We start from the raw sequence: 127,882 nt of genomic DNA, 5'->3' as shown, positions 1-127,882 counted from the left end.
CACTGCGGCTGACATGAACTTTCCAATGTTATGTACAGTATTGACTGAGTCTGACTCTGATTGGGAGCAGCTCTTTTTCCACAAGGGAGAGAGGTATTTTTATTGTCCAGGCTGTTTGGCTGCCTCCCAGATGGATGAAGCTTCTTCTCTCTCGCCCTGAGCTCCAGGCAAGCTGATAGGGGACTAGAGCCACATGTGGTCCACATAAACGGAACCAGATGTAGGGCAGAAAACAACAGTCTCTGAGCCAGACTAATGTTATTGTTTACTGTAATCTCTCACATTGGTGGTGATATGAGACTTCAATGAAACAGATACACAATCACAATATGTAAGAGAGCAGTTTGGGAGAATTATTGTAATATCTACAACCTGACCTGAATATTCTTTTAACATTACATTTATTTTATGGAAACAGGGTTTCCTAAAAATGTGGTCCTCTGCATGTATTTACGCCAGGTGTCCTTGGTTCTACATGTCATATACTGTGTCAAATCCTGGTTCATTTACTGTTTATGGTCTGTACATGCTAGCCAATGTTTTCCATTTAGGATCCTCTATGTTCCTTTGCATTACATCTTGAACATTATTTAAATGTTTTGTAAACCCTCACAGATCCTCTAAAGATAGAATCCCCCCCCACATACACACCTCTTCACCTTTCTCCCTCTCTCTCGCTCTCTCCAAATGCAATCCCATAATAAGTATTTTAGGTTAATTTGGATATGGGAACAAGATTTTGAAGGGCTCTTTCTGAGAAGGAGAGCTGTTTTTGGTGTTTTTGCATTATCCACACTGCATCGCGGCACCGTCCTAGAGAGAACACTGTGTGGTAATGAGTTAATTGCTCTGTAATTAGGAAATTGTAGAACAACACAATAGCGGGTTTGGAGGGATGGCCTCTCCATTCCCTGATAGCATCCAGTCATGTCAGATGATGCTCTCTCTCTCTGTCTACAGTAACTGTTCAAGTCCACCCCCCCCCACCCCACCCCCGCCTTGGTCCTGGGAAGAGTCCTTGGCTTGTACTCTGCCAGGCTGGCTTTTCACCCTAACTCTCCGCACTGACTGAGTGTGTGTGAAATGTATCTAAGGAGAACAAGATGGCCCAGAATGCCTTCCGTTTGAGTCAGGCCCTGCTGAATTGTGATCACACTCACAGCTGCCACCGTTAAGATTTATTTGGAAACATCGGGGGAAAGAACAACATCCATTCTGCTGTGATGGGCTTGAAAAAGGGCAAGGGTGTGCTGAACATACTGACAGGTTACTTTCAATCAGATGGAGGGAGCTTGTGGAGGGCAGAGCAGGGCTGTCTGCTTCACACCGGGACAACCCTCTCTCCATTAATCCAGCCCTCTAAATCAGTCAACAGCATCACACCATCACCACGCCGTGTCTCTGTCTCCCCACCGACACCGCACCAGGTCACACATTAATGACACGTCTCAGCAGAAATCTGGATAGTAAACACTTTTCTTCTCTCCTGCGACAGGTCCTCGCTGGGGTGTTTATGGGAAAAAAGGGAATGTGTTGAAAAAGTGAAGAAGGTGTTGCAGCAACACATTCCAAGGTCTTGTCTTCTACTCTGTAGTATGTTACAGTACATTGAGATGGGAATCCTGGAGCCATGTTAGTTTCAGTTGTCAGGAGCAAAGGAGGGGAGAGCAGCCCAGCTGTCAACTTCAGGATGTGGCTAGAATGCCCAACATCTCTGGAGATAATTGTGGACTACAGGAAAAGGAGGACCGAGCATGCCCCCATTCTCACCGGTGGGGCTGTAGTGGAGCAGGTTGAGAGCTTCAAGTTCCTTGGGGTCCACATCAGCAACAAACTAACAAGGCCCACCAAGACAGTCGTGAAGAGGGCACGACAAAACATATTCTCCCCTCAGGAGACTGAAAAGATTTGGCATGGGTCCTCAGATCCTCAGAAGGTTTTACAGCTGCACCATCGAAAGCATCCTGACTGGGTTGCATCACTGCCTGGTATGGCAACTGCTCAGCCTCTGACCGCAAGGTACTACAGAGGGTAGTGCGTACTGCCCAGTACATCACCGGGGCCAAGATTCCTGCCATCCAGGACCTCTATACCAGGCGGTGTCAGACGAAGGCCCTAAAAATTGTCAAAGACTCCAGACACCGTAGTCATAGACTGTTCTCTCTACTACCGCATGGCAAGTGGTACCGGAGCGCCAAGTCTAGGTCCAAGAGGCTTCTTAACAGCTTCTACTTCCTAGACTCCTGAACAGCTAATGAAATGGCTACCCAGACTTTTTCCATTTTCCACTGCTACTCTCTGTTATTATCTATGCATAGTCACTTTAATAACTCTACCTACATGTACATATTACCTCAATTACCTCAACACCGGTGCCCCCGCACATTGACTCTGTACCGGTACCTTCTGAATATAGCCCTGCTATTGTTACTTACTGCTGCTCTTTAGTTATTTGTTATTCTTATCTCTTACTTTTTGGGGGCTATTTTCTTAAAACTCCATTGTTGGTTAAGGGCATGTAAGTAAGCATTTCACGGTAAGGTTTACACCTGTTGTATTTGGCACGTGACAAATCAAATTAGATTGGATTAGATTTGATTTTGAGATAGACATAACACAGAGGAAACAACAGAGCCAACACAGAGATGTGCATACAATGTGAGCTTCCCAAAGTGGGTAGGAGAAAAAGGAGAGGAGCGGGAGAGAGGAGCGGGAGAGATGGAGGGAATGGAGGAATGGATGGGGGACGGACAAAACAGCGGGGAAGATGGAGCTCAGTGAGACAGAGAGGACATATGGTTGGAAAATCTGTTCCTGATTACATCACCACACTCTCAGGCCACATTTGGTTGAGGTATGCCCAGGGATGGAGGAGGGAGGTGGTGTCAGGGAGAGAGGGAAGGAGGGATAGAGAGAGAGCAGGTCTAATCTCATTGATGTGTGTTTGGGCTGGGGGTACAGGGTGAACTTGGCTCCATCTGTCTTTTTGTTATTCTTAGAGCTACGTTGTCGTCATCCGCTCCGCGTTGGTGGCGTTTGAAAATGTCACACTGTGTTGCAAAATGCAGACCGTCAGCATACTGACTGATGCCTCCACCCAAACATGAGAGAACTGGACAAAAACAAGAATCAGAGTGTTTAATACATTGGGAGTGAGGAATGATGTTATGATTATTATCAATAACGCAACATTCACAAGTGATTGCTCATTCTGACACATCAGTGAAACTGGGTGAAATAAAAACACAATCTTTTACACACTTGTGGCAATATCATTGTAACTACTACATTTTTACTGTAACCGCATGGGCGAAGACTGCTTATGAAAATATTGAAGACTTAATTGACATTTGAATTTCAAGGCCAAACCAGTGGCGGCAGTTATGAATTATTTTTATTTATAAAAGAAAATGATCCTAAATGATCATCAGAACAACCAAATACAAGTATTTCTGTACATTTTTGGTGAATTATACAATTTAGCCTCAAAGCAATCATCCAAGAACTCCCAAGTTCTCTCCATGAAACTAAACCTCTAGACATAGGCACAAACGTTATAAAACATTTGAAGTAGCAGCCTAAAAATGTTTTTCTGGTTGCATAATTACATGATTCTACAAAGGAACAACATCGGGGATTATTTTCTTAACCTATGCTAAGTACTGTGATTTTACTTCATTCATAAACGGTGGATGTGGAAAGTTGATTATGGTTACTGGGAAAATGTGGATAGGTAAAAAAAAATTGGATGAGTAAAGGTCCCAAACAAGCTCATCCCATGTCACCGCAAAGCCTTCTGCTGTGGTGACGCCAGGAAAGCAATTCACCACAGACAGTGGATCATTTGTTTCAGCATACACACACTTCTTTGTTGTTTTGTTACGCCTGGGAAAGGACGTGTAGATATGCCATTGCTAAAACAATGCTTTTCAAATGTACAACTGTTTCGAAATAGTAGTATTGGGGATCATTTCGGTGATAAGGTTAGAGTTCAATAAATCAAAAGATATTGGAAGATTGCCCCTCTTCAGTTGATATTGGAAGATTTGCTGCTGAGATCGCTATCCAGTCCATCAGGAGTCTAGTCTAGATACATCCATCTCTCCTCAGGTATTCACAGATACTGCTGAGTTGTCTGCTTTCAAATGCATTCAACAGGACGAGCTCAAAACTGTGTTTTTACTCAAAGGGGACTTTTATGCTTATTAAACCAAAAAAACATTTACTGGCAATTCCACTTCCCTTCTCTCTCCTCCCGGTGCTTTCCAGAGGGGCTAATCAGTAATAATCCCATTTGATTTCTCTCCACACATGGCTTCCAAACCCCAAAGTGGACCACGAAAAGCAGGATGTGGTGAGGCTCCTGTAGATATGGCCACTGAGACACATTATAATGTGGTCTCTCTCCCAGTGCTGTGTCTGATTGTGGCAAGAAGGGCCACTGGCTTTGGGAACTCCATTAGTTTAAAACCTTCAACATGATGGGCCTGGCAGTTCCAGAAGACAGATAGGCACAAAGAGCCCATTTCAAGTCTAACTCCTCTGTTTTCTGTTCTGTAATCATATGTTCACGTTACACAGGGGACAGGGTAGTGTGTGGGTGTTGGAAAGGAAGGGAAAACATTGGATCCATCAAAAGGTAAGGAACATATTTTTAGTATAAACTACATTTGAATCAATTATAATCTTGGCTGAATCCCATAACGAATCTCTATTTTGGACTAAAAATTGAATTTTTAGTAGAGATATAAAAAATAAAATTTCCATTTCCCCCAATAAATGGTCAGGAGGTGTGTCAGCTTACATCAGTCTCACCAAAAGCAGCATATTTTAATCTAAAGGGTCACATGGCCTTTAACTGATCTTTTAAATCTTATGAAGTGGAACTGTAGCGCTTGGAGAGAAAAAAAACTAAAGGATGCACTTACAAGGATTGTGTGCTAGGTGGAGCTGTCTCAAAGGGAGTGAGAAACTTTCCACTAAAGCCAGAAAATAAAAGTGGCACAAATTCCTGTTGGCCATAGGTTATCTCTGCTCTTGAACTACTTATGAGGAACACAACCTTTTGAGCATAAACATACAAATAAATACATATTCATTAATAAAGAAAACAAAACAAAAATCAGCAAATCAGATAATTGCAAATGCTCTGATAGTTTTAACTCTTCTCTATTTTGATGTGTTGTACAGTATGCCAACCCTGTGGCGACCAGGAGGTGAGTACTGTTCAATCTCTCAATATGAAGCATGTGAACCCTGTCTGACGTGTATTGTAATTCATTCCAGGTGCCACCTGTTAGAGTGGGGCTGGGTTTTGTATTTAAATGCCCAGTGTTTCCTGAGTCCAGCAGATCCCTTTTTATTTTGATCCATGTAGAGGTTGGAGGTCGCTGGGAGGACGGTGAGGCTAAAGGTCGTTCACTTACATAGGTTCCCTTTGCTTCTAGCAGAACTAGGTGTGGCTAAAGACATTCACTTACATAGGTTCCCTTTGCTTCTAGCAGAACTAGGTGTGGCTAAAGGCATTCACTTACATAGGTTCCCTTTGCTTCTAGCAGAACTAGGTGTGGCTAAAGGCGTTCACTTACATAGGTTCCCTTTGCTTCTAGCAGAACTAGGTGTGGCTAAAGGCATTCACTTACATAGGTTCCCTTTGCTTCTAGCAGAACTAGGTGTGGCTAAAGGTTGTTCACTTACATAGGTTCCCTTTGCTTCTAGCAGAACTAGGTGTGGCTAAAGGCGGTCACTTACATAGGTTCCCTTTGCTTCTAGCAGAAGCAGGTGTGGCTAAAGGCATTCACTTACATAGGTTCCCTTTGCTTCTAGCAGAACTAGGTGTGGCTAAAGACATTCACTTACATAGGTTCCCTTTGCTTCTAGCAGAACTAGGTGTGGCTAAAGGCATTCACTTACATAGGTTCCCTTTGCTTCTAGCAGAACTAGGTGTGGCTAAAGGTTGTTCACTTACATAGGTTCCCTTTGCTTCTAGCAGAACTAGGTGTGGCTAAAGGCGGTCACTTACATAGGTTCCCTTTGCTTCTAGCAGAAGCAGGTGTGGCTAAAGGCATTCACTTACATAGGTTCCCTTTGCTTCTAGCAGAACTAGGTGTGGCTAAAGACATTCACTTACATAGGTTCCCTTTGCTTCTAGCAGAACTAGGTGTGGCTAAAGGCATTCACTTACATAGGTTCCCTTTGCTTCTAGCAGAACTAGGTGTGGCTAAAGGCATTCACTTACATAGGTTCCCTTTGCTTCTAGCAGAACTAGGTGTGGCTAAAGGCATTCACTTACATAGGTTCCCTTTGCTTCTAGCAGAACTAGGTGTGGCAAAAGGCGGTCACTTACATAGGTTCCCTTTGCTTCTAGCAGAACTAGGTGTGGCTAAAGGCATTCACTTACATAGGTTCCCTTTGCTTCTAGCAGAACTAGGTGTGGCTAAAGACATTCACTTACATAGGTTCCCTTTGCTTCTAGCAGAACTAGGTGTGGCTAAAGACATTCACTTACATAGGTTCCCTTTGCTTCTAGCAGAACTAGGTGTGGCTAAAGGCGTTCACTTACATAGGTTCCCTTTGCTTCTAGCAGAACTAGGTGTGGCTAAAGACATTCACTTACATAGGTTCCCTTTGCTTCTAGCAGAACTAGGTGTGGCTAAAGGAATTCACTTACATAGGTTCCCTTTGCTTCTAGCAGAACTAGGTGTGGCTAAAGACATTCACTTACATAGGTTCCCTTTGCTTCTAGCAGAACTAGGTGTGGCTAAAGACATTCACTTACATAGGTTCCCTTTGCTTCTAGCAGAACTAGGTGTGGCTAAAGGCATTCACTTACATAGGTTCCCTTTGCTTCTAGCAGAACTAGGTGTGGCTAAAGACATTCACTTACATAGGTTCCCTTTGCTTCTAGCAGAACTAGGTGTGGCTAAAGGCATTCACTTACATAGGTTCCCTTTGCTTCTAGCAGAACTAGGTGTGGCTAAAGACATTCACTTACATAGGTTCCCTTTGCTTCTAGCAGAACTAGGTGTGGCTAAAGGCGGTCACTTACATAGGTTCCCTTTGCTTCTAGCAGAACTAGGTGTGGCTAAAGACATTCACTTACATAGGTTCCCTTTGCTTCTAGCAGAACTAGGTGTGGCTAAAGGCATTCACTTACATAGGTTCCCTTTGCTTCTAGCAGAACTAGGTGTGGCTAAAGGCATTCACTTACATAGGTTCCCTTTGCTTCTAGCAGAACTAGGTGTGGCTAAAGACATTCACTTACATATAGGTTCCCTTTAGGTTCCCTTTGCTTCTAGCAGAACTAGGTGTGGCTAAAGACATTCACTTACATAGGTTCCCTTTGCTTCTAGCAGAACTAGGTGTGGCTAAAGGCGTTCACTTACATAGGTTCCCTTTGCTTCTAGCAGAACTAGGTGTGGCTAAAGACATTCACTTACATAGGTTCCCTTTGCTTCTAGCAGAACTAGGTGTGGCTAAAGGAATTCACTTACATAGGTTCCCTTTGCTTCTAGCAGAACTAGGTGTGGCTAAAGGCATTCACTTACATAGGTTCCCTTTGCTTCTAGCAGAACTAGGTGTGGCTAAAGGCATTCACTTACATAGGTTCCCTTTGCTTCTAGCAGAACTAGGTGTGGCTAAAGACATTCACTTACATAGGTTCCCTTTGCTTCTAGCAGAACTAGGTGTGGCTAAAGGCGTTCACTTACATAGGTTCCCTTTGCTTCTAGCAGAACTAGGTGTGGCTAAAGACATTCACTTACATAGGTTCCTTTGCTTCTAGCAGAACTAGGTGTGGCTAAAGGCATTCACTTACATAGGTTCCCTTTGCTTCTAGCAGAACTAGGTGTGGCTAAAGGCGTTCACTTACATAGGTTCCCTTTGCTTCTAGCAGAACTAGGTGTGGCTAAAGACATTCACTTACATAGGTTCCCTTTGCTTCTAGCAGAACTAGGTGTGGAACTAGGTGTGGCTAAAGGCATTCACTTACATAGGTTCCCTTTGCTTCTAGCAGAACTAGGTGTGGCTAAAGGCATTCACTTACATAGGTTCCCTTTGCTTCTAGCAGAACTAGGTGTGGCTAAAGGCATTCACTTACATAGGTTCCCTTTGCTTCTAGCAGAACTAGGTGTGGCTAAAGGCATTCACTTACATAGGTTCCCTTTGCTTCTAGCAGAACTAGGTGTGGCTAAAGGCATTCACTTACATAGGTTCCCTTTGCTTCTAGCAGAACTAGGTGTGGCTAAAGACATTCACTTACATAGGTTCCCTTTGCTTCTAGCAGAACTAGGTGTGGCTAAAGGCATTCACTTACATAGGTTCCCTTTGCTTCTAGCAGAACTAGGTGTGGCTAAAGCATTCACTTACATAGGTTCCCTTTGCTTCTAGCAGAACTAGGTGTGGCTAAAGGCATTCACTTACATAGGTTCCCTTTGCTTCTAGCAGAACTAGGTGTGGCTAAAAAGGAACTAGGTGTCACTTACATAGGTTCCCTTTGCTTCTAGCAGAACTAGGTGTGGCTAAAGGAATTCACTTACATAGGTTCCCTTTGCTTCTAGCAGAACTAGGTGTGGCTAAAGGCGTTCACTTACATAGGTTCCCTTTGCTTCTAGCAGAACTAGGTGTGGCTAAAGGCATTCACTTACATAGGTTCCCTTTGCTTCTAGCAGAACTAGGTGTGGCTAAAGGCATTCACTTACATAGGTTCCCTTTGCTTCTAGCAGAACTAGGTGTGGCTAAAGGCATTCACTTACATAGGTTCCCTTTGCTTCTAGCATAGGTTCCCTTACATAGGTTTTGCTTCTAGCAGAACTAGGTGTGGCTAAAGACATTCACTTACATAGGTTCCCTTTGCTTCTAGCAGAACTAGGTGTGGCTAAAGGCATTCACTTACATAGGTTCCCTTTGCTTCTAGCAGAACTAGGTGTGGCTAAAGGCATTCACTTACATAGGTTCCCTTTGCTTCTAGCAGAACTAGGTGTGGCTAAAGGCATTCACTTACATAGGTTCCCTTTGCTTCTAGCAGAACTAGGTGTGGCTAAAGGCATTCACTTACATAGGTTCCCTTTGCTTCTAGCAGAACTAGGTGTGGCTAAAGACATTCACTTACATAGGTTCCCTTTGCTTCTAGCAGAACTAGGTGTGGCTAAAGACATTCACTTACATAGGTTCCCTTTGCTTCTAGCAGAACTAGGTGTGGCTAAAGCATTCACTTACATAGGTTCCCTTTGCTTCTAGCAGAACTAGGTGTGGCTAAAGGCATTCACTTACATAGGTTCCCTTTGCTTCTAGCAGAACTAGGTGTGGCTAAAGACATTCACTTAGCAGAACATGGCTAAAGGTTCCCTTTGCTTCTAGCAGAACTAGGTGTGGCTAAAGGCATTCACTTACATAGGTTCCCTTTGCTTCTAGCAGAACTAGGTGTGGCTAAAGGCATTCACTTACATAGGTTCCTTTGCTTCTAGCAGAACTAGGTGTGGCTAAAGGCTTTGCTTTCACTTACATAGGTTCCTTTGCTTCTAGCAGAACTAGGTGTGGCTAAAGGCATTCACTTACATAGGTTCCTTTGCTTCTAGCAGAACTAGGTGTGGCTAAAGGCATTCACTTACATAGGTTCCCTTTGCTTCTAGCAGAACTAGGTGTGGCTAAAGACGTTCACTTACATAGGTTCCCTTTGCTTCTAGCAGAACTAGGTGTGGCTAAAGACATTCACTTACATAGGTTCCCTTTGCTTCTAGCAGAACTAGTGTGTGGCTAAAGTTCCCTTTGCATTCACTTACATAGGTTCCCTTTGCTTCTAGGTTCCCTTGCTTCTAGCAGAACTAGGTGTGGCTAAAGACATTCACTTACATAGGTTCCCTTTGCTTCTAGCAGAACTAGGTGTGCTGGCTACATAGGTTCCCACTTCTAGCAGAACTAGGTTCCCTTTGCTTCTAGCAGAACTAGGTGTGGCTAAAGACATTCACTTACATAGGTTCCCTTGCTTCTAGCAGAACTAGGTGTGGCTAAAGACATTCACTTACATAGGTTCCCTTTGCTTCTAGCAGAACTAGGTGTGGCTAAAGACATTCACTTACATAGGTTCCCTTTGCTTCTAGCAGAACTAGGTGTGGCTAAAGGCATTCACTTACATAGGTTCCCTTTGCTTCTAGCAGAACTAGGTGTGGCTAAAGACATTCACTTACATAGGTTCCCTTTGCTTCTAGCAGAACTAGGTGTGGCTAAAGACATTCACTTACATAGGTTCCCTTTGCTTCTAGCAGAACTAGGTGTGGCTAAAGGCATTCACTTACATAGGTTCCCTTTGCTTCTAGCAGAACTAGGTGTGGCTAAAGACATTCACTTACATAGGTTCCCTTTGCTTCTAGCAGAACTAGGTGTGGCTAAAGACATTCACTTACATAGGTTCCCTTTGCTTCTAGCAGAACTAGGTGTGGCTAAAGACATTCACTTACATAGGTTCCCTTTGCTTCTAGCAGAACTAGGTGTGGCTAAAGGCATTCACTTACATAGGTTCCCTTTTGCTTCTAGCAGAACTAGGTGTGGCTAAAGGCATTCACTTACATAGGTTCCCTTTGCTTCTAGCAGAACTAGGTGTGGCTAAAGGCATTCACTTACATAGGTTCCCTAGGTTTGCTTCTAGCAGAACTAGGTGTGGCTAAAGACATTCACTTACATAGGTTCCCTTTGCTTCTAGCAGAACTAGGTGTGGCTAAAGGCATTCACTTACATAGGTTCCTTTGCTTCTAGCAGAACTAGGTGTGGCTAAAGGCATTCACTTACATAGGTTCCCTTTGCTTCTAGCAGAACTAGGTGTGGCTAAAGACATTCACTTACATAGGTTCCCTTTGCTTCTAGCAGAACTAGGTGTGGCTAAAGGCATTCACTTACATAGGTTCCCTTTGCTTCTAGCAGAACTAGGTGTGGCTAAAGACATTCACTTACATAGGTTCCCTTTGCTTCTAGCAGAACAGGTGTGGCTAAAGACATTCACTTACATAGGTTCCTTTGCTTCTAGCAGAACTAGGTGTGGCTAAAGGCATTCACTTACATAGGTTCCCTTTGCTTCTAGCAGAACTAGGTGTGGCTAAAGGCATTCACTTACATAGGTTCCTTTGCTTCTAGCAGAACTAGGTGTGGCTAAAGACATTCACTTACATAGGTTCCCTTTGCTTCTAGCAGAACTAGGTGTGGCTAAAGGCATTCACTTACATAGGTTCCCTTTGCTTCTAGCAGAACTAGGTGTGGCTAAAGGCATTCACTTACATAGGTTCCCTTTGCTTTAGCAGAACTAGCAGAACTAGGTGTGGCTAAAGGCATTCACTTACATAGGTTCCCTTTGCTTCTAGCAGAACTAGGTGTGGCTAAAGACATTCACTTACATAGGTTCCCTTTGCTTCTAGCAGAACTAGGTGTGGCTAAAGACATTCACTTACATAGGTTCCCTTTGCTTCTAGCAGAACTAGGTGTGGCTAAAGGACATTCACTTACATAGGTTCCCTTTGCTTCTAGCAGAACTAGGTGTGGCTAAAGGCATTCACTTACATAGGTTCCCTTTGCTTCTAGCAGAACTAGGTGTGGCTAAAGACATTCACTTACATAGGTTCCCTTTGCTTCTAGCAGAACTAGGTGTGGCTAAAGACATTCACTTACATAGGTTCCCTTTGCTTCTAGCAGAACTAGGTGTGGCTAAAGGAATTCACTTACATAGGTTCCCTTTGCTTCTAGCAGAACTAGGTGTGGCTAAAGGCATTCACTTACATAGGTTCCCTTTGCTTCTAGCAGAACTAGGTGTGGCTAAAGACATTCACTTACATAGGTTCCCTTTGCTTCTAGCAGAACTAGGTGTGGCTAAAGGCGTTCACTTACATAGGTTCCCTTTGCTTCTAGCAGAACCAGGTGTGGCTAAAGGCATTCACTTACATAGGTTCCCTTTGCTTCTAGCAGAACTAGGTGTGGCTAAAGACATTCACTTACATAGGTTCCCTTTGCTTCTAGCAGAACAGGTGTGGCTAGGTGTGGCTAGCAGAAAGGTGTGGCTAAATTCACTTACATAGGTTCCCTTTGCTTCTAGCAGAACTAGGTGTGGCTAAAGACATTCACTTACATAGGTTCCCTTTGCTTCTAGCAGAACTAGGTGTGGCTAAAGGCGGTCACTTACATAGGTTCCCTTTGCTTCTAGCAGAACTAGGTGTGGCTAAAGGCATTCACTTACATAGGTTCCCTTTGCTTCTAGCAGAACTAGGTGTGGCTAAAGGCATTCACTTACATAGGTTCCCTTTGCTTCTAGCAGAACTAGGTGTGGAACTAAAGACATTCACTTACATAGGTTCCCTTTGCTTCTAGCAGAACTAGGTGTGGCTAAAGACATTCACTTACATAGGTTCCCTTTGCTTCTAGCAGAACTAGGTGTGGCTAAAGACATTCACTTACATAGGTTCCCTTTGCTTCTAGCAGAACTAGGTGTGGCTAAAGGCATTCACTTACATAGGTTCCCTTTGCTTCTAGCAGAACTAGGTGTGGCTAAAGACATTCACTTACATAGGTTCCCTTTGCTTCTAGCAGAACTAGGTGTGGCTAAAGGCATTCACTTACATAGGTTCCCTTTGCTTCTAGCAGAACTAGGTGTGGCTAAAGACATTCACTTACATAGGTTCCCTTTGCTTCTAGCAGAACTAGGTGTGGCTAAAGACATTCACTTACATAGGTTCCCTTTGCTTCTAGCAGAACTAGGTGTGGCTAAAGGCATTCACTTACATAGGTTCCCTTTGCTTCTAGCAGAACTAGGTGTGGCTAAAGGCATTCACTTACATAGGTTCCCTTTGCTTCTAGCAGAACTAGGTGTGGCTAAAGGCATTCACTTACATAGGTTCCCTTTGCTTCTAGCAGAACTAGGTGTGGCTAAAGACATTCACTTACATAGGTTCCCTTTGCTTCTAGCAGAACTAGGTGTGGCTAAAGGCATTCACTTACATAGGTTCCCTTTGCTTCTAGCAGAACTAGGTGTGGCTAAAGGCATTCACTTACATAGGTTCCCTTTGCTTCTAGCAGAACTAGGTGTGGCTAAAGGCATTCACTTACATAGGTTCCCTTTGCTTCTAGCAGAACTAGGTGTGGCTAAAGGCATTCACTTACATAGGTTCCCTTTGCTTCTAGCAGAACTAGGTGTGGCTAAAGGCATTCACTTACATAGGTTCCCTTTGCTTCTAGCAGAACTAGGTGTGGCTAAAGACATTCACTTACATAGGTTCCCTTTGCTTCTAGCAGAACTAGGTGTGGCTAAAGACATTCACTTACATAGGTTCCCTTTGCTTCTAGCAGAACTAGGTGTGGCTAAAGGCATTCACTTACATAGGTTCCCTTTGCTTCTAGCAGAACTAGGTGTGGCTAAAGACATTCACTTACATAGGTTCCCTTTGCTTCTAGCAGAACTAGGTGTGGCTAAAGACATTCACTTACATAGGTTCCCTTTGCTTCTAGCAGAACTAGGTGTGGCTAAAGACATTCACTTACATAGGTTCCTTTGCTTCTAGCAGAACTAGGTGTGGCTAAAGACATTCACTTACATAGGTTCCCTTTGCTTCTAGCAGAACTAGGTGTGGCTAAAGGCATTCACTTACATAGGTTCCCTTTGCTTCTAGCAGAACTAGGTGTGGCTAAAGGCATTCACTTACATAGGTTCCCTTTGCTTCTAGCAGAACTAGGTGTGGCTAAAGGCATTCACTTACATAGGTTCCCTTTAGCAGAACTTGGCTAAAGCATTCACTTACATAGGTGTGCAGCTAAAGGCATTCACTTACATAGGTTCCCTTTGCTTCTAGCAGAACTAGGTGTGGCTAAAGGCATTCACTTACATAGGTTCCCTTTGCTTCTAGCAGAACTAGGTGTGGCTAAAGGCATTCACTTACATAGGTTCCCTTTGCTTCTAGCAGAACTAGGTGTGGCTAAAGACATTCACTTACATAGGTTCCCTTTGCTTCTAGCAGAACTAGGTGTGGCTAAAGGCATTCACTTACATAGGTTCCCTTTGCTTCTAGCAGAACTAGGTGTGGCTAAAGGCATTCACTTACATAGGTTCCCTTTGCTTCTAGCAGAACTAGGTGTGGCTAAAGGCATTCACTTACATAGGTTCCCTTTGCTTCTAGCAGAACTAGGTGTGGCTAAAGACATTCACTTACATAGGTTCCCTTTGCTTCTAGCAGAACTAGGTGTGGCTAAAGGCATTCACTTACATAGGTTCCCTTTGCTTCTAGCAGAACTAGGTGTGGCTAAAGGCATTCACTTACATAGGTTCCCTTTGCTTCTAGCAGAACTAGGTGTGGCTAAAGACATTCACTTACATAGGTTCCCTTTGCTTCTAGCAGAACTAGGTGTGGCTAAAGACATTCACTTACATAGGTTCCCTTTGCTTCTAGCAGAACTAGGTGTGGCTAAAGGCATTCACTTACATAGGTTCCCTTTGCTTCTAGCAGAACTAGGTGTGGCTAAAGACATTCACTTACATAGGTTCCCTTTGCTTCTAGCAGAACTAGGTGTGGCTCATTCACTTACATAGGTTCCCTTTGCTTCTAGCAGAACTAGGTGTGGCTAAAGGCATTCACTTACATAGGTTCCCTTTGCTTCTAGCAGAACTAGGTGTGGCTAAAGGCATTCACTTACATAGGTTCCCTTTGCTTCTAGCAGAACTAGGTGTGGCTAAAGACATTCACTTACATAGGTTCCCTTTGCTTCTAGCAGAACTAGGTGTGGCTAAAGGCATTCACTTACATAGGTTCCCTTTGCTTCTAGCAGAACTAGGTGTGGCTAAAGGCATTCACTTACATAGGTTCCCTTTGCTTCTAGCAGAACTAGGTGTGGCTAAAGCAGACATTCAGGCATTCACTTACATAGGTTCCCTTTGCTTCTAGCAGAACTAGGTGTGGCTAAAGGCATTCACTTACATAGGTTCCCTTTGCTTCTAGCAGAACTAGGTGTGGCTAAAGGTGTCACTTACATAGGTTCCCTTTGCTTCTAGCAGAACTAGGTGTGGCTAAAGACATTCACTTACATAGGTTCCCTTTGCTTCTAGCAGAACTAGGTGTGGCTAAAGACATTCACTTACATAGGTTCCCTTTGCTTCTAGCAGAACTAGGTGTGGCTAAAGGACATTCACTTACATAGGTTCCCTTTGCTTCTAGCAGAACTAGGTGTGGCTAAAGGCATTCACTTACATAGGTTCCCTTTGCTTCTAGCAGAACTAGGTGTGGCTAAAGGCATTCACTTACATAGGTTCCCTTTGCTTCTAGCAGAACTAGGTGTGGCTAAAGACATTCACTTACATAGGTTCCCTTTGCTTCTAGCAGAACTAGGTGTGGCTAAAGACATTCACTTACATAGGTTCCCTTTGCTTCTAGCAGAACTAGGTGTGGCTAAAGACATTCACTTACATAGGTTCCCTTTGCTTCTAGCAGAACTAGGTGTGGCTAAAGACATTCACTTACATAGGTTCCCTTTGCTTCTAGCAGAACTAGGTGTGGCTAAAGGCATTCACTTACATAGGTTCCCTTTGCTTCTAGCAGAACTAGGTGTGGCTAAAGGCATTCACTTACATAGGTTCCCTTTGCTTCTAGCAGAACTAGGTGTGGCTAAAGGCATTCACTTACATAGGTTCCCTTTGCTTCTAGCAGAACTAGGTGTGGCTAAAGACATTCACTTACATAGGTTCCCTTTGCTTCTAGCAGAACTAGGTGTGGCTAAAGACATTCACTTTACATAGGTTCCCATAGGTTTTGCTTCTAGCAGAACTAGGTGTGGCTAAAGGCATTCACTTACATAGGTTCCCTTTGCTTCTAGCAGAACTAGGTGTGGCTAAAGGCATTCACTTACATAGGTTCCCTTTGCTTCTAGCAGAACTAGGTGTGGCTAAAGGCATTCACTTACATAGGTTCCCTTTGCTTCTAGCAGAACTAGGTGTGGCTAAAGGCATTCACTTACATAGGTTCCCTTTGCTTCTAGCAGAACTAGGTGTGGCTAAAGGCATTCACTTACATATTCAGAACTAGGTGTTAAAGACACATAGGTTCCCTTTGCTTCTAGCAGAACTAGGTGTGGCTAAAGGCATTCACTTACATAGGTTCCCTTTGCTTCTAGCAGAACTAGGTGTGGCTAAAGGCATTCACTTACATAGGTTCCCTTTGCTTCTAGCAGAACTAGGTGTGGCTAAAGACATTCACTTACATAGGTTCCCTTTGCTTCTAGCAGAACTAGGTGTGGCTAAAGACATTCACTTACATAGGTTCCCTTTGCTTCTAGCAGAACTAGGTGTGGCTAAAGGCATTCACTTACATAGGTTCCCTTTGCTTCTAGCAGAACTAGGTGTGGCTAAAGGCATTCACTTACATAGGTTCCCTTTGCTTCTAGCAGAACTAGGTGTGGCTAAAGACATTCACTTACATAGGTTCCCTTTGCTTCTAGCAGAACTAGGTGTGGCTAAAGACATTCATTCACTTAGCATAGGTTCCCTTTGCTTCTAGCAGAACTAGGTGTGGCTAAAGACATTCACTTACATAGGTTCCCTTTGCTTCTAGCAGAACTAGGTGTGGCTAAAGGCATTCACTTACATAGGTTCCCTTTGCTTCTAGCAGAACTAGGTGTGGCTAAAGGCATTCACTTACATAGGTTCCCTTTGCTTCTAGCAGAACTAGGTGTGGCTAAAGGCATTCACTTACATAGGTTCCCTTTGCTTCTAGCAGAACTAGGTGTGGCTAAAGACATTCACTTACATAGGTTCCCTTTGCTTCTAGCAGAACTAGGTGTGGCTAAAGACATTCACTTACATAGGTTCCCTTTGCTTCTAGCAGAACTAGGTGTGGCTAAAGACATTCACTTACATAGGTTCCCTTTGCTTCTAGCAGAACTAGGTGTGGCTAAAGGCGTTCACTTACATAGGTTCCCTTTGCTTCTAGCAGAACTAGGTGTGGCTAAAGACATTCACTTACATAGGTTCCCTTTGCTTCTAGCAGAACTAGGTGTGGCTAAAGGCATTCACTTACATAGGTTCCCTTTGCTTCTAGCAGAACTAGGTGTGGCTAAAGGCATTCACTTACATAGGTTCCCTTTGCTTCTAGCAGAACTAGGTGTGGCTAAAGGCATTCACTTACATAGGTTCCCTTTGCTTCTAGCAGAACTAGGTGTGGCTAAAGACATTCACTTACATAGGTTCCCTTTGCTTCTAGCAGAACTAGGTGTGGCTAAAGACATTCACTTACATAGGTTCCCTTTGCTTCTAGCAGAACTAGGTGTGGCTAAAGGCATTCACTTACATAGGTTCCCTTTGCTTCTAGCAGAACTAGGTGTGGCTAAAGGCATTCACTTACATAGGTTCCCTTTGCTTCTAGCAGAACTAGGTGTGGCTAAACTTTGCTTCTAGCATACATAGGTTCCCTTTGCTTCAGCAGAACTAGCAGAACTAGGTGTGGCTAAAGACATTCACTTACATAGGTTCCCTTTGCTTCTAGCAGAACTAGGTGTGGCTAAAGGCATTCACTTACATAGGTTCCCTTTGCTTCTAGCAGAACTAGGTGTGGCTAAAGACATTCACTTACATAGGTTCCCTTTGCTTCTAGCAGAACTAGGTGTGGCTAAAGACATTCACTTACATAGGTTCCCTTTGCTTCTAGCAGAACTAGGTGTGGCTAAAGACATTCACTTACAAGGTTCCCTTTGCTTCTAGCAGAACTAGGTGTGGCTACATAGGTTCCCTTTGCTTCTAGCAGAACTAGGTGTGGCTAAAGGCATTCACTTACATAGGTTCCTTTGCTTCTAGCAGAACTAGGTGTGGCTAAAGACATTCACTTACATAGGTTCCCTTTGCTTCTAGCAGAACTAGGTGTGGCTAAAGACATTCACTTACATAGGTTCCCTTTGCTTCTAGCAGAACTAGGTGTTAAAGGCATTCACTTACATAGGTTCCCTTTGCTTCTAGCAGAACTAGGTGTGGCTAAAGGCTAAAGACATTCACTTACATAGGTTCCCTTTGCTTCTAGCAGAACTAGGTGTGGCTAAAGGCATTCACTTACATAGGTTCCCTTTGCTTCTAGCAGAACTAGGTGTGGCTAAAGACATTCACTTACATAGGTTCCCTTTACATAGGTTCCCTTTGCTTCTAGCAGAACTAGGTGTGGCTAAAGACATTCACTTACATAGGTTCCCTTTGCTTCTAGCAGAACTAGGTGTGGCTAAAACATTCACTTACATAGGTTCCCTTTGCTTCTAGCAGAACTAGGTGTGGCTAAAGACATTCACTTACATAGGTTCCCTTTGCTTCTAGCAGAACTAGGTGTGGCTAAAGGCATTCACTTACATAGGTTCCCTTTGCTTCTAGCAGAACTAGGTGTGGCTAAAGACATTCACTTACATAGGTTCCCTTTGCTTCTAGCAGAACTAGGTGTGGCTAAAGACATTCACTTACATAGGTTCCCTTTGCTTCTAGCAGAACTAGGTGTGGCTAAAGGCATTCACTTACATAGGTTCCCTTTGCTTCTAGCAGAACTAGGTGTGGCTAAAGGCATTCACTTACATAGGTTCCCTTTGCTTCTAGCAGAACTAGGTGTGGCTAAAGACATTCACTTACATAGGTTCCCTTTGCTTCTAGCAGAACTAGGTGTGGCTAAAGGACATTCACTTACATAGGTTCCCTTTGCTTCTAGCAGAACTAGGTGTGGCTAAAGACATTCACTTACATAGGTTCCCTTTGCTTCTAGCAGAACTAGGTGTGGCTAAAGGCATTCACTTACATAGGTTCCCTTTGCTTCTAGCAGAACTAGGTGTGGCTAAAGACATTCATTCACTAGCAGAACATAGGTTCCCTTTGCTTCTAGCAGAACTAGGTGTGGCTAAAGGCATTCACTTACATAGGTTCCCTTTGCTTCTAGCAGAACTAGGTGTGGCATAGGTTCCTTTGCTTCTAGCAGAACTAGGTGTGGCTAAAGGCATTCACTTACATAGGTTCCCTTTGCTTCTAGCAGAACTAGGTGTGGCTAAAGGCATTCACTTACATAGGTTCCCTTTGCTTCTAGCAGAACTAGGTGTGGCTAAAGGCATTCACTTACATAGGTTCCCTTTGCTTCTAGCAGAACTAGGTGTGGCTAAAGACATTCACTTACATAGGTTCCCTTTGCTTCTAGCAGAACTAGGTGTGGCTAAAGACATTCACTTACATAGGTTCCCTTTGCTTCTAGCAGAACTAGGTGTGGCTAAAGGCATTCACTTACATAGGTTCCCCTTCTAGCAGAACTAGGTGTGGCTAAAGGCATTCACTTACATAGGTTCCCTTTGCTTCTAGCAGAACTAGGTGTGGCTAAAGGCATTCACTTACATAGGTTCCCTTTGCTTCTAGCAGAACTAGGTGTGGCTAAAGACATTCACTTACATAGGTTCCCTTTGCTTCTAGCAGAACTAGGTGTGGCTAAAGACATTCACTTACATAGGTTCCCTTTGCTTCTAGCAGAACTAGGTGTGGCTAAAGACATTCACTTACATAGGTTCCCTTTGCTTCTAGCAGAACTAGGTGTGGCTAAAGACATTCACTTACATAGGTTCCCTTTGCTTCTAGCAGAACTAGGTGTGGCTAAAGGCATTCACTTACATAGGTTCCCTTTGCTTCTAGCAGAACTAGGTGTGGCTAAAGACATTCACTTACATAGGTTCCCTTTGCTTCTAGCAGAACTAGGTGTGGCTAAAGACATTCACTTACATAGGTTCCCTTTGCTTCTAGCAGAACTAGGTGTGGCTAAAGGCATTCACTTACATAGGTTCCCTTTGCTTCTAGCAGAACTAGGTGTGGCTAAAGGCATTCACTTACATAGGTTCCCTTTGCTTCTAGCAGAACTAGGTGTGGCTAAGGTTCCCTTTGCTTCTAAGACATTCACTTACATAGGTTCCCTTTGCTTCTAGCAGAACTAGGTGTGGCTAAAGGCATTCACTTACATAGGTTCCCTTTGCTTCTAGCAGAACTAGGTGTGGCTAAAGGCATTCACTTACATAGGTTCCCTTTGCTTCTAGCAGAACTAGGTGTGGCTAAAGACATTCACTTACATAGGTTCCCTTTGCTTCTAGCAGAACTAGGTGTGGCTAAAGACATTCACTTACATAGGTTCCCTTTGCTTCTAGCAGAACTAGGTGTGGCTAAAGACATTCACTTACATAGGTTCCCTTTGCTTCTAGCAGAACTAGGTGGCTAAAGGCATTCACTTACATAGGTTCCCTTTGCTTCTAGCAGAACTAGGTGTGGCTAAAGGCATTCACTTACATAGGTTCCTTTGCTTCTAGCAGAACTAGGTGTGGCTAAAGGCATTCACTTACATAGGTTCCCTTTGCTTCTAGCAGAACTAGGTGTGGCTAAAGGCATTCACTTACATAGGTTCCCTTTGCTTCTAGCAGAACTAGGTGTGGCTAAAGGCATTCACTTACATAGGTTCCCTTTGCTTCTAGCAGAACTAGGTGTGGCTAAAGACATTCACTTACATAGGTTCCCTTTGCTTCTAGCAGAACTAGGTGTGGCTAAAGACATTCACTTACATAGGTTCCCTTTGCTTCTAGCAGAACTAGGTGTGGCTAAAGACATTCACTTACATAGGTTCCCTTTGCTTCTAGCAGAACTAGGTGTGGCTAAAGGCATTCACTTACATAGGTTCCCTTTGCTTCTAGCAGAACTAGGTGTGGCTAAAGGCATTCACTTACATAGGTTCCCTTTGCTTCTAGCAGAACTAGGTGTGGCTAAAGACATTCACTTACATAGGTTCCCTTTGCTTCTAGCAGAACTAGGTGTGGCTAAAGACATTCACTTACATAGGTTCCCTTTGCTTCTAGCAGAACTAGGTGTGGCTAAAGGCATTCACTTACATAGGTTCCCTTTGCTTCTAGCAGAACTAGGTGTGGCTAAAGACATTCACTTACATAGGTTCCCTTTGCTTCTAGCAGAACTAGGTGTGGCTAAAGGACATTCACTTACATAGGTTCCCTTTGCTTCTAGCAGAACTAGGTGTGGCTAAAGGCATTCACTTACATAGGTTCCCTTTGCTTCTAGCAGAACTAGGTGTGGCTAAAGGCATTCACTTACATAGGTTCCCTTTGCTTCTAGCAGAACTAGGTGTGGCTAAAGACATTCACTTACATAGGTTCCCATAGGTTTTGCTTCTAGCAGAACTAGGTGTGGCTAAAGACATTCACTTACATAGGTTCCCTTTGCTTCTAGCAGAACTAGGTGTGGCTAAAGACATTCACTTACATAGGTTCCCTTTGCTTCTAGCAGAACTAGGTGTGGCTAAAGACATTCACTTACATAGGTTCCCTTTGCTTCTAGCAGAACTAGGTGTGGCTAAAGACATTCACTTACATAGGTTCCCTTTGCTTCTAGCAGAACTAGGTGTGGCTAAAGACATTCACTTACATAGGTTCCCTTTGCTTCTAGCAGAACTAGGTGTGGCTAAAGACATTCACTTACATAGGTTCCCTTTGCTTCTAGCAGAACTAGGTGTGGCTAAAGGCATTCACTTACATAGGTTCCCTTTGCTTCTAGCAGAACTAGGTGTAGGTTCCCTTTGCTAAAGGCATTCACTTACATAGGTTCCCTTTGCTTCTAGCAGAACTAGGTGTGGCTAAAGGCATTCACTTACATAGGTTCCCTTTGCTTCTAGCAGAACTAGGTGTGGCTAAAGGCATTCACTTACATAGGTTCCCTTTGCTTCTAGCAGAACTAGGTGTGGCTAAAGACATTCACTTACATAGGTTCCCTTTGCTTCTAGCAGAACTAGGTGTGGCTAAAGGCATTCACTTACATAGGTTCCCTTTGCTTCTAGCAGAACTAGGTGTGGCTAAAGACATTCACTTACATAGGTTCCCTTTGCTTCTAGCAGAACTAGGTGTGGCTAAAGGAATTCACTTACATAGGTTCCCTTTGCTTCTAGCAGAACTAGGTGTGGCTAAAGGCATTCACTTACATAGGTTCCCTTTGCTTCTAGCAGAACTAGGTGTGGCTAAAGACATTCACTTACATAGGTTCCCTTTGCTTCTAGCAGAACTAGGTGTGGCTAAAGACATTCACTTACATAGGTTCCCTTTGCTTCTAGCAGAACTAGGTGTGGCTAAAGGCATTCACTTACATAGGTTCCCTTTGCTTCTAGCAGAACTAGGTGTGGCTAAAGGCGTTCACTTACATAGGTTCCCTTTGCTTCTAGCAGAACTAGGTGTGGCTAAAGACATTCACTTACATAGGTTCCCTTTGCTTCTAGCAGAACTAGGTGTGGCTAAAGGCGTTCACTTACATAGGTTCCCTTTGCTTCTAGCAGAACCAGGTGTGGCTAAAGGCATTCACTTACATAGGTTCCCTTTGCTTCTAGCAGAACTAGGTGTGGCTAAAGGCATTCACTTACATAGGTTCCCTTTGCTTCTAGCAGAACTAGGTGTGGCTAAAGGCATTTACTTACATAGGTTCCCTTTGCTTCTAGCAGAACTAGGTGTGGCAAAAGGCGGTCACTTACATAGGTTCCCTTTGCTTCTAGCAGAACTAGGTGTGGCTAAAGACATTCACTTACATAGGTTCCCTTTGCTTCTAGCAGAACTAGGTGTGGCTAAAGACATTCACTTACATAGGTTCCCTTTGCTTCTAGCAGAACTAGGTGTGGCTAAAGGCATTCACTTACATAGGTTCCCTTTGCTTCTAGCAGAACTAGGTGTGGCTAAAGGCGTTCACTTACATAGGTTCCCTTTGCTTCTAGCAGAACTAGGTGTGGCTAAAGACATTCACTTACATAGGTTCCCTTTGCTTCTAGCAGAACTAGGTGTGGCTAAAGACATTCACTTACATAGGTTCCCTTTGCTTCTAGCAGAACTAGGTGTGGCTAAAGACATTCACTTACATAGGTTCCCTTTGCTTCTAGCAGAACTAGGTGTGGCTAAAGACATTCACTTACATAGGTTCCCTTTGCTTCTAGCAGAACTAGGTGTGGCTAAAGCCGTTCACTTACATAGGTTCCCTTTGCTTCTAGCAGAACCAGGTGTGGCTAAAGGCATTCACTTACATAGGTTCCCTTTGCTTCTAGCAGAACCAGGTGTGGCTAAAGGCATTCACTTACATAGGTTCCCTTTGCTTCTAGCAGAACTAGGTGTGGCAAAAGGCGGTCACTTACATAGGTTCCCTTTGCTTCTAGCAGAACTAGGTGTGGCTAAAGGCATTCACTTACATAGGTTCCCTTTGCTTCTAGCAGAACTAGGTGTGGCTAAAGGCGTTCACTTACATAGGTTCCCTTTGCTTCTAGCAGAACCAGGTGTGGCTAAAGGCATTCACTTACATAGGTTCCCTTTGCTTCTAGCAGAACTAGGTGTGGCTAAAGGCATAGGGGTCTTCTGGTCAGACTCCGGAGACGGGCTCATCGTCCACATCTCCCCAGTATACTTCTCGCCAATGTCCAGTCTCTTGACAACAAGGTTGATGAAATCCGAGCAAGGGTAGCATTCCAGAGGGACATCAGAGACTGTAACATTCTTTGCTTCACGGAGACATGGCTCACTGGAGAGACGCTATCTGAGTCGGTGCAGCCAGCTGGTTTCTCCACGCATCGCGCCGACAGAAACAAACATCTTTCTGGTAAGAAGAGGGGCGGGGGCGTATGCCTTATGGCTAACGAGACGTGGTGTGGTCACAAAAGCATACAGGAACTCAAGTCCTTCTGTTCACCTGATTTAGAATTCCTCACAATCAAATGTCGACCGCATTATCTACCAAGGGAATTCTCTTCGATTATAATCACAGCCGTATATATTCCCCCCCAAACAGACACATCGATGGCTCTGAACAAACTTTATTTGACTCTTTGCAAACTGGAATCCATGCATCCTAAGGCTGCATTCATTGTAGCTGGGGATTTTAACAAGGCTAATCTGAAAACAAGACTCCCTCAATTGTATCAGCTTATCGATTGCGCAACCAGGGCTGGCAAAACCTTGGATCACTGCTATTCTAACTTCCGCGACGCATATAAGGCCCTGCCCCGCCCTCCTTTCGGAAAAGCTGACCACGACTCCATTTTGTTGATCCCTGCCTACAGACAGAAACTAAAACAAGAAGCTCACGCTGAGGTCTGTTCAACGCTGGTCCGACCAATCTGATTCCACACTCCAAGACTGCTTCCATCACGTGGACTGGGATATGTCAGACAACGACGTCAGACAACGACATTGACGAATACGCTGATTCGGTGTGCGAGTTCATTAGAATGTGCGTTGAAGATGTCGTTCCCATAGCAACGATTAAAACATTCCCAAACCAGAAACCGTGGATTGATGGCAGCATTCGTGTGAAACTGAAAGCCGAACCACTGCTTTTAATCAGGGCAAGGTGCGGATTACAAAATGAAAACGGACCAGGATGTCTTGCTCCCAGGCAGACTAAATAACTTTTTTGCCCGCTTTGAGGACAATACAGTGCCACTGACACGGCCTGCAACCAAAACATGCGGCCTCTCCTTCACTGCAGCCGAGGTGAGTAAAACATTTAAACGTGTTAACCCTCGCAAGGCTGCAGGCCCAGACGGCATCCCCAGCCGCGCCCTCAGAGCATGCGCAGACCAGCTGGCTGGTGTGTTTACGGACATATTCAATCAATCCCTATCCCAGTCTGCTGTTCCCACATGCTTCAAGAGGGCCACCATTGTTCCTGTTCCCAAGAAAGCTAAGGTAACTGAGCTAAACGACTACCGCCCGTAGCACTCACTTCCGTCATCATGAAGTGCTTTGAGAGACTAGTCAAGGACCATATCACCTCCACCCTACCTGACACCCTAGACCCACTCCAATTTGCTTACCGCCCAAATAGGTCCACAGATGATGCAATCTCAACCACACTGCACACTGCCCTAACCCATCTGGACAAGAGGAATACCTATGTGGGAATGCTGTTCATCGACTACAGCTCGGCATTTAACACCATAGTACCCTCCAAGCTCGTCATCAAGCTCGAGACCCTGGGTCTCGACCCCGCCCTGTGCAACTGGGTACTGGACTTCCTGACGGGCCGCCCCCAGGTGGTGAGGGTAGGCAACAACATCTCCACCCCGCTGATCCTCAACACTGCGTTCTGAGCCCTCTCCTGTACTCCCTGTTCACCCATGACTGCGTGGCCACGCACGCCTCCAACTCAATCATCAAGTTTGCGGACGACACAACAGTGGTAGGCTTGATTACCAACAACGACGAGACGGCCTACAGGGAGGAGGTGAGGGCCCTTGGAGTGTGGTGTCAGGAAAATAACATCACACTCAACGTCAACAAAACTAAGGAGATGATTGTGGACTTCAGGAAACAGCAGAGGGAACACCCCCCTTTCCACATCGATGGAACAGTAGTGGAGAGGGTAGTAAGTTTTAAGTTTCTCGGCATACACATCACAGACAAACGGAATTGGTCCACTCACACAGACAGGATCGTGAAGAAGGCGCAGCAGCGCCTCTTCAACCTCAGGAGGCTGAAGAAATTCGGCTTGTCACCAAAAGCACTCACAAACTTCTACAGATGCACAATCGAGAGCATCCTGGCGGGCTGTATCACCGCCTGGTACGGCAACTGCTCCGCCCACAACCGTAAGGCTCTCCAGAGGGTAGTGAGGTCTGCACAACGCATCACCGGGGGCAAACTACCTGCCCTCCAGGACACCTACACCACCCAATGTTACAGGAAGGCCATAAAGATCATCAAGGACAACAACCACCCGAGCCACTGCCTGTTCACCCCGCTATCATCCAGAAGGCGAGGTCAGTACAGGTGCATCAAAGCTGGGACCGAGAGACTGAAAAACAGCTTCTATCTCACGGCCATCAGACTGTTAAACAGCCACCACTAACATTGAGTGGCTGCTGCCAACACACTGACTCAACTCCAGCCACTTTAATAATGGGAATTGATGGGAAATGATGTAAAATATATCACTAGCCATGCCAATGCTACCTAATATAATGTTTACATACCCTACATTATTCATCTCATATGTATACGTATATACTGTACTCTATATCATCTACTGCATCCTTATGTAATACATGTATCACTAGCCACTTTAACAATGCCACTATGTTTACATACTCATCTCATATGTATATACTGTACTCGATACCATCTACTGCATCTTGCCTATGCCGCTCTGTACCATCACTCATTCATATATCTTTATGTACATATTCTTTATCCCCTTACACTTGTGTGTATAAGACAGTCGTTTTGGAATTGTTAGTTAGATTACTTGTTGGTTATTACTGCATTGTCGGAACTAGAAGCACAAGCATTTCGCTACACTCGCATTAACATCTGCTAACCATGTGTATGTGACAAATAACATTTGATTTGATTTGATTTGACATTACTCCCTAAAGACCTTCACTTGAAAAATGAGAAAAAAGTGGCAATATTACTGTTGTTTCATCCTTTTGAGCCCCCGTAGCAACAACATACACTTCCTCAAAATAGGCTGAATTGATTAAGACAAATCATTCATTTAGATGTTTTTGCCAAGGAGGTCTTAGGCGCATAATTTTAGATCTACAATGTTTATTGCAGTATTTATCAATTGAAAATGTGCATGAAGTCTAGTGATCTCTTGTTGAGGGACAAAACACTTAATGTTTCCACTCCTACTAGGAGGAGTACTGTTGACCAATCACTGACGGAAGGTTCGTAGACTTCGGCTTCCTTCCGAACTTCGGACTTGCCTCAAGAAAAAAATGTGTGTTCAAACAACTGATAAAACCCCTGCCAAAGACCAAAACTAACAAAAACTTCACAATATGTATGTGCAAACTGTTTCAACTGGGAAGCATTAGTCAATCCCTGTTCCTGGAAAGCTACCATCCTGTAGGTTTTACTCCAACCCCAGTTGTAACCAACCTGATTCAGCTTATCAACCAGACAATTATTAGAATCAGGTGTGATAGAGTAGGGTTGGCACTCAAACCTACAAGACAGTAGCTCTCCAGGAACAGGGTTGGAGAGCCCTGCTTTAGTCCATTTGACAGGGCAAATTAGAGTATGTGCCTTGCTCAAGGGCACATCAACAGAGTTTTCACCTAGTCAACACAGGGATTCAAACCAGTGATCTTTTGGTTACTGGCCCAACGCTCTTAACCACTCGCCTACCTGCCACCCATAGTCCAAGTTTAGTGAAACTAGATTGTAAGTGTGCTTGCGGTGTGAGAGCCCATCTCCCTCCAGATCCGTTCTCCTTCCCCCAGGACATGCCCTCCTCAATAGCAATATTAAACATTAGCTTTACTATAAATGTCAACAATTACAAGTGAAAACACCTGAGGAGGGAGTGCTCTGGGAGAAGCAGAGAAGATCTGAAGGGAGATAGGGGACTCACAGAGCAAGCACACTTACAATCCGGTTCCACTGAATTTGGACCAAGCCACACCATCCCTGCTCTTGTCCTCCCAGCGCATGCCAACCTGTGCACAGGAAAAAAAGAGTTCTGCTGGACACAGGGAAAGACTGGGTATATACTGTAAAAGAAAAACCCTGCTCCCCTACTGACAGGTAGCACCTGGAGATAATAACATATACATGACACATGTCACACCTGCAAGAGTGTCAAAAGAAAGAGGTAATTGTAGAAACCAATACAATTGATGAAATATCTCCCTTTGTCTTATATTCTAGAAACAGACCTGTGTGCCAGGGAGAAGACTGGCAAACAAACAAATACATGCACACACATGACAGACGCATGCACACACAAACACACACGCTCACAGACAAAAGGTTACCATTTGCTGGGCCACCAGACAACACTCTGTCTAAACTACTAACAAACTCTGCAACGGCTGTCCTGCCCTACTGACATGTCATATAGTTAAGGATTAGTCGTTCCCTTTTTATTTGCCTTTTATCAATGTCCAATAGTGTCCTTTTTTGCTCTCCAGGTAGTAGAAGTACATTCTTCGGACTGTTGTGTCTATTGCTGTAGTGGTGACACATGTTTTCAGTTCAGGAGATCATACATCTCAACTTTCCACTGCATATGTAAATGTTTAGCGGTCTATCTGCCACCAGTTAAGGAAGTAAGAGAGAGATGAAAATATGACATTACAGTCATAGTCACTGGCTCCTGTTATCTAGGCATCAATGCAGAAAGCATGTTGCTCCAGATGTACCACCTGTGCAGGGAATAATTCAGTTGGAACCATCTGTATTGGGAACACACTTACTGCAAGCGTCATTAGAATTAGATAGTTATTGGGTTAGGTTGGGGTTGAGCCAGGGTGTGGACTAGGGTTAGGGTTATGGCTAGGGTTAGGGTTATGACCATTGTGTGGACATGAAGCTAGGGTTAGAGTTAGCGTCAGGCTATCAGGAATCAAGGTAAGACCCAGATTGTTGAAGTGACAATGTTTATTATAGCAACAGGGGCAGGCAACGACAGGTCAAGGCAGGCAGGGGTCGATAATCCACAGTATAGGGGCAAAGGTACAGGACAGCAGGCAGGCTCAGGGTCAGGTATGGCAGAAATTGGTAATCCAGAGGTAGGGCAATGGTACAGGACGGCAGGTGGGCTCAGTCAGGACAGGCAGAGTAGTTGGGCAGGCAAGGGTCAAAACCAGGGGGGGTCAAGAAAAAGAGAGACGGGGAAAAGGCAGGAGCTGATGAAAACGTTGATTGACTTGACAAAGAAGACAGAAAACTGGCAACGGACAAACAGAGAACATGGGTATAAATACACAGGGGATAATGGGGAAGATGGGCGACTCCTGGAAGGGGTGGAGAAAATCACAATGACATGTGAAACAGATCAGGATGTGACAGTATCGGGGTCCGATGGCGATCCGCTTGTCGTTGATACCTGGAGGTTGTCTTGAGGAGGGCCGACCGGGCTCTCCTCCAGGTACCACGACTGCGTCGGACAAACATCTGGGCAGAGGGTATGCCGACCTCTTCCTCCTGCTCAGGGAAGAGCGGGGGCTGATACCCCAGGGAACACAAACTGAGATAGGCCCGTAGTCTCAAGATCCTGGTTGGCTCCGACTGGTCCTTTGGACTAGGGGTGGAACCCAGAGGACAGGCTGGCCGACGACCCAATGAGGGCACAGAACGCTTTCCAGAACTGTGACGTGCTGTAACCCCGGATAAAGCGACGATAGAAGTTGGCTAACCCCAGGAAGCATTGCAGCTCCACCCTGGAAGTAGGCTGGGGCCAATCCACCACCGCTTTTACCTTCCCGAGATCCATTTGCACACTTTCTGTGGCGATGATGAAACCCAGAAAAGGGATGGTGGAATGATGGAACTCGCACCTCTCTGCTTTTACAAACAGCTGGTTCTCCAGGAGGCAATGGAGAACCTGTCGGACGTGGAGTACATGTTCTTGGGTGTAACGGGAGAAGATGAGGATGTCATCTAGGTAGTCAAAGACGAACCGGTTCAACATGTCGCGGAGAACATCATTGGCCAGAGCCTGGAACACAGCAGGGGCGTTGTAGGCCAAATGGCATGACCATATATTCGTAGTGAACGCGTTGAAGGCGGTCTTCCACTCGTCCCCTTCCCGTATCCGCACCAGGTGGCAGGTGTTCCATAGTTCCAGCTTGGAAAACAAGGTGCCCCCCTGGAGCATCTCAAAAGTAGAGGAGATGAGTGGTAGCGCGTAGCGGTTCTTCACCGTTATGTTGTTGAGATCCCGGTAGTCGATGCACGGGCACCGGGTCTTGTCCTTCTTCTCCACAAAGAAGAGGTCAGAGGCACCTTCCGAGACTCCAGGAAGTAGTCCCGGGGCAGGTTGTGCTGATTTCAGGCAATGGACGTGGCAGAACGGACTCCAGCCCATGATGGCACCAGTAGACCAGTTAATGAGGGGATTGTGTCGCTGGAGCCAGGAGAATACCAATACCACAGGAATCTGAGGGGACTTGATGAGCAGGAATTGGATAGCCTCGCTGTGGTTCCCTGACACAGGTAGGTTGATGGAAGTGGTGTTGTGGGTGACTCCGCCTGTAGAGCACCCATCCAGCACTCTAACGTCCATGGGAATGGAGAGGGGCTGAGTGGGGAGGTTCAGTTCAGACAACAGGGTAGAGTCCAAAAAGCTTTTGTCGGCCCCAGAGTCAATGAGAACCCGAAGAGATGTGGACTGGTCTCCCTACAGTCGAATGGCATGAAAAGGGGTGCGAGCAAGGGAATCAGGAACGTTCTCCATATGACCCACTAGAGCCTGGTTCTTTTAAAGGACACGAAATGACCAAGAGACCCACAATACAGACAACTCTTCGTGTCGATCCTGTATTGCCGTTCCACTGGCGACAGCCCAGCTCTGCCTAGTGGCATAGGCTCTGGAAGTGGTGACTCGGCCGTCTTTGCAGCCCTCATGGCAGGTTGGGAAGCCTCGGGTTCTCTCGGCAACAAGAGTTTCCGGGATGACTAGGAGGCTAGGCGGGATCCCTGGGCGTACAAGCGAAATCCAATTCCCTCTCCCTCCGTCGTTCCCGTAATCGCCCATCGATACGGATGGTGAAAGCGATGAGGGACTCGAGCACCGAACTCCTGGGCTGCAAGCTCGTCCTTGACCTCCTTCGAGATGCCGTGCAGGAACATATCAAAAAGTGCCTCTTGGTTCCAAGCACTCTCCGGCAGGCAGGGGTTGATAATCCAGAGTATAGGGGCTAAAGTACAGGATGGCAGGCAGGCTCAGGGTCAGGTCAGGCAGAGGTCGGTAATCCAGAGGTAGGGTAAAGGTATAGGACGGCAGGCGTGCTCAGGGTCAGGACAGCCAGAGTAGTCGGGTAGGCGGGCTCAGAGACAGGACAAGCAAGGGTCAAAACCAGGGGGGTGAGAAAAAGAGAGACTGTGGAAAAAGCAGCATCTGAGAAAAACGCTGGTTGACTTGACAAACAAGACGAACTGGCAAAGGTATAAACAGAGAACACAGGTATAAATACACAGGGGATAATTGGGAAGATGGGTGACACCTGGAGGGGGGTGGAAACAATTACAAGGACAGGTGAAACAGATCAGGGTGTGATCAGGCTTAGAGTTATGGCTAGGATTAGGTTTGAACCGGGGTGTGGAGATGAAGGTAGGGTGAGGGTTCATAATGCACATTGTGCAGCCCTGATAGGATAGGATGTCAATGGACATTTTCCAAATTTGGTGTGGGGTCTTTCCATGAAATAAGTGCCTTTTGCCTCCCTTTGACATTTTAAATAAATATGTTGCACAAATACTGAATTTTAAAAGCCTGTTATACTGTAGTAAATGAAGTGCCCATCAATATATGATTAAAGACCAACTTAAGGTAACATTTATCGAAGTTTTCACAATCATTGTAAAGCCCTAGTTATTTTGTTGCTTTGACAAAAAGTCATTTCTGAAGATGATTATTTATCTAAAAAAAATACTGTCCCTCATTTAAGGTCAACCTTGTTATGTGAACTAAACTCTTGTTTTAAGATGGTGAAACTATTCCTTTTTAAATATTTTTTTCAAAAGAAACACAGAACATATACAGTAGTAGTCAAACAGAACAGCAAACTCTCACATATTGGCCATGAGACACATGCATTTGACCATCTTCTCACGCTCTCACGGCACACGTCTTATATCTCACGCATTGAAAAGTACTGCTTTTATTTTTCTAATCAATCCATTGTATAGTGAGTGCGTTACCTTTTATACTGTGCTCCTAATCATTTTGAAATCGGAGCATCTGCGCCTGCAATTTATGATCATGAACTGAAACTCTATCATTGTCCTGTCTTGCCACAGCACTGGGAACAGTGGCAATCAACGGGATTGGATGTATGTTTTAAAGAAATGCCCCTCAAGATTAGAGTGGAGCTGAATAGAGCCCCACAGCAGAGGTGTCATAATACCCATAAAACCTAACGGTCAAACAGGGAAATGGTTCCAATCGTTTCTCCACCATTAATTTTTCCCATAGGGGTTATTAGAAACACTTAAAATAAGAGCTGTGTTCTGTGTAGGCTAATCCTGGCGTGACGTTTTGATAACCATGTAAATCTCTCTCAGACAAGGTGACTTTTATCAATATATTCGGCTATATTTACTTTCAGATTCGAAAATGCTAATTAGCATCAAAGTAGACATCATGCAAGACTACAAATCCCTGCAAGTTCCTGTACGTCATCTCTAGCTGATACCTTTGCTAACAGGTATTGTGTCAATTTAAAACTTGCACAACAGTTCATAAAATTGTCAATTTAAAGAAATGCATGCAATTTATTCATTACTACACATAGCTAACATTAAACACAGTTGAAGTCGGAAGTTTACATACACTTAGGTTGGAGTCATTAAAACTAGTTTTTCAACCACTCCACAAATTTCTTGTTAACAAACTATAGTTTTAGAAAATCGGTTAGGACATCTACTTTGTGCATGACACGAGTAATTTTTACAACAATTGTTTACAGACAGATTATTTCACTTATAATTCACTGGATCACAATTCCAGTGTGTCAGAAGTTTACATACACTAAGTTGACTGTGCCTTTTTGAGAAATGTCCTCTGGTCTGATAAAACAAAAATAGAACTGTTTGGCCATAATGACCATCGTTATGTTTGGAGGAAAAAGGGGGAGGCTTGCAAGCCGAAGAACACCATCCCAACTGTGAAGCATGGGGGTGGCAGCATCATGTTGTGGGGGTGCATTGCTGCAGGAGAGTCTGGTGCACTTCACAAAATAGATGGCATCACGAGGAGGGAAAATATGTGGATATATTGAAGCAACATCTCAAGACATTAGTCAGGACGTTAAAGCTTGGTTGCAAATGGGTCCTCCAAATGGACAATGACCCCAAACATACTTCCAAAGTTGTTTTAAAATGCCTTAAGGACAACAAAGTCAAGGTTTTGGAGTGGTCATCACAATGCTCTGATAATTTGTGGACAGAACTGAAAAAGCATGTTCGAGCAAGGAGGCCTACAAACCTGACTCAGTTACACCAGCTCTGTCAGGAGGAATGGGCCAAAATTCACCCAACTTATTGTGAGAAGCTTGTGGAAGGCTACCCAAAACGTTTGACACAAGTTAAACAATTTAAAGGCAATGCTACTAAATAATAAATGAGTGTATGTATACTTCTGACCCACTGGGAATGTGATGAAAGAAATAAAAGCTGAAATAAATCATTCTCTCTACTATTATTCTGACATTTCACATTCTTAAAATAAATTGGTGATCCTATATGACCTAAGACAGGGAATTTTTACTAGGATTAAATGTCAGGAATTGTGAAAAACTGAGTTTAAATGTATTTGGCTAAGGTGTATGTAAACTTCCGACTTCAACTGTAGTTAATCCAGAGAACCTTACCTTTACCTGGATTTGGCAGTCTCGTCCAGATCATCATGGCATTTGTAGTTCTTTATGTTAGCCACATTAGTAGCTAATTAGCATTTCATAGAAATGTACACATTTATCAAAACATCATGCCAGGGTAAGCCTACACAAAACACAGCCCTTATTTGAAGTGTTTCTAAAATCCCCTATGGAAAAAATGAATGGTGGAAAAACGATTGGAAACATTTTCCTGTTTGACCGCAAGGCTTTATGGGTATTATGACACCTCCACTGTGGGGCTCTATGGAGAAAGAACGCTCTTTGCTGAGTTTATAAAACTCTAAAAAAAGTAGCACGTTAGTGTTGTTTTACGTACAATGTTGTCAACAAAATTAGGTTGATGTTACTCCAGTCCTTATTGCAGAATGCAGCCGTTTGTCAGCATGTACTAAAGTCAATTTAATCCACACTTGAATTAGCCTCCTCATTTGGTGATTGGTGTCTAGGCTGTGAAAACAAAAAGGCAGCAGACAGACCTACTGTACAGTATGTTTAGCAGGTTTGATAGGGTGACCTGATTTGTAACTATGAAAATAATTTTGTCAGACAGATTGTGAACCTAAAAGTGTAAGTTTGATTCTATAGGGGGTAAATAAATAGACAAATAAGTTGGTTAGGGTGTAGGGGCAGATATGTAATCTTGTCTTCAGCAGATTTGATTATTTACTTACTTTATTTAGTCTGATCAGTGGAACAATTCTCATTCTTAACAATGGACTAAACTATAGGGTAATTACTGTGCTTGTCAGCAAGAACACTACTGTTATTCCCCCCGCTTTTTTTATTTTTCCAATTTTTGCCAGTACAATCACGTGTGTTAAATCAGATATGGCTACTTGTGTCTTTAAGAAATTAATTGTATGAGACGATGTATTTTTGCAGACATTCATGGACAATTGAATAAGTCATACAAATAAGCATTGGATATTAAATACTCCACGAATCAAAATATAATTTTTGACATTTTAGTATTGTGCACATCCTAGGCAGGGATGGTAGGGGCACTCATGACTCATAAACACATCATATTTTGTTTGTGTCCTTACCTTGAAAACAGTCTATGGACAAGGACACTGCAATCTATGATTTGGTTACCCACTGCCATAAACCACTAATATTACAATTTTGAGTGTTCATTTAATGTTCAAAGCATCCTGAATACAGGCTTTTATTTGTTATATTTTCCACCCTGGTCATTGGCCTAAGCCATGTCAAAATATGTAGAATTTCAGGAAATTAGCTTTAAAAAGTAAAATGTTTCATTCAAGGGTTGTGCCAGGCAGCAATGAAATTCAAATACCAAATCTCACTCCAACCTTTCTTCAAAAGTTGGCAGCCCTGAGACAAATAATAGTGTAAAAACAGGTGAACTGGTTCTACTCCTTTTCTCCATTTTCTTGTGTTTTGTGGTGGAAAACTGAGCTAGTCGAGCGTAAAACATCAACCCTGTTAACCATAGATAGACAGGCTAGAAATGTTTTAACAATGTAAAACTGCATTCAATTACCACTCCATGTTGCACACAACAAGAAGCTTTCAGTCCTGCTGTCACAAGGGGATTTATGGCTGATTTAAGATGAAGTTGTCAACCCTGGTACTTTATTTGGCACTTACTAGGTACTTATTATAGGATACATTTTTTTAACCTCTTGAGATATGAAAACATGTTTTTTATTAAGTTGAACATGTGCTCTTTATGACAGAATGTTACAATTAGGTGCAATAAAACGTTTTTTTCCCCCCACGAAGTTACACTACTCAAAAGACACATAATTGGTGGAACGGCCCTGTGGTTGTGTGACTGACTGATTGTGACTGCCCTGGAGTGATTGAATGTGTAGACAGTCTAATTGTGGTTGGAGGTCAATGGAGTAATTGTTCCTCGGGAAATTTGAGAATGCTCCTAAGCCCAAAGCTGCCATTTACTAAATCACCCAATAATAATTTATCACAGGTGGTTGTCATGATCTGAGTGAAATGGAGGGAGTCATCAAGCTACTCTAATTGCAAGGAGTTGATCATCCACAAAATCTTCAAGAGATGATCCACTTTTTTCTTGACTTAGTGAGTTTAACAACACATCCAACACATCCTCCACTTGAAGTTAACGTTCTATTAGACATTTTACTAGACGGCATTTGGGATTTTATAGATTTGATCGAAAACATTCAACAAAGAAGGAGAGAAAGAGAAAAACATCTTCCCAAAAATCCGTCTTGTATATAACAATTCCTGAAATGATGAGAAATGACAGTGAAGTCCCCTGAGCCAGTAGATACTGTAGATGTCACAACACCAAGGGATCACACCTATGAGTCACAACATAAAACTGTCCCTTACCCATACCTTAAAAATAAATGAAACGTTTCTGTCTGCCTCTCCTTTGATCAAAACATAACAGTAATCTAAACTCTTTACTTAAGTTTTAGGGTAAATGTATTTTTTACATTCTGCAGAGATATCCCTGCAGAACTAACCCTGGGAGCCTAAGTGAGTGAGTGGCCATATGTACTGACAGTCGATGAAATACTGTTCATTAAATCCCTTCCGCAGCCTTTGGGGAAGAAAAGTTGGGCTGAAATGTCTGGGATGTGTTTTTGCTCCCTCCCCCCTTTCATCCACTCCCACCTCATTTCACCTCAAGTATCTAATTGCTGTAACCAGGGGCACACTGAGCAAAGATGTTGTTTTGTGTTTCGCCAAGCCTTTAATTATCTCTCCTGAATGTAAAGCTAAGCCTAATCTCAACTAATGAGAAGTCTAAAACTCTGCTAAATGGGAGTGAGGGTGGGAAGAAATAGCCCCTGTGGTGTGACTCAGAATACATCAGTATACACCTACTGTGATCATGTTACAGGCCCCATTGATGAGTGCTCAAGGAAACTTTCACGCAGAGGGTCTCTAAGGATTAGGTTACTCACCAGGGTCATCTTCACAGTTTCTATAGATCACACACACCCCCAACAATGATATTAGGCTTTGATAGGATCAAAATGCGATGTACAAAAAAAATAAACAATCTAACAAACAAAAAGCACAGGTTAAAGTGTGGAATATGTGAGTACTGTCAACTATTTTGAAGGCAGCAAAACTTCACCCAATACCCCGGCTTAGAGCAATTATCAACATGTCTGGAACACAGATGTGTCAATTGAGATGTTTCAATTGACTCTTTGTTTTAATTAAAATGTTGGTTTACCACAAAGGGCTTCCCTTGGTTTGGCTAAAAGACATGGTGCTAGACAGCTTCCCTGTATGAAGTTGAGGGGTTTTCTCCCAAATACGTTCCCCCCCTAGCTCTATGGACTTTGTTCTTTAGACCTTTCTATGCCAAACATAGCCTCCAAATCCACTGCCTGCTGGGAGTCTGACAACCCATTATTCCCCAGTTACCTTCCCACTAAAACATCTACTTCCCTAGTTCTCTAGTTCTGAACTCATAGCAGGGCTCTGATCTAGTCCCACCTGGCTTGGACTGTGACAACATCTTCAGCACACCTTTTGGTCAGTGGGAGAACACTTTACAGGACCAGAACTCTATTCTCACAAGGTAGCTCTTTCCTGCTGTATGTTATCAGTAACTGGCAGGCCTGTAGCACATGGCAGATGTACAACACACACACACACACACACACACACACACACACACACACACACACACACACACACACACACACACACACACACACACACACACACACACACACACACACACACACACACACACACACACACACACACACACACACACACACACACACACACACACACAAGGCTGTTGTACATGTGTGGGCCTCTGTGGGGGTAGCCCTGGGAGAGAAGAGGCATCAGTAGTGACAGAGACAGAGTCTGGGAAGGAGGAGGGAGGGTGTGGTGGTGCTTGAGGTGTCTGAGGTACTGCTGCTTAAGACCAGACCAGAGCCTGGGACTGACTCCAGAGCTTCTCTGAGCTCCACTTATTACTGATCCCTACTTCTGGATCTATCTGCCTGTTGTGTGTCTCAAGGAGAAATTGTCACTATCTTGTTTGAATTTGGAACTGTTTGTACTCATTGGAACAGAATAATGGATCTCACCACTTTTTACTTCCTGACCACTACTTTGGTTTTGATACTGGAGCATGAAGGTAAAGACTTTCTCCTGATATTACAGATGTTTACATTATTATTGAGCGCTTTTTGTTTCAATTGGAATAAAGTGTGTTTTACTATCATGTGGGGTGTAATTGTTGCACCTAAGCTGTGGTTTAATAGAGACAACATGTAGTAGGTAAGTGAGCCCTCATGTTGGCCATGCCTGTGAGCAGATGCCTGTCTGCTTTTACTGTCTGCTTTTACTGTCTGCTTTTACTGTCTGCTTTTATCTGTTGTTCAAAAGCTGGTTCAATTGGATTTATTTTGTCTACTGGGAACTGTACAGCCTGTTTTAAATTATTTTGACAACTGTTGCCCACAAGAGTTACAATATTCTGTATGAGTTTGCATAAGCATAACTAACCTCTGATATGATCTTTGCTGCTGATGCAATGTTGTGAACTGATATCCTTTTTTGTGCTCATGTCGAATGAGGACAGTGTTATGTAGTACACGTTTCAAAACAAAGGGGAAAATTCCATCTGAACTCAAACGATAAAACATACCTGTACTGTACAACTTTGGATGATATCATATATGTACAGGTAAAGGGAAATGGATAGGAGAAATGTGCAGATACTGACCACCCAAAGTTCTTATCCATGCTTGAGACTGATTGACCATAGGATTTATGTGCGAGCTAATCTAAACCACAGTGTTCTGATTAAATACCCAACCGGGCACTTCAACTACCAGGGACACCTACATTTATTTTTATTTTTTTATTTCACCTTTATTTAACCAGGTAGGCTAGTTGAGGACAAGTTCTCATTTGCAACTGCGACCTGGCCAAGATAAAGCATAGCAGTGTGAACAGACAACACAGAGTTACACATGGAGTAAACAATTAACAAGTCAATAGCACAGTAGAAAAAAAGGGGAGTCTATATACAATGTGTGCAAAAGGCATGAGGTAGGCGAATAATTACAATATTGCAGATTAACACTGGAGTGATAAATGATCAGATGATCATGTACAGGTAGAGATATTGGTGTGCAAAAGAGCAGAAAAGTAAATAAATAAAAACTGTGGGATGAGGTAGGTGAAAATGGGTGGGCTGTTTACCAATAGATTATGTACAGCTGCAGCGATCGGTTAGCTGCTCAGATAGCAGATGTTTGAAGTTGGTGAGGGAGATAAAAGTCTCCAACTTCAGCGATTTTTGCAATTTGTTCCAGTCACAGGCAGCAGAGTACTGGAACGAAAGGCGGCCGAATGAGGTGTTGGCTTTAGGGATGATCAGTGAGATACACCTGCTGGAGCGCGTGCTACGGATGGGTGTTGCCATCGTGACCAGTGAACTGAGATAAGGCAGAGCTTTACCTAGCATGGCCTTGTAGATGACCTGGAGCCAGTGGGTCTGGCGACGAATATGTAGCGAGGGCCAGCCGACTAGAGCATACAAGTCGCAGTGGTGGGTAGTATAAGGTGCTTTAGTGACAAAACGGATGGCACTGTGATAAACTGCATCCAGTTTGCTGAGTAGAGTGTTGGAAGCAATTTTGTAGATGACATCGCCGAAGTCGAGGATCGGTAGGATAGTCAGTTTTACTAGGGTAAGCTTGGCAGCGTGAGTGAAGGAGGCTTTGTTGCGGAATAGAAAGCCGACTCTTGATTTGATTTTCGATTGGAGATGTTTGATATGGGTCTGGAAGGAGAGTTTGCAGTCTAGCCAGACACCTAGGTACTTATAGGTGTCCACATATTCAAGGTCGGAACCATCCAGTGTGGTGATGCTAGTCGGGCATGCGGGTGCAGGCAGCGATCGGTTGAAAATCATGCATTTGGTTTTACTAGCGTTTAAGAGCAGTTGGAGGCCACGGAAGGAGTGTTGTATGGCATTGAAGCTCGTTTGGAGGTTAGATAGCACAGTGTCCAATGACGGGCCGAAAGTATATAGAATGGTGTCGTCTGCGTAGAGGTGGATCAGGGAATCGCCCGCAGCAGGAGCAACATCATTGATATATACAGAGAAAAGAGTCGGCCCGAGAATTGAACCCTGTGGCACCCCCATAGAGACTGCCAGAGGACCGGACAGCATGCCCTCCGATTTGACACACTGAACTCTGTCTGCAAAGTAATTGGTGAACCAGGCAAGGCAGTCATCCGAAAAACCGAGGCTACTGAGTCTGCCGATAAGACTATGGTGATTGACAGAGTCGAAAGCCTTGGCAAGGTCGATGAAGACGGCTGCACAGTACTGTCTTTTATCGATGGCGGTTATGATGTCGTTTAGTACCTTGAGTGTGGCTGAGGTGCACCCGTGACCGGCTCGGAAACCAGATTGCATAGCGGAGAAGGTACGGTGGGATTCGAGATGGTCAGTGACCTGTTTATTAACCTTAATCTTTAGGGATCTCAGACGATATGAAAGAGAGGTTGAACAGGCTGGTAATAGGGGTTGCGACAATGGCGACGGATAGTTTCAGAAATAGAGGGTCCAGATTGTCAAGCCCAGCTGATTTATACGGGTCCAGGTTTTGCAGCTCTTTCAGAACATCTGCTATCTGGATTTGGGTAAAGGAGAACCTGGAGAGGCTTGGGAGAGGAGCTGCGGGGGCGCCGGAGCTGTTGGCCGAGGTAGGAGTAGCCAGGCGGAAGGCATGGCCAGCCGTTGAGAAATGCTTGTTGAAGTTTTCGATAATCATGGATTTGTCGGTGGTGACCGTGTTCCCTAGCCTCAGTGCAGTGGGCAGCTGGGAGGAGGTGCTCTTGTTCTCCATGGACTTCACAGTGTCCCAGAACTTTTTGGAGTTGGAGCTACAGGATGCAAACTTCTGCCTGAAGAAGCTGGCCTTAGCTTTCCTGACTGACTGCGTGTATTGGTTCCTGACTTCCCTGAACAGTTGCATATCGCGGGGACTGTTCGATGCTATTGCAGTCCGCCACAGGATGTTTTTGTGCTGGTCGAGGGCAGTCAGGTCTGGAGTGAACCAAGGGCTGTATCTGTTCTTAGTTCTGCATTTTTGAACGGAGCATGCTTATCTAAAATGGTGAGGAAGTTACTCTTAAAGAATGACCAGGCATCCTCAACTGACGGGATGAGGTCAATGTCCTTCCAGGATACCCGGGCCAGGTCGATTAGAAAGGCCTGCTCACAGAAGTGTTTTAGGGAGCGTTTGACAGTGATGAGGGTGGTCGTTTGACTGCGGCACCGTAGCGGATACAGGCAATGAGGCAGTGGTCGCTGAGATCCTGGTTGAAGACAGCGGAGGTGTATTTGGAGGGCCAGTTGGTCAGGATGACGTCTATGAGGGTGCCCTTGCTTACAGAGTTAGGGTTGTACCTGGTGGGTTCCTTGATGATTTGTGTGAGATTGAGGGCATCTAGCTTAGATTGTAGGACTGCCGGGTGTTAAGCATATCCCAGTTTAGGTCACCTAACAGAACAAACTCTGAAGCTAGATGGGGGCAATCAGTTCACAAATGGTGTCAGGGCACAGCTGGGAGCTGAGGGGGTCGGTAGCAGGCGGCAACAGTGAGAGACTTATTTCTGGAGAGAGTAATTTTCAGAATTAGTAGTTCGAACTGTTTGGGTATGGACCTGGAAAGTATGACATTACTTTGCAGGCTATCTCTGCAGTAGACTGCAACTCCTCCCCCTTTGGCAGTTCTATCTTGACGGAAGATGTTATAGTTGGGTATGGAAATCTCTGAATTTTTGGTGGCCTTCCTGAGCCAGGATTCAGACATGGCAAGGACATCAGGGTTAGCAGAGTGTGCTAAAGCAGTGAGTAAAACAAACTTAGGGAGGAGGCTTCTGATGTTGACATGCATGAAACCAAGGCTTTTTCGATCACAGAAGTCAACAAATGAGGGTGCCTGGGGACATGCAGGGCCTGGGTTTACCATATATTCATCAGAGGGAAAAGTCCCAAAGCACCTACAGACTCCGTGATCGAAGAAGGAGAAAACGGAAAGTCTTAAACAAAAGTAAAAAGGTAACTATCTAGAGATAAGTCCTCTCTACAGATACTGTACCTTGAGATAGAGCAGGTCAGATCTCTAGATCAGATGATAGAATGCAACAGGTGTTCACAGTGGGGTTTTTGTTATATCATGCAGCACTTTTGAGGAATTTGAACAATGCCTTTAGCATATTCAAAAGAATATACTGTTCTTTTGGTCTGAATATTTCTACATTATGTGCTGCTGTCCATGTGTGCTGCACATTCCCTTAGGAATCACAGAACAGAAGTTAGTTCTATACCCGGGCTCTCCAGGCAACCCCCCCCGCCCACATTCCACAGCACCCCCATGATCTGAACCAGGAAAGACATTCTCCATAAATGTCGATCCAAGTCACTTGGATAGACAGCTTGTAGATAATATGTCAAAGTCAAGACTTTATGAAGGGGGGGGGGGAAAGTCCTCTCTCATTTTATTAGATGAGTCGAGGAATCCAGGAGCATTGGTTAACATGGATCCTTATTATTAGACAGATACTTCTAAAAACGATTTCCTGTGTCATGGTTGACTAGGCGCTGTTAAAGTACACTCTTTGGTTTATTGTTTCTTATACATGATAATAATAGATTAACATTGGTTAGTTCCGCAATCTCTGGAATCCATAAACCCTGTTATACACAGCACCACTGTTGCTTGTGCCACCCAAAAAGAAGACCATGTGTATATACAGGATTACCAGGGATAGAATCTGTGGTAGGTTATCCTGTTATATCCAGAACTAATCTTGTAAAAGCACAGGGCCAGGGTCTCTGACAATATTGCCTCAAAATTCTGCCAGAGATGTTTTTTGGACTAAATGGAATGGATTAAATAGTAAGCTCATGGACGATTTTGGCAATCAACTCCTGAACCTCTAAAGCAGTGAACGCTCACTTTTCCAAACAGGTCGCTAAATTAAATTTTGCTTGGCAATCACATGGCATCTCAGGAGGCACGCAAGGCTTATAAGCGTAACATTTCCGTGCTAAGTGCCAATACAATACAATCCATGGGCCGGGCGTCTGTTCGACGCCGAGGAGTCTAAAGTAACAAATCCACTATAAAAAAAAAACAGTTTCCTGATCAGGAGATGATTTACCTCAGCTATTTACGCCAATCAAATCTAATTTACGTAAATCCCTGAACACCTGTAGGATCAGACTCTCTATTAGGGGATTTTCAATGAGGCTTGTTTATGAAGAGCTGAGAGCACCGTTGGGGTGTACAAGGGAAATCTGTTTTCATTCAAGTGATAAAAAGCCAGAGGCAGGCCCAGCTATTGGAAGCTGCGCTCGTGGCTTGCACCAGCAGACTCCTGAATGCACTAGAGGAACTTGTGCAGGGTACAATGTGGTTCGCCACTGACTCATTGGGGTGAACCCAAATCCACATGGCATTTGGGATTCTCCACCACTTTAGTTTTATAACACATTTATTGAACTATAGTCCTTTACAGGGTGTAACAGTTTGATACAATTGACATAAGAAAATGCAAAGCTGTGAGAAATATATTAGGGTTAGATGTGGAAAAATAATAGCTAGACAGTGTCACTAGGTAGACAGTGTCACTATCAGGGTAGTCTGTGCCACTATCAGGGTAGACAGTGAAACTATCCGGGTAGAAAGTGCTACTTTCAGGGTAGACAGTAGCTCTATCAGGGTAGAAGTGCCACTATCAGGGTAGACAGTAGCTCTATCAGGGTAGAAGTGCCACTATCAGGGTATACAGTACCACTATCAGGGTAGAATGTGCTCCTATCAGAGTAGACAGTAGCTCTATCAGGGTAGACAGTGCCACTATCAGGGGAGAATGTGCTTCTATCAGGGTAGACAGTAGCTCTATCAGTGTAGACAGTGCCACTATCAGGGGAGAATGTGCTTCTATCAGGGTAGACAGTAGCTCTATCAGTGTAGACAGTACCACTATCAGGGTAGACAGTCGCAGTATCAGAAAAATAAATCCCCTGTATCTATTAGAGCACACATAGAGTGGCAACCTAATCTAGACTTCACCTGGGCTATCAGAGAGTACTACTGTGTCTGACTGACATCAAATTAATAATAACCAGTGATAATCAGTATCTTTCGGAGGGCTGGATGAAAGCTATCGAATGAATGAATGAATGAATGTGTCATTATTTGGTGTCAAATCACAAGTTGGCAACCCATAAATTCACACACAAACAAACATTACAATAATTCATGGTGATAATTAGCTTTCCGGTGTTTTCTGCAATGCGCATCCCATAAAGAAAAAGAAGAAAAATACAAATACAAATAAAATTTATGTTGCAAGTGCAGCCCAGTGGCAGTGAGATGGGCTATAGACAGTGAGATGGGCTATAGACAGCGAGATGGGCTATAGACAGCGAGATGGGCTATAGACAGGGAGATGGGCTATAGACAGGGAGATGGGCTATAGACAGTGAGATGGGCTATAGACAGTGAGATGGGCTATAGACAGCGAGATGAGCTATAGACACGGAGATGGGCTATAGACAGCGAGATGGGCTATAGACAGTGAGATGGGCTATAGACAGCGAGATGGGCTATAGACAGCGAGATGGGCTATAGACAGCGAGATGGGCTATAGACAGCGAGATGGGCTATAGACAGCGAGATGGGCTATAGACAGCGAGATGGGCTATAGACAGAGAGATGGGCTATAGACAGTGAGATGGGCTATAGACAGCGAGATGGGCTATAGACAGTGAGATGGGCTATAGACAGTGAGATGGGCTATAGACAGCGAGATGGGCTATAGACAGCGAGATGGGCTATAGACAGTGAGATGGGCTATAGACAGCGAGATGGGCTATAGAGAGTGAGATGGGCTATAGACAGTGAGATGGGCTATAGACAGCGAGATGGGCTATAGACAGTGAGATGGGCTATAGACAGTGAGATGGGCTATAGACAGACAATAAGTGGATTGTTTTATAGACTGTTGGCCCTTTTGAGAAGCGTACAGTAAGATGCTGATGTGAAGAGATTAGAACAGCATTAGCAGTGCCAAATGATCTACAGTGCATACTTCAGAAACAAATGAAAATGGAGTGACTGCAATCTCCCAGTTCTGTACCGTCTGTCCTTGTAAAAGTTTCCTCAGCTTATAGTATTATTTTTTATATAATGCTTTATTCATGGGGTTGTTCCTTCTCTCCTAGCATACTCAGACTCCAATGCCCCTGGGCCTGGTCCAGAGGAGGGCCCCGTGATGCAGCTCATCTACAGACCCCTACGGCGGGAGAAGCGTTGTTCCTGCGAGAACCTGAATGATAAAGAATGTGTGTACTTCTGCCACATTGGCATCGTCTGGGTCAACACTCCTAGGTGAGTTCATCAAGAACAACATCTCACAGCACAACTCACCCTCTCATAAACAAAACGTAGGTAGAAAGATATCTACGACAGAGATATCTGTGTTGTGAAAACAGAGAGGTTTGTCTGTACTGTTTAGTTGGACATATTGCAAAGGTGGAGATACATAACATTTGAATGATAATTTCTCACGCTGTATCATATTTGCATATTGAGCCATATTGTAGAGTATATTTTAGAAATAAGGCTCGGTGGGGGCTAAAGGCTGTAGTTAAGCACGACGCAACGAGGAGTGGCTGGATACAGCCTTTAGCTGTGGTATATTGACCATAATCACAAACCCCCGAGGTACCTTATTGCTATTATAAACTTGGTTGCCAACATAATTAGAGCAGTAAAAAATAAATGGTGATTGGCTGACAGCCAATTGGCTGACAGCCATGGTATATCAGACCGTATACCACGGCTGTCAGCCAATCAACATTCAGGGATCAAACCACCCAGTTTATAATTGCAAATTAAGCCATGATATGGGATGGCAGGTAGCCTAGTAGTTAGAGTGTTGGGCCAGTACCGAAAGGTTGCTGGATCGAATCCCTGAGCTGACAATGTAAAAATCTGTAGTTCTGCCCCTGAACAAGGTAGTTAAGCCACTGTTCCCCAGTAAGCCGTCATTGTAAATAAGAATTTGTTCTAAACTGACTTGCCTAGTTAAATAAAGGTTACATTTAAAAAATGTTGTGACAGTGTTCTGAGAAGCCACAGGTTTTTTGTGTGTGATTTATTATCACATCAGAGTGTAATGAGCTGGATGATTTGTGGTTCTTCGTAAAACTCAAAACCACAGTGTCAAGGATTTAATTTAAAATAAGAGACAGTTACTGCCTATCATCAACTCAGACTTTCTCTCTCAACTCTTTCCGTCTGAAGCTTCTTGTTTAACACGAGTAAAGGTGAATACCAGTGTACTTCAACATTACAGTCGACTCACAATAAGTTGGATCTGAACATACAGTACTTCCTGGTCCAAATATCCCACATCCAATTAGTTAGAGGAGCGGTTAGGGCATCTGAATTCCTTGTTTCCTCATGTGTTCTAAAAGTCCCAGGTTTCTATAAGTTTTCCAATATCCTTTCCAATGGTCAGCCTAAAACCAGCTACTAAAGACCAAGACCTATACAGTGTAGGTACTGTGCTATGTTTAAACATGGGATCACAGTAGTAGTATGCAATTATGTGATCATTGGTAATACCACATTTTCTCCTACCAAACACACTTAAACATAAGAATGGAAATCAGTAGTTAGGAACTGATATTACATTTCACATGAATGTTCACAAATGATCATTCATTTCCAAACTGAGCATAGAATTTTCTGAGACTCTCGCATGGTTTCTACTCAATTCTGTTGACTCAAGCTATCTACTTTCAACTCAAGAAACTACGACACAGTTTATTAAGAGAAGAGACAGGCTTTCACCATCCAAATATACTGAGGTTAAACTACAACAGAGAGAAAGAGACGAAGGGGGGAAATGAAAGGGTCACCTTTCAACATCTGCCAAAAACACCTTATGGAATGCAGATGTTTTGGCTGCTCAGACAGACAGGTAGACAGACAGTCAGACAGACAGGCAGGCAGACAGATGGGTGCATGTGTGTGCGTGTGTGTGTGTGCATGTGTGTGACGGTGTGTGGAGAACACAGGGAGGAGGTGACCCTGTTTGATGGGGTTGCTTTGAGTCGTGCATGGCATCTGGAATCAGTTCACTGTGTGGTCTTGTTAACATGTCCCAGGCTGCAAGGTGGGACATCATGGCGGGCAGGCAGACTGGCTCTGGTTGGCTTCAGGATCAGGTTAATATCCAGAGCAATGAAGCAGCAGCTTTAGGATATATAAATGTGTTATTACAGACTGCCGTCCCCTCTGTGTCCTATAAGACAGGTTTAATACATTATACCCTCGAGACTCACTAGACACCCGTGTTTGCCCAGCTTTTCAGGGCCATGCAGCTTTATTTACGTGATCTGCCTCATTGGTTCTATAAAAGCATTTTGTGGGGGCCAATAGAGATATAATATAGGATATTGAGCAATTAAGAGCCCCTTAGCCCACAATTTCTGTGTCCCCGCGGAAATCTAATTAACATACAAAAAAAATCTTACCAAAATCTGTCTGTTTTATGACCACTCTGTTGAAAGTTGAAGACTCTCAAGAACATGATGGCTTCTGTCTGTAGCACCCAAATGGTTTGGGCTATAAGGTCCTGGTACTAGTTAAAAAAGTGAATGGAAGTACAGTTGAAGTCCAAAGTTTACATACACCTTAACCAAATACATTTAACCTCAGTTTTTCACAATTCCTGACATTCAATCTAAGTAAAGAATTCCCTTTCTTAGGTCAGTTAGGATCACCACTTTATTTTAAGAATGTGAAATGTCAGAATAACAGTAGAGAGAATGATTTATTTCAGCTTTTATTTCTTTAATCACATTCCCAGTGGGTCAGAAGTTTACGTACACTAAATTAGTATTTGGTAGCATTGCCTTTAAATTGTTTAACTTGGGTCAAACGTTTTGGGAAGCCTTCCTCAAGCTTCCCACAATAAGTTGGGTGAATTGTGGTCCATTCCTCCTGACAGAGCTGGTGTAACTGAGTCAGGTTTATAGGCCTCTTTGCTCGCACACACTTTTTCAGTTCTGCCCACAAATTATCTATAGGATTGAGGTCAGGGCTTTGTGATGGCCACTCCAATACCTTGACTTTGTTGTCCTTAAGGCATTTTTTCCACAACTTTGGAAGTATGCTTGGGGTCATTGTCCATTTGGAAGACCCATTTGAGACCAAGCTTTAACTTGAGATGTTGCTTCAATATATCCACATAATTTCCCCCCTCATTGATGCCATCTATTTTGAGAAGGGCACCAGTCCATCCTGCAGCAAAGCACCTCCACAATATGATGCTGCCACCCTGTGCTTCACAGTTGGGATGGTGTTCTTCGGCTTGCAAGCCTTCCCCCTTTTTCATCCAAACATAACGATGGTCATTATGGCCAAACAGTTCTATTTTTGTTTCATCAGACCAGAGGACATTTCTCCAAAAAGTACAATCTCTGTCCCCATGTGCAGTTGCAAACCATAGTCTGGCTTTTTTATGCAGTTTTGGAGCAGTGGCTTCTTCCTTGCTGAGCGACCTTTCAGGTTATGTCAATATAGGACTTGTTTTACTGTCGATATAGGTACTTTGCACTGGTTTCCTCCATCATCTTCACAAGGTCCTTTGCTGTTGTTCTGGGATTGATCACTTTTCACAACAAAGTACGTTCATCTCTCGGAGACAGAACATGTCTCCTTCCTGAGCGGTATGACGGCTGCGTGGTCCCATGGAGTTTATACTTGCATACTATTGTTTGTACAGATGAACCAGACTTGTGGAGGTCTACAATTTGTTTTCTGAGGTCTCGGTTGATGATGTCAAGCAAAGAGGCACTGGGTTTGAATGTAGGCCTTGAAATACATCCACAGGTACACCTCCAATTGACTCAAATTATGTCAATTAGCCTATCAGTAGCTTCTAAAGCGATGACATAATTTTCTGGAATTTTCCAAGCTGTTTAAAGGCACAGTCAACTTATTGTATGTGAACTTCTGACCCACTGGAATTGTGATACAGTGAATTATAAGTGAAATAATCTGTCAGTAAATAATTGTTGTAAAAATTACTTGTGTCATGCACAAAGTAGATGTCCTAACCGACTTGCCAAAACTGTAGTTTGTTAACAAGAAATTTGTGGAGTGGTTAAAAAACGAGTTTTAATGACTCCAACCTAAGTGTATGTAAACTTCCGACTTCAACTGTATATATGGAGATAGTTTAGTACCTAAAATAAAGGGATAAATATCTGTAAATAAAACAAAAATGGTTTCCTGATCTTATATCTCTCAGATATAGGACAGACACTTCAGAACAAACTTCCTTTAGATTTTTGGCGGGACTATCTGTTGTTCCATGTTGTGATTCTGTAATTCAATGCATTTCTATTGGCTAATAACAGTAATGCCAAATTCAATGTGTCATCCAATAATTGTTTTATATAATTTTTTTGATACCTTAAGGGGTCTTAAAACACAACATCAAATACCCCCCTGAGTTCCCTTTGTAAGTTGAAAAAGCCATACTTAAAATTCAAAGCTGTTGTGTTTATCAGTGCATGTACATAGTGATCTCATCATTCCCTTAACTCTTTCTCCAGTCAGGTAGTGCCATATGGAGTGGGCTCCTTCCCTGTTCGACTGAGGAGAGAGGTGGGAAGGTGCGTCTGCCTGAAGAGAAAGGACTTTGAGTGTCTTTACTTCTGCTCTGCCTTGCGTACACTCAAAGAGTAAGTGTTCTTGAATCACACTTTAAATGTGTTAATATCATTGCTATCCCATATCAAATATTGAGAGGAAAAGAGTTAACACTGTCATGATTTCTTTGTTTTTATAGAGGTCATTATTTGGTCAAGAGGACATTTGCGACAAAGTCGAAGAAGAGATATAAGGCTGAAATGTCAAATAAAAGGATCCAACAAACACTTAACGCAAGAAACCTGAAAGAAGAGAATGGACACTAGTTTCATCACCCTAGTTTCATGTCATCTGATTGGTCTCTTTTACAATATGACGCAAAAGGACATTGTACAGTGGTGGGGCACTTCTGAAACGTATTTATGAAATGTTGTAACTTCTGCAGTCTTTTTGTGATTGTGACTCATTCTCAAATGTTTTAATGCTGTACATAAATATTTTTTACTTTACAACATACAGTACATATGTCATTTTCAAATCAAATGAAGTTATATAGTTACAGTAATGCATAAATGAGCAGTATTTAAGATGTTAAATGTAAAAATGTCTTGTATCTCTGTCAATGTTGTTTCTGCATGTTACACTGTTTTGGCCTCGACATACCTTTTGCTGTCATGGAGTTAGAATGTGAAAGACATGCTAGAAATGGAAAGCAATGCAGTTCTCGGGTCTTAAAAGTGAGTTACAGTATCAAACTAGACAGGGAATCATCTGTGTGATCTAGGACAGGTGGGTCATTTAACGCATCATATATCCAAAAGGTATTCAAGTAGAGTTGACATGTCCCGGCAGTGGTATTCAACGTCGGGGTTGCCAAAATAGTCCCCGCTGAAAAAGTTTGAATACCAATTCAAATTGCATTGCTACCAAGACATGGATTCCAGACTAGGGCTGGTATTCAAGCAAACCTGCAAGGCTACCAGACCGCTGAAGAAAAACCCATTCCATACAGTATTACTATCTCTACAGGGTACAGAGCTAGTCTGTATTGACATAGTATCTGATAACTAGCTATGCAGGTTTGTTTGAGCACCAGTATTGTTTAAAAGATGATCAAATGACTATTTATTTTGTTTGTGAGATGATTTTATAGCTAATACATTCAAATCTAAACAACATCCTTGTCACAGTGTGGTTTTCTTACAATAGTCCCTTGTTTGTTACAGTGATCTTCCATCAACCCCTTGAGTCTAGATCTGCCTGTGAAATATTCCGTATAGGCACAGACTAAGAAATGTGTGTGGTATGTACAGTACATTATGTATCACTTACAATGAAGGAACATTCATTGGCCGAACGCCCTAGGCTGTCCCACATTTATGGATCAAAAGGATAGCGGCTGTCAGCCAATCATCATACCTCTTCTCTTCTCTGGTCACCTTGCGGTCAGGTCAAGCGTTGCTCTGGGGATCAGTGTCCTCTCTGTGCTCCCTGCGGAGCGTCGTTCTGCCAGCATGAAGAAGCCCACAGGACCGCTGGATTGAACATGATTACAGCCTCAACCCTATCTAATCTTCTCCCACAAAGCTGTTCTCACCACTCAGAGGAAAATAACTCAGTCTCGCTGCATGACTTGTGGCTTTCTGTTGCTGCAATTTCCTTGACTATGCTCTATTATTGTTAACAGGGTTGTTTGCAAGGTTTTCCTTTAGATGACTGGCACATCCAACCATCCCATGGGGAAAATCTAAATGGACCAATTCTACACACACAACACAATATCATTTCAACTTGATATAGTAAAGCTGAAGCCTTTCAATTTTTTCTGAACGCACCATGATAATTCGTTTTCTTTTGAACAATTTAGTGAAAAAAATTGATATTGCATGTAGAAAAATCCCATTTAAAGCCATCAGTTGGCAAATACATCTAACAAATACAGAGGTGGAAAGATATGTCTCCCGTAGACAGTTCGCACAGGGGCAAAAGTTTATTTTATTTGCTTTTTATACTTAGGGGGTATAAGGGGTATATCAGCTTTAATAATGCAGGCAGATTGTAGATTCCATCAATGTAATTGTCTGCATCATTTCCAATCACCCATAAAAAATGTTGTACATATAAACAGTAACGGTCAAAAGTTTACCTACTCATTCAAGGGTTTTTAAATTTAAAAAATATTTTCTACATTGTAGAATAATAGTGAAGACATGAAAATTATGATATAACACATATGGAATCCTATAGTAACCCAAAACAAATATATTTTATATTTGAGATTATACAAAGTAGATACCCTTGGCCTTGATGACAGCAACTCTTGGCATTCTCTCAACCTGATTCACGAGGTAGTCACCTGGAATGCATTTCAATTAACATGTGTGCCTTCTTAAAAGTTAATTTGTGGAATTTCTTTCCTTCTTAATGCATATGAGCCAGCCAGTTGTGTTGTGTTGTGTTGTGACAAGGTATACAGAAGACAGCCCTATTTGGTAAAATACCAAGTCCATATTATGGCAAGAACAGCTCAAATAAGCAAAGAGAAATGACAGTCTATCATTACTTTAAGACATGAAGATCAGTCAATATGGAACATTTCAAGAACGTTTTAAGGTTCTTCAAGTGCAGTCGCAAAAACCATCAAGCGCTATGATGAAACTGGTTCTCATGAGGACCGCCACAGGAAAGGAAGACCTAGAGTTTCATCTGCTGCAGAGGATACTTTCATTAGAGTTACCAGCCTCAGAAATTGCAGTCCAAATAAATGCTTCACAGAGTTCAAGTAACAGACACATCTCAACATCAACTGTTTAGAGGAGACTGTGGGAATCGGGCCTTCATGGTCGAATTGCAGCAAAGAAACCACTACTAAAGGACACCAATAAGAAGAAGAGACTTGCTTGGACCAAGAGACACGAGCAATGAAAATTAGACCGGTGGAAATCTGTCCTTTGGAGTGCTGCATCAGATGACCTGGCCTCCACAATCACCTCAACCCAATTGAGATGGTTTGGGATGAGTTGGACCGCAGAGGGAAGGAAAATCAGCTAACCACTGCTCAGCATATGTGGGATCTCCTTCAAGGCTGTTGGAAAAGCATTCCAGGTGAAGCTGGTTGAGAGAATGTCACGAGTGTGGAAAGCTGTCATCAATGCAAAGGGTGGCTACTTTGTTTAATATTTGTTTGGTTACTACATGATTCCATATGTGTTATTTCATAGTTTTGATGTTTTCATTAATATTCTACAATGTGGAAAATTTTACAAATAAAGAAAAACCCTTGAATGAGTAGGTCAGTCCAAAATATTCACTGGTAATACTGTGTATATATATATATATATATATATATATATATATATATATATATATATATATATATATATACACATGTAAACGCATACATACATACATACACACACACACTTGGGGAGTTTTTTCCATTATTTTCTGCAGATCCTCTCAATGGATGGGGAGCGTCGCTGCACAGCTATTTTCATGTTAGATCGGGTTCAAGTCCAGGCTCTGGCTGGGACACTCAAGGACATTCAGAGACTTGTCCAGAAGCCACTCCTGCTTGGAAGCCACTTGTCTTGGTTGTGTGCTTAGGGTCGTTGTCCTGTTGGAAGTCTGATGTCCTGATCACTCTGGAGCAGGTTTTCATCAAGGACCTCTTTCTGTACTTTGCTTCATTCATCTCTCCCTCAATCCTGACTAGTCTCTCAGTCCCTGCGGCTGAAAAACATCCCCACAGCATGATGCTGCCACCACCATGATTCACCTTAGGGATGGTGCCAGGTTTCCTCCAGATGTGACGCTTGGTATTCAGGCCAAAGAGTTCAATCTGGGTTTCATCAGACCAGAGAATCTTGTTTCTCATGGTCTGAAAATCTTTAGATACTTTTTTTGCAAACTCCAAGCGGCCTGTCATGTGGCTTTTGCTGAGGAGTGGCTTCCATCTGGCCACTCTATCATAAAGGCCTGTTTGGTGGAGTGCTACAGAGATAGTTGTCCTTCAGGAAGTTTCTTCCATCTCCACAGAGGATCTCTGGAGCTCTGTCAGAGTGACCATCGGTTTCTTGGTCAACTTCCTGACCAAGGCCCTTTTCCCCCAATTGTTCAGCTTGACCTGGGCAGCCAGCTCTAGGAAGAGTCTTGCTGGTTCCAAACCTCTTCCATTTAAGAATGATGGAGTTCACTGTGTTCTTGGGGACCTTCAATGCTGCAGAAATATGTTGGTACCCTTCCCCAGTGGCCAGACGGTGCCTCGACACAATCCTGTCTCGGAGCTCTATGGACAATTCCTTCGACCTCATGGCTTGGTTTTTGCTCTGACATGCACTGTCAACTCATGGTAGCAAAATCGTATCTATATTTGCTGACTTTCTATTAAAATGTATTGTAGTAAGATAATGTTTTCTTCGGGATACAGTTGAAGTCGGAAGTTTACATACACTTAGGTTAGAGTCATTAAAACTAGTTTTTCAATCACTCCACAAATGTCTTGTTAACAAACTATAGTTTTGGAAAGTTGGTTAGGACATCCACTTTGTGCATGACTGTTACGGTAAATGAGTGAGGAGGTGTGGAGTCAGGCGCAGAGAGCAAAAAATGTGGGAAAAAACACGCTTTAATGTCCCGGAAACATAACATGAACAAAAGTAGGAAAACAAATGATCAGAAATATAAACGGACAGCGTGAAACCCAAATACAAACAAAATACACTCAAACAACAAAACAGACTAACAAGCCCGCACGAAACAGAAGCGGGCTGAACAAGCTATATATAACCCCACCCTAACAACCAAACAAGAAACAGGTGATACCAATCAGACAAAACCAAAGGAACACAGAACAACGGATCGATGATAGCTAGTAGACCGGCGACGACGACCGCCGAGCGCCACCCGAACAAGAAGGGGAGTCACCTTCGGTAATATTCGTGACAATGACACAAATAATTTTTCCAACAATTGTTTACTGACAGATTATTTAATTCACTGTATTACAATACCAGTGGGTCAGAAGTTTACATACACTAAGTTGAATGTGCCTTTAAACAGCTTGGAAAATTCCAGAAAATGATGTCATGGATTTAGAAGCTTCTGATAGTCTAATTAACATAATTTGAGTCAATTAGAGGTGCACCTGTGGATGTATTTCAAGGCCTACCTTCAAACTCAGTGCCTCTTTGCTTAACGTCATGGGGAAATCAAAATAAATCAGCCAAGACCTCAGAAAAAAATTGTAGACCTCCACAAGTCTGGTTCATCCTTGGGAGCAATTTCCAAATCCTTGAAGGTACCATGTTCATCTGTACAAACAATAGTACGCAAGTATAAACACCATAGGACCACACATCCATCATATCGCTCAGGAAGGAGACGTGTTCTGTCTCCTAGAGATGAACGTACTTTGGTGCGAAAAGTGCAAATCAATCCCAGAACAACAGCAAAGGACCTTGTTGGAAACAGATACAAATGTATCTATATCCATAGTAAAATGAGTCCTATATCGACATAACCTGAAAGGCTCAGCAAGGAAGAAGCCACTGCTCAAAAACCACCATAAAAAAAGCCAGACTACAGTTTGCAACTGCACTTGGGGACAAAGATCGTACTTTTTGGAGAAATGTCCTCTTGTCTCATGAAACAAAAATAGAACTGTTTGGCCATAATGATCATCGTTATGTACCCTGCTAGGTAAAGTCCCCCCTTATCTCAGCTCGCTGGTCACCATAGCATCTCCCACCTGTAGCACACGCTCCAGCAGGTATATCTCTCTAGTCACCCCCAAAACCAATTCTTTCTTTGGCCGCCTCTCCTTCCAGTTCTCTGCTGCCAATGACTGGAACGAACTACAAAAATCTCTGAAACTGGAAACACTTATCTCCCTCACTAGCTTCAAGCACCAACTGTCAGAGCAGCTCACAGATTACTGCACCTGTACATAGCCCACCTATAATTTAGCCCAAACAACTACCTCTTTCCCTACTGTATTTAATTAATTTATTTATTTTGCTCCTTTGCACCCCATTATTTTTATTTCTACTTTGCACATTCTTCCATTGCAAATCTACCATTCCAGTGTTTTACTTGCTATATTGTATTTACTTTGCCACCATGGCCTTTTTTGCCTTTACCTCCCTTATCTCACCTCATTTGCTCACATCGTATATAGACTTGTTTATACTGTATTATTGACTGTATGTTTGTTTTACTCCATGTGTAACTCTGTGTCATTGTATGTGTCAAACTGCTTTGCTTTATCTTGGCCAGGTCGCAATTGTAAATGAGAACTTGTTCTCAACTTGCCTACCTGGTTAAATAAAGGTGGAAAAAAAGATATATGTTTGGGGGAGACTTGCATGCCGAAGAACACCATCTCAACCGTGAAGCACGGGGGTGGCAGCAGCATGTTGTGGGGTGCTTTGCTGCAGGAGGGACTGGTGCACTTCACAAAATAGATGGCAACATGAGGGAGGAAAATTATGTGGATATATTGAAGCAACATCTCAAGACATCAGTCAGGAAGTTAAAGCTTGGTCGCAAATGGGTCTTCCAAATGGACAATGACCCCAAGCGTACTTCCAAAGTTGTGGCAAATGGCTTAAGGACAACAAAGTCAAGGTGTTGAATTGGCCATAACAAAGCCCTGACCTCAAGCCTATAGAAAATGTGTGGGCAGAACTGAAAAAGCATGTGTGAGCAAGGAGGCCTACAAACCTGACTCAGTTACACCAGCTCTGTCAGGAGGAATGGGCCAAAATTCACCGAACATATTGTGGGAAGCCACCCAAAATGTTTTTTTTTTTTTACCTTTATTTAACTAGGCAAGTCAGTTAAGAACAAATTCTTATTTTCAATGACAGCCTAGGAACAGTGGGTTAACTGCCTGTTCAGGGGCAGAATGACAGATTTGTACCTTGTAAGCTCAGGGGTTTGAACTTGCAACCTTCCAGTTTCTAGTCGAACACTCTAACCACTAGGCTACCCTGCCGTTTGACACAATTTAAACAATTTAAAGGCAATACTACCAAATACTAATTGAGTGTATGTAAACTTCTGACCCACTGGGAACGTGATGAAATAAATAAAAGCTGAAATAAATCATTCTTTCTACTATTATTCTGACATTTCACATTCTTAAAATAAAGTGGTGATCCTATCTGACCCAAGACAGGGAATTTTTACTAGGATTAAATGTCAGGAATTGTGGACAAACTGATTTTAAATGTATTTGGCTAAGGTGTATGTAAAAGTCCGACTTCAACTGTATGTATACTGTGTATGTCCACATCACCGTCAGACCATTTTATTGGTAAACTACATGGTAAAGTCAAAGTATCATGTTTTCATGATCGAATACGTAATATATATCCTTAGAGGTTAGAAAATATCTAGATCCTCTATGAGGCTGTGGAGGGAGCCAAATTGTAGATTTAAAAGAAAGCATAACATCGTTGTTTTTAAGCCATTGATTTCTAACCCTTTGATATTATTGTTGGATCGGATTTTAAACAACTTCTTGTAACTAGGGGGCAGTATTTTCATTTTTGGAAAAATAACGTTCCCAGAGTAAACGGGCTATTTTGTCAGGACAAGATGCTAGAATATGCATATGATTGACAGCTTAGGATAGAAAACACTCTAAAGTTTCCAAAACTGTAAAACTATTGTCTGTGAGTATAACAGAACTAATATTGCAGGCGAAAGCCTGAGAAAAATCCAATCCGGAAGTGACTCATGTTTTGAAAGCTCTGCGTTCCGATGCGTCCCTATTGAGCAGTGAATGGGCTATCAACCAGATTCCTTTTTCTACGTATTCCCCAAGGTGTCTACAGCATTTTGACGTAGTTTCACGCATTTATGTTGAAGAATGAGCGTAAGCGACTATATTGCGTAAGTGGTCACCTGATGGCTCTCAGAGTGATTCTTGCGTAAAATACAGAGGTAGCCATTTTTCCTCTCAGTCCTATTGAAAAGCCAACTGTCCCAGTTGATATATTATCAAATAGATATTTTAAAAACACCTTGAGGATTGATTATAAACAACGTTTGCCATGTTTCTGTCGATATTCTCAGCCAAACGTGAAGAACAAACGGAGCTATTTCGCCTACAAAAATAATATTTTTGGAAAAAAGGAACATTTGCTATCTAACTGGGAGTCTCGTGAGTGAAAACATCCGAAGCTCATCAAAGGTAAACGATTTAATTTGATTGCTTTTCTGATTCTCGTGACCAAGTTGCCTACTGCTAGCTGGACATAATGCTATGCTAGGCTATCGATAAACTTAAACAAATGCTTGTCTTGCTTTGGCTGTAAAGCATATTTTCAAAATCTGAGATGACAGGGTGATTAACAAAAGGCTAAGCTGTGTTTCAATATATTTCACTTGTGATTTCATGAATAGGAATATTTTCTAGTAATATTTATGTCCGTTGCGTTATGCTAATTAGTGTCAGATGATGACAACGATCCCGGACACGGGATGGGGAGTTACAACAGTGGCTAACATTTTGATGGCCATAATAAATAGATATGCAGTTAGTGGACAACCTTGTTTTACTCCTCTTGACAGTTTAATACTTACAGAGAAGTAGCCATTATTTACTATTTTATACCTAGGGTTACTATAAAAAAATAACTTTAACCCATTTTATAAGAGATTCTTCAAAATTGATATATTCCAGGCATTTATACAGTGCCTTGCGAAAGTATTCAGCCCCCTTGAACTTTGCGACCTTTTGCCACATTTCAGGCTTCAAACATAAAGATATGAAACTGTATTTTTTTGTGAAGAATCAACAACAAGTGGGACACAATCATGAAGTGGAACGACATTTATTGGATATTTCAAACTTTTTTAACAAATCAAAAACTGAAAAATTGGGCGTGCAAAATTATTCAGCCCCTTTACTTTCAGTGCAGCAAACTCTCTCCAGAAGTTCAGTGAGGATCTCTGAATGATCCAATGTTGACCTAAATGACTAATGATGATAAATACAATCCACCTGTGTGTAATCAAGTCTCCGTATAAATGCACCTGCACTGTGATAGTCTCAGAGGTCCGTTAAAAGCGCAGAGAGCATCATGAAGAACAAGGAACACACCAGGCAGGTCCGAGATACTGTTGTGAAGAAGTTTAAAGCCGGATTTGGATACAAAAATATTTCCCAAGCTTTAAACATCCCAAGGAGCACTGTGCAAGCGATAATATTGAAATGGAAGGAGTATCAGACCACTGCAAATCTACCAAGACCTGGCCGTCCCTCTAAACTTTCAGCTCATACAAGGAGAAGACTGATCAGAGATGCAGCCAAGAGGCCCATGATCACTCTGGATGAACTGCAGAGATCTACAGCTGAGGTGGGAGACTCTGTCCATAGGACAACAATCAGTCGTATATTGCACAAATCTGGCCTTTATGGAAGACTGGCAAGAAGAAAGCCATTTCTTAAAGATATCCATAAAAAGTGTTGTTTAAAGTTTGCCACAAGCCACCTGGGAGACACACCAAACATGTGGAAGAAGGTGCTCTGGTCAGATGAAACCAAAATTGAACGTTTTGGCAACAATGCAAAACGTTATGTTTGGCGTAAAAGCAACACAGCTCATCACCCTGAACACACCATCCCCACTGTCAAACATGGTGGTGGCAGCATCATGGTTTGGGCCTGCTTTTCTTCAGCAGGGACAGGGAAGATGGTTAAAATTGATGGGAAGATGGATGGAGCCAAATACAGGACCATTCTGGAAGAAAACCTGATGGAGTCTGCAAAAGACCTGAGACTGGGACGGAGATTTGTCTTCCAACAAGACAATGACCCAAAACATAAAGCAAAATCTACAATGGAATGGTTCAAAAATAAACATATCCAGGTGTTAGAATGGCCAAGTCAAAGTCCAGACCTGAATCCAATCGAGAATCTGTGGAAAGAACTGAAAACTGCTGTTCACAAATGCTCTCCATCCAACCTCACTGAGCTCGAGCTGTTTTGCAAGGAGGAATGGGGAAAATTTTCAGTCTCTTGATGTGCAAAACTGATAGAGACATACCCCAAGCGACTTACAGCTGTAATCGCAGCAAAAGGTGCCGCTACAAAGTATTAACTTAAGGGGGCTGAATAATTTTGCACGCCCAATTTTTCAGTTTTTGATTTGTTAAAAAAGTTTGAAATATCCAATAAATGTCGTTCCACTTCATGATTGTGTCCCACTTGTTGTTGATTCTTCACAAAAAAATACAGTTTTATATATTTATGTTTGAAGCCTGAAATGTGGCAAAAGGTTGCAAAGTTCAAGGGGGCCGAGTACTTTCGCAAGGCACTGTATATAAATTCCAAATTCCTTACTATATCAAAATCCTTTTCAAAGTCAGCTATGAATACCAGGCCTGATTTCCCAGATTTTTCATAGTGTGTTCTATTGTTTCCAGTTCTTGCCTTATATTATCTCCAATGTATCGTTTATGTAAAAAAAACTTTCTGATTAGGATGAATAATAGCCAACAATACCTTTTTAATTATAGGCGCTATGCATTTCGCTGGAATTTTTGCATGACAACACTAAAGTGTAAGGGGCCTTCAATTTTTTGGATCCTGTTTCAGTAATAATGAAATTAGACCTTCTTGTTGAGCATCTGATAAACAATTTTTTGTAGGAGTGGTAAAACATGCTGATAGCGGTCCTCTGAGTATATAAAAAAGGTTTGGTATACCTCCACTAGTATGCCATCCAACCCTGGAGTTTTCCTGAACTTAAATGGTTTAATTGCATCAAGAAGTTCCTCCTCTGTAATTTGGCCTTCACATTAGTCTTTCTGTACAGCTGTTAATTTTTTTATTTTTATAGAAGTAAATCCATGCAACTATCTCCGGGTTGTGGAGATGGAGGAGACAAATGAAAACATGTTCTTAAAGTACTTTTCTTTCTCTTTAAAAATATTGTTTGGTGAATCATGGGTGACTCAATCATTTGTCACAAGTTTCAGTAAATTATTTTTTGTAGCATTTTTATGTTGAATATATATTTTTTAAAATGTTGACATTTTTCCTCATGTTCAGTCCAATTAGTTTTATTTTTTAAATAATATATTACACTTGATCTTTCTTGAATAAGTTCCTCCATTTCTTTTGCTTTTTTCTCCATTTATTATTATTTAAAAAAAAACTTATCTTGTGCGTCTACGGTACAGTTTTTATTGCAATCTATCTGTACTATTAGTCCTTCCATTTCCTTTGTTAATATAAACTCTAAATTGCATTTGTTTTAAAGATGAGTACTGAATTGCATGGCCTCTAAAGGCACATTTAAAAGTGTCCAGACATAGCGTTTTCCTTGATGGCCAAAAGAGCACAATTTTAGTCTCATCTGACCAGAGTACTTTCTTCCATATGTTTGGGAAGTATCCCAACATGCCATATTTTTTTCTTTAAGCAATGGCTTTTTTTCTGGCCACTCTGGCATAATGCCCAGCTCTGTGGAATGTATGGCTTAAAGTGGTCCTATGGGACAGATACTCCAATCTCCACTGTAGAGCTTTGCAGCTCCTTCAGGGTTATCTTTGGTCTCTTTGTTGCCTCTCTAATTAATGTCTTCCTTGCCTGGTCCGTGAGTTTTGGTGGGCGGTCCTCTCTTGGCAGGTTTGTTGTGGTGCCATAATCTTTCAATTTTTTAATAATGGATTTAATGGTGCTCAGTGGGATGTTCAAAGTTTCAGATACTTTTTTTATAACCAAACCCTGATCTTAGCTCCTTGATCTTCTTCATGCTGCTTGCTTGGTGGTGTTGCAGACTCTGGGGACTTTCAGAACATACTGAGCTCATGTGACAGATCATGTGACACAGATTGCACACAGGTGGACTTTATTTAACTAATTATGTGACTTCTGAAGGTAATTGGTTGCACCAGATCTTATTTAGTGAATACAAATGCATGCACCACAGAGCCTGGACTCGAACCCAGAATCTCTAGTGGCACAGCTACTTAGACCACTTCGCCACTCTGGAGTCCCTTATATATCTTCAAAGAAGCTTGGATCATCATTATTTGAACCGCATAGATTAATAAGACATATCTGTTTATAGTCAAATAACATACTTAAAATCACCCATCTACCTTGCAGATCTTTTTGGACAATGTGCACATTTGGATCAAAATAATGGCTAATTATTATCATCACCCCTTTTAAGTTTCTTTCCCCATGGAAGAAATATACTTGGCCCCTCCAGTCTTTTTTCCACACAACTTCATCTAAAATTGTTGAATGAGTTTCCTGTAAACAATAGATATTGTATTTCTTCTCTTTTAGCCAGGTAAATACTGATCGTCTTTTCTTATTATCTGCTAAGCCATTACAATTATAGCTGGCTATACTTATTTCACCATTTACCATAATGAGATACACGTTTCAAATCTTTTTATCATAATATATGTTTGTCAACTTATCCTTAAAAAGTGAAATAGTAATTGAGTGTCCATATAGCTGTTTCATGATATTTTGCATTGCTACTAAGTAAACCTCCAATTGTCCACCACTATGTTGGGTTGTCAGCCCAGTGACCGGCGCACCACCTCTGGCCCTCCGGATTCCAAGGCCACTGAGAGACCAGGACCCATCCATCCACCCACAGAACAGAAACAGATCAACTGCCAATATATAGTTAGTAGTATATAATATATAGTTATCAAAACATAAATATATACAAAATCTTGTGTATCTTAATTTCCACAATTCACAAAAAATATGCGTAATAATGTAGGCAGTTAATGTGAAGGATTGTTACCTATAACCAGTACTACCATCACAAAGATGACATTTTTGGAAATAAATGATTATTTTAGTAAACATTTATTGCGATTTGTCCTATATTATCCCAAACATCATAATCCCATAGCAATATATGTGGGACACACACCATACACCTCCTTCCCCTGAAACACACACAAGCTGGTCCCCCGTTGTGACTATTTCCCCAAGCATCTCTGTGCAGTCAGACCTTTGATCATTCCGTGCCACCAGTACCACAGTAGTTAGCCCCCTCTCTGATTGTCCAAGTGTGACCCCCATGTGTTACTGTAGCTAGTGTGCCAGCACTGCCACTAACTGGGTGGGTGGACCCCACCAGCTAGGTGCAAGGTCATCAAGGTTCTCATTAGCAGCTCTGAGAAATTCCCTGTATATTATGCTCACTCATTAGGGGGCTTTGCTCAGAATCTTGAGGGGGCATATGTTTTACAGATGGGTCTTGAGGGTCAGATCTAGTGTGCCCAGGGAGCTAGGTGAAGCTAAGGCCATGTCCTCTCGAAACAGCTAAGCTATTTATAGTTAAATAGCACAAGAATATTATAACTGGTAAATACAATTGTAGTAACCCAAGTGAGTTGCACATGTGACCTGCAGATCAATCTAACCACTTACGTTGCCTGTCTAGCCAGACAGAGTTTCTAAATGGCCCAATCGTCTGGTTGTGTAATTACCCTTCCATTTCTCTGAAGAGTTCCTTTCTTGCAGGGTGTTTTCTGACTACTGATACTTTGTTGACTGACTGCACCTACCACGTCAGTGCCATGTCTGGGGAAGAACAGACAACAGACACTGTCAGACATACACCCTGCCACTGGAAAATGTGGGGGAATGAATTCATTCCAGATAATTGTTGTGAGTGTACCCTGTCTCCACATCATTGTTAGTCTCCTGTAGGAGAGGAGGAGAGGGGAGGCAGGCCGATGAAAGTGTCTGTGCCAAGGCGCCCTGGCATCAAACAGGAGCATGATTATCGTCGAGATTAATGGGGAAGGCTTGTTTCCACAGCTCTAGGTAGCTATTTTAAAACCCAATAATGTTGACTCTGCCTTTTGTTTTTGTTGTTGTTTATTCTCCATGTGCCATCCTCCAGTCTGAGGTAGTCTAGAAAACAGTCTGGTCAACAGGCAGAGATAACTGGAGAGAAATAGGCCACCCATACTCCTCTACATGTATGTACGTTTAGTAGTGTATGTTACTAATATCTACACCTTCATTTAGAATGTTTAGTATCTGACTGCTGCTATGGCTTCCCCCCCCCTTATCATTGTGTGGCTGCCTGTGCCACCCTCCCTCCCTCCCTCCCTCCCCTCCCTCCCTCCCTCCCTCCCTCCCTCCCTCCCTCTCTTACTCCATTTCCAGCGTCCCCAGGAACGTGTTTGGTTTACCTCACAGGAAGGTTTCTACAGGAAACCTCTGGGAGGAATGTGTGGGGTTTTCATTTACCCAGAGAGGGGGAAGAACAAATACTCTCTCTGCCTCTACCTTCTCCTCAGTAGTGAAGTGAACAGCCCACAGACTTCCCCATCAGGCCTACACAGGGCCCTGTAAAGACTGTCACTGAGCTTGTAAACGTTAAACATGCACTCCTAGAAAATAAATTGCTGTCTAGAACCTAAAAGCGTTCTTCGGGGTCCCTATAGGAGAACCCTTTGAAGAACCATTTTTGGTTCCAAGTAGAACCCTTTCCTCAGATGGTTCTATATGCTACCCTAAAGGGTTCTTACCTGTAACCAAAAACGGTTCTACCTGTGACTAAAAAGGGCCCTCTTCTGGGGACAGCCAAATAACCCTCTTGAAGTCCCGTTTACTGTAATTAAGAGTGTGGCTTGTCAAGTCAATCTAACAAGGGAAGGGAAACCTCACCTTCATGGAATAATGTCAGGAAAATGTATATGATAGAGTAGGAGCCAGAGGGATGTGTCTTGAAGTCCTTGTAGGTCTCATCTCTTCCCGACATACAGTATATGATGATTTACTTTAGATGGAATTCTTTAGAGCATCGAGTTCATTCATACAATATCTCCAGAAAAAAAAGTGTGTATATCTCTTCACGACACACATCACGAAGGCACCAGATGCTGAGTAATCTTTTCCGGATGATAAAAAAATATTTATCTGTTTTGCTTATTGAAACTTCATATTTGACATTTTTGTGCTCAGAAGAAGTCATATATCATCAGATCAACTGTTAATTCCATGCCAGATCATTCCTAAAGCAGTGTCAATGGATAGTTGAGTGAATCTGTTCTTAATTTTTCATAATAGATTCCATTGGGAACTCAAACCGAACAAACAAATAACAACATAATAGTGAATAGTACACTGGTATGTTCAACTGCAGCAATGCCCATCGAGCAAACCCTGTTTAAGTGCCACAATATTTGATTATGTCTAAATTTTAAGAAAACTAAATGAATGTAGCCACTACAGGTTATGAGCAGTTTCAATATCTCTCCAGAAGTTGTCTTTCTCTGATCCACCTGTTGTTATGCAAGGATCTGAGCCATGTTATCGAGAATAAGTCTGTTTACATCCTGAGAGGTTATCGCTGGGGTCATGTTACCTTACCTGACCCGTTACCCCGGACCAGACAGACACACATCTGCTGAGAGCAGACCTGACGCATCAACCGCCTATCATGACACCGACAACATCAGTTAGCATGAATTGGGGAAGATAATTTTCACCATAGAAACGCACCTTTATAATAAAAGCATTACATGCATAATTGCATTTGCGGTCACTTTCGATAATGGTGTATTCCGCTAATGGAACATGCTAGTGGTTGTATTAATTTGGGATCTATCGCATCCCACAACTGTCCCAGACTATGTTTGGAATATTTATTTCTTGCACAGAATAGAATAGATAGACTTTTGTATTTTGGGGGGGGGGGGGCATTTTAAGTCAAAAGGAAAATGTACGCTGACCACGCTGCACTTTGGTCTACTTCTTTTGACGGCCATGACAATGCTATTATTTTTCTTCTGAAATAGAAAACATTTGCTTCATATCATTCTTTTTTAGGCCTGTCTAAAATAAATAATGGATTTGTTGTGAATGTGTAGGCTACATTACATGGCTGTATTATACTTTTAAAAATGGCTTGTAGGATATGTGTGGGAGCCTGGAGACGCTATATGTGTTTATGTTGATTAACGGCCAATTACGAGTTATTCTCTTGACAATCACCCGCTGACAAAATTTCGTGACCGCCACATCGATGCATTTAATGATGCTAGTAATATCATTTTCTGTGAAGTACGTCTCTACACAAAAGTCTGAGGGACAACAAGCATCAAGGGAGCCGGAGGGTGGAAACGCCGTTCTAAATCAAATCACCTGGGAGCATGAGCAGCAGTGTGCAGCTTTTTCCTTCATGTTTTCCATGAGTTGCGGAAAGCACCTGGATGAGCGTATGTTCTTCAGCTTTTGTACAAGCATCAATACCACATGTACTGTAAATAGGATAGTATAAAATATTCAGGATGACTGCTTTCTTATGAGATTATGTAAATGGTATAGTGTGTAAATGCTATGGTCTGTCAATCTGATGTAATACAATACAGAGGTATCTACATTTGTGAGAGGCAGATATAGCAAGAATGGTGGGAAGCCAGAACTCTTCTGGTCAAAATTGTCAGGTCAGTTATGATTACAGTGTAGTTTGTCAACAATAGAAATGTGAATGTTGGCAGGGATGAGGCATCACCTCTCTAAGACTGGACCACCGTGGCTTCCCAGATTATGAGGCATTAAAACACAGTTCCAGAAGTCAAGAAGGGGAAACCATATAATTTCAATGTTTGAGTGTGAAAAATGTTTTGAAACCTGATGTTTCCCTCTTTGACTTCTGGCAGCAAGCATGACTAGAATATCAACCTCTTCCCAGCACATATGCACCAAACCACATATTGGATATTCTGAGTAAACCACATTGTGAAGACTTGGCAACTGTGCAGAGAACAGTCAGTAAGTGTAAATTGAGAATGAATTAAAAAGTCATAACCGTTATGTCTTACAGCAAATTCATCTGGTACATAGAACTTGACATGACAAATATTAGGGTTATGATTAATAGAATTAGCTACTTTTCATTCCCTTTATTGGTGAGACACAACTTGTCAATGCTGTTGAGACATAGAGACAGCTTCATGAAAATATATTATTGTCAGGAGTTGTGGGAAAACAAACAACAGGGTCTGGAATTGTTTTTGGAATAGAACCAGATTAGCCATATTCATCAGAGTGATACATCTAAGGTGTTGGTTTGGATGTAGCCATAGTGATTTTATAGCTCTGTGTCCCTATTATATTAATAGAGACATGTACAACTGAATCAGAAACAAATCATGTCTGGATTCCCTCTGCATTGATAGAACTAGATAAGATATAACCTAGAGGATCATTTGGAATATTTTATGCAAATATCTATAAAGATGGCAGCGCAGTCATGATCTAATTCATAGTAAAGCTGAGAACTCCATCGTATTAGCTCAAACCACTTTATAATCCCTCCCCACACAATCTTGAATTGAAGACCCTAAATATGTTCAACACGAGATAACCTTTCCAAGCAAGGTTTCTATCATAACAAATTCGGTCCCGAGGGAATTTGTTAGCGATGTTTCAATTCTTTTCTTGATGCTGGAAAATAACAATTGAGAGCTCTGACTGCTTCCAAAATATAACTGTCCCTGTTCGCCTGCCCAGGTCAAGATCAATGCTTTGTTTTGTCACCAAGCTGCATCTCTCCAAATCTATCTATCCAAGATGAACAACAAATGTAAAAAGCTCTATAGAAATAAATATAACGATACAGTAAAATAACACGATTGTTCCATCGCTTCACAAACACAAAACAATAGCAACATTTAACACAATGCAATATATTCAGTTCCCCTATTGGTGGGAAAAGAAGACTAAGTGAAGTAAAGAAACAATGAAGAGAAGATGAACATTTAGCTGCTTACAAATGTTGGCATTAACTTGGATGAACAAATAATGTCAGTGTTTGTAGTCCCTTTTCAATCAGTACTGTATTATACGTTGTGCTGTGAGTTGCTCTATTGTGAAATTATTCAATGTGGAATGTTTATGAAACTATGAGCTGGATCCAATCCGTATTGCAGGGGATAAACGTTTTAGCGCAAGTAAAACATAAAGGACATTTCCGAATGCACCAACATACGCTGTGTTTACAATGAACACCGTCTCCGTGAATGCCGAAACATCGCCTTGAAATGTCATTCGAGCTATAGTGCGGATCTCCCGCGATACGGATTGAATCTAGGCCTACCTTACCATATCCAGGTTTAATGGCTGGGGTTTGGTAACCTCTATCCATAAAACAGTCAGAGAAATTACACTTGACACACAGATCAAGTTACCAAAATGAAGTGGAAATTAATGGACCAATTCTATACATTCCTTTCTGCATATGTTATTCAGTAGTAGAGCATCTGAAGCTTAATGTTTCAAAAATATACATGCCAAATCATTTCATCATAGTGTTGATGATGATGTTGATTGGTTGACCAAGATAAAGTAAGCACTTTATGCAAAACATCCTCATGTAAGACACTGTAAAGGAGCATAACATTGCTTTCCAGCAAAAAAAAAAAGCACACACAAGATTCACAAATAGACAACTACAAATTAGAACTACACCTAAACTTGATCCATTTTCAACACACATTGACAATGCTGCAGCTTTTAAAAACTCCGTCATGTTAAGTCTTTGGGTTTGAAATATAGGCCTATGCCTGAACATTTAGTCCAGACGTTTTTCCTTCATTGCTGCCCATACTGGAGTTCTACAGACGGCATAATGAGAACGGAACAGCTCAAATGGATGACCTTTCTGTACCGGAATGGTGACCCTGCTGAGAATCCTAGGCATGTGCAACACCAACTGAGAAGCAATTATACGGGGGCATATCAGCTATACCATCAATATTTACACAACACATAGCCAGTTGAAGATTAGCATCACAGTATGTACATTGCAAACTCCATTCTCTGCTTCTCCGTTTCTTTTCTATAGAACTATACATTTCCCCATTTCTCTTTTCAGTACTGACTGGACCAGCTGATTGAGTCAAATATTATACAGTATACACATATTCATACTACTAGCTACCGACCTGCTGCTCTGGAGGCTATAACCCTGGGGTGACATTGCGGACTGGGGAGATCACCAAGGGTTAGGGGCTAGCAGCAGCAGGACGAGGAGGAAGAAGAGAAGAAGTGCTGGGTGGTCTAGAACTTGGTGCTGTGGCTGAAGCTGTCCGACATGATAATGTTCTTGTAGAAGTTGTCGGAGCGCACTGAGCAGTAACCTTTGACCTTGTCAATGACCTGGTGCACGGGGATGATGGAGGAGGAGGCCTCACCCTCCGAGGAGACAGTTTTAGCATTGGTCTGGTTGGCGTAACCTTTACCTGTTAAATATTAAGGAGAGACAAGGTCATGGTTCAGAAAGAACAATGATCTTTGTGCAGTGCACATTTTTGTATTTTTCTTGCCACAATGCCACAAAACGAATGGCTCCAGACAATTGACAAATAAGCAAAGTGAAAAACACATCACTAAGCACATACACAATGTAGATATAAATCTATATATGATTGTGTATATATGATTGTAGGTTGAATATGTGGCACTCATTTTAAACAATTCTAATGCATAGGCTTTGCCAAGATGATTCGCCTGTGTTTTCTGTGTACAACAGCTTGTTTCTTAATCTTGAAAAATGTTTGAGGTTTAGGTTTATGTCTAGTTACTGTTTAAATTGAGTCCCAATATTTTCTGAGCAAAAGTTCACATGCATCTGTGCATTCTTGTGGAAATCATTCCTATACACGCATGCACATTCAAACAACCTTCAAATTCTACCACAACGGACAACTATGCATAACTCTGTGTATCTTGCCAAAATGTTTGAACCGTTTTCATCTGTTTTTGTCTTATTCTTGTTTTGTTTGCCAAGTGATAAAATATTTTGGTTGGTCTTTTCCATTTGATAATGTCAAGGCAAAAACATCCATCAAAACTCAATTATTTGAGTGGGTCAACTCAGGAATAACACAGGCTTTGCAATGCAAATACTTTGGCATCTTCAGTGACAGAACATCTGGCTGCCTCCTCACCAGACTGTCAACTCACCATGTATGGGAAAAAACGCGACTAACAATTTTGACTTATCGAGAGTAGAAACATACAGTGCATTCGGGAAGTATTCAGACCCTTTGACTTTTTCCACATTTTGTTACATTACAGCCTTATTCTAAAATGGATTAAAAAGTCCCCCCCCCCTCATTAATCTACACAAAATACCAGGTTTTTAGATTTTTAGTAAATGTATAAAATAAACTGAAATATCACATTAACATAAGTATTCAGACCCTTTCCTCAGTACTTTGTTGAAGCACCTTTGGCAATATTTACACCCTTGAGTCTTCTTGGGTATGACACTACAAGCTTGGCACACCTGTATTTCGGGAGTTTCCCCCAATCTTCTCTGCAGATCCTCTCAAACTCTGTCAGGTTGGATGGGGAGCGTGGCTACACAGCTTTTTTCAGGTCTCTCCAGAGATGTTCGATCGGGTTCAAGTCCGGGCTCTGGCTGGGCCATTCAAGGACATTCAGAGACTTGTCCCGAAGCAACTCTTGCGTTGTCTTGGCTGTGTGCTTAGGGTCATTGTCCTGTTGGAAGGTGAACCTTCGCCCCAGTCTGAGGTCCTGAGCGCTCTGGAGCAGGTTTTCATCAAGGATCTCTCTGCTACATTCATCTTTCCCTCGATCCTGACTAGATCCCAGTCCATGCCGCTGAAAAACATCCCCACAGCATGATGCTGCTACCACCATGATTCACTGGAGGGATGATGCCAGGTTTCCTGCAGACGTGTGGAAAAGGGGAAGGGGTCTTAATTTTAATACTTTCTGAATGCACTGTATGACTATATATGTCTGCTTTCAGTTCGAGAGACAAACAGCTATAATCACTGTCACATATTATTGGCATTCAGGCCAAATATGTTCAATATTGTGTTCAATATTGGTTTCAGAGAATCATGTTTCTCATGGTCTGCGAGTCTTTATGTGTCTTTTGGAAAAATCCAAGCGGGCAGTCATGTGCCTTTTACTGGAGGAGTGGCTTCTGTCTGGCCACTCTACCATAAAGGCCTGATTGGTGGAGTGCTGTAGAGATGGTTGTCCTTCTGGGAAACTGTCACATCTCTGGAGCTCTGTCAGACTGACCATCGGATTTTTGGTCACCTCCCTGACCAAGGCCCTTCTCCCCCGATTGCTCAGTTTGACCGGGGCGGCCAGGTCTAGGAAGAGTCTTGCTGGTTCTAAACTTGTTCCATTTAAGAATGATGGAGTCCACTGTGCTCTTGGGGACCTTCAATTCTGCATAAATGTTTTGCTACCCTTCCCCAGATCTGTGTCTCGACACAATCCTGTCTCTGAGCTCTACAGACAATTCCTTTGACCTCATGGCTTGGGTTTAGCCTTATATAGACAGGTGTGAGCCTTTCCAAATCATGTCCAATCAATTGAATTTACCACAGGTGGACTCCAATCAAGTTGTAGAATGATCAATGGAAACAGGATGCACCTGAGCTCAATTTCGAGTCTCATAGCAAAGGGTCTGAATAGTTATGCAAATAAGGTATTTCTGTTTTTTAGAGTTGCAAAAATTACAAAACATTTTTTTTTTGCTTTGTCATTATTGGGTATTGTGTGTAGATTAATGAGAGGGGGGAACTTTTTAATACATTTTAGAATAAGGCTGTAACATAACACAATGTGGAAAAAAGGAAGGGGTCTAAATACTTTCTGAATGCACTGTGCGACTATATTAGTCTGCTTTCAGTTCAAGAGATAAACAGCTATAATCACTGTCACATATTAATCACTGGCTATTCATTAAATGTCATCCTCACTTTGAGCCTACAAAACTGTTTCTTTCACCAAACCAACATGTCTCATAGAGTCATTACTGCTCACTCCATTGCACGTGTCCATCGTAAAGTAATATAAGGTCATCGTTAAAGGCCCAGTGCAGTCATGTGTTTTGTATCATATTGTACAACAGCTGATGAAACTGTTAAACACTGTTAAAGCGTGACCAATTTTATTTGTGTTATTTCCTGATAGTTGCTGGTTGAAAATACAATCTACACGAGACCTTCTAATCAGCCTGTTTGCATGGGCGGTAGTTTCGGCCTGCCTGGTGACATCACCAGGTGGCAAATTGGTTAATATTTCTTTTACCTCTTATTTACAATGACAGCCTACCCCAGCCAAATCCTAACCTGGGCGATGCTGGGCCAACTGTGTGCCCTCTGGGACTCCCAATCACGGCCTGTGATACAGCCTGGAATTGAACCAGGGTCTGTAGTGACGCCTCTAGCACTGAGATGCAATGCCTTAGACCGCTGTGCCACTCAGGAGCCCACTAATAGACCAAACCAATAACAAAGAGCGTTCCAAACCTATCTGCCAACAACAGCTCGGTTTAAGTTTTCCCTCCTCACTCAGACCACTCCCAGACAGCCCTAGCAAAATTCTAGCTTGAGAAATAGTTTTTGTCAATTTTTATGGAAAACTATTACAGTAAGGTACTTTTAAAAATTGTGTTATTTAACCTTTATTTAACTAAGCAAGTCAGTTAAGAACAAATTCTTATTTACATTGACAGCCTACTGGGGCAGAACAATAGATTTTTACCTTGTCAGCTCAAGGATTCAAACCTTTCGGTTACTGGCCCAACACTCTAACCACTAGGCTACCTGCTGCCCCACTTAATTGTTACCTAGAAATTATATGATATTGTGATTTTAAAAAATGACTGCATTGGGCCTTTAAAGTGTGTACACAATTAATCAATATGTATATTCTGATAAATCCATGAGCTGCTATGTATTTAGAGTTATTGGAGGCCACCTTTTGTTGGCAGTGTGCTTCGCGCATGATGGCCTTTGTTTCTCAGGCTGTGACACCCACTGTTTTAAACGTTGTCAGACTAAATTAGTCAATTAGCTGGGGGATGCCATTAATCGTTGGATCAGTCCAATATGACAACATCATGTGACAATTACAGATTATCTCACTAACACATCTGGAAGCAATAGGAGAACACACTGCAGCCTAACATGAATGGTTCTCTCTCGAAGCCGTGGCCTACCTCAGCGAGGCAAATAATAGTGAGAGTATCTACGCATGTGGATGCTGACAAATGACCTTTTACATGATCTGAGATCTCTGTGAAATGAAGACCCGAATGATAAGAACATGTTGTAACCCGTTGCATACTGTACTTTCATCATTTCCATTTGTACTATAATAGTGGCGGTCCCTCACTGGCTATTCTAGAGTGTCTGAGTACATTGGGTACATTTGAAACATGTGCTAAATATCAGGTAGCCAAGGTACTTCACCATCGAATCATCACAGGGTCTGTGTATAAGCAGGTAATAACGCACAAACATCATGCTTGAATTGTGCATTTGGTTGTACAGTGCGTGACGGTGATCTTCATTCCATTCCGTGGGTCAGGGATGCACACACACACACACACACACACACACACACACACACACACACACACACACAAACTACAATTTCCCATGTGACGGTGGAATGCTACAAATGCAAGCTGTGTGTTTACTGTGGTATCATTGCTGCTAGCAGAAAACAGAGGCATCCTAGTGGAGCAGAATTAGTGTGGTATGAGAGAGAGACATCCAGAACCGCTGAGAAGGCAAAGGAGCTCACCTGCCAAACTCTCTCATTGGTCAAATCAGTCAAATGTAACTACATCTGTATTTACACAGAACCAAATTAAACATCAATGTTGTTGTAGCATGTTATGTCTGATTAAAATCTTGAGATGTTTTACAATGACTTTAGAGAGAACAATGGCAGAATAGAGCTCCTTGTGTTACAGAGTCGTCATGTCACCATTCAATCTGGATTCAATCTAACTATCAAAGGTAGCATTTTGCATCGAAACCAAATGCACACATGCCAATTGTTATCCTCAACATGTTGTGTTAAATCCAAGATGTCACACAATATTTATATTTCAAACTATTAAATGCTGCATTGTTCTGTTAGACACACCAGTGTTAAGGATAAGTGCAACCAACAGCTGTTAGGTTGAATCCAGGCCTTCATGTTCTAAAGGTGAAAGGCCAATAACACAACATTACATCACACTGTAAGAAAGCATGGAGTCAGGCTGGCTTTGATGCAGTTCAGTTTACCTCAGGAGGTTCTCCTTCGTGCTATTGGTGGGCTACATCTACACACCACAAACATAAATACATACAGGAGATCAGCCACCACGTAGCCCAGGAATGACATATTGTAAACAGAAAAGCAAGAAAATAAATGTTTCACACAGTCCAGCAAATACAAATAGAGGAGAAAGGAAAAGTGTCCAGAGTTAAGTAAAGTATCCTTCTTTTCATAACTACAAAATGTAAACTTTTGTATAAATTAAATGTGGGTCAATGAAAAAGACCAACTGAAAGTAGACAAACGGCTGTGTGTGGCTCAATATTAGACCCTCCCATAGTGTCTTACCTGCATTCCTGCTGCACTTTGCAAAGGGGTTTAGAGTTGCTTTGGCCTTGGAAGTCCAGTTTGCTGTACTGGAGACAAAAGAGCTGGAGGACAGGGACTTCCTCACGGTGTCTGAGCAGGCCTTCTTGGTGTTGTTAGTGGCTGTCTTGCTCCAGTCTGCCATTCAACAAGACACATTTCACAAATGCTTATTTGGGGAAAAAAATCATATAAAGAGTGAAGTGACATTTTATTAGGGCAGGGTTTTATGGAGTTTCTGTTTATTTGATTGCCTATAAATCTAAGACTTCTCAGGTTTTATAACCACGGTTCTTTGTTACTTTGGAAATCTGGAGTCTAACTTGCTGCACAGGAGTTTCACAGGACTTTCATTTCAATAGGAATTCTATTAACATTGGACAATATTAAATCAAATATTATTATCTTGTCTTTATCAGCAATATACAAGTACAGTAATTTCCCTCCTCTCATCTAAAGCCTGATATGATGGTAGTATGATAACAGTTCTGAATATCAGGCCAGATATTTTTCCTGAGAGTAAGAAGAGTCTATTTCTCCTGTCAGATCTTTACCTGAGTTGTCTGACAGGCGGAATCTGCCAAAACACAAGTATCTCCTCCACTGTTTCTGGACATTCTCTTTCAGTGCACAGTGGAATATGAAGATGAATAAACCTGTTGGCCAGAGAAGGACAATAAAGGAAAAAGCTGTTAAATAACAACAAAGATGACAAGAGATGACAAACAAAAGAGAGTTTGGGTTGGTTCGGCTTTCAGCTACCAGATGTTGTACTGAGGAGCCCTCTGGTGGAACAAATAGTACATAACATGACAGTGAAGAAACTACTTATAATTCTTAACATATAATACAATAGACCTGCTTTGTAAAATATTTATTTAAAAAACACACACACACAAATACAAACATTCACATATCCTTAATTAGTAACCAACACTACTGTGTATTATCTTTAGGGTGCACAGCGCACCATAGGGAGGCCCTGTACCCTGCAGTGAGTTGAAGATGGAGAAGAGGTACATGAAGGCCAGGTTGACGGGTCCCCAGGCGAAGAAGGCGAAGCCCCAGGTCATGCCCAGGAGGAAGGTGAGACTGATGACGCTCCTCAAGTTCCTCAGCATCTCCTCACGCAGTGTGTGGTTGCTACGCTTCCCGTTGCGACCGCAGATCTGGATCATAACCACGATGAACATGGCCACGTTCAGGAGGAAGAGGACAGAGAAGTAGCCCACACACGTCACATAGAACACCACCTGGCTCCGGATCCAACAGCTGGAAGGAGGGGGGGGGGGGGATTAGTAATATTGGATGCAATAGGTTAACTGAAATGTTTTAGCTGGGAGGCTGGATCTATATAACATACTGTATACATACATTAGTCCTGGTCCTATGACTGCCATTTGGGAAACATACACTTGGATTACTCAACTCTAAGACTCCATCTACATACCTTATGCTATGTTTTCTATCCTATCTCTTGAGCTTGATGCAGGACTTACAATTCAGAAGAGCCTTGTCCAGTCTCCCCCATTCCATACTGCATTTTCCCATAGGAGTTTTTGTCAAAAGCTACCACTATGGCCACTATCGCAGCAGGCAGACCTGGAAGTGAGACATGGTAACAACAATTCAGGTACACCACGATCCAAACAAATGTGAAAATGCCGTGTGGAGCGTAGATAATTCATGCTACCATGCATTTCAATAGGAAGCAAGAATATGACACATACAGCATACTGTATAACAATTAGTTCATCCAACTTTAGTGACACTTACCCCAGCCGACGATGCAGAACTTGAGGATGTACCTCCGGATGTAGGTGTTGAAGACTTTGACCAGGGCGATGTACATGTGGATGGACTCGAGGCCCATCCAGGTGAAGGATGTGAGCAGGAAGAAGTGGAGGAAGACGGCCACGGCTACACACAGGCCCTCCACATCGAAGGAAGCCAGCCAGCCATCCAACAGGAACACCATGTTGAGGAACAGCAGCGATGTGCTCAGGTTCATCAGGATCTTAGAGGGGTAGTCACGACGTAACTTCCTGTACAAGACATACACTGAATAACACTGTGACGACTACAGCTCTGGTTGTCTTTCTTGTAATATCATGGCCAATGACTAGGACCAAGAGTCCAGGTGACGTAGATTCAGAAGACTAGTTATAGGAGTATTTCCTAGTCACATGTAATATGGATGGAAACACACTCACTCAAAGGCAATATAAGTCAGAAGTGTTGCAGCAGAGAAGATGGCTGATATGCCACATCCGATGTAGGTGATGAAAGTGAGAATCTTGGTGTTTTTCTCATCAATCTGTGCAGCGGATCCAGAGATATCCTTCACAGAGAATACAAAAAAATCTTAGACACACTAGCCCATTTTATATAAGGAAACACTACTGTTTTAAATGATTCAGAGTTACATTTACATGATTTTATTAGTCTTACCATTAGGATGCCAAAGTGTGTGAGGTGATCACAGAGGCAGATAGTCTTGTTTCTATTGGACATGGGACTAACCCTGCAGCCTTTACTGTTCCAGCCACCTGTACCGTCTTGTGGAAACAAAGATACAGTACATTCTACAATTGTATTTGGAGACATATCTTCTCTTTAAAATAAAATCAAAATATTTTGTTCAGACTTACTCTTCATGGTGAAATCCCAGAACATGCAGGTTGGCTTTGGTTTTGTCTGAAAGACACACTTAATCACCGTCTGACAACAGGCAGATGTTCCAGGTGGCCATTTGTATTGTACTACTACTTTAACTGAGGAAGTACCATCAGGAATCAAATATCATCAACTGGGTGGTAACAGAAATGATATTTTTGAGGAATGAGTTTCTTATCAAAATAAGAGGAGGAAAAAAATAAGTGAGGGAGAAAACAAAGAAGAAACAGAGGAGGAACAGAGCATATAGAGAGGAGAGGAGAGGAGAGGAGAGGAGAGGAGAGGAGAGGAGAGGAGAGGAGAGGAGAGGAGAGGAGAGGAGAGGAGAGGAGAGGAGAGGAGAGGAGAACAGAGGTGAGGAGAGGAGAACAGAGGTGAGGAGAACAGAGGTGAGGAGAACAGAGGTGAGGAGAGGACAGGAGAGGAGAGCAGAGGTGAGGAGAGGAGAGGAGAGGAGAGGAGAGGAGAGGAGAGGAGAGGAGAGGAGAGGAGAGGAGAACAGAGGTGAGGAGAACAGAGGTGAGGAGAGGACAGGAGAGGAGAACAGAGGTGAGGAGAGCAGAGGTGAGGTGAGGAGAACAGAGGTGAGGAGAGGACAGGAGAGGAGAGCAGAGGTGAGGAGAGGAGAGGAGAGGAGAGGAGAGGAGAGGAGAGGAGAGGAGAGGAGAGGAGAGAACAGAGGTGAGGAGAACAGAGGTGAGGAGAGGACAGGAGAGGAGAGCAGAGGTGAGGAGAGCAGAGGTGAGGTGAGGAGAGCAGAGGTGAGGAGAGCAGAGGTGAGGTGAGGAGAGGTGAGGAGAACAGAGGTGAGGAAAGCAGAGGTGAGGTGAGGAGAGGTGAGGTGAGGTGAGGAGAGGTGAGGAGAACAGAGGTGAGGAAAGCAGAGGTGAGGAGAGCGGGTAGACTACCTGGTAGTTCAGGTGTGCTATCTCAATCTCCACGGGATCCTGCAGGTTACTGATGGAATAATTGCCCACACTGCTGGCCACAACATAGCTGTTAAGAGATAGCTCGTCCTGTTTATCCTGAGAATGATTAAAGAAAAGTTCCATTTTGAAATATAAAAATATGCCACTGAAAACTGTAAATTCACAAACCAGGCATACGAATCACCATTAGTAGGAAGCAATAAAATAAAGTACAACACACTGTACAGACACACCAAATTTGTTGAGTTGCATGAAAAAGAGCTATAAACCTGGACATGTCACTCATAACTATAGATTTACATACCAGACACACGAGTCACAGTCCATGAAAAGGATGCGTGCGAAATGAAAACATACTGTTATATGCTGAAAGGACACACTAAATCAGATACATTCCATCTAAAAGACGTATAAACCTGGAATAGTCCTGTTTTGCGGAAGAACATGAAGTTGATCCTGGAGACAGCAGCAATCTTAGCATTGGTCAGGTTGTTGAGCAGTGTAGCTGGCAGTGTGACCTGAGCCAGGGGGTTCAGCTGATCCGATTTAAAGGCAATCTGGTGGCAGAGAAGCTAGTTAGACCATTGGCTTTACAATAGACAATCCTATGTGACAGTATTTGACTTGCCAATGTAGACAGGTGCCTGCTGACTAATATGCTGATTATATAACGAGTCCCCTGCTGTACCATCTGGAGGTCCTTTCCAAACCTCTGGCGTCCCCGTGCCCTGACATGCCACCACACGTGTCTTGTCACATCATTTACATGATCCACAACATGTGGTGGAGTATGATTAAAGTGTGCCCTTTCTGCTGGCACAGCACAACACCAGCACAGCATTAGCACAGCATTGACACAGCATTGACACGTAAGGCAAAGGCATAGGGTAAAACACGTGAACCAAAGTGACAACACAGGAAATCAAGAGAGAGGGAAGGCTGTGGTGGACTCGGCTTGCTAGTTAGTCAGCTGAATCACATTTGCTTAACTCTATGATCCTTGCATAATTCTGAATAACAGGACTCCATGTGCAGCACAATGTTATGAATGTACAGAAAATACTGTTAATGACTTAAACAAATATACATCCTCCCATTTATGTTACATGGACTCAACAGGTCTGATGGGTTGTGAGTCACCTTTAACACTGAACGAGAGTTTCCACAGGAAGGCTTTCCTGGAAGCCCCGGCTGACTGGTTGACTGGCTGACTGGCTGACTGGCTGACTGGTTGACTGGCTGACTGGCTGACGGACTGGCTGACTGGCTGACTGGCTGACTGGCTGACTGGCGGACTGGCTGACTGGCTGACTGCCTGACTGGCTGACTGGCTGACTGGCTGACTGGCTGGCTGACTGGCTGACTGGCTGACTGGCTGGCTGACTGGCTGACTGGTGGACTGGTGGACTGGCTGGCTGGTCGACTGTCTGACTGGTGGACTGTCGGACTGGTGGACTGGCGGACTGGCTGACTGGCGGACTGGCTGACTGGTGGACTGGCTGACTGGCTGACTGGTGGACTGCCTGACTGGTGGACTGCCTGACTGGTGGACTGCCTGACTGGTGGACTGCCTGACTGGCTCACACACACAGTAGGAGTAGTGGTGGGGCATAACAACCCCTATTGACTCTCAGGGCACATTGACTGTGAATGAAACAACAACTGCCAGGTATGGATGTTATGAGCTTTGTGCACAGCAGAGACGTGTATATATATAGTAGGAATCAAATATCATCAACTGGGTGGTAACAGAAAAAAACATGCTTTGCCTATGTGGAATGAGTTCATTATCATAATACAGTACAGTGCAGCAGATAATACTAATCTCTATAACTCTTGTGTATAACACTGACCCTAACTGTTTAGTGAGTACCTGGAGGTCTGTGGAGTTGGGGTGTATGAAGGCACTGAAGGAGGTCCCATTGAACTTGCTGTAGTTGAAGGCTGAAATTCCCAGAGCCAGATTTTTAGAGGTTATGTTTTCTGTAGGCCCATCAAACTCTATCTTCTGAACCAGCTCATCCACCGTCTTCAATGTGCTACACATAGATAGAGAGACATTTAGGTGTTATCACAAAAATTGACTTTCACTAGTGTATCACAGTACTTTGGTACAAAGAGACCACACAGACCCCATACAGTAGATCTACCTGCGAGATATAGTCATGTATGTATCCCTCCCAGCATGCTGGACACTCAGTAAGAGGTGGGTTCTGAGGAGAGGAAAGACAATCGCAATGGGAGCAGAGAGGAGTATCTTACCACGCTGAGGATGTAACCAGGGCTGACACGGAGCTGGTCATCACGTTAGAGAGGATGCTAACTACGGTTTTGGCCAGATGGGTGTTGATCTTGGCCACTTTGACCAGCTCCTTAACCTTTCCCACCACCTTGAACACCTCGTCTGCGGAGAGCTCGTTGTTGGTGAATTTATCAAGTTGGAGGGCGACTTCGGCAGCATTCTCTGTTCGGAGACAGTTAGAAGGGAGACGGATAAACAACTAGAGAGCTCTCCTTGGGCTGTCAATAGTATTATCAGCTGTCTGATGACTGCCCACCGTCTGCCACGGTGAGGGCGTTTACACACATTTTATCTCTAAAATTGCATCTCAGTGGGCATCTCTGTCCCTCTATGTCTCTAAGAGCAGTGTGTTGAGATCAAATACATCTCAAGTATTCATTCGGGCAGCCATTTTGATTTCATCTGCTGTGGAGTCATTAAAGTGATTTGAGAGAGCGTGAAGATGTCTGTGGCCTACCTGATGACACTTTGATGTTATCGATAGCAATGCAATTCCTGAGGTCTGGGGCGCACCAAAACGCTGTGTAATTCAGGGGGCTGAACACACTGGGGATAAACAAACACAGAATGCAATCTGGTATTTTGAGGAAAGATAAATGACCTCAACAAATGAATGCGTTCATTGTCAGAATATCAGCAATGTCAAGTTCTTAGATCTTTTAAAAGCAGACTGATATCCCATTGATATCCCACTGATATCCCATTGATATCCCATTGACATCCCATTGACATCCCATTGACATCCCACTGATATCCCATTGACATCCCATTGATATCCCATTGATATACCATTGATATCCCATTGATATCCCACTGATATCCCATTGACATCCCATTGATATCCCACTGATATCCCTGGAAATGGGTGATGTAATATTCCTGGAAATGAAAATGAACTTGCTAATTGTTTGTATAAAGATAGGACATCATTTGATACAGTGAATGTGTCAGTCTCACCATGTTCTGGATGCAGTCTGGTCTTTGTTGGGGAAACAGGGGATGTACTGAGTGACCGTTGGTCTGCTCTCTGGCCAGATGTAATGGAGGGGAGTTTCCCCCGTGCAGTTCTCTGAATGACAGAGAAAAGCATGCAGCAGAACATTTTTAACACTGCACACCAGCAATATATTAAGATCCAATGACTACAATAAGATGTTCAGAAACCTTCGAGGCATTCACATTTCAAACCTAATCTAATTAGGAGGTGCTTTAGAGTCGATGTGTAACCGTGCGCTGTGAAATTGGGTTCTTTCTCTGGGCTATGTGAGGGTCATGTTTTTGTGATCTTGGCGAGGATCGCTGCCCCAGTCACTTCCTGCAGTAAGAAGGGAGGCATTGAAGTGATTTAAATGGGTCTGGGTGAGATCATGTCCTACCGACAGACTGCACGGCGACAGTGTCTAGCTCCAGGCTGTTGCTGATGCTGGTGCCGCTTCGGCCCATCCTGGTGGAGATGGCAGCTTCTCCCAGGGTCACGTTGGTGGTGGTCTTGTAGACCAGCAGGGCCCGGCAGGTGTATCTGGAGGGTGGAGAAGGAAGAGGAAGACGGGTGGGGAAGAATGAAGAGGGAAGTAGAGTAGCAGGATACTTAATTCACATGGAAAGGCAGACATAGTGAATTACCATTCTTCTTTTAGGATTAGGGTTGTAAGGGCACAGAGTTTTCCCGAGTCACGTGATGTGGTCAGGAACAACTCCCTACCTACTATACCATATTAAATATTGTCTTTACCTTTTACTCTCTAGCTGTAAGTCACTGCAAGGCTGGACACTGGGAACAATATAAAAAGGAAATGGAGGGCGATCAACATTATTGATCTGTAATACAGCTCTAAAGAAAACTACATAGAATGGACATGGAGCTGCATTTTATGATGGTACAAAGATCTAATTGCTTACCTGACATTAGCGACATAGACCATGTGTGTCCAGTTTTGGAATGTTTGATTGAGCTGTAAATGAACCAGTAAAACAGTGAAGTTCTCACCTAGCCATCTTAAGATGACTGCACTAATTGTAATGCACTATAAGAGCGTCTGCTAAATGTAAATGGAATGAATTCAGTTCATCTTGTATTCTATTGATGATTTGATACAAGATGAATTGAACATGACCAGAAGCCTTACCCATTGTGCAACAGATTTCTCAACATCAGACTCTCTTACGTCGGCCTCCTTGTCACGGACAAGAAAGAAGATCCTGTAGAAAAGACCCTCTGCAATTGAAAAGAAAACACATCAATCTATATTTGATGCAGTTCATTTTACAACGATGGAACATGTGTCTGTGCTGCATAGCAGGAGTGCAAGGGTTGAGACACAATTGAGTTAAGTCAAATCCAATTTCATACGACAAATGATGTTGACAAGCTGTTCCTCCACGGAATAAAAAACTTGGGGGGGTTTTCATAAGGAAGAGGCTAAATTAAAATACTCTGTTATCATCCTAGATGACAGTAATCAAAATAGAACTAATAGATATAGTACATGCCATTATATGACTGATCTGTATTCAGTGCCCAAATGATTGATTGTAAATGAGAGCATGTACCGTGTAGTACATCACTCTGTTTGACCGTGTTGGTGATCTGCTGCTATGCCTCACAGCCATCACAAGATGGCTCCCAAGCCTCTTCTGTTGTTACTGCTGATCTTAGTACAGTACAATGCTGTTTCTAATCCATATCAAAACTTTTCTTCGGAGACTCCAGTAATTAGAGATTCGGTAGATAGGTCACCTCAGAAAGTTCTGAAGTATTCAAAAGATACATACATATATATATATATATATATATATATATATATATATTTATATATATATATATATATATTTATCTTTGTTGATCAAGAGTGTTCTTTTTTTCATTGATTTTCTATCGTAGAGCAATAACAGATTACATTTCGAGGAGCAGTTATTTGCTCTAAAATCAAATGATAACAGTATTGGAAGTCTCCCAAAAAACATGTATTATTAAAAACTTGAAATCACAAGATGAGAGCTGGGCCCCATCAGCAGAGAAGAGGCCATTCTAGAGTTCAGTGATTTGTCACCTACAGTACACGTCAATGTTAATGTTCTACGGCCCATCCAAAATCACAACACAACCTCAATCATCAGCCTGATTTTCACCAGTTTTCCTATGTCAACCTCATCCCACCACTACTACAGTAGCATTCAAAGCAGAATTTTTTTTATTCAGCTTTATTTAACCAGGTAGGCCAGTTGAGAACAAGTTCTGTGACCTGGCCAAGATAAAGCAAAGCAGTGAGACAAAAACAACAACACAGAGTTACACATGGGATAAACAAACAATAACACAATAGAAAAATCTGTGTACAGTGTGTGCAAAATGAAGTAAGGAGGTAAGGCAATAAATTGGCCAATAGTGGCAAAGTAATTACAATTTAGCAATTTACACTGGAGTGATACATGTGCAGATGAGAATGTGAAAGTAGAAAATAGTGGTGTGCAAAAGAGCAGAAAAACAAATATGGGGATGAGGTAGGTAGTTAGTTGGATGGGCTATTTACAGATGGGCTGTATACAGCTGCAGTGATCGGTAAGCTGCTCTGACAGCTAAAATTCAGCGAAAGAGGCTCTCTATCTTTATGTTTCTACATATAGTGCTTCGGAAAGTATTCAGACCTCTTGACTTTTTCCACATTTTGTTAGGTTACAGCATTATTCTAAAATGTATTAAATAGTTTTTTCCCCCTCATCAATCGACATACAATACCCTATAATGACAAAGCAAAAACTGGTTTCTAGAAATTGGAAATATCACATTAAACATAAGTATTCAGACCCTTTCCTCAGTACTTTGTTGAAGCACCTTTGGCAATGATTACAGCCTCGAGTCTTCTTGGGTATGACGCTACAAGCTTGGTACACCTGTATTTCTGGAGTTTCTCCCATTCTTCTCTGCATATCCTCTCAAACTCTGTCAGGTTGGATGGGGAGTGTTGCACTCACAACTATTTTCAGGTCTCTCCAGAGATCGGGTTCAAGTCCGGGCTCTGGCTGGGCCACTCAGGGACATTTAGAGACTTGTCCCGATGCCACTCATGTGTAGTCCTGAGCACTCTGGAGTAGGTTTTCATCAAGGATCTCTCTGTACTTTGCTCCGTTCATCTTTGCCTCGATCCTGACTAGTCTCCCAGTCCCTGCCGCTGAAAAACATCCCCACAGCATGATAATGCCACCACCATGCTTCACCGTAGGGATAGTGCCAGGTTTCCTCCAGACGTGATGCTTGGCATTCAGGCCAAATAGTTAAATCTTGGTTTCATCAGACCAGAGAGTCTTGTTTCTCATGGTCTGGCCACTCTACCATAAAGGCCTGATTGGTGGAGTGCTACAGAGATGATTGTCCTTCTGGAATGTTCTTCCATCTCCACAGAGGAACTCTGGAGCTCTGTCAGAGTGACCATCAGGTTCTTGGTCACCTCCCTGACCAAGGCCCTTCTCACCCGATTGCTCAGTTTGGCCGGGTGGCCAGCTCTAGGAAGAGTCTTGGTGGTTCCAAACCTTTTCCATTTAAGAATGATGGAGGCTACTGTGTTCTTGGGGACCTTCAATGCTGCAGAAAATGTTTTGGTGCCCTTCTCCAGATCTGTGCCTCGACAAAATCCTGTCAAAATGTTGCTCGTCGAACACTCTCGCACTGTATAAGTTGTTATTGCAAAACATACTGTTCCCAGTTCAAGTCCACACAGACATGAAAAATTAAAGCGAGTTTTACAATGGCATGGGGCGAGAACAGGGGTGCCCGTGATGCAGGCTGTGGTACGTGCGATGGCGTGTGTGGTGGACACCGTGCCACTGCCTGCATTCAGCACTTGATGTGGAGTGGTAAGAGGAAAGTAGGGGCTCTCTGTAGGAACAAAAGACTGATGATCCACGTCAATGACGGCTAGTGGCATGGGAGTGGTCTGTGACGGTGCTCTGATTCACAGTCACATTGTTGCCAGGGCCCAATCTGCTTACTGACGTGCTTGCAGCAGTGGAGGGTGTGTGTTAGATGAGGGCTGGTCCATGTCTATTACCCTGTGTGTCCTCACTGTGGTTGGCTCTGAAGGAGACTGATACACGGCTAGCCCCAGCCTGGTAGGTGTTTAAGGCCGTAAGAGGCTGGTTGGTGAGGGTATCGGTGAACTGGATATTTGGAGAAACAGTTGGCTGTTTATTAGCAGTGGTGAGTTGTGTGTATGTGGCAGACTGTGTGTTTGAGGCAGAAAGAGGCTGCATAATTGTGGTAACAGTGGTGGGCTGTATAATTGCAGCCTAATGGTGAGGTTACCAGAGGCAGCAGCAGTGAGCTGTGTGTCTGGGGAAGTGGACAATGCTGTGTTCTCTCTGCTCTCTTCAGGCCAGGCCAATGTTCCATCAGTTCCAGCAGCCTGAGTGGGCTCTGACTGGCTGCCAGTGAGTGTAGAGGATTGTCGGAATGCAGCCATTGGTCTGGTGGGCAGTGAGGCGCTAGCTCTCCAATACGAGGAGCGTTTGTTGTCATCGGTCTGTGGAATACGGGAGATACAGAAGCATCTGACATGAGCTGATCTGACCTGGAGGTCATGGCGGAGAGTGTGTGTCTGTGTGAATCACACAACCAAGACCGCTGACCGGCCGTGACCAGCCTAATTCATGCATATATGCCTGCCGCTGCGGTTCATGGGTAACGACGTTGCCATATTCTGACGATGTGCTGCTGATGTATGGCGTTGGCAGGGCTGGAGAGGGAGAGGGGGCTAGCATGGAGGAGGAGAGGGCTGGTCTGGGAGACATATTCAGATCCATCATCATAGTTGTGTAAGGTCCCATGGTGTCCAAGCTGGGATACAGATGGGTTGCTCTGCGTGCTGGGGCAGAAGAGAGAGATCGGAGATGGAGAGGAGGAAGAGCCACTTACGGGTGACATGGACTTCCTCTCCTTACTCTGGAGCCGAGTGTCTCTCCATCCCATCTTTACTTTCCCATTCGGTAAAATTGGTGATATGAAGCTTCTCTGGCAAGGCTGTCTCAGACAGGGGGTCAGAGCTGAGAGAGACCAAGCTGAATGTGGTGGGCAATACATCCATCCACTCCTGTCTGCTTGGGGAGATTGTATTAGGAGCTGAGGACTGAGAGGAGGCCCATTCGTCTGGCATGGTGGCTGGGAGGAGCGCCTGGTGGTGTAGTTGTTCTGTGATAGGAGTGACAAATAGATGGGATGTACGTGACAAACCTCTCAGATTAGCACTGAATGGATAAAAGCCCTCTTTCCTGTCTGTGCTGCCCAACATACTGCTGTCTGACACATTGTCCATAAATTTGATGATTGCTCCAGAGCCAGAGGTGAATCTAACCTTATCCCCTCATTCACTGGCAATACTCTCACTTAGTACCATACTGGCTACCCTACTGTCCACAGGATGAGAGTTAGTTGAGAAGGAACTCAACTGATTCCTCAAATCACCTTATACCACTGCGACCTGTATGCTCTAGTCGGCTGGCCCCCGTTACATATTCGTCGCCAGACCCACTGGCTCCAGGTCATCTATAAGTCTATGCTAGGTAAAGCTCCGCCTTATCTCAGTTCACTGGTCACGATAACAACACCCACCCGTAGCACACGTTCCAGCAGGTATATCTCACTGATCATCCCCAAAGCCAACACGTCGTTTTGGCCGCCTTTCCTTCCAGTTCTCTGATGCCAGTGACTGGAACGAATTGCAAAAATCACTGAAGCTGGTGACTTTTATTTCCCTCACCAACTTTAAACATCAACTATCTGAGCAGCTAACCAATCGCTGCAGCTGTACATAGTCCATCTGTATATAGCCCATCCAATCTACCTACCTCCTCCCCATACTGTTTTTATTTACTTTTCTGCTCTTTTGCACACCAGTATCTCTACTTGCACATCATCATCTGCTCATTTATCACTCCAGTGTTAATCTGCTAAATTGTAATTATTTGCTCCTATGGCCTATTTATTGCCTACCTCCTCATGCCTTTTACACACACTGTATATAGACTTTATTTTTTTTCTACTGTGTCATTGACTTGTTTATTGTTTATTTATGTATAACTCTGTGTTGTTGTCTGTGTCACACTGCTTTGCTTTATCTTGGCCAGGTCGCAGTTGTAAATGACATTTAACATTTAAATGAGAACTTATTCTCAACTGGCCTCCCTGGTTAAATAAAGGTGAAATAAAACACATAATATTATATATTAAAAGATTTAGATGCACTACTGTTCCACTGGATGTCATAAGGTGAATGCACCAATTTGTAAGTCGCTCTGGATAAGAGCGTCTGCTAAATGACTTAAATGTAAATGTAAATGTAAAGAGGGTAAAACCAGGTCACTGTGGTGTTTGTCAGAGGAAGAGAGGTGTGTTTCCTCAAGGACAGGTGTTAGAGCTGTTTTAAGGACTGACAGAGACAGTGGACTGGGCCTTGTGCCCTCCCGCATCAATAAATCACTTTGAACCTCCATTGAAGGCTGCAGCACACTCGCCTGTGAACTCTCCAAGAGCACCGGGTCGGTCTCAGTGGCAGCTAGCCTTACGTGTCCTGAATGACTAACATCACCTTGTTCCATCCTGCGGATGGGTAAGGAGGAGAACGCAGGGTAGGGAGAGGTGGGGTGAGGTATGGTTGGAGTGGAGGGAGTTAGGGACCGATAAATCTGTAATCACAACTGCCCATAGGCTATCTGGAGGCTGGAGCTGCTGCAGTGTAGTAGACATGGTAGGTATGGGAGTAGGTTAGGGTGTAGTAGACTGTTGGTCTGGAGATCTCCATTGTGAGGTCACTTTCAGAGATCATCTTGACCCTCATAGAGACTCTGAGCTCTGCTATTGTTAATAATGAGGGAGACTGTGTGGCGATATTTGAGTGGGCCTGTGTGATTCTCTCTGCTTTTTGCTCACTGAAGCCGCTGCTTGGCCGGGCCTGATCCATTTGCACACCTGTCTTGTCTGGAGCCGTGCTGAAAGGAGGGATTTGAGTCTAGCTGCTGTGTGCTGCCACCACCCCACCCTGCTCCCCAGTCCCAGCCTCTCCTCCAGCCTCTGCCAGAGTGCCTCCTGCCAACGCCTCCCAGGGTAAACTGGGCTCTGATTGATTGTGTAAATGTTCCCCTCCTCCCCGGCAGTAACAGAGCCGCCCATAGTCACACGGTCTGGGCCCTCAGTGCTGACTCCAGCCCCAGTGTGGGAAAGGTTGTGTGGGCCAGAGGCAGCCAGAGCCAGGCCTTCATCCAGGGAGTAGGGTGAGTCATATTGGAAGAGGCTGAAGGGGTTGTCCCCTAGGTCCAGGTCATAAATGAATGGCTCAAAGCCTGATGTGTCCTCCACCAGGGGCTTAGTCCAGTTCACAGTGCTGCTGCTGTTCTCTCTGCTGGGACTCAGTGGCACCCAGTGGTGGGGGCCATGGGCTTACTCTTCTTACGGTTGCTGAGTGATGCTGATGCCGCTGCTGGGAAAGATTCCAGGTCCTCCTCATCACTACTGTTCCCAACATCCACCGGTCGCCCTGGGAACAACCCCTGGGGATTGGTCGTGGCCCTGGATACGGCGTGTCTTACTGGCCACCAGCGCTGTTGTTGTTGTGATCACCTTGGGTACAGGAGGATGCTTGGATGGGTCTGATGGTGGCCTCAGGTTTCTTCCTCATGGGCCAGAAGAGGGGGGTAGAGATGTAGCCCAGTGAGGTTATAGAGCTGTGGGGACCAGGCAGGACGTGAGGCCTGGTGGGGGGTGGGGGCTGGCCAGGGGGTGACCTGGCCACTGGCCAGGGGGTGAGCCAGAGCAAAGACCACAGATACACTGTTCTCTCCTTGTCTGTGGCGCACCAGTCCAGTCAATGTAAAAAGCAGGTTACATATTTTAAATACAGACTGACATCCAGCATATACTGTAGCTGAATAAACAAATACAAAATAGTAGCCGCTGTATGGAAAAATACAATATTAGGATCACCTAGATTTATGGCAGTTAACTAGACCTTCATTTTGAGTTGACAGAAAAGATACAGATATTGTCAAATGCATTTTGGCTGAGGACAGGATAGAGTGAGAGTGAGAGGCAAGCAGACAGGTGGAGGCAGGCTGAGAGAGAGAGAGCAGTTTGCCAAAGGAAGCTGCTGCGTCTCACTACAAACAAGTCAAGGAGATGTGTGTGTCTTACCCAGGGTAATGATGTTGGTGGACAAGACAGTAGAAGACAGGTTAGTCGAGGACGGTGGTGTAGTAGTGGCTTCAGACAATGTTAGCAAGAGTGACAGCACAACTAAGTCAGCAAGGAGAGTATCTCAAGATTTCCTAAGTGTATTTTTTACCCAGCTGGGCGGAATCTGAGCAATGACAGAGGACATGATAGTAGAAGAAACCAAGAACAAAGTAAAAGCTTCAACTACTGAAGAAGTGGAAGCTAGAAATAGTATGTGATTAGTCAAGTGTCTCATTTTAAAGCTGTGTATAGTAACTACTTCTGAAACCGTTATAAACACATCCTAAAACCTTGTGACGTCTAGTCTACCTTGATTATATTAGTAATTAGTCATTTGGATACCAAACATAGAAAAATAGAGGCCCCATGTCTTCAGACTACACTTTGAGGTCTTTTTGCACAAAGTGCTTGAAAGTTACAGTGATAGAGGCAAGGTGTACTGAACAAAGGTATACAGTATACTTTTTTTCTGTTAAGCCTTACTCGGAGTAGTAGTGATGTTAGCTGGTGTGTTAGTGGTAGTAGTGATGTTAGCTGGTGTGTTAGTGGTAGTAGTGATGTTAGCTGGTGTGTTAGTGGTAGTAGTGATGTTAGCTGGTGTGTTAGTGGTAGTGGTGATGTTAGCTGGTGTGTTAGTAGTGATGTTAGCTGGTGTGTTAGTGGTAGTAGTGATGTTAGCTGGTGTGTTAGTGGTAGTAGTGATGTTAGCTGGTGTGTTAGTGGTAGTGGTGATGTTAGCTGGTGTGTTAGTAGTGATGTTAGCTGGTGTGTTAGTAGTGATGTTAGCTGGTGTGTTAGTGGTAGTAGTGATGTTAGCTGGTGTGTTAGTGGTAGTAGTGATGTTAGCTGGTGTGTTAGTGGTAGTAGTGATGTTAACTGGTGTGTTAGTGGTAGTAGTGATGTTAACTGGTGTGTTAGTGGTAGTGGTGATGTTAGCTGGTGTGGTAGTGGTAATGTTAGCTGGTGTGTTAGTGGTAGTGGTGATGTTAGCTGGTGTGTTAGTGGTAGTAGTGATGTTAGCTGGTGTGTTAGTGGTAGTGGTGATGTTAGCTGGTGTGTTAGTGGTAGTAGTGATGTTAGCTGGTGTGTTAGTGGTAGTAGTGATGTTAGCTGGTGTGTTAGTGGTAGTAGTGATGTTAGCTGGTGTGTTAGTGGTAGTAGTGATGTTAACTGGTGATGTTAGCTGGTGTGTTACTGGTGTGGTGGTAGTGGTGATGTTAGCTGTAGTGATGTTAGTGGTAGTAGTGATGTTAACTGGTGTGTTAGTGGTAGTGGTGATGTTAGCTGGTGTGTTAGTGGTAGTAGTGATGTTAACTGGTGATGTTAGTGGTAGTAGTGATGTGTGGTAGTAGTGGTGTGTGATGTTAGCTGGTAGTGGTGATGTTAGCTGGTGTGTTAGTAGTGATGTTAGCTGTGTGTTAGTTAGTAGTGATGTTAGTGGTGTGTTAGCTGGTGTGTGGTAGTAGTGATGTTAGCTAGTGGTGTGTTAGTGGTAGTGGTGATGTTAGCTGGTGTGTTAGTGGTAGTGGTGATGTTAGATGGTGTGTTAGTAGTGATGTTAGCTGGTGTGTTAGTGGTAGTAGTGATGTTAACTGGTGTGTTAGTGGTGTGGTGATGTTAGTGGTAGTAGTGATGTTAGCTGGTGTGTTAGTGGTAGTAGTGATGTTAGCTGGTAGTGTGTTAGCTGGTGGTAGTAGTGATGTTAGCTGGTGTGTTAGTGGTAGTAGTGATGTTAACTGGTGTGTTAGTGGTAGTAGTGATGTTAGCTGGTGTGTTAGTGGTAGTAGTGATGTTAGCTGGTGTGTTAGTGGTAGTGGTGATGTTAGCTGGTGTGTTAGTAGTGATGTTAGCTGGTGTGTTAGTGGTAGTAGTGATGTTAACTGGTGTGTTAGTGGTAGTAGTGATGTTAGCTGGTGTGTTAGTGGTAGTAAGGGATAATAGGGGAGGATTTGTCACTGTTAGTAAGAGTAAGGGATAGAAAATGAAATTCACAATTAAGAGAGACACATTTGAGACAAAAGGGAACAAAATAGACAGTTGATATTGAATTTTCCCCAATCAGTCCGTAGTCACTAACAGGCAAAAGGGAAAGTGGGCTGTCTTACCATGCACTGTGTTGTTAGTGGTAGGTGAGTTAGTCGTAGCTGGGTTTGAAATAGTAGTAGCAGAAGCTGTCGGTGCTGGTAGAACATGGGTGGAAAATTGTCAAAAGAATTGTTAAAAAATAAAATGGAAGGCAATAACGGCAAAACACACAATACAGAGCTACTAGAGGTGTTTTCAAAATGTCAAGAACACTTAGACAGTATTCACTGCTGAGTCCATTGTTTAAAGGAAGCAACATGGGAAAACATACTCCCACTGAGAAGCCATGACAATTGCTTTCCCAGCTTAATCCATGTGGAAAGTTACAAGTTGGTCAAGGACTGCTTTCAAACCCATTCCCGACACATTTATTTTTTATTTTTTTTATTTCACCTTTATTTAACCAGGTAGGCTAGTTGAGAACAAGTTCTCATTTGCAACTGCGACCTGGCCAAGATAAAGCATAGCAGTGTGAACAGACAACACAGAGTTACACATGGAGTAAACAATTAACAAGTCAATAACACAGTAGAAAAAAAATGGGCAGTCTATATACAATGTGTGCAAAAGGCATGAGGAGGTAGGCGAATAATACAATTTTGCAGATTAACACTGGAGTGATAAATGATCAGATGGTCATGTACAGGTAGAGATATTGGTGTGCAAAAGAGCAGAAAAGTAAATAAATAAAAACAAAAACAGTATAAAAACAGTATGGGAATGAGGTAGGTGAAAATGGGTGGGCTATTTACCAATAGACTATGTACAGCTGCAGCGATCGGTTAGCTGCTCGGATAGCTGATGTTTGAAGTTGGTGAGGGAGATAAAAGTCTCCAACTTCAGCGATTTTTGCAGTTCGTTCCAGTCACAGGCAGCAGAGTACTGGAACGAAAGGCGGCCAAATGAGGTGTTGGCTTTAGGGATGATCAGTGAGATACACCTGCTGGAGCGCGTGCTACGGATGGGTGTTGCCATCGTGACCAGTGAACTGAGATAAGGCGGAGCTTTACCTAGCATGGACTTGTAGATGACCTGGAGCCAGTGGGTCTGGCGACGAATATGTAGCGAGGGCCAGCCGACTAGAGCATACAAGTCGCAGTGGTGGGTGGTATAAGGTGCTTTGGTGACAAAACGGATGGCACTGTGATAGACTGCATCCAGTTTGCTGAGTAGAGTGTTGGAAGCCATTTTGTAGATGACATCGACGAAGTCGAGGATCGGTAGGATAGTCAGTTTTACTAGGGTAAGCTTGGCGGCGTGGGTGAAGGAGGCTTTGTTGCGGAATAGAAAGCCGACTCTTGATTTGATTTTCGATTGGAGATGTTTGATGTGAGTCTGGAAGGAGAGTTTGCAGTCTAGCCAGACACCTAGGTACTTATAGATGTCCACATATTCAAGGTCGGAACCATCCAGGGTGGTGATGCTAGTCGGGCATGCGGGTGCAGGCAGCGATCGGTTGAAAAGCATGCATTTGGTTTTACTCGCGTTTAAGAGCAGTTGGAGGCCACGGAAGGAGTGCTGTATGGCATTGAAGCTCGTTTGGAGGTTAGATAGCACAGTGTCCAATGACGGGCCGAAAGTATATAGAATGGTGTCGTCTGCGTAGAGGTGGATCAGGGAATCGCCCGCAGCAAGAGCAACATCATTGATATATACAGAGAAAAGAGTCGGCCCGAGAATTGAACCCTGTGGCACCCCATAGAGACTGCCAGAGGACCGGACAGCATGCCCTCCGATTTGACACACTGAACTCTGTCTGCAAAGTAATTGGTGAACCAGGCAAGGCAGTCATCCGAGAAACCGAGGCTATTGAGTCTGCCGATAAGAATATGGTGATTGACAGAGTCGAAAGCCTTGGCGAGGTCGATGAAGACGGCTGCACAGTACTGTCTTTTATCGATGGCGGTTATGATATCGTTTAGTACCTTGAGCGTGGCTGAGGTGCACCCGTGACCGGCTCGGAAACCAGATTGCACAGCGGAGAAGGTACGGTGGGATTCGAGATGATCAGTGACCTGTTTGTTGACTTGGCTTTCGAAGACCTTAGATAGGCAGGGCAGGATGGATATAGGTCTATAGCAGTTTGGGTCCAGGGTGTCTCCCCTTTGAAGAGGGGGATGACTGCGGCAGCTTTCCAATCCTTGGGGATCTCAGACGATATGAAAGAGAGGTTGAACAGGCTGGTAATAGGGGTTGCGACAATGGCGGCAGATAGTTTCAGAAATAGAGGGTCCAGATTGTCAAGCCCAGCTGATTTGTACGGGTCTAGGTTTTGCAGCTCTTTCAGAACATCTGCTATCTGGATTTGGGTAAAGGAGAACCTGGAGAGGCTTGGGCGAGGAGCTGCGGGGGGCGGAGCTGTTGGCCGAGGTTGGAGTAGCCAGGCGGAAGGCATGGCCAGCCGTTGAGAAGTGCTTATTGAAGCTTTCGATAATCGTGGATTTATCGGTGGAGACCGTGTTACCTAGCCTCAGTGCAGTGGGCAGCTGGGAGGAGGTGCTCTTGTTCTCCATGGACTTCACAGTGTCCCAGAACTTTTTGGAGTTGGAGCTACAGGATGCAAACTTCTGCCTGAAGAAGCTGGCCTTAGCTTTCCTGACTGACTGCGTGTATTGGTTCCTGACTTCCCTGAACAGTTGCATATCACGGGGCTATTCGATGCTATTGCAGTCCGCCACAGGATGTTTTTGTGCTGGTCGAGGGCAGTCAGGTCTGGAGTGAACCAAGGGCTGTATCTGTTCTTGGTTCTGCATTTTTGAACGGAGCATGCTTATCTAAAATGGTGAGGAAGTTACTTTTAAAGAATGACCAGGCATCCTCAACTGACGGGATGAGGTCAATGTCCTTCCAGGATACCCGGGCCAGGTCGATTAGAAAGGCCTGCTCACAGAAGTGTTTTAGGGAGCGTTTGACAGTGATGAGGGGTGGTCGTTTGACTGCGGCTCCGTGGCGGATACAGGCAATGAGGCAGTGATCGCTGAGATCCTAGTTGAAGACAGCGGAGGTGTATTTGGAGGGCCAGTTGGTCAGGATGACGTCTATGAGGGTGCCCTTGTTTACAGAGTTAGGGTTGTACCTGGTGGGTTCCTTGATGATTTGAGTGAGATTGAGGGCATCTAGCTTACATTGTAGGACTGCCGGGGTGTTAAGCATATCCCAGTTTAGGTCACCTAACAGAACAAACTCTGAAGCTAGATGGGGGGCGATCAATTCACAAATGGTGTCCAGGGCACAGCTGGGAGCTGAGGGTGGTCGGTAGCATGCGGCAACAGTGAGAGACTTATTTCTGGAGAGGGTAATTTTCAAAATTAGTAGTTCGAACTGTTTGGGTATGGACCTGGAAAGTATGACATTACTTTGCAGGCTATCTCTGCAGTAGACTGCAACTCCGCCCCCTTTGGCAGTTCTATCTTGACGGAAGATGTTATAGTTGGGTATGGAAATCTCTGAATTTTTGGTGGCCTTCCTGAGCCAGGATTCAGACACGGCAAGGACATCAGGGTTAGCAGAGTGTGCTAAAGCAGTGAGTAAAACAAATAGACAAAGGCACCTGCCACAAGCAGAGTACAAAACAAGAAAAAACAAATAGACAAATCTTACCATTGGTTGTGCTGTAGAACAGAGTTGTGTTAGTAGCGGCTGCTGCAGATGGGATAACGGTTTGAGTAACTGGTGACAAGGACAGCAAATGTGAACTAAATTGTTTGAAAGAGTAAAATGAACACACATGCACTAGAGAGTATGCGTGGGGTTATATGGGTCAACACGTGGCCATGCCATTAACAACCTCACTGGCAAGATCTCTCATCTTTACCTTTTTCCCTGAAAGTAAATGACAATGTAGTTACTGCCAAATGTCATGTGTTTGCTAAATGTTCTGAGAGGGAAATCAGACTAAACTACGTAGACATATTATATGGATGTACCAAAATTGAAGTGTTTATAAAGGCCTTATAAGTAACACATTCAGAAAAATGCAATTCGCACTATAACTAGAATCAGATACAATTTGCATAAACTGCGATCAGTTCCATTGGGAGAGATACCTTACCAGTGGTTGTGCTGGGTAATGTTGGAACATTAGTTGTAGCTGCAGGAGTGGTCGGGGTAGTGGTTTGAACTGGTGACATTTACAGCACAAGACAGCAAAAGGAGGGTATAATAGCAAAGTGGTTAATGGTTGAGGCATTCTCATCTCTAGAGGGAAAATCATGTTGAGAAGTAAAGATGGTCTTACCAGTTGTTGAGTTGGTAGTTAGAGGCATGCTAGTAGTGGTGGCAGATGAAGTGGTAGCAGAGAGAACTGGTGATGGACAGCAGACAGTATGAGATGAACGAAAGATGGTGAAGTATTGAGAGCTGAGGTTGAGATCATAGACGTAGATGGGTATGAGTTGGTCATTTTTTTCATATAACCTTTATTTAACTAGGTAAGTCAGTTAAGAACAAATTCATATTTACAATGGCGGCCTACACCGGCCAAACCAGGACGACGCTGGGCCAATTGTGCACCGCCCTATGGGATTTCCCAATCACGGCTGGTTGTGATACAGCCTGAGGACAGGACAGTTACATTTGACTGTCAAGTGAACCATTGTACTCTGTTTTGGATAGGGGATAGTCAAAACTCTTAGAAAAAAGGGTTCCAAACGGGTTATTTGACTGTCCCTATAGGATAACCATTTTTGGTTCCATGTAGAACTCTTTTAGGTTCCATGTAGAACCATCTGTGGAAAGGGTTCTACATGTAACCCAAAAGAGTTCTACCTGAAACCAAAAAATGGTTATTCAAAGGGTTCTCCTATGGGGACAGCCGAAAAACCCTTTTTGGTTCTAAATAGCACCTTATCTTCCAAGAGTGTACAGTGAGCTAAATCAATCTTGTTCAACCATCCAATTGACGTCATGTCTAAATATATCATGTCTAAATATATATAGTCAATATATAGTGGATTCAAACTTAAAAGGGAAAACCCAGGACCTTGTTTGCGTTACTTCAACGATGGGTCAGATAAGAAAATTATGAAATGTCTCCTGCATTAAACCCATTAGGTAGTAAGTACAGCAGTAGAGGCTGGTGGGAGGAGCTATAGGAGGACAGGCTCATTGTAAAGGCAGCAATGATATTTTTTGGAATGGAGTCAAACATGTGGTTTCCATATGTTTGATGTGTTTGATACCATCCATGTATTCCATTCCAGCTGTTACAATGAGCCTGCCCTCCTATAGCTCCTCCCACAAGCCTCCACTGAAGTACAGTATCAGAGACATGGTGTTTACCTACTGCATGGCCTGCAACCCACCAAACTGCCAAATAACTGAAACACAGCTGTTCTTCAAGTCTTCATCTTTCATGTTTAATAAGAGTCTTCCCTCATTACAGAATCCTACTTGATAAAACAGGTGGCTGCTTTTCACAAATCTTTATTTATTTGGGCTGGGAAATTAATTTAATTTCAGAAATTAACCAAGCGTTTCATATGAGCCATTGACAGTTAATCAAATCATAAACTTCCTTTATCAACACATTTTCTCAGATTAGATAGAAGTTGATGTGAATGCACCTCCATTCCTCAAACAGTGGATTCAGTATTATGTGGATTTAATAGATTGGAATTGGCTGTGTGGTATTTCAGAGGGAACCATCGGAGCAATCACAGAGGCTTTGGGATAAGACCTAAATCTCTCTAGTTTAATGGGCCACATGTAAATATCCCCTAAGTCAGTCAGTGGACATTTTACATATTGATTCAAACAGGGGTGATCCATCAGCTGCAAACTACATTAAAGCTAGAGTCCTTAATTAAAACAATAACAAAGCCATCAACCCGGCTCTGATTGGGTAAAAAGCTGAGGGAGGGGCCTGGAGAAATGTAATCACTCTCAAATTCATAGACAGAGCTATGAATGCAAGGACTGATTATCCATGATATCAAGATTATAGTTTCAACAATGTTTTGGGGCTATACAGTGTTTACATTTACGTTGTTTACAAACATTGGAGTAAAATAAGCTTACATTTTGGATTCTGATGGCGTATGATAGTTGAGGCATTTCTAAGTTATTTTCTTCAAGAATCAATGGGTCTGTATCATTCATTTATACGCCCAAAAAAGTCCAAACTAAGGATTCTAGCTTTAAGTAGATCGTTTTGGCTTACCTTCATAACAACAGATAGGCTGAAAATAACATGTGCTCTTTACAAACAATGTGAAAGAGGGATGGATGCTTACCGTGGGTTGTTGAATTAGTAGAAATCATGTTAGTGGTGATAATGGATGAGCTGGTAGGAGTTAATGTTGCTGGTTGCAGGGATGTATGGAGAAAGGTTACATATGCATTAATTGGATGTAAAGTGAGGCAACACAAATGCACCATCCACCAGCCACAAAAGATGACTGATGGCGCAATGAAGCATAGCATAATGAATGTAAATACACATATGCAGAGAAATCTTGTCCAGTTGTGTGATGCAGTAGCTTTAGAAGCGATGATTAGCACGTCTATGAAAGACAGTTTTAACATTTACTCAGTAAACATACGGTTTCTACTAGGATAGGATCAACAGGTTTAGAGTTGAAAGTTATTTCTTCTGTAAAACATACACAAAGTCAGGGGTCCCCAATTACATTCAGCCGTAGGGCGATTTTTCCTTGAGCAGATGGTCGGGGGGCTGGAACATAGTTCTAAATCATTTGTACACTGCAAATTGACCACAAGAATCTCAATCAGATATAGTATTTGAGAAAAACAGAATCATATCAAACCTTGATTACATTGGGATATGATCGCATATGTCTCTATTTATGCATGTGAATTTTTGGACAGATTTCCTAAATTAAAATCACGTTGAGCTCATTTCCTGGTGATTTTACAGTCTTTTATGTCTAAATATTTACATATTTTTTCTTCGAATAATAAAATCACCCACAGAGGCCATTCTTTGATCCTTGTCTCATTTATTTTCATCCAATCACCTTGTTGAATCTCCAGCACAGTGCTACTGGTGTTTCTTATAAGCAAAGTATATAAGAGTTGACCTCTGAATAAATGCACCATAGACAGAGCCTAATAGATTTGCTCACAGCAAGAGAACTGACATTTTGGAAAGTGTCGCTTGTAAGTCAACATCTAGCTCTGGCTGATGTCTATGGGAAGGAGAGGCCATATTAACCCTGCATCATCTTATCCAGAACATGGGGTCAAACTGGACCCATTTCAATGTGATTCCACAGAGGCTCCATAAAATTACGTCATAATCTGCATTGACTCGATACCGTGGCCATCAATGCAAAGTGACGTAGAAAGAGTGAAGTACTGTGTGCCTTTTAAAATGCTGGCAGGATGTAAATATGTTAAAAAAAAACTAAAACAAGATGAATAAAACATAACAGGGAGCTTACACACAAACATGTGGAAGAAGGGTCAAATGGTATGTTAATCAATATTCAATCACACTTAATAATTGATTATTGTGTGATGTTTGATAATCATTGTACTGTCTGTTGTAAATGATTGATCTGCGTAACAGTCGTTGGTTTCCTACCTGGGCAGTTCAGTCCAGGAGAGGAACAGCTGGTGGTGTGTGATGTGTAGACGGGTACAGAGGTACCTTCAAAGTGGATTGGAAATAAGCATGTTAAATCACCTTAATCAACAATATTTCCCATGGTGAGTGATTAAAAAGAACAAACAAGTTTATGCATTATTATGTTAATTTCAGTACAGGCCCACACATTATACATTCATCAAACATTTATATTTGGCATGACTTCGGGCTGGGTACTAAGCACCGCCCTTGTAAAATGATTGACAGTTTCCCAGCAGCCGCTCAGCTAGCTACATGCTCTCAGGCTGGTATGGGACCCAGAAATGTCAATAAATAATCAGAATGATCTGCCATATAAATGTTGGAATTTCATAAGCCTAAGTACATATCATCTTGTTGAAAAGAGCGAGGAGTTTGATATTTTCCTCACTGGTCTATAGCTGTGCCCAGTCCAACCGCCAACACTTCCTCTCTTGTATAAAATATGCAGCACTTTGTGATACAGGGATGATGCTGCTTTGCGTGCACCCCTCGCATATTTTCTAATGTTCTTAAACAGAAGAGCGATCAGAGGAGAACACAGCGAGACAGACCCACCTGGACTTGATGGACATGGCTAATCAATTTGATAATCGCTGGTAATGAAAAGTAATGACATGTCAGAGGAGAGAGAGGCCATGTTTAATATCAGTGGATGTGAGTTGTCATTACTGACACTGTTCTATGGTCCACTGACCCATCGTTCTGGTGGCTGGTGGACTCCAATAATCAGTCTTCAACAACTACCTCATGCACTGCTGAGTCCACATAGATGTGAAACATCAGAAACTACTATCTTGTCACTCCCAGGCCAGTACCCATCATTCCCACTCAAAAAGCCTTTTGCCTTAGGTGATGTGGATGAATGGCTAGTGCTATTCCATATATCTAGACTAGCAGACCAACAAGAGTAAACAACCCCATCGTGCCTGGGTCAGGACTGTGAGGACTCAGTGAATAGTAGATCTCTGACAGAGTTTAGCCATGCAGACATTCACTCCTCCACTGACCTTACAGAGAGATGAAAGAAGGCCCAAAAAGCTTCACTGGGGCCAGTCCTTTTCACAAGCCTGATAATTAGCCCAGAGCTAGTTTACACCAGACAGACTACAGCTACAGCCTTGCGTGCCATACACTTTTGGCCAACCAGACTACCAACCAGACTACCAACCAGGCTACCAATCAGACTACCTACCAGACTACCTACCAGACTACCTACCAGACTACCTACCAGACTACCAATCAGACTAACAACCAGGCTACCAATCAGACAATCAACCAGAATACCAATCAGACTACCTACCTACCAGACTACCTACCAGACTACCTACCAGACTACCTACCAACCATACTACCAACCATACTACCAACCATACCAACCAGACTACCAACCAGACTACCAACCATACTACCAACCAGACTACCAATCAGACTACTAATCAGACTACTAATCAGATTACCTACCAGACTACATACCAGACTACATACCAGACTACCTAAGGTTTGAGCCCCTCAGCCTCCTGACAACATCATTGGCTCAGCTGTGGATCAGTGTACATGAAATGTGGTTGTTACATCTTAGTTCCTAAGAAGTCACTGTCTGCTCTGTAAGCATGGGGTCTTTAATGTGCTTCCTGCATTAGAAGCCCTGGACAGACGAGGCTGGCAGATACATTGCTGTTATTCAAAGCAGGGACAGAATCGCATCATGCAGAGTCTCATTTTGTCACGACACAAAGTCTGGGATCAGAGAAATAACTTAGAACTTCACCTGGTTGATCTTGAGTTGAGGCTTTCAATGTATGACGCAAGACTAATAATCATCTATCGGTGTACAGATTTGGCATATTGACTGTAGATGACTCTAACTGGGACCTGATTTATCATTGACATGTTACGTCCAGAGTCTAGGTAGAAAGTTCCTCCATAATATAACTAACGCAACCCTCCGTTTCCTGGAACCATTAGTTTAAACGTTACATTAGTTAACACCGTATTTCACATGCATCTCCCATGGCACGAAGCACTCAAGCAAGCAACTTTCGCAAAGCAATCAAGTTGTTAGCAGCACACTCACCACTAGATGGAACAGCTGTTGTTAAGTGTATGCAATGTGGGAAACAGACTGTAAAGAGAGAACTTGACATGAGTAGGTATCACAACAGTCAGCCAAGGGCATTTAACTAGCAGCAGCTGCATCAACCAGTGACATGGAAACAAACTCCTGTGGGCAAAGCAAAGCATTTGTTTGTCTTGACAAACATATGTACTTATTAATAAGTGAATTAACATGTAATAATCTAACGGACCACAATGCCACATGGAGGTGTGTTGATGTAAAGACGAACAAGGACACGAGGACATTTAAATATACACCAGAGTTGATATACTTCTGAACAACAGTATATTGCCTACCCTACTCCTCTTCTAAATAGTGTACAGTAGAGTAGAATGAGATTCTATCTGCTTTCACGTCTGGTATGTGTGATTCTGGACAGCAGCAGAAATCTTAACTCCGACTGCGGTGTGGTGGGTTATGGAATTGAGAAACATTGCTCGGAGTACAAAAGAGAGAGCTGGATGTTCCAGATCATCCACACCCATGAGCAGTTTCAAGGCTAACACAAGAGTTAGGGGAATGTTCCGAGAGACAGACATCTTTCTCTGTGCACCTCTGTGAAAGGGAGAGCTTGGGGTGGGGGAAGGGAACTCCGACAATTTGATCTTAAAAGTCCTCTGAGCTGAACTCTCTTTCACAGACTCTCAGGCCCAAGCTGTAGCCGAGCAGATAGTGTTTCGGGAATGGGGCTAAGTTAAAAAAAAAGTGTTTCCTCAGCCATGGGGCCTGTGTGTGTGTGTTCTGTGAGACTCATAACGGGTAGGAGAAATGCATGATTCTGCACTTCGTACTTTCCACAGCTAAACCACACACAGCACCATTCTCTAGTGGGCACCGGGCAATCGGCAGACATTTCCCGACACCCCTGGCTCCTTTCGCTGTGGCTACCCTCCTATCGCTACAAACACATTCCTAATACTTTCAAAGGTAGAGACATGGAGCATATCTTTGTCCTGCTGCTGCTGCTTTCATCTTCCTTAGCCGTTTGGATAACACTGGACTGTTTGAGTTACTTAGGATTTAGATGCCATTTTAGGTTCTCTCATAACTAGTATATCACTTGGAATAATATTGCATGAACTGTTACTAATGAACCAGTAAATTGTCCCGATAACAATATATAGACTTCTGTCAGTCAAACACCTTTGAAGTTCTGCTGACGGGAAATAAGTCATCATAAATAGAACATACCAGTGTGCAAAGGATATGACTATATTTGGATACTCACTGCAGCTCAGTGTTCTGTCTGTCTGTGCCAGCGAAGAGGGGATGTCCCAGAAGCTGTTGTCCCAGTCAATGACGTTGCCGACGGCGTCACAGGTAAGGGCGGCCAACTGTGTCGTGCTCATGGCGTTATCCCAGAGGCGGAAGTTATAGATGGTCCCATCGAAGCTATTCTTGCCCCCTAGCCTGAAGAGGCCCCCGGCCCCCACCAAGCGCCCACTTGTGTTAGGGCAGGTCTTGGTCCGGGAGTTGCTGTTGTAGTAAAGGGTCACCTTGCCTGTAGTGGAGGCCCATGTGAGACAGAACGGCTTCATGGTGGAGGTGAAGTCCGAGGGATTGAGGATAGAGTCTACCAGACATGTCTCGTTACTCATGACCAGTGCCATTCCATCCTGGTTCATTCCGAAACTTAGGGCTTCATCACCCCTGCTGTCCTCTTGCCGGGTGTAAGAGAAGATGGTTTCCTTGTTCTTTTGGTTGGAGCGGGCTACCTCAAAGCACACGGTGAACTGCTGAAGGGTCGGTATGGTCACTGAATTGGAGACCTTGACCACTTTGCCATTGCCGTTCGGCAACATGACCTTCTGGTTCCTCAGCGCCACGGCAACTACAGCACACAAGTAGAAAGAAGGGCATTAGAGAACAAAGTGTTTTCACCTCCAGGCCTAATTAAACTGCAGAATCAACCGATCACAATCATTCTTCCTGCGGGGCAGAGATGCCTCCAATACAAACGTTTAAAAATTCAACCTGCCTCATCAAGTCATCAACTAATCATTAAGCCTTTGATCAGTTGAAATCGGTTGCGTTAGTACTGGGCTGGAACAAAAACCAGCACTGTGGATCTCCTGGATTGAAGTTGAGAACCACGGCATTAGATGACTGTCAGATGTTCAGTAGAACCAGGGGCTCTAAATTAAACTGTACAGAACATCTTGTCTGAATAACAACACAACTAATAATCCATATGTCTTGGTAAACTCACCATTTACCTGACCAATGCTGGCCATTACTGCTATTCAGTCATACTCTGACTTTTGAATGCTTAAAAGGCTAATTCCCTGACTGATGAGTGTGGGAGAATAAAAGTTAACGTGAGGCACTACATAAATTACCACGTCTAGATGATAGGCTAACCGATTGAATAATCTTCATGTGTCACTCTCCTGCTGTCTGTCGTTATTCACGTTTTTTCATTTAATGAGGCACCATCTCCACATCATCGTTATATGACTGCAGAGTGTTCCACAGCCCAGAGGATGAACAGTGTCAGTCAGCAGGTGACATCTTAGGCCTTCCTCTTATCACTAAGATGAAAATGTCAACTATCACTCCCACATTCCCACCAATAAATGAGGTTTTTAAAGAAGAAAAACGTTTTTTCTGTTCCTTTTTAAATGTACTGTACGCTCATTCCATACTTTCTGACACGTTTCATTTTAATGAAGCTCTGGTTTGTTGCTGTTGGCCATCCCCACTGCCAGAGTGACAGCCAATTTGGAATGGAAAAACTCAGCTTTGAATGTGGTATCAGGATATGACACAGTTGAGAGGCCCTTTTGATAGATCCTGCAGGGCTCTGTTTGTGTTGTTGATCTCCGATCTGCTTTGCAAGCCATACGGAAAGGCCAGGGCTTACTGTGACACCGTCATATGATTCCAGGGCTCCAGGCAGGACGTTGGACTGCCAACAGATTGAAAGCCAAGTTCAATAGGTTGCCTGCCGGTTGGGATATCACCTTGAGTTTAAACCCAATAGGAGCTTAGACCACAAGACTCGTGATGCACTGTATGAATTATTCAATTTAAATGATAGATGCTGACAACTCTAGCTCATCAGACAGCCATGCGTTAAATTGATACCCAATGCTTGAGGACAGCAAAGGAGCCAATCAGAACCAAGCACTGTGGAAACCCCCCAAAGCAGGGTTTCCTTGGCCTCCCTGGTGTTTCACGGCAACAGAAAGATTGCTTGCATATTGCAAAGTTCCAACTTGACTGGCTGAAACTTTTTGTCCTGTGGTCTCTCACAGTAAAATTGGTCTCCAGAATTTTGTGAAAATGTTAATAATGTGAAGGCATTGAACAGCTACGGCACCAGTCCCTGACACTTGATTCGCACTTGGACTCGATGTATAGGAGTGAATTTGATGGATTAGTGCTCTTTAAAAGGTTACTGGAAGGGGGGGGGGGTGGAGCTATGTGCATATTACACTTACTGTAACTCTTTGATGTGCAGGGTTTACATGTGGTGCCTAAATAAAGGCTGGGACTAGGATTCTATAAACCAAACATACTCCATGTATATGCTATACACTATAAAACAATCAATGTTATTAGAAATCATAGGTTTCTCTGACTATTATATTGAGAATACAACATTTGAGTTATTAGCGCTTTTGGTATTCGAGGAAAAGGAACTGAGTATGTTAAAGGCCGAAGCACTGCCGTGTGTCAGAAATAAGAAAGAAAAAGGGTACTTTTTTAAGCATAATGGATGGAAGACATGTTTGTCCTTAAGCCATGTTGTTGCTGTTTGGTTAGTATAATGGCGGAGATGCTTGATGTTTGTGTAACGTGAAATCCCTCTAAAATGACGTGGGGAATTACTTATAAATACCTCAAGCTTACTGTCATAGAGCATGGCTAAACACTAACATCTAAACTACCACGTTCAAAACAGAAAATAAAATGTCATGTAAAAACATTCAAACTATAAAACAGAAGAATCATAATAACAATAATAACCATAAAAATCATAATCATTCAAATATACCTGTAAAAATGTGCCCGCTTTAAAACATACCTTGTCTGTAACTGACATTGAATCCTTTCTTTTGGACGCTAAAGTCTGAGTTAAATGACATCTCCATCAGATTGCTGGTGGAGTTTAGCGTCAGTCCGTTGGCTGTCAAGCCACAAAATTTCACATCTTGGTTTCCGGTGTTGACAATGACGCGGTCATAGATGCACCCCAGAGCCTCCTCGAGATCAAAGTCGATGAAGGTTATTTGCACAATGAATCCAGCCGGGGCCTGCAGAGTCCACTTGCAGGCCTGACTTTTGGGGTACACTTGGGGGTAGCAGGGGGAGGTAAAGGTACCCTGGGAGTCCGTGAGCACCACAACGCAGTTGGAGTTACTACAGCTCAACACTGCTGAAGCAAAACATGGACATGTTGTCACTACTATACCCCAGCACCAGGGAGTACAGGAAGACACCAGGGGACACCAGGACAGGACAGGTAAGGCAGTGGAGGAGGAGTCAGGTCAGTAGTGCAACAGTGCAAGGCCAGTGCAAGGCCAATGTCAGAGGTCAGAGAGACTGTGTTAGTGGACCAATAGAGTCAGACAACAGGGACCATCTCAAGTTTAGACTTACAGGAGATTTAGATTAGGAGTAGCAAAGAGACAAGAGTCAGTCAGTGAAAAAAGACACTAATACTACTTATGCAGTTGAAAAATATATGTTGAGATAATAAAATACCATAGCTATGATTTAAAGGTTATCTAAAGACTATGCACGGATAAAAAATGTAATGGTCTGGAAAAAAACCTTCACTCAGAAAACAATGACTTATGTTCATCCAGGTCAGACTAATGTGTGAGCCAAAACCATGTTTCTGTTTATTGGCAGAAACATTTGAGCAAAATACCACTGCAAAGCAAGGCAAATTTGTCAAGTACCATTCTTGATCGGCATTCAACACAAGTTACAAGACCGTGTATTTTATTTAGCATAAATAAACATTAAATGTGAATAGTGTTGAGAGTGGTCTGCAGACATCTAAACATAGGCTCAACTCAAACAAGGACTGTACGTAGCTAGTACAGTCAGAAGACACTCAAAGTCGGCATAATGATGGGATCCCTTTCAGAATTGTTCAAAGTCATTTAATACGGTTATGTAATACAGTCTTCTAGAACTGTAATAAGACAGAATTAAATACAGCAATCTCAATATGGCCAGTAATCGTGTTTGTCTCTTCTCCATTAGCTTATTGATCCAACTTTTTAACTTGATTGTGAGCAACAGTGTATCTTCTGTAAGTCTTTCTCTATGAAATTTCAGGAACATTTATATTACAATTAAAAAGTCAAACCCTGGATAACACCCATACAATGGAAATCAGCAGTTGTTATGTTGGGTGTTTTCGTTTATTTGCCTAACTCTCTGATCCTGGATCCTGATGGCTTACAGGCAGGAGCCATGTTACCTTTGAGGTGTGATTTCTCTACAAACTGAATCAAATCAGGTATTAGGAAACCTGGAAGGCAACAATCCAGAGAATTCTACCCTTGGAGAGGGTCGAGGGAACAGTAAGAGCAAATTAACCACTGGAAAAAATACTACCAAAACCACACGTTTTTGTTTATCGCCTGATTCCAGTCCAGAGTTGTCGTTGCTTCAGAAAAATGACTCATTAGAAGTGTTATGTACCCCGCAGTAAATGGCTGATGCAGGGTCAGATTACAGCCTGGTCCTACTGTGGCCCTGTTATACCTGCCAACATGTGCCCTCTTCTAAGCCAAGAGGGTCAAGAGGGTCCTAAAAACTAAATCCACTCACTCAGGCCGACCACATTACAGCTTTAAGTGGCTGTTCCTTTTCCTGGTCCACAAACACCTATTAACGTGCATTCGGAAAGTATTCAGACCCCTTGACTTTTTCCACACTTTTGTTACATTACAGCCTTATTCTAAAATGAAGTAAATATTTTTTTCTCACCTCATCAATCAACACACAATACCCCATAATGACAAAGCAAAAACTGTTTTAAATTTTTTTTTTGCCAAAAAATAAAAAATAAAATAAAATATCACATTTACATAAGTATTCAGACCCTTGGCGCAGTACTTTGTTGAAGCACCTTTGGCAGGGATCACAGCCTCGAGTCTTCTTGGGTATGACGCTACAAGCTTGGCACACCTGCATTTGGGGAGTTTCTCCCATTCTTCTCTGCAGATCCTCTCAAGCTCTGTCAGTTTGATGGTGAGTGTCGCTACACAGCTATTTTCAGGTCTCTCCAGAAATGTTAGATTGGTTTCAACTCCGAGCTCTGGCTGGGCCACTCAGGGACATTCAGAGACTTGTCCCGAAGCCATTCTTGCATTGTCTTGGCTGTGTGCTCAAGGTCTCTGTCCTGTTGGAAGGTGAACCTTCGCCCCAGTCTGACGTCCTGAGTCCTCTGGAGCAGGTTTTCATCAAGGATCTCTCTGTACTTTGTTACATTCATCTTTCCCTCGAGCCTGACTAGTCTCCCAGTCCCTGCCACTGAAAAACATCCCCACAGCATGATTCTGCCACCACCATGCTTCACCGTAGGGATGTATTGGCCAGGTGATGAGCGGTACCTGGTTTCCTCCAGACATGACGCTTGGCATTTAGGCCAAAGAGTTCAATCTTGGTTTCATTAGACCAGAGAATCTTGTTTCTCATGGTCTGAGAGTTCTTTTAGGTGCCTTTTGGCAAACTCCAAGCGGGCTGTCATGAGCCTTTTACTGAGGAATGGCTACCGTCTGGCCACTCTACCATAAAGGTCTGATTGGTGGAGTGTTGCAAAGATGGGAGAACCTTTAAGAAAGACAACCATCTCCAGAGAGGAAATCTGGAGCTCTGTCAGAGTGACTATCGGGTTCTTGGTCACCTCCCTGACCAAGGCCCTTCTCCCCCGAATGCTCAGTTTGGCCGGGTGGCCAGCTCTAGGAAGAGTCTTGGTGGTTCCAAACTTCTTCCACTGTGTTCTTGGGGACACAATCTTGTCTCGGAGCTCTACGGACTATTTCTTCGACCTCATGACTTGGTTTCTGCTCTGACATGCACTGTCAACTGTGGGCCTTATATAGACAGGTATGTGCCTTTATATTAGACAAATCATGTCCAATCAATTGAATTTACCACAGTTGGACTCCAAAGAAGTTGTAGAAACATCTAAAGGATGATCAATGGAAACTGGATGCACCTGAGCTCAATTTCAAGTCTCATAGCAAAGGGTCTGAATACTTATGTAAATTTTTTTACACATTGGAAACATTTCTAAAAAACTGTTTTCACTTTGCCATTATGGGGTATTTTATGTTGATAGATGAGGAAATAAATTAATTGAATCAATTTTAGAATAAGGCTGTAAAGTAACAAAATGTGGAAAAAGTGAATGGGTCTGAATACTTTCCGAATGCACTGTGAGGCCCAGTCAAAGAAAAAACTACTACTGCCAGCAACATGAGTCTCAAGCATTATCATACATATTCAGGGCTCTAAAGTGCAACAAATTTGGTAGCATATGCAATGAAATACTTTGCCGTGCGACCAGGAGTTTTCAGATAATTATTGTTGTAATGATAAGGTTCGCTGTACATTTGTTTCCTTGTGCCCTAAAGAAAAAGAAAAGAGTGCAGATTTGATAGCGTCAAGATTGCACCATTATAACAACGAAAATGGTTTGCTTCGAACCCATCCAGGTCAACCGATCTGACCAATATTACCAGCGCAACATTTTTATATTCCTATAGCTGATAGCCAGGACTGCATTTGACTTTCAAAAACCATGTCATGGGCCGTTCTAAAACTACTCACATGTCATTAACCATTTGTTTACACCTTGTTCTGTCATGTTACCTCATTGGCTAGTTAGCTAACAACCTGGTAACTTTACAAGTATATCCAAACATTTGTGGGTACAGAAAGAAAGGAGAAGCGATATCTTCTTCAGGAGATCAATGATCATAGCAATGTATGAATGACTGATCTGTTGCATGTCCTCATCACAAACTTGAACGTTTATAAAGAGACAGTGTACAATTTAAAGGTCAACTATCCAAACATCCAGTGGTGTAAAGTACTTAAGTAAAAAATACTTTAAGTACTACTTAAGCAGTTTTTTGGGGGTATCTGTACTTCACTATTTATATTTTTTGACACATTTTACTTTTACTTCACTACATTCATAAAGAAAATCATGTACTTTTTACTCTATACATTTTCCTTAACACCCAAAGTACTCGTTATATTTTCGATGCTTAGCAGGACAGGAAAATGGTCCAATTCACACACTTAACAAGAGAACATCCCTGGTCATCCCTACTGCGTCTGATCTGGTGGACTCACTAAATACACATGCTTTGTTTGTAAATGATGTCTGAGTGTGCCCCTGGCTATCGGTAAATGTGCTTAATATAAGGAATTTGAAATGATTTATACTTTTACTTTTGATACTTTAGTATATTTAAAACCAAATACTTTTAGACTTCTATTTAAGTAGTATTTTACTGGGTGACTTACACTTTTACTTGAGTAATTTTGCATTAAGATATCTTTACTTTTAGTAGAGTATGATAATTGGGTAATTTTTCCACCACTGCAAACATCCCACCAGCACTGTCTTCTATTCAGGCTGCACTATATCACATGCCAAATCACCTGTCATCTAAATATTAAGCTAACTGCACACATTATCCACTTGTCTTTTTTTAAATCCATCAAATAGTAACAGCCACACTTCTATTCAAAATAAACATAGATTGATATAATTATAGTGAAAGCTATTAAACTCTTATTGATGTAAGGGATTACCAAACAGTCCAATTAATGGCCTAGACATAATTGACTGTGGCATACTGGTGCTGTGCGCTGGTTTCATTTGGAGTGTCTGAGTGGAGGATGAAACGCAGAGTGAGCGACAGCCCCTCTCATTTGCCTCTAGGATTTATCAGGGCCATAGTCCAGTCCCATAAAAGACACAGAGAACATTTCTACACCCCAGGTCAACAAGTGGTCAAATATAAGGTACGTGGTGTAATAAAGAGACTGGGTATCTTCTTTTAACCAGTCAGAATCACTAGTGATTTACCATCTATGTGCAAACAGAGAGAAATACGAGGGAGGACGTTGGGTGTTGTGATGTGATACAGATGTCGAATCTTAATCTGAGCCAGTCTCCTACAGCAGGAAAATAATCCTGCAACAAGAGGAAATTTGAATTATTATGTGGATTATAATTAAATGGACATTTTTTGTAACGGTTGATACATTTTTCGTAAGTGAAAATCAAGTTTGAAATTTCTAAATGGAAATTACACACTTTAGAAGCCTTTTAAAATCTCAAATGTACACGTTTTAAAATGACCTGCGTTGCAGAAAAGTTATCCTGCCACAGGGTGATCAAATTAAGATCCTACATATGTATGGTTTTACAATGAGAAAAACTGAGACAAAAGGAACGGTGAGAGGCTCTGAGCAAACACTGGTGAGGAAGTAACACCACCGCAAATGATGACCATGATAACCATTGATAGGAGACATGGCAAAAGGGAATTAAGGTTACAATGGTGCGCACTTGTGAGCTCAGGAGCTGTGGTCCGGTTTCCAGATTGATCGAAGGAGAAACAACAGAGTTTTTAAGCATCATTGGTGGCAGAGCTGTATTTTTTTATTACTTGCCATAACAAAGTGTGCTCCGTGTCTGCAGGTAATTGTTTAGGGAACACCATTGTCATGACAAGTATTAATTCTCCATTCTAATTTCTAAACCCAATGAAATTCCATAATCTCTTTGGTAAAACAAACAAATGTAAATGTCTGTCTCACCTCCCACAAGCATTTAATCCAACAATGATCAATGATGTGTCCTAGCAAATGTACTCTCAGAATATAGGCGTTGGCATTCGCTGTGGTTCCAATTGGACAAAGCAATTGGACTTGTCAGTGTCTAAATACTTTTAAAAACAGTTTGTATCCATACATTTCTATGTAATAGGAGCCCGGCCAATGAGAATCATCCCACTGTAATAATATATTTGGACGTGCAGTATTAGTTTGATTTGTTTCAGCATGTCATGCTGGCACTTGAATAAGATTGAAATACGACTGAACTGGAAAAGCAATGTGTGTAAACATGAAAATACTGATTTTGGACGGTCTTGGAATGAGCGCTACTGCAGAGAATAAAGGTCATTTGTTTTATTACCCTTTGTTCCTAAATGTACTACTTAGCACATTGGAAAGTCTGAATCTTTCCTGACTCTGTGACCAGTAAGGAATTCTAATACAGTGGTTTTACATAAAATACTTTACCTCGATCCACTCTGCTTTGAACATGTTTTTTCCCCCTTTTTCCATGTTATGAGAATAGACCCTGAACATGAATTATAAGGAATTAACAGAGCTAATGCAAAACAGACACTCCATGTTATTAAATCATGGTATTGAAAATGTGAACAGATGTTGGAAAGTGCGACTGGATGTCCAGACAGTCAGTCCATCGCCGTTTCACTTCCACAACATTGAGATACATTAGACAACAACAAGGGTGATGCCTCAGCAATTGCATACCAACAGAACTGTGGTTGTGCTGCTGTGGTTACCATTTAGCGGAGTCAACTAGAATCCCTCCCAACAAAATGGTGGCAATTTCATATAATATTTGGCAGGGTCCAGAGAAAAAACAACAGCAGGAACAAACTCCCTTCATGGTCAGGATTTAAATAAACAAGTAATGGGATCAACGTTTGACAACTGGACTGGGTCTGTTTTGCAAAGGAGAGTGAAATCACTATTGGACGGAATCATGCTACTGGAATACCCTTGCAGTTTTACAGACGTGTGTGTGTGTGTGTGTGTGTGTGTGTGTGTGTGTGATGCTGTCAGCCACTGGTGTGGTGTGTGTGGTGCGCAAAAGGAAAAACAACATGCCAAATGATGTTTACTCAGTTTGTATGTCCCTGTTCACATCCCTCCGAGACCCACTAAGCCCTGACCGCTGCCATGGGCCTGACCAGCCCCCTGTGTACTGAACCACCCTGCACTCACATGGCCCAGAGAGGACGGACACACACACACACACACTTTATATACTTACGGTGAGCTCCAAAAGCATTTGGACAGAGACACATCTTTTGTTGTTTTGGCTCTGTACTCCAGCACTGGCTCTGTACTCCAGATAGATTTAATTTGGGGATATTGTCATGCATATCAGGTGAACCATTTAGAAATTACAGCACTTTTTGTACATAGTCCCTCCATTTTAGTGGACCAAAAGTATTGGGACAAATTAATTTATATGATATTGAAAGAGTTAAAAGTTTAGAATTTGGTACCACATTCCTAGCACGTAATGATTACATCAAGCTTGTGACCAATGTTCCCTCAACTTTTTTGGGGCACTGAGCAAATTTTAGGTCTTGTGAGTGGAAATTTGAACGTTGTGAGAATTTTGTGCAACTTCCAGCACGCGTTTACAGTTAACACTGAGGCTGTACCCTTACAGTTTTAGACAGCAGCCAATAGGCTATTGTGGCTATAGCATAATGTAGGCCTACCAACAAAACCAATGGCGCAAATCCCAACATTTTCACATGGAAATAGCTTTTGATTTTTAAGATATAGCCTACATTAGCCTATATGTTGTGTTCAATGAAGGCCTACATTGAATGAGACTTTTAAAAACGTTTTTACATGATAAAGGGCTAGACATTAATTCATGATTGATTATGTGGTCTGTAATACCATGGGCCAAACAGGTGTCTGTAAATTGCATTGTATTGTGTTGTATGATTTTTATTTATTTTATTTTTATTTCACCTTTATTTAACCAGGTAAGCAAGTTGAGAACAAGTTCTCATTTACAATTGCGACCTGGCCAAGATAAAGCAAAGCAGTTCGACACATACAACGACACAGAGTTACACATGGAGTAAAACAAACATACAGTCAATAATACAGTAAAAAAAAACAAGTCTATATACAATGTGAGCGAATTAGGTGAGAAGGGAGGTAAAGGCAAAAAAGGCCATGGTGGCAAAGTAAATACAATATAGCAAGTAAAACACTGGAATGGTAGTATTGCAATGGAAGAATGTGCAAAGTAGAAATAAAAATAATGGGGTGCAAAGGAGCAAAATAAATAAATAAATTAATACAGTTAGGAAAGAGGTAGTTGTTTGGGCTAAATTATAGGTGGGCTATGTACAGGTGCAGTAATCTGTAAGATGCTCTGACAGTTGGTGTTTAAAGCTAGTGAGGGAGATAAGTGTTTCCAATTTAAGAGATTTTTGTAGTTCGTTCCAGTCATTGGCAGCAGAGAACTGGAAGAGAGGCGGCCAAAGAAAGAATTGGTTTTGGGGGTGACTAGAGATATACCTGCTGGAGCGTGTGCTACAGGTGGGAGATGCTATGGTGACCAGCGAGCTGAGATAAGGGGGACTTTACCTAGCAGGGTCTTGTAGATGACATGGAGCCAGTGGGTTTGGCGACGAGTATGAAGCGAGGGCCAGCCAACGAGAGCGTACAGGTCGCAATGGTGGGTAGTATATGGGGCTTTGGTGACAAAACGGATAGCACTGTGATAGACTGCATCCAATTTGTTGAGTAGGGTATTGGAGGCTATTTTGTAAATGACATCGCCAAAGTCGAGGATTGGTAGGATGGTCAATTTTACAAGGGTATGTTTGGCAGCATGAGTGAAGGATGCTTTGTTGCGAAATAGGAAGCCAATTCTAGATTTAACTTTGGATTGGAGATGTTTGATATGGGTCTGGAAGGAGAGTTTACAGTCTAACCAGACACCTAAGTATTTGTAGTTGTCCACGTATTCTAAGTCAGAGCCGTCCAGAGTAGTGATGTTGGACAGGCGGGTAGGTGCAGGTAGCGATCGGTTGAAGAGCATGCATTTAGTTTTACTTGTATTTAAGAGCAATTGGAGGCCACGGAAGGAGAGTTGTATGGCATTGAAGCTTGCCTGGAGGGTTGTTAACACAGTGTCCAAAGAAGGGCCGGAAGTATACAGAATGGTGTCGTCTGCGTAGAGGTGGATCAGAGACTCACCAGCAGCAAGAGCAACATCATTGATGTATACAGAGAAGAGAGTCGGTCCAAGAATTGAACCCTGTGGCACCCCCATAGAGACTGCCAGAGGTCCGGACAGCAGACCCTCCGATTTGACACACTGAACTCTATCAGAGAAGTAGTTGGTGAACCAGGCGAGGCAATCATTTGAGAAACCAAGGCTGTCGAGTCTGCCGATAAGGATGTGGTGGTTGACAGAGTCGAAAGCCTTGGCCAGATCAATGAATACGGCTGCACAGTAATGTTTCTTATCGATGGCGGTTAAGATATCGTTTAGGACCTTGAGCGTGGCTGAGGTGCACCCATGACCAGCTCTGAAACCAGATTGCATAGCAGAGAAGGTATGGTGAGATTCGAAATGGTCGGTAATCTGTTTGTTGACTTGGCTTTCGAAGACCTTATGATGCAAGAAACCACTTTGCAAAATACAATTAATTATTATTACCAAACAGAGTATCAGTGGTGTGAAGTACTTAAGTAAAAATACTTGAAAGTACTTAAGTTTTTTTTTTGTATCTGTACTTTACTATTTATATTTTTGACAACTTTTACTTCACTACATTCCTAAAGAAAATAGTGTACTTTTTCCCTGACACCCAAAAGTAGTCATTACATTTTGAATGCTTAGCAGGAAAGGAAAATAGTCGAATTCACACACTTGAACATCCCTGGTCATCCCTAATGCCTCTGATTTGTTGGAACATGCCCCTGGCTATCCGTAAATAAAATAAAAAAACAAGAAAATGGTGTTGTCTTGGTTTGCTTAATATAAGAAATTAGAAATTACTTGTACATTTACTTGTACTTTTGATACTTAAGTATATTTTAGAAATGACATTTACTTTTGATACTTAACTACATTTAAAACCAAATACTTTAAAACTTTTACTCAAATAGGTTTTTACTGGGTGACTTTCACTTTTACTTGAGCCATTTTCTATTAAGGTATCTTTACTTTTACTCAAGTATAACAATTGGGTACTTTTCCACCATTGCAGAGAATTCGACAATGTAGACCACCCTCTCTGTCTTTTGGCTTATTTGCATATTCAAGCCTGTCTCAAAATACAACACTGCTCCTTTAATTATGATTATATGCTTTTTAACTGATTGGGTTTTCAAAGACAGCTTGACATGTAGCATACACGATTTGTGCTCTTATATGAAGCACTCCTCATTGCTGACATCTACGTATCAATAACTGGGCTAATAACTCGCTAACTAGCAAAGAATATCAAGAAATGAGTACAAGCGTGGCTCTGCGCTCTGATCTGACCGCTCGTGGGCTACCCCCACAAATAGAATTCTACTCCGTTACGCTCTGGCTCTGCCTACAACAAAATCACAGACTCAATCTTACAAAGCTTAATTTGTTTTTGGTTTGTTGCATTGAAAAGGGGCGAATATAATGTTGATTCAATCACAGAAAAAACGATTATCTATATCGTGAAAACTAATGGGGCGAACTCGTTGAAGTTCAATCTTTTGCGTCTCTGCCCAGCCTGGAATTTAGTGGCACCTCTTGCACTGAGATGCAGTGCCTTAGACCACTGCACCACTCGGGAGCTAATGTGGATGCTACCATTTTTACATATAGTCCTGAATGAATAATAATGTTGATAATCATACCCATAAGACATGCTAACCTCTCACCATTACAATAAGGGGGGGGATTATTCATAATCATGTTATTTCACTGTCACAATACATTTGGAGCTCACTTATACATCATTGGTACGGCCGCACGCACACACACTTAGACCCACATCGGTGTATCTCATTTTAAGTTAATACATATAATCACTGTAACTGATTTCTGACACTTATATGTGAGAGTACATGTTGAATAACTGGCTTCAGCAACTCCTGGGAAGTTATTTGATGTTAAATAAAAATACATATTTTGTTTAAAAATGTTCAAAGACTTTTCCATCTGACTGGCCAAGTATTCAATAATTGTGGGTTACAAAAAGTGATTGTGTACAGTACAGTGTTGAAAAAGAGCAACATGTGTATACATTTAACTGTCAAAGAGAAGGAAAACTATACATTTCTGTGATTAAACGTTTTGAAGGACACATTAACATAAGAACACAAAACCCCATTGTTGCTGTATAAACCTCAAGACGCCGACTTTCGCACGTTGTTGTTACTGTAGCATGACTGAAAATGTGAAGTGTGCCAGGGAAGAGAGTGCCTTAAAAACAGGGTTTGTTCAGATAACTCCTTTGAGAGGCGGCAGGGCAGGCTGCAGTGGAATGGTGCCAGGGGATGGAATGCCAGATACAAAACAGGGGAAGAAAGGGGTTTAAACAATAACTGATACCCCCACTGCCTAAAACCAGATTATTTCAGAAAGAGGACCTCTGAGAAGGTGTAATCCTCCAGATGACTCTACTGCTTTCAAGCAGCCCTCTCCTGGTCTCTGGGCAGCTCACCAGCTAGCTGTATCTCAGCTGGTATCTGCCCCACCCCTGTTTTTATGAGAGGGCTAATTAAGTGCTTACACCTCAAATGGGGAGAGGAGGGAAGGCAAGGGAGGGGGGTTGGGGGGGTTGTGATGACCCATGCAGTTTAATCGCATATGACCCCATCTTTTAACAGACAGGAGTTTTGCTTAGGGCTATGGCAGTCAAACTGTTGTCAGCTGGTGATTGTCAAGCAAATAACTGCTGGTCTTAACATAAACACATTTAGCATCTCCTGGCTTCCACGCATAGCCTACAAGCCACTGATGCAGACCTTAAGAACATCTACATTTTAAAAAGTCTAATAAATCCATATAATATAGCCTACACCATCACAATAAATCCATTATTTATTTGAAACAGTTTTAAAGAAACATAATGTGAAGAAAATGTAGTCTATTTCAGATCAGATTAGCATACTCTGAGTTGTCCTTATGTTAGGCCCTGATCTAACTATGCCATATGGCTGTGGGCTACACTAGTTCATTTAGCAGACAAGACTCGCTTAGAATGAGGTGGCATTATTTTATAGTATGAATAATACAATTGAACATAGCTGAATAAAATAGAAAGGATATTTTCTCCAAACGATCTGAGGGAGTGTGCACATGTGGCTTTTCTGTGTTGAGCGGTTAACAAAGACACAGATCCTCCTAGATGCTTCATTTAGAGATATGTAACTTTTGTTGTTCTACAAACGTTGGGCCATATATGTTTTGATTTTTAATACATTCTAAGGCTGCACGATGTGACTTTAATGATGATTTGAAAACAGCTGTATGAATGGCATGAGCTCTGCTTTTTTTTGTTGCACAGACTGTACACACTTCATCAGTTTCTCATTCACAATTTTACAAGCAATTGATAATGCCTCCAATTTCCCGGCTGCATCCCCTTTGTGTTGCCGTAAAGCCCCATAAAAAATCCATGCCTTTTGTGGCCAGTGGCCGTTGTGCCCTTGGGCTGAATATAACAATTAGAATTACCTTCTCCTAGCTGCTTGCCGAAGCACCTCTCACTCACATGGCTCTCCATCAAATGATCGGGTCTTTTTCACAGGCTAAGTGAAGACAGACACATCTGGGATGCAATTGCATGCATCCTTATCCAAGTCTGAGGCGAATATTGAAGATATTGGAATAACTGTCCACATTTACTGATGAGTTGGCCTTACTAACAGCAAAAGCACTAGCCTCTGTCAATCTACTATCCCCCATAGTACAAAAGTTGACCTATTCTATTCTGTGTGAGAAATACATATTCCAATCATAGTCTGGGACAGTTGTGGGACGCGATAGATCCCAAATAAATACAACTATTAGCATAAAAAACCCTGTTTTGAGCAATGAGCCTGATACAACAGAACTCTTTGGCTATTTCTTCACATAAGCGCAGCAATGCGCACACGGCAGTAGGCTATAAGAGTGAATGTTCCATTAGCAGGAAAACACAATTCTCAAATGTGACCACAAATGCATTTTTATGGTGAAAATGATCTTCCCCAAACTTGAAACTCACTCGCTGCGTATGCCAGTTAGGCTCTACACCCCTTGTAAAGCTAATTCATGTGCTTAATTTTAAGAAGTTATTTGGCCACTTTAGTTGTGATACAAACCGTGTCAAAATATATAGGCCTGTGGGCTAGGCTACATGAGATGTGCGAATGTGATTTGAAAAAGTGACAACAAAAAAAGGCATGCGCTGGTTCTTGCCTTACACTGGGCATCATTCACGAGTGATAATATATAATTCACAAGCGATAGGCTAATATTGTCCCCCATCAGACTATCCTTGATTTAATCTTTTCTTTACGTATACAGTACTAAATAACGTATGTATGAAATTTGTTTTGATTTAGAATGGACCATTATCTTGCACCTGTCTCGAAAATACATGTAATCTATGCACTTAAATAGCAAATTGAGGACGCTTTTTCATGCCAGCCAGGTAGGCTATAGTCCTGTTGCAAAGCAAAGCAATGTGTTTAACATCAGGAAAGTTGATAAATAAATATAGTAGGCCTAGCCTTTTGAAAGCTGATGGGATCCTCCTCTTTTTAATAGAGGCCATCACTCTGTTTTCTCACGCAATTGCATAGCCTATAGAAATGTTGCGCAACATGAGCTCATGGGCTCTCATGAAGTGTTTGATTCGATTTTCGATTACATTTGCATTGATGTCAGAGTGAGTAGAGGGACAATAGAGTGCTGAGTACCAGGCAATTAGCAAGTTTGGTAGGGTACTAATGACCATCAGCCGCATCAGAGCTTGGAGAAGCCGAATTACTGTGGCTAAATGGTCACGCCGAATTTGACTGCCATCATGACTCGGGACCGCCAGTGTGGTGGTAATACAGTCACCATAGCAGCCCTAGTTATGCAGCTGGAACATGGCGGAGGATGGAACAGCTCTGCCAAGGTATTTTGTATTTATTTCCAAAAGGTCTGCTGAGACCATGGCTCATCACTAGGAACCCAACTACACATGTTATGACAATGTGTCAAAGCTGCTCCCTGCATAACACTAGATTATAATCAGAATTACTGAGTAGAAGATTGAGATTGCAGGAGTGTCAATACAGGACATTAGAAGGGGAATCTGTGGCACAACAGAGCAGAGAACTCCCATTTATGTTGTGTTTTTATTGTGATAGGACACTTCTTCCAACCACAAATGAACAGAATGTCAATCTTGCCCCTATATTATATTTTTGTGGAATGAAAATTGATGGGGGCAAGATTGACGTTCTGTTCATTTGTGGTTGGAAGAAGAGTCCTATCACAATAAAAACACAACAGAAATGTGAGTTCTCTGCTCTGTGGTGCCACATACCCAAGTGGACTTAATCAGAAAATGTTGACATGTCTGAGTCAAGAGGATTCCCCTTCTAATGTCCTGTATTGACACTCCTGCAGTCTCGATCTTCTACTCAGTGATTCATAATCATACCTGCCCTATTTCTTGTGATAAGAAGCTCTATTGTTAATTGTCAAAATGAGGCTGCATTTTATGAGAATCATTTTTATGAGAGTGTGAGATTACTCTGTTGATTCTCTCTCTGGCACTAAATACACTTAAAAAATGCCCTGTTTCCCAGCACGGAATCTCCTATGATCCAAGCCTTATCTGAACACCAGCCAGAACTATAAATGTTTCTGCTCCAGGTCTGCCTGCCAATACCGACCAACACAGCCAGCTATGTCACAAACTGAAAAAAAGACTATGCTTTCTAAATAAACTAACATAACATACATCAGTTGCATAACAGCGTAAAATAGAACAGTCAGTCAGTCAGTCAGGCTTACCACAACATGAAGTTAAGCATAGAACATGCACAAAACGTGCAATGTTATAACTCCTAGGTGAGAGAAATGGTGTGAGCTTTATGAAGAATGAACTGGACCAGAGTGGAGGCCTTTTCCTGGCTTCAAGAGGGCTAGTCCCTGTGGTAAACACATTAGCCCTGTACATACAACACATGCTGAGCCTAAAAACTCTCTTAGCAGAACGTCCAACGGCACCCTTGGGCGACATTATAAAAATGGAACGTTTTCTGGTTCCGTGTGCTAGTTTAATGCGTTTGTCTTTTTGCCGTCAAAAATGGCACACGGCGAAAAATGGAAATGCACTCACTAAAGCAAAGTCAGTAAGAAATTATTTGCTTGATGCAATTTGGGAAACATTCACTCTGTTTCAGAGTCTGTTGGTGTAAGGAAACACATTTGAAATCCCCTCTCGTGATTACCTGGTAGTGGTAAATAGAAAATGGATGGTCATCGCTGTTTAAGTGATTCTATCCAGTTCTGCACACTGAATGCATTTATCCATCACTGGTACTGACTGCTACATATATTTCTGATGGACTGTAAAGCCATCACTTGTGCAGATATCAAGATGGTCTTGTTCTTCATTATATCTACCATCAGTGATCACAAAATCACAGATTATAAAAAGGTAACACCAATATTTCTGACCAGTAGTTCCACTTGCCAAAGACTGATCAAGTAGGTCTACTTTGATATCAAACTATTGTACTTAAGGACAACAAATCGCTTTCAGGTGTTCAATCATTCTGAATGTGCATATGTAAATCAATAAGTGCTAGTGTTAACTGAAACACAGACATGAGAAAGCAGAGGTTGCAACAAGCACAATCAACGAAACGGAAAAAAAGACACGAATGAAAGTACGAAAGAAGGGCAATGTTGAATAGAAAGCAATGGCATACAGTACAACAATGAAATGATCAATTAATATCCATTTGTCTTTTTTATTTCACGATTCATACTGTTCTAAACATAAGAAAACACAATCAATGCCAATAGTTAAATCAGACGGTGTACCTTGTCTTTGCAGGGACATCCACAGCAGGGCAACTGGCAGGACGTTACGGAACTTCCATCGCCACCATCCTCCACAGACGTAAGACTCCCTGTCAATCACAGTTAAGATGGAGACAAACTAGGTATCGTCTGATAGTGCAGTCTTACACATGCAGTACACACAAGCACACAAATACAGTATATTTATTCATACTGATGTGTCTGCAATTTGGGTCCACTTTAAAAGTTTGAATGATGTATTTGTGGTATGGAAACATATTTTCAGCACAAAGAGGGACCACAGCGAAGCAAATGCAGTTTTGTTATATAATGATAAATCATTCTTTCATGTCAGTTGTAATGACTTCCAGAGTTAGAGGGCACCAGTGGCGAGTATCCGACAGACGACATCAGTGTGGTTCATACAATAACGTACAAGAGATGCTCCTTGTTTGAATCTAACATAAAAATGTAAATTACAATGAAGGAAAATATACCAATTACCATGATTAGTCATGCCTCCATAATAGCCAATGTGGTCGTTTTGATCACTGGGAAAATATATACAACCCCATCGCCTGTAGACTTTACATTCCAGGAATATAATTTGATTAATGACATGACTAGGCTTGGATAAAAGCCTTGTCTACGATATGAAAAATCCACATTGTCTGATATACAATTCTGTCTGGGAGGAGTTCAGCATAGATACATGGAAGTCAGTCAGGATAAGTTCCCTGTAAACTTATCTAACCTGTACGCAAGTGAATTGGATAAATCACTTACAAGACAATCAAACAGTACAAACATAAAAGCAGGTTTACAGCAAGAATACGGAATTACAAATTCAATGTGATGGGAATAGAGAAGACAAAAATAGCAGCCAGAGTCAATCCACTCATATCAACACATTTCTATAGCTGGGTCTCTGCAGTCCAGATGCATCTATGTGGGGTAATTACAGATACTACAAAATCAACCTCATCAACTTCTTGTCATTGGTTTCTAGGTGCAATTTCCCTCTTTGTTCATACGTGATCATGACCCCATCTGAATCTGCTTCTCAATCAAAAGAGTAATTTGTTCTAACATTTCTGTATAAAATGTAATTGTGGTCTCCCAATCAACTCAAGGCCACACACATAAACAAACCTATTAGTCAGGTTATTGCAGTATACTCCAAACCCAAGTCATTTCACAGAGCTGGCTTAGCTACTATTAGTTCAATCATATGGTTGTGCTGCTGTGGGCCAGACTATATGGACTGGATGGAGAGTCTGCCAAGAGGCCCTGTTCTCCTCTTCCATCTTAGAGAATAGAGCCTCTTAGCCTGTTCATTTCCACTACACTGCGGTGAACTGGATGGATGGCTTTTCCACTTCAGCAAACACTACCTTCATTAGCCAATAGCCACATCTGGTCTGGGCCTAATTGATACCAATTACTCTAGGTGTTGCCTGAGCCTGAGGCGTGGGTGGTGCTGGAGGAAGGTTCAAAATAACATTTCACAGCTTCCCAGTCTTTCTCATTTGCATTTTTTCAGAAGGTAGTAGGTTTCCCACATTGAATGATTCCTCAAGAGAAACAATCACTGTACTCAAGGAATGGTCATTTGCTGACAACAATGTGAACCTGATGACTCGGAGTATCTTCACAGTGACAGTGTCAGAGTATGGAAGAATACCAGACCCTCTCCCTCTCCTCCATGCAGACTTTTTAATTATATCATTCAATTCACCAAACTTCATCCATTAAATAATGAGAGGTCTGCATGTCTGATCCCGGTTCTGTTTTGTTCACCGCGTGCCCTCCCAAGTTCATGAACTTAGACAAGGTGATGAGTATCGCAATTCAACGTCAACTTCCTTGCAAGCACAAGGAGAACTGAGAAAAGTGATATGGAGCTATGAATAGGCCACCCACACAAAGGCCATGATCACTAGTCATATTTTATTCAGACAACAGCAGGATTTTAGCTCATCATGTTCATCATGGCTGTCAGGAAACAAAGATCAAGAGAGGTGCTCTCATCGAGAGAAACCCGAGTCCAGCTTACATTGTCTTCTTGGAGATAAGGAAGGAAAATCTTATCCTATAGTCATTCAGAAAACAACACTCAGTAGTGAAGAACTGGCATGTTTGCGACTCCACGACCTAATAACTCACAACCTTATCTCAAAGTAATTATTCTTGCTAAACACACACAGTATAAATAATGGAAATACAGCAATATATATTCTATTCACATTTCACACAAAAAAGACACAGATAGGCTATACTTCCTCATAACTTGTAAATTCATCTATTGTTTCTTGGACTATTCAAATAGATGACTAATATGGTTTTGGAAATGATTGTGTGTTCTACAGACGACGGAAACCTTCAAAAATAAACTTTCATATTTCTTTTCACATTGGATACAAACTTACACACACACACGAACAACAACTTACAGACGCACACAAACAATGACTGCATCTCATCTGCCCAGACTCACATGCTCCCACCCCCATCCCCATCGCCTGCATTCTTTGAGAATCCTCCAGCCCATTGACTATGTCACTACATACCCATATGCCTTGTCTTGAAATATGCAGACGGACAGATTACATTGAAACTTTCAATTTCTAACAATTGCTTCTTTTAATTTGCCAGTAACCTAAACAGTGTAGTAGACAGCAGTATTTCCCAATGTAGAACTTGTTTTGCATAAGGAAGTTAATTAAATCTTTATACATCATTTATAGCATTAGGGCTGAGCGAACAAACTCAATAAATTGCGCACTTATTACATACATTCATATTCATATATTCATGCAATTTCTGACATTAGAGAAATTTGGTATTTGTTGAGTTGTTTCTCTCAAAATATGTTAATATGAACGCAAAACAAGCTGAGGTCAGTTCTCTGCGTCCCTTGGAGACCACATAAAGACTTCAATTCATCTGGTAGAGAGGATGGATGGACTGTACTGCATATCCATCAAACCCATTGATGCCATACTAACAAATGGCCAGTTGTAAATGAATATGCCAGTGTAACCGATGTGAAATGGCTAGCTAGTTAGCGGTGGTGCGCACTAATAGAGTTTCAATCGGTGACGTCACTCGCTTTTGTGGCGCGATGGGTAACGATGATTCGTGGGTGTCAGTTGTATATGTGTGCAGAGGGTCCCTGGTTCGAGTCCCGCGAGGGGACGGACTAAAGTTTAAAACTGTTACACCAATATTCAAACTAGGATTACAAAAATGATCAAGACTGATTAATCATTGTAGAGAACTATCCAGTTGTTAAGATGGTTGGAGTCATGAACCATCTTCAGACACATTCTTGATGATATGTAAAGGCCTGTCTTTCTCAACCTTATCATGGTATAGTGTCATCACGGAGCTGCTGGTCTCAGAATATGAGGGCCATTAGATCTTTCATTTATCATTAAATCCCCCAATTTAGTGGTGTGTCTGATGTCAGTCACCTGGACAGGTACAGACTGTTCATCGTCCTTTCAACAGATTCTCTATGACTTCATCTCACATCTCCTAAAATGTTCTGTCCAGTCAGAAGTTTCACATTTAGGACCTGGTGGAACTGACTGGCAGCTGTAAATTTAGTCTGTAATCATTCAACTTTTGGATGAATGTGTTCTAGGTTGTGTAACACAAGTAAGTAAGCACATAATAAAACCACTCTTTCGTTAACAATTTCTCACATGCTGACTGCACTTCAGAAGATAATACATGTCATGGCATAGTCTTCATGAAGACACAAAGTATTGTTTAAAAGTGCTTAATGATATTTAAAAATGTGGTATAGACTACTCCACACCAACACAGCAGGCAAAGATATGGAATAACAAGCATTTCACTAAATGGAGTGTTCAGTAGTGTCTTCAATAATTGAGCTAGGGGGGGAAATCACTTTAAAAAACTGTTCTCTGTAATGTAGGTTGCTGAGGAACGCTCAACTCCGTTCGATTTGAGATAAGAGAGTTTAGCGTTCCTCAGCTATAATGTAGACTATTTTCACTAGGCCTACCTCAAAAGTAGTCGAGTTTACATTATGTCATATCATACATACATTTAGCATGTAATAATTTAGCATGTCTTGATATACTGCTATATAAGATTAATTCATAAACTGTAGGACCATTCTCAAAGTCAATCCGCTAATGTTGTAAATAAACACATAAACTGACAACAATGAAACATTCATTGATCCTCTGGTCACACTCAGGTCAATTATCTCCAAGACAATCGAAAAGTAAAGCGTCTGACAATAACGTCATGAGCAACAACAAAAACATTTATAACTTACATCCTCTTATCGGAGAGGGAGCTGGTCTCATTGAAGGATCATATTATCTACTCCGCTGTCGATTCGACTGGATTTTTCAGTTTTTGAAAACTTTTGGCAACTCCTTCAAATTCATGCCACGCCGACGTTTCAAAACTTAATTCAGTGTATAAACGCAAAACACGCGCTTATCACAAAATCGAAACCTCAAATCGACTGTTGACCCTGTTCCTGTCACGCAAGATGCTTGAAACAGCAGCAAAGTAGTTTTAACATTCAAGGAGCGTGTCCTTGCACACAGCTGGAGGACGTTCTCTCTCACTCTGGAGCCCCACCCCAAAGTCCCGAGGGTTAAGAACATTTAAGAAAATGTGCTCAGAATCACATAGAATTCTACGTTGCTTCTCCATCACACTGAAAATTGACAAATTACGTTTACATTTAGTTATTAGTCCAGTGGTGTAAAGTACTTAAGTAAAACATACTTGAAAGTATTACTAAAGTAGCTTTTTTTTGGTATCTGTACTTTACGTTTTATATTTATGACAACTTTTACTTTTACTTCACTACATTCCTTGAGATAATAATGTACTTTTTAATTATTCGTTACATTTTGAATGCTTAGCAGGACAGGGAAATTGTTTCAAGAGAACATCCCTTATCATCATGAGTCCGATTTAGGTACTCACTAAACACACATGCTTCATTTGTAAATGATGTCTGAGTGTTGGAGTGTGTCCCTACCTATCGATCACTTTCAAAAACAAGAAAATGGTGCAGCCTGGCTTGCTTAATATAAGGAATCTGAAATGATTTACACTTTTACTTTTGATACTTAAGTATATTTAAAACCAAATACTTTTAGACTTTTACTCAAGTAGTATTTTACTGGGTGACTTTCACTTTTACCTGAGTCATTTTCTATTAAGGTATCTTTACTTTTACTCAAGTATGACAATTGGGTACTTATTGTACCACTGTATTAGTCCCATGACATTTTTTTGTGTTCTGTCTGTTCTTTTTTTAAATTTTAAAATAATTATTTAATTTTTTTATTTAACAAGGCAAGTCAGTTAAGAACAAATTCTTATTTACAATGACAGCCTAACCAGGCCAAACCTGGACAATGCTGGGCCAATTCTGTGCCACCCTATGGGACTCCCAATCACAGCCAGATGTGATTCAGCCTGAATTTCAGCCTGGGACTGTAGTGACGTCTCTTGCACTGAGATGCAGTGCCATAGACCACTGCGCCACCCGGGAGCTACAGCACAAGTCTGGTTGACAAGGCCTATGGATTGTGTATGCCACAATGAAACAAACACACTATTGTTATTGGAAACTACTGCTAAATTAAAATGAGGGAGGACAAGACTGAAACAAGTTACATTTTGGACTGTAGTCTAAAATTAACAGACTTTGTACAATTAACAGACTTTGATTTGTTGGCTTTTTGATCCATCATTTGCTTCAAACGTCAGTTCAGATAATCTTCCTTTGTGATAACTCTCAACAGAGTTGGATATCTGAATTTGCATGCCGTATCCACTTTTTTTTAGCTTTTTGGTCTCCACAGCCATCACTTTGATGTAGATGAGGTTTATCCACAGCTAAAAGACTAAATTACATGTCTTCTATTGTATATAGAACTACAATAAAGTCACTGTAGTTCTATCAGCTCAGTTGGGTTGGGAGTTCAATAAAGATGAATGAGTATGAGAGATATTTGAATGAAACTAATGGGAAGCACTTTATCCACATGGACTCTTATGGGGTGATGAAAAAGTCAAACTAATTTTAAAGTATGGTTTCCAGTTGTGAGTTTCTTGTATAGCTTGGGACAGCACAGCTGTTTTATATGGCGGAGAGGAGAGGCTTCAAGCTTTCACAAAAGCCAAAGAAGTGGCTGTTCTCCTACCAGTACATAACAATGAATCATGACTGAAAGAGATTATCAAACCCAGCTGACCTTCCCCACAGTACTGTCATATGTGAGCTCAGTAGAGCCAGTATTGATCTCATGTAAAGACAGTGTTTACATCGTGTGTGTAAGAGGGGGTATACTTTCAATATTTAATGCAATGATTTAGAGGACATAACTGCCATGTGTGACATGACATTGTACTGCTATTCACGGTCACTGTCAGAGAATGACCTCTTTCAACTGACGGGTGACTTTTCTCCCCCAATGACCTTACAGCTAGAATAGACATGTGCAAGGAATCCACCTGATTTTCATTTGCATCAACACCATGCCCATCAACAAAGAGGAAGGGAGTCAGGAAGATATATGCTGGTGGTGACAGTTCAATACCCTTTCTGTAACTCTTAAGGCAATAGGCAGGCAATGAAGATAAGACAATGAGCGCGATGACATCAAGAATCTAGGCATGATAATCACTTTGAACAGGTTGAGCAAAACAAAACGTGACCCGGACGACTAATTGTTATTTCCTTAATAAGTAAAGGGCTTGGGACACTCAAATGGAATGGCACACAGAAACCAGATTAATTTACTAAACATAAGTGGGGTTAAACAGTAAATATGTGGTATTTTGGAAATGCATGACTCAAAAATGTCAGTCAGCAATCATGTAGTTCATTACAGGTTTACTTTCTATGCCTCTTGAAATGACATTATAAATATTAGAAGTTCTTGTTCACACCTTTCATCTCATTTTCTCAAATTGCACATTCAAGCGTTCCTTTTAATGTGCCCGCAGAGTGAATATTCCACTACGAGGTCCACTCAATTATCTGCTCTTAAGAGTTTCAGCACATTTTAATAATGGTTGATGGCTATAAATGAGTTAAATTACCATTATCCAAGGAGCAGTAAGAGACAGAGGATAATGACTTGGAGAAGGTCATTTTCAGAGCTTAGTTACATAAACAGAGCAAATTAGTTAAATATACTGAACAAAAATATAAATGCAATGTGTAAAGTGTTGTTCTCCTGTTTCATTAGCTGAAATAAAAGATCCCAGACATTTTACATATGCACAAAAAGCTTATTTCTCTCAAATTTTGTGCACACATTTGTTTTCATCCCTGTTAGAGAACATTTGTCCTTTGCCAAAACAATCCATCCACCTGACAGGTGTGGCATATCAAGAAGCCGATTAAACAGCATGTTCATTACACAGGTGCACCTTGGGCTGGGGGACAATAAAAGGCCACTCTAAAATGTGCAGTTTTGTCACACAACACAATGCCACAGATGTCTCAAGTTAAGGGAGCATGCAACTCGCATGCCGACTGCAGGAATGTCCACCAGAGCTGTTGCCAGATAATTTCATGTTAATTTCTCTACCATAAGCC

The 127,882-nt window shown here is 42.4% G+C and overlaps 2 protein-coding genes across 6 annotated transcripts; one reads left to right on the top strand and one right to left on the bottom strand.

Moving 5' to 3' along the window:
• Positions 1-37,257: 37,257 nt before the first annotated feature.
• si:ch211-202p1.5 (uncharacterized protein LOC103909337 homolog) lies at positions 37,258-50,215 on the top strand. The gene is made up of 4 exons (XM_029631389.2): positions 37,258-37,500; positions 44,623-44,788; positions 49,033-49,161; positions 49,269-50,215. The coding sequence occupies exons 1-4, from the start codon at positions 37,440-37,442 to the stop codon at positions 49,393-49,395; spliced, it is 483 nt and encodes a 160-aa protein (XP_029487249.1). The 5' UTR covers positions 37,258-37,439; the 3' UTR covers positions 49,396-50,215.
• Positions 50,216-65,942: 15,727 nt separating this feature from the next.
• On the bottom strand, positions 65,943-124,870 carry adgrg6 (adhesion G protein-coupled receptor G6). Of its 5 annotated transcripts, XM_065008780.1 has the most exons (26): positions 124,583-124,870; positions 120,289-120,377; positions 104,443-104,790; positions 101,641-102,243; positions 98,252-98,317; positions 96,939-97,007; positions 94,943-95,008; positions 81,530-81,618; positions 81,303-81,355; positions 81,136-81,174; positions 80,780-80,922; positions 80,361-80,472; positions 79,861-79,949; positions 79,364-79,565; positions 78,975-79,140; positions 77,518-77,658; positions 77,081-77,197; positions 76,148-76,193; positions 75,948-76,054; positions 75,710-75,837; positions 75,273-75,541; positions 74,996-75,098; positions 74,485-74,768; positions 74,051-74,152; positions 73,479-73,634; positions 65,943-68,323 (listed from the first exon to the last, which is right to left on the bottom strand). In XM_065008780.1, coding segments are annotated over exons 1-26 (3,771 nt in total). In that variant the 5' UTR covers positions 124,585-124,870; the 3' UTR covers positions 65,943-68,141. The 5 variants fall into 5 exon arrangements, with proteins under 5 accessions (XP_064864852.1, XP_064864849.1, XP_029487244.2 ...); XM_065008778.1 differs by lacking the exons at positions 94,943-95,008; positions 96,939-97,007 and adding an exon at positions 73,157-73,194 and having other exon boundaries at positions 68,235-68,323; positions 74,467-74,768; XM_065008777.1 differs by lacking the exons at positions 94,943-95,008; positions 96,939-97,007 and having other exon boundaries at positions 74,467-74,768.
• Positions 124,871-127,882: the final 3,012 nt, after the last annotated feature.

Source organism: Oncorhynchus nerka, linkage group LG24, assembly GCF_034236695.1.
Source record: "Oncorhynchus nerka isolate Pitt River linkage group LG24, Oner_Uvic_2.0, whole genome shotgun sequence".
Classification (NCBI taxonomy): domain Eukaryota; kingdom Metazoa; phylum Chordata; class Actinopteri; order Salmoniformes; family Salmonidae; genus Oncorhynchus; species Oncorhynchus nerka.
Note: the sequence above shows the minus strand (reverse complement) of the source record. Positions and strands in the feature narration are given on the sequence as shown.

Excerpts from the sequence above, each read along its gene's own strand:
- adgrg6 (XM_065008780.1), bottom strand. Across the intron at positions 81,175-81,302 it reads GTCTATGTCGCTAATGTCAG|TGTCCAGCCTTGCAGTGACT; the intron begins GTAAGCAATTAG and ends TATTGTTCCCAG. Across the intron at positions 79,141-79,363 it reads CTGGTTACATCCTCAGCGTG|CACATTGAAGACGGTGGATG; the intron begins GTAAGATACTCC and ends ATCTATGTGTAG.
- si:ch211-202p1.5 (XM_029631389.2), top strand. The coding sequence starts at position 37,440 with ATGGATCTCACCACTTTTTACTTCCTGACCACTACTTTGGTTTTGATA. Across the intron at positions 37,501-44,622 it reads TTTGATACTGGAGCATGAAG|CATACTCAGACTCCAATGCC; the intron begins GTAAAGACTTTC and ends CTTCTCTCCTAG. Across the intron at positions 44,789-49,032 it reads GTCTGGGTCAACACTCCTAG|TCAGGTAGTGCCATATGGAG; the intron begins GTGAGTTCATCA and ends CTCTTTCTCCAG.